Genomic DNA, 144,179 nt, shown 5'->3' with positions numbered 1-144,179 from the left:
GCCTTGCTCACTTCTTCAGCTGCCCTGATTTCCTTTGGCGGTCTGGGCAGTGAGATGCGAGGTGGTTGGACATGTTGGGGGGGAAGGAAAGGGGAAGGGAGGGGCCAGATTGCAGTTGGGTGTCAAGCCATGAAAAAAAGCTGTAAAGGGGCAGGAAAGCAGATCGATGAACAAGCGTGAGGCCCGTGCTTTTATTTTGTTGCAGTTTGGATGGTCTTCTCGTGACGCCGTCCTTTCTGTTCCTCTCCGTCTGGCCTGCGAGACACTTCTCAGGGTAAACGCTGCTTTTTTAAAATATTTCTCTGTTTCTCTACAAGTTCCTCTCAGTCCTGTTGCTCTAAATAGGATGCACTTCTTGAAAATATGAACTCTCTTGATAGGAAAACATAATTTCTTGAAATCTCAGCAGTCTTAGCACAATAGATTATGTGTAAAATAATAATAAAGTGGTTCTTTGATATTGCCGTCACAGGTTTATTGCTGCGGGGATTTACAAGAAAAGGCAGAAAGATATGAATCCAGGTAGGGAAGCGTTAAAACATTTGTGTCTGGCCTCCTCCCTTTCTCTCGCTCTCTCTCTCTGTCTGACTCTAGCTCTCTCACCCACCCTCTTTCCCTGTGAAGACTGATTTGTTGCAGCACCGCAGCCTTTCAAATTCTTATTAAATTGTGATGATGGTCCCTGAAGTTGCAAGATAGACAGAATCGCCTGTGTTGCCTCCCTCCCTCTAAGTGTTTCTCAGCTGTGGAGATTATGGTTGTGCAGCCTCACTCTTCCTCTTGTTCTCTTTCTGCTCTTGCTTGCTGTTTTCCCCTTTATCTATCTCTGTGTTTTAGTCTCTCCCTCTTATTGAAGTTGTCGGGGCATTAGTGGTGGAGAAAGAGAGACACCAGCTTTGTTTCTGAGTGTAGAAGAGACGTCAGGCGCTCCTTTCTCCATGTCCATGTATGGTTGTCCTGTCAGAAAACACACAAACAGAAAAAGAAGCAGAGAGTGAGAGACAAACCAGGAGGAGAAGGAGAAGGAGGGAAGAGACTGAATTTAGAGAGAAAAGAGGAGGTATGGGTGGGAAAAAGCTGAAGAGAGGTAGGAACTGCAAGGGTCCTTACAGGGAAGAAAGACTTTGTTTTTTTTTTTTGGCGTATTGTACTACAGCCAAGAGTCTTTGTTCCTACTTCTGGAGCTGATTTGTGTGGACTTGGGTAACCAAGTGTCCGGGAATGCAACAGACGTACCGGAACACACAACCTGACCCAGACCACATCAAAGCGTCCAAATCTGATTTAATCAACCTGTTTAATGACCACTGTCAGTTGTTATTAGTCCCATTTGGATGAAGGAGGTCCCTCATCTACCTAACAGACAGCTCAGTAGGCTGATGTTAATCACTGCAATCAGCGGTAAACACAGAGCAACCAAACTATCATCTATCATCATTAACTTGTGAATGGAAGAATGAAAACCACCTCAGAAAGTACCTATTAGAGCCGTTTTAAAATGTGTTACAAAAACAAGCTAAACTATGACAGAAAAAACGGAAAAGCAGAAAAGGTTTTTTTTAAAGAATTTCCGAACTAAGTTAAACACATTTTAAATAATAACACATATAATGCTGGTTTAGACAAACACTCGTTTTATCATTAAATCTAAACGAATCATTTTGATTGAATAGTGGACAGTATGTACATCTCATGTCTGTTTATTGATCCTCTTCGTCCTTCTCAAACTTCCCCTGAGGGCTGTACAGCTGAAGCTCCATTCATGTGTTTAAGATGAAGATATAAGGCTTCAGGTTATTAAAGATGTTTTTTATGATGAGACAAGCAGCGTATCCTCAGTCTGCAGAGCAAAAACATCGCTGGCCATCTTCCTCCTTCTCTCTCTTTATTTCTCCCACTGCGTTCTTCACTCAATAAAGACACAATAAAGTTTCCTGTGAAACTCCTCACCATCAGATGAAAAGTTATTGTCATGCATTTATTGCATTAAGTCCACAGTGGGAGCAATAAAACCGCTGCTTCCTCAGGTTTGAGTCGAATCACACTGAATCTGCCGTCTTCAGGAAATTTAACCTCTTAAACCCCCAAAACCTTTGTGATGATCAACAAACATTAACTACTTCTGCTCATTGTCATTGAAATGATATCCCAATGATACTAAAAGCAATAGTGAATATGTTTTTTAGTTTTTATCTGTCTGTGCTCTTCATATGGAATTTTTGCCTGCATGCAAAAACATCTCCTCAAATATGACTTAGAAATCAGACTAAACTAAAACTAAAAATCAAAGTTACAAAGTTACATTATTGTATGCAGTTTTCTTTGTACTACCTTTACTTCTAATTAGTAGAATACTTCCATACTGTAGTATTGTTGCTGTTAGTATTTTAGTAAAACATATTGAGCGCACACACAGTCACCTGCCTGTGGCTGTTATCTGTCCTGCTGCGGTAAAGTCTCCAGTGTGTGTCTGTGATGAATTATGAATACGCTTTCAGCCTGACTAGTTTAGTTTAGCTGCACTGCCTCAGTTACCACTAAGCACATACAATCCACCACAGAGACAGACACACACACACACACACACGCGCGCACACACACAGCTTCCCTGCGCTCAGTGGTGAACGTGCTCCAAGTGGAGCTTTCCATCATCTCAGCAGGAAAGCTTTAACTGAACAGCAACATTCAGTCACTCTGGCATGACGCTTATTTCTTTTCTCTATATTTTCACTGGTAATTTTTATCAAGGCTTAAATGTTACAAATGCGTTTCGCCAAAATGTTGATGAACAAGGAGGTGATATATATACCATATACATTTGCATTAGGGCATTATTGATCTTGAGTCCATGAGTGAATACAGCTTTGATTAGAATGAGGAAAATACTGCTGTGGGTTCAAATGTCTCTTTTTATCAAGTGCTTTTAAATGAGATGCCAAGTGTCCTTCACAAGCATCAACATGTGATGAACTGGAAGTAAAACCTTCCTCCATGTTGCCATCGCCCACTGCATTATGTACTAAAGCCGAAGAGCGCTTTGATGAAATGGCAGCGTCTGACTTCCTGGGAATGATAACAGGTTGGTGTTGTTTTATGTGCAAACTGAATGTCTTCCCTGTGATTCATTTTGTAATTTGAATTAAATGGCCAAGAAAATAGAGGTTAGGTTCTGAAATGGGTATTTCAGGTTAGTTCAGCAGTTTCACTTCCAGAAGAATGTCCTTCAAGTACCACACAAGGTGAGTAATGTCTGTAGTAAACAGCTTAAAAAGCTGAAAGGCTTTCTGTTTCTGGCACGTGTTGGACAGTCTTTTTCCACCTGCAGTTCTTTCCTCAGTCTGCAGGCCTGTAGTAAACCCATCTGCCCATCCTCTCTGTGGGAATCCCTGCTGACATCATGGTTTCTGAGTGAACATTAGATATTTACAGCACCCGCATAATGCCTTTTATCTACAGCCACTGCTCTGGGATTGGCGTTTAGCTCCCATCAAGCAGCTGGTGCTGCACCTCGACCCTTCTGGTAATGTGTTGGCTGCTGGTTTTATGGTTTTATGGTCATTACCACCCAAGAGCTGATTCCCAAAAGTTTGAAAGAGTTTCTACAATTCAAAGAACATAAACAACTGAAGTTTCAGAATAAAAGTCAACATGTTATAGTCCTGCATTTATCTATACAGTGAACTGTGTTCACATGTAATCCATTTCCCCATCAGTCACTGTGTTGTCTGTACAGCTTAAAAGCTTTGAGCAAACCTGAAAGGAGTTCTCCTTTAATGGGATCTGCCTGATTGCTCTTCTACATTCATCTGTTTGTGATTATGAAATGAATCAGCTGAAGTAAACAGATACATTATTCAATAGTGGGACCAGAGGTGTGTTTAGATCAGGTAAAGAGCTTCCATCATTCAGTGGGCTTCCTTTTAAATGTTCAATAACACTTTATAATAAAACCTGCATTCAAATGTCCAATCCCATCCATCCATCATCCATCCCCTTCCTCCCACACAGGTCTGATATGGCAGGCCCAGACATCCATCTGCCCGTCCACATCATCCCAAAGTGATCAAGCAGCGCACCCTCCACTCCATGGTTGTGTTTAGAAACTGTACATAAAACTTGTGACAGAAGTGGTGCCAAAGGGCAGCCCTGCTGGAGTCCAGCACCCGCAGAGTATGAGGCTGACTTGCAATGTAGTTCAGGCTCTCACTACAATCGCACAGATGCAAAGTACTCTGTGCAAACAAGCGCGACAATTCAAAAGCTTCCCCAGAGGACGACCAGAGAAACGCGGTAATATCCGGTCTCCTAGTGTGGAAACACTTGTACACCAGTTGGGTAACGAGCTGCTCCAGTGTAATATTTAACCAAAAAAATAAGCACAATGTTGGAAAATTGTTTGGAAAGAAACTTCTTCATAGACAGATGCATCAGGAAACATGAAACACCACAAGCAGGAGACTTTCATTCAGATCAATATGCAATTTTCTTCTGAACTCCAGCAACTTCTCTCCACGTTCCTGATGCTTCTGATAATACGGTGACTCTGGGTACAATCATCAGGATTTTCATCCCTTTCAGGCAACCTTGTAAAGTAAGCAAAGCAGTTTCTTAACAGAAAAAAATATATCTATTTTTCCAAGTTTCTTTTTTCCAAGGGATATTTTTCCCTTTAGGAAGATCACCTTGTGCTTCACCCTCATACAAACTGCCACAACTAAATAAAGTGTAAACCTTTCAGTAAAACATAAATCTCCTGCATCTGCTCTTCTTCACATAAATTGGTCAATAACAGGAAAACAACAGGTCTCCAATCACTAATCAGCAGAAAACATGCTTCTGATTACTAATCAATAAAGAGAAACCAGGCTGTCTGCTCACAGATCAATAAAATGTCCTCGGGAAGTGCGGTGGGGACTTTTCAGTCTTTCTGATTTTACAATTTTCCTTCTTGTTTTATTGATTGGGGTTTGTTCTTTGTTCAGCTCGTGGTTACATCCTGTTTCTACAGCTGAGTTATTTTATTTTTTATCATTTTAATCTCTTCTTTGATCTATTTTTATGTTACTTTTCTCAAATTAGGATTATTGCTCCTAAAATAAAACTTAGTGTTTCTGCTTAAGGTTACATTTGCGTTGTACAAATGAAGCCTACTTTTATTACACTTTTGGTCATCGGTTCTTCAAAACTGAAGTTTTGCTTTGAAGGATACTATTCCACTTTCATTTGCATTGTACGGTATTTTTACGGGCATGTATTTGGTATATTTTTGGTTCAGAAACTGTTTTTGTTATCATTTTTGTTAAGTGCTAAGTACTCCCTTATTTTTCCACCTTTACCTGTTCATGTATATACTTTATCATGCTATGATGTAGTGTTGTCATGCTGTTCCATCGTTCACTGCAAGTGTTTGTAGAACTTGCCAAAGACCAGACACACGCAAATCTGAGGTCAGTAAACTCAATAAACAGCAGTCCACCCATCCATCCACCCTGACCTCCACCTGTCGTTACTACAGCTCTCAGAGGGTGCTGTTAAAAGCAGTTGTGTTGCCTCACACGACAGCTGGAAAACACTTACCAAAAATGATTAAATATAAATTTTGAGAATTCAGAGATGAAATGAGTTTGTTTTAAATGAAAGGAAAGCTTCTGAAACAGTAGGAGCAGCGTTTCTGCTGGAGTGGAAACTTCTGTTCCCACACAGACACTCACAGAGTGATGGAGGGCAGCACATGGCCGGCCACTCTAAGTGTTTGTGTGAAACCATTAGACGGCCATCACTGAGCAGCGCTTCACTGCGGCCGGCAGACACACACACACACACACACACACACACACACACACACACACACACACACACACACACACACACACACACACAGTTCAGTACAAGCAAAAGAATACAGCATCTGCACATTGGATATAATGATTAACCGAAAATATGTCAGCTGACAAAAGCAAACAAAAGCGAAATGATCCATCATCCATCAACCCATCTGTTCATCCACCCACCCATCCAACCATTAAGTGCTGCTGAATCACAGTCAGGTGGCAGCAGCATTTTCAGCTCCACCTGGAGGATCCTGAGGATTTCCCAGACCGGATGAGACATATAATCTAACAGCGGGTTCTAGGTCTGCCCCTGGGTCTCCTTCAAAAACTGTAATTGCCCAGAAAACCTGGAAAGTAAGGAGGTCAGGATGCATCCTGATCATGTGGCTCCATGCTCCACTCCTTTACGCACCAACATGCAACCACCCAAAGATCATGAGCACATGTCAGCGTCTAATACTTCAGAAGCTTCACATTCACAGCTGACTCTTTTTAAACATGATCATCATCATAATCTCACCATTTTTCTGATGAGAACACATGAACTTTTATATTAGTATAAACTGCCAACAAATCCAGCTGAAAAGGCCTGAACAGGCTGCTCCTCCTGTCATTAAAATCCCATCATCTTCCTTATTTTTTAAAGAGGATCTAAAGGTACCTCAGTGTGAAATTCACATCAACCCCAACATGTAGCCTGTTTGAGAACCTGTATAATGACAGGAAGAAATGAAAGGATCAGGTGAGCTCCTCCACGCCAGCTTATAAATGCACCACCGTGATGTCAGATATTGGTAAGTTCAAATGGAGAGGAGCACAAGTCTTTATTAAAACGCTTGTTTCAATGTACGTATTGATGTACCGACTACTATCACTGGATTGCTGTGACTCTGATCATGATTTATGATTTATTTCCTCTTTGTTTTGTTTTGTCTGCTTGAGTCTCACCATCTGTACAGATGCTGGCGTTTCCCACCAGAACAGTAACTTAAATTAGCACGGAGCTGCTCACGAATGCAGCGACAGTAGTTTAATAAGAGCTGATGATACCTCCTGACCAGTAGAAGGTGCCAATGTCCTGTTAATACCTGTTGCTGTACCTGATGATTAGCAGCTTGTAATTATGGCTCTGTACGCGGAATAGTTTGCCACATTCGAAGGTCTTCGACTCAAGTTTCTACGTGTATTAGAAGTATTACATGGTACGGGAAGTAGAAGTATAAAAAGTAGAAGTAAAATATAAAGCTGGCAGAGGTTTGGCCTTTCATGTTGTGCCTGAGAGCCTGGAGCCGGACGATAAACCGGACACATGGAAGATTGCACTTCTAGCCTTTGCTGGACCTCCAGTCTTAGAAAAGTTCAGCACATTTTTATTCACCGATGTTTGACAAGGTTGTTGCAAAGTTTGATGAACACTGCTCGTTCAGTTGCACACAGAGCTACCGAAGCTTTGATTCTTTTATTATAGACCTGGAGTTAAATGTATTAGACATTTAATATTTTATTTTCGACCTTTGCTGGCTTTTCCTTTTTTATTTTTAAAGTGAACAACATCAGGGATCATCCGGTATTAAAGCTCCTACAGGTTAACCCAGTCTATGAAGACATTTTTACATCATCTCATGAACAATTTAAAATGTAAATTATTTTATCAATGTTTCCATTCACTGTTGTGTGGAATAATGTTGTTGGCTAATAAAGACAATCAGCAGGTACAAAAAGATGACACTTGAAACTTTGTGGAAAACATATAAAAAGATATTTTCTTCCTATTTTTTCCAAATGACTGCAGCAAACTGTTGCATCTATGTGGAAAACCAAAATGACGCCCATACATTCAAAGACATGTAACAAGGCTGGCAGCTGTTGACTCACTGGTCTTAGCACCTTCATGCTGATTAGCACTTACTGTGAGGTTATTTTATGCTCCAGATTGTTCTCCTACTCTGTGCAGGAGAAGATCATTTAAATTAACAAAAGAAACACGGGGAGGACAGGAGAAAAGTGGTGGGAAAAGGCAGCGTAAATTTTGCATAAATGCACCAGGATGCATGTTATCGGAACATGCAGAGCGCGACTGCGCTTTCAGATAACATGCAGCTCCACGCTCACTGCTGAGAGCTGTGTCCATTTTTTGCACAAGGACTGATCTATAGCCGGCTCAGACCATTTAAATCGTACGCATGTGCTATTTTATGTTATTTTCTGTGCCGTTCATTTATATCTAGTGGCTGCTCTAAACTTTTAGCTGACACACAGTTACATCGACTCACTGAGGTGAAGAGCCAGATATGTGTTTGTCCTTAAAATTGACAGATTTGCTTCTTGGTTTGCGCTCTGGCTGCAGCCAGCGTGGCACTGCTTTCACACATCAATGTACCCGCGAGCTTTTTGTTACTAAAGCAGCCACTGTTGGGTTTTTAGTGCGTACTTGACTCACTGAACAATCCAAACCATATGGTATGAACACGTTTCTCTGACAATTCAGATCTTTAACAGCATGTTTACTCCGTGTGCAAATAGCACTGAACACTGACTTTTCATCAGCGAGTTGCACATAAAACATCTGGAAAGGAAACTCTTCTAACAGAAACATGTTGCATGTTAGAGACTGGATTTGAAAACTATTCTGGGTTCTGATATGAAACTTTTTTAGCATGTAGCTAAAGGCTAGATTATACTCTATTGTGGATGCTGGACAGCTGGAGACCCCACGGCCAAGTCACTCCTGTTACATTGTTTGACATCTGCTTGAAGTCTGCTGCCTGATCCGAGTGGACCCTTACTGCCTTGCAGACGTGGAAAGTATGATTCCTTCTTCAAACTAGACCTAACATTACTCCCTGCCTCTAAATATTGACCTTAGGGATGATAGGAGGTTAATGCCAAGCTGTCAAATTTTATTTACGCAATATAAATGTCAAAAGATGCCCTCCACCATCTGAAAAAGATGCGGTGTGACCCGCCACTCTGATATTCACGACTATGGAGGCAAAGCTCCATAGTCGTGAACTTTTCATCTACTAATTGGAAGGTTTGTGGTTCAATTCCTGGCTGCCCCAGTCTGCATACCAAACATCATCTGGCAAGACACTAACCCCATCTCCGATGCACCTGCTGCAGTGTGAATGTTCAATAGAAAGCACTTATGTAGAAAAACTATAGAAAAGCTTTTTGTATGAACGGCTGAATGAGACGAGTGCTCAGGTAAAGTAGAAACGCGCTGTATAAGAACCAGCTTCCTGCATGCTAGAAAATACACAAATCCTTGCTTTATAGAACTGCATTAATTCTTTGCTTTAGTCCATCATGCTAATGTAATGCTCTGTAATTGCATCAAGCTTGCTAATGCATTGCCAGTATTCCTGAAATGAAGACATATGCCATTTTTCTCATTTTCACAGCTCTGATCATCGGCTCGGAAGTCTTCAGCCGTTCCTGCGTGCATTCCAACACAGTCCGCTCACTTCCACTCACGATGGCAGAGCAACACAAACACACCAGAGCAACATCGCCCAGTACAGCAAAGGCTCTTATCCAGTGGATTAAATGTGCTGCCAAGGAGGAGTTGACCAAACTCGCATTGATTAAGTATTGCATATGTGTCATATCAGGATATCCTGCAGAGTTTCACCAAAAAACTGTTAAAGTAAAAGCACATCACAGCCTGTGTTCCTCTTTCACTGTAAAACCTCGAGTGAAATTTGTTTAGCTACCAAAGTGTGCCCGCGCATTAAAAAGCAACCTTAAAACCAGTTAAAGGCCTGTGCAGCATCACATTATCTATGAACTGGCATAGATTGAATTTGAAGACGTTTCACATTCGATTATTTACCGTCTGCTTCTCAGCTGACTGCTGAGAAACAGACCGACTGCGTCACTGACACAAATCAGGACCAGCTACCATGAAACAGTCTGATAACACAGTGACTTCACAACAATCTTCATCTTTGATAAGAACAAAAAAAACATTTATTTAGCCTAAAATGTTTATTTTCTTAAAGAACGTTGTGCTAGAAACGACAGTGTCCACATTTAGGAAACCACAGAGCCTTACAGGGGAAAAGGATATTTTTCACTTTCCCTTATTGGGCGAAACAGAAAATGCCACAAATGCTCTGCAGAGTACAAAATAGTCATTAATCTGCAGATGAAATTAGTCCCCAAGAATGCACTGTTTACTTGAGCGGCTGTTTCAGAATAAAAACATCAACTTTTACATGAGTGAGGTGTTTTTAAAGATGTACACCTCTCGTAATGGATTGAAGCCAGACGTGAGGCCACAAAGTATCAAGACTACAAAAGACGTTCGAGCGTGCAATGGCATCAAAAATTCTTGACTTGCACGATTTGAATCTTTCCTATCGACTCTCAATGAAACTTTAAAAGGTAAAAAAAGACAATAAGTGAGTTAGGAAGCCTCCAACTCCCTTTTGGAGGTTTAAAGAGTTTCAGGACTGCAGAAGCAGGAGGTGTGTGAATATTAATGAGCACAGTGTGTGCACATGTATGTGTGTGCACGCATGCATATGACAAGTGTTCAAGCGGCAGGTGTGTGTCTGTGTGTGTATGCGAGACTGCTAACCACTGTTAATAGCAAACACACAGAACTTCATCACTAATTCATACAGCTGGATTACGTCAACCTCAACACGCAGGCGCACACACACACACACACACACACACACACACACACACACACACACACACACACAAAGGAAAATTATCCACATTTATCTGCTTCTATCTTCTATCTAAATCTTAATCTTGAGGCTTTGTCTTAATTATTTGTCATAAATTGGTGAACTTGCTGTCTCCTGTTTATCCCAAACACCTCAAACCTTTCTTTTCTATTCTTTTCTATTCTGTTTTATTCAGTTCTATTCTTCCTCCCTCGTCCTGTTCTGCTCTTTTCCATCTACAGTTTTTAGTCACAAACGCCACTTTTTTCTTCTTTGCTCCTCTTTATTCCAAGTTTTCTACTCTGATTTTATTCTCTTCACCTCCTCGCTCCAAACTCTTACTCACCCCCTCCCACCCCCCACCCCTCTCCACCCCCACCCCTCTCCACCACGCCATCCCGTCCCGCTCCTCTTCCTCCACTCGACTTTTCCACTCCCTTCTTATTCTATTCTCAGCAGTGGTAGCGGTGTATCTGGAGCAGTTTCCATCCTACTTACCACAGCTGCTGGTGCTGGTGCGGCTGCTGATGATGAAGGTGAAGAGTAAGGCGAGGAGGAAGAGGAGGCAGGTTTTCCAGGTGAAACCACTGTGGACGGATGCAGGAGGACAGAAGAAGAAGAATAAAAAAGAAGAAGAAGTAGGAGGAAGAAGAGGAGGAGTGTTGTTTTACTGTCTCAGATCTGTCCTGCTCTGCTGCCGCGGCAACAACCACATCTCCTGTCATCCCTCTCTGTCTCACTCTCTCTTTCTCTCTCTCTCTCTCTCTCTCTCTCTTTCTCTCTCTCTCTCTCTCTCTCTCTCTCTCTTTCACTCTCTCTCTCTCTCTCTCTGTGGCTCCACCTCCTGTTTCCTGCTCGACCCTCCCCCTGTCTCCTTTTTGTTTTCTCACTCTCCTCTCTCTCTCTCTCTGTTCGTTGTCATTTCTTGCTCTCTTCCTCGTGTCCCTCCCTTTTCTCATCACACACACACACACACACACTGCTCTACATTAAACAGACTGATGGGAGTTTCATGTTGGAAGGAGAGAGAGAGAGAAAAATGGACAGAGAGAGGGGGGGGGGAGGAAAATTACAACTTCTGATGTAAAGTGTTCAGATTACATTACAAAATCTTTCATATCATTATCAAAGAAAAACCCTCATCGAACATACAGTGCAATAAAGTTGCAATTTAAAAACACTATTTATAAGGAAAAAATGTATATTTGTTATTAGAACGACACTTAAAATTACAGCGTTTGTGTAATAGAGACTATATAATACTCCAAATTCTAGCACGTGCTCTGCATGCAAACTTATTTCTTTGTTAAATTACTAACTTTATTTTCACTTTAAAAACATAAACGTAGCTATGACCTTTATTCTTTATGGTGTCAATTTAAATTACTTGTGACAATTTTATTTTAAAAAAACAGAGAGGTGTTACATGTTCGTTGGGGTTGTAATGGGGCAGATTTTAGGGATGTGTCATGAATGGAGTCTTTGTTTGTTTTTATAATGACTATTTTCTGTAACTTTACCTCTTGAGATACTTTCACACCACCTGATTCTGAGAACTTCAATCTAAATATTATAAATTAACATAATTGTATTTAACTGGCAACTGATGCAATATAATCTCTATTGATTTATTCAAAAGTAATTTACTTACAAAAGTTAAAACTTTACATTGTGAAACCTTACACAGCATTATTTTTAGGCAATATTGAAACGGACAATATTCCAATAATGTTCCATTACACAACACACTGTTGTGACTTTTCATGCACAGTGACATGATGACATTGACTTTACATAGATCTGATATTTTACCCTGACTAATGCTTTGGTGAAATTACAGTTTTAACCCAGGTAAGATTTTTTTCACATATTTAAAATTTTATTTCCATATTAATTCTCAAAATATCTTTTTTTTCCTACATATCCTACAATGACCATCTGCAGCCCATTCAAACATCACGACTACATGAGGATCCATATAAGTAGAGCATCTGACAATACTCAATACGACTTTAAGTTGCAGTCATGTGTAATCTATTGACACAAAGTACAGAAGTTTTTAATTCAAGTTTGAATGTAGCAGGTTTCCTTGAATCATCTTAAGGGTCGGGTTTCGTTTGTTCCCTTAGACACTTGAAGGTAACACAATCAGCTTAAACACTTAATCAGACAAAACACTGTCCATACGCGCAAACACCCACACAGCCGGACACTGGAGCTGTGCACTAAAACATTTAAAGAGCCAGTGAGCTGTCCTGATGACAAAGCAAACCATGTGTTTTTCTGTATTTTGCTTTTTAGATTAAATGTGGAGCTGAGAATTAGAAGAGTTGGTCCCCTTCAAAGTATTTCTCCTACTACCTGTTAATCATCTTTGCATCACAGATATTGATCCATCCATTTGCTTCCCCATAAGAATTTTTCTCTAATATCAATGTTCAGTTCTTCCTGGAGGACCTCAGGGCACTCCCAGGCAAAATGAGATACAACCATTCCTGCAAGTCTGCCTCAGGATGCCCTCCTAGTTGGGGTGCCTGGAAAGCCTCACAGGGGAGGAGGCATTTGGATCAGATGCCCCAAACATCTTAAACTCAAAGTGTAGTCTGAACTTGCTCTGGATGTCCAAGATCCCCCTCACTGTTAATCTCTAAGGCTCAGTCCAATCATCCTGAGAAGGAAACTCCTTTCAGCTACTTCACCTCATCCTTGAGATCATTACCAAGAGCTGATGACCAAAGGTAAGAGTTACAGCAACTGATAAATCAACAAGCTTTACCTCTGAAGTCTCTCTGTTTGTGAAGTTCAAAAGACTGCATGCAGTTGTGTGAAAAACTAAATGTGTCACATGAGAGTTTGTAGATCCACTTATATCAGCATTTGAGTTAAAGTAATTGTTTTCTGTATGACTTTATCAGTCTGTCACATTTTTGTTGAGGACTAAGGAGAAATATGCAATGACCAAGATGAGGTTTTTTTACTGGCAACCCTTCAACACGAGCCATATTTGTTCAGTGTTCTTCTAATTATGCGATCATGAACTTTAAAATCTAACAAAACTGAGACCTTTAAAGACTGAGATGGTCTGATCTTGGGATGAATCTGCTGGGACACCGACTCACGGGAAGAGCATTGTGTTAACACAAATAAATGATCCAACTTAGCAAAGCTTCTGCTTTTACCGGGGGTCACACTTGCTGATGATTACTTAATAGAGGCTATTTGATTAGTAGCACATGGCTGCTACTTACCCTCTTAATTTCTACGGAAGCAGGAAGAGTTTACTAAGTTTTCCAGGACTGAACAAAATCCTGTGTTTAAACTTTCTTTTTCGCATCACTGTAGGTATAAATCTTATCTTGAATATACAATGATTTGATGGGTTACAACAGGGGTGGGGGAAGTCCAGGCCTCAAGGGCCAGTGTCCTGCAGGTTTTAGATCTCACCCTGGGTCAACACACCTGAATCAAATGATTAGTTCATTACCAGCCTCTGGAGAACTTCGAGACATGTTGAGGAGGTCATTTAGACATTTACAGTTTTTCTCAGTTGCTTTGGTGCATTTCTCACAACAGAATTGATCTCTGCACCACTACTAAGGCTCTTCTCAAAACAGTTAGTGCAAACTGCAAAACATGGTGGATAACTTGCAAAACTGAGTCACTTCATCAAAAAGAAAAGTCAGTTGTTCAAAAGCAAGTCCCTTAATCAAAACAGATCATATATTCATCAAAAGCAAGTACTTATATCAATCAAAGTGTCAGGGCGTCACAATTACAAGTCATTACACCAGCACCTCTGGTCACAAAATCAAATGGTTTGAACATGTTCTCATTGTGACGGATTTCTTTGTAGGTGCTTCCCAATGACATGTCAAGTCTGGACAGCATGCACGGCATGTTGAAAACCATTAATTGTAAAGGAAAATCAAGACACTTCATATGCACTCTTGATAATATTTAATTGAAACTGTTCACAGCATTGTGCAACTGGGGAAATACGGTAAATCAAACATTTTACAGCAAAGATAAACTCACTTAGACAGTAAACCTTACTGCAGTAGTTATGAAACAAAAAACAAACAAACTGAAAAACAGACACTGCTGCATATCAATCATTGATATCTAGATGCTCCCATCTGTCTGCCCACATATTTGCATCAACATCACAGCGAATGTCAGCTCTATCGATGCATCGGGGAAAGTATCTTCTGGAGTGTCGAATCCACCCTCTGCAGGACTCTGCTGTGATGTCATCACAAGCTGCATCCATAGCTGCTAGCAGGGTCATTTGGGTATGTGGATGCCTGTCGTATACCTTCCACCTCCAGGAAGAGAAAAACTCCTCAATTGGATTTAGGAATGGAGTGTAAGGAGGAAGAAACTCCATAAGCATCCTGTCGTGTGCTGCAAACCACTGCCTGACTACAGCAGAGTGATGGAAGCTAACATTATCCCAAACCACTACATACATTGTCCGACTGTCACCAGGATCATCCCTTTCATTTTGTGGGATTAGGTCCCTATAAAGAGCGTCCAGAAAAGCCAACAGGGGTTGTGTATTGTATGCACCAATACGAGGAATATGGGTGTGAACGCCATTTTCTGAGATTGCTGCACACATCGTAATATTTCCTCCTCGTTGGCCTGGGACATCAATGGTGGCTCTTTCGCCAATGTGATTTCGTCCACGCCGTCTGCCTTTTGCGAGATTGAATCCCGCTTCGTCAAGATATACAAATGTGTGCAGGGGTTCCCTGGCCTCCAATTCCAGGATACGCTATACAAAGGATGAGAATAAAAAAGTCTGTAATGGTCCATTTGGCACAACAGATTGTACAGTTTGAACTGTAAATAAGATTACAGTAACATGCATAAATGTAAGTGCAGTACATGGCCTAAACTTTTACAGTAAACAGAGGTACATATGCAAACATGTTTTACCTGTACATACTGGTGACGGCGCTCCTTCACTCGATCACTGTTCCGTTCAAATGGTACTTTGTACAATTGCTTCATGGACATTTCATTCCGTCTGAGGACTCTGTCTATGGTGGAAATTGATATTGACTGAATATTTCCGAAGATGGTGTCATCTTCTACGACAGTTCTTTGTATTTCTCTCAGTCTCAAAGCGTTGTTTGCAGCCACCATTGCACAAATTCTTTCCTCTTGCTGCGGAGTCAAAAGTGGACCTCGTCCACCTCTTCTAGGTTGTCTGGCAGTCCTTTAAGCGCAAACACGCTTACAGTAATTGTTACAGGACTATCATTCAAAACTCCTTTCTTTACAGCATTACTGTATTGTACCACAGCACACTATGCCACACCTGGGCCAAGTCTGCGCTTCAGTTACAGTACGTCTATGTGTAAGGATCTGTAAGGTCATGTCCTAATGCAAGTCTCCTGTATGACTATGAAAGTGCAGAGCAAATTAGTTTGTGCTGAATAACTACATTACAGTATGCTCGCCTGTTTTCCCGATGAAATGTCTGAATAATGGAACTTACAGTAGTTCTCCCAACATTTGGCTGCACCCTTCGACCAGCCTCGGCCATTGTGAGGCCATGGTTTATCACATGATCCACAAGTGTTGCCCTGATTTCGTCAGGGACGTGTCTATGTGGTTGGCCTCTTCTTACCCGGTTTTGTCCTCGTCCTCCACCGATCCTCACCCCTCTTCCACAAGGCTGACGTTCCATGTTCTGCAGTTTTGTAGATTCAGTATGCACCTCATGCCAATCCTGTCTGTTGGTTTACATTATATATATACTTGTAGAGTAGGGGATACTGTAACGCGATTCACCCGTGACTGGGTAGAAGAGGCTTTTCATTGGTTGCAAGTAAGAGTAACACACACCAATTTTCATTAGTGTGAGATAAGGTTCACCTGAGAAAAGTAATTTATGGAGATTTTCATGGAAACTCCTTAAAAGTAGGGTTTTCAAAATGGGTGTACAAATTGTTTGACAAGATGTTCAACAATTTTGAGTGCACTGACACAAGCAATGAAATGAAGACTATTAGTTGTAAGGACAATGACTATTCAGCCGGTACAAGTATAAATAATTGTGACATTCATGATAAAAGCAAGGAGATAGTGATGAATAGCAAGTCAAAAGTGACCATTCTTTAGATATTTGTACTTATTCAACTGCTTCATGTCCAAAGGCATTTGCCGAAATGAACATGAAACCGCCACAAGGTTGTGCCAAAACGACTACATGTTGTGAAGGTTGAACTGACTATTGTGCAAAGTTTAATTCTGTTGTGAGAAATGCACCAAAGCAACTGAGAAAAACTGTAAATCAGCTGTGTTGGATCAAGGACACATCTGCAGGACACTGGCCCTTGAGGCCTGGAGTTCCCGCACTCCTAGCTTACAACAGTGTACCCAACACCCTGTGAGATCCCTTTGGTTACAATCAGAATGCTCTTCGCCAATAGTTCAGATGTGGGTCCAGCTACACACTTTTGTCAGTCGCCCAGTCTGTTGTTTCTTGGGGAGCGCTATGCACTCAAGGCCTGCTCATGAGGAGCTCCCCTTCCGGCTCCCAGGGTCCCTGTTTCCTATCCAGGGAACGTTTTCAAGGTTCTGGGGATACCTCTAAGTCTGTCCCGTTAGCTGGCATCAGTTTGCTTTGGGAGACCATACAAAGTCTACTGTCCCAGAATACATTTGAGTGAGCAGTACACTACAAATATCATAAAATGACAAATTTAAAGTGAGAAATAAATAAAAAACTAAAGTTAATTCAAACATGAGGCAGCAACATGTTTGAAAGTGTGAGTGCAGCAGGTTTACACCCCCACACTGACAACTCACTCGATCAAGATTAAAGAGACAACATGCACACCCGCACATATACACACTTCAATTACAACTAAATAATGAATGTGAAGCAAAAAAACCTCTTGGTCAGCTGCCACTCACGGTGTCATCACAGACACACAAACCTAAAGACACATCTTCAGACCAGCTGGATGTCTAAAATAAAATAAAATGTTTTGTGACATACACAAAACATTTTTATTGTAAAGCCTGACTGAGTGAAGCTTCACAGGGTCAAATCACACAAATCATTGCATCTTTGACCGAGAGGCTTCTTGGATGTTTTTCACATCTACACGACCCTGAGACACAGCAACTCCTTAGTGTTAACACTGTAACTCGCTCTGCTGCCCTTCAGGGTTTTTCTGCGATACTCATTTTGTGATATCTTTGCTTTTACTTTGCACTGAGAAGACCAACAAAGACCTTTGTGTTTTTTAGGGGTTTTGTACAGAATTCAAGCTCTTGCCACACATGCTTTTGTTTCACTGTGACTGTGCAACAGTGTTGATTACCCATGTGTCTTTGTTTAACCCGACTCCTGCATGTAAAGATCTGATTTTGTTTTCTGGTGACATAATACTGAAACCTGAATAAAGCTGAATGGAAAGAATGAAAAGTGATCTAACAGGTGATGAGATAGCAGGATTGTTACATGTACACCATTTATAGTTAATGGGCTGAAAGAACAGAAGTACATGCATGGCCCTTTAAACGAGTTTTCCATTGATTGAGCCCTCAAGCCCTGGGCAATTTTCTTTAATTTCAGCCTGAAAAATATCCCTGAAATCAATCAGTAACAGCACCATAATGTCAAGACCAAAATGAACAACTCTGAGCTCTATATGAGACCCCCAAGTGCACAAAGCAAACAACCGGCCCCCAGCACAACACTGATAGTCAGAAAAACATCATAAAGAATCAAAAGAACAATTAAACTCATATGGTTTCATATATTACGCTGGTGAAAGAAAAAGCTAAGGTTAGCCATCATGTTGTTACATCGGGTATAAATCAGTATTTAGCAGGTAAGTCAGTGTTAGCGAACATTGCTGGAAGAAAGATTTACCCATAAAATCTGAAATTTGACAGATGCCGGGGGAAATGAGGGTCCGGATAAGCAGGGAATTTCATTCATGGACAGGTCTTGGTTTGGGCTAATATTAGCTGATGAGCTCATTTAGCTAACACACATAAACTGCATGTCATCTTCCCCAGAAGGAAATATGCTGGGCAAGGTCAGAGCATTAATCCAAATTTCTAGGTCTAATCTTGCTGGTAACTTAGTGTCAGGGTCCTGGGTCTCCTGACCCAGCGTTTTAGTTCTTTGTGATTTTTGTATTATTGTACTTGGTGTGAGTTTCTAGTTTCGATCCCTTGCCCTTCATGTTTCTCTGTGTCCCCTCTGTTCTGTGTAAGTCTGTGTCTGCATGTTTGAGTTCCCCTCTGTGCCTCTCGGTTCTTAGAGTCCTCTGCCTTATGGTTTATGTCTCTGTGTTTCCTAGTTGCTGTCTCCACTGTGTCAAGTTTGCGTCTCTGTGTGATCCTTCCTGTTTTACTTTGTAGGTCCGTGTCTTATGTGAATGTGTCCTGCTTTGCTTGTCTCATCAGTTCTAATTTCCCCCAGCTGTGCTCTCCTTCTGTGTCTCATTCTCCTCGTTACTTCCCAGTGTATTTAGTCCCTGTGTTTCTCTGAGTCAGTGTTGCGTCGTACCCTCAACAAGCTGTGTGTGTTTTGCCTCTGTGTTACCAGTGTTTTGTTTCCAGCTCTAGCTCCAGTTCAGTATTTCTGCTTCAGTGTTTTAGTCCACCAGCGTTTTTGTTGTCCTTTGGTGAGTTTAGTTTAGTAAGAGGTTTTCCCAGCAATAAAGCTGCGCTTTAAGTTGAACTTCTGTGTCTGAGTCCTGCATTTTGGATCCACCACTCCTGCTTGCCTGCCTGCCACACAGCCAACCATGACACTTAGCTCCAGATTTTCTGGCTTCTTCATCAACTAAAGCTAAAAATTAAATATCACCAAATGTCAGTTGACCGGTTAGCTACTGTGGATAATTTCACCTTCTAACATAAGCCATGATGCTCTGTATTTGATACTGGCCAGCACTAAATTACAAAAGCAAAAAGGACAATAATTAACATTTGCTTCATAAGGTATCGAGCAGGAGCTGCCACCAAACTGTATCTCAGCTACACACTGTCCATCAGCTGGTGGCTGACGTCTTCATGCTGACACTCAGATGTACATGTGAGTTGGTTTCTCAGTTACGGTACAAGATAATTATATAGAGTGCAGCATATATGACAGTCCTCTGTAAGTCTGCCAGTATTTTGGCCAGTGCTGGTTTGGAATAAGCATGAGCTGCACACAAATGCAAACAGCTAAATGGTAACTGCAGTTCATTTACGACAATGACTGTCATTAACAACAATGGCTTTCTGGAAGGTAGGCTGAGTGCTTCGAAATTTTAGGGCCAGCGTCAGATGTAGAGCAGTGAGTCAGGGCACAACTGCAACATACCAACGAAAATAGATAGATAGATAGATAGATAGATAGATTCATTCAGGCAAATAGACTTGAAAAAAATCCCTTCCAAGTGTGGAAATCAGAGTGATGGATATGGAGTGTAAGTCTTATCTGCTCTCACAGCTGCCATGACTTTTGTGAAATTATGATTCTTTATGACACCATCTGGTCATTTTTCATAGCCAGTTTGGATCTTCTTACATTACTCTGCAGGTGTATTAATATTGCACTCATTTACTTTACTGTGTCTTTGAAGCCTCCTGTGTTTCATTTTTGTCGTTTTTTGACTGTTTTTCCATTTTGCTGATGCACTTATGTGTCTCCTTTTGGATATTTTACATCTCTTATGGGTATTTTGTAATTTCATAGAAGCTACGTTTGGCTGGTCCCCTGTGACGTGATTTGCAAAGTTTCTGTTTGAACCTTTCAAATGAGTGTTTTTTCCAGTAACACTTGGCTTAATGGTTTCATTCTGGAGACTGAAGTTACATCCAGCTTTTATACTCATGCTGGTAAAGATCACAGCCTGCAGACTCCAGCATTTGTTTAGTGTCTGTCCATATATAAAATTAACCAGCTGACTGTCAGTCACTGTTGTCGATATACAGCTACTAATCAAAGTCTTCTATAATCTTATTACCTGCATATTTGTCTCCAAAGATCTATCCGAGGGTGTGCAAACCGCCAGCATCTACTGGGTTTAATAGAAGTGAAATGTTCATCAGATAACAATGTGTCACTCCCCCCGTTACACAATGTAAGGAGTTTAATGAGTTTTGGATTTGGTCTGAATTTATTTTTGCATTTTCCATTTTTATTTGTCTCGTCTGGTTTCATCAAAGCAAAGGTTGGGCTCTAATTGTGTTGACTGACTTGCTGTAGGAGACACAGGAAATACCACGCACACACGCACACACACACCATGCAATTACACTCATTTTTGATGAAATATTATTTCTAAAAATGTATCATTTGAGTGATTTCATGAAGATGTGTGTAATAAATAGTACAGGAAAGGTTTCCATTGCACACCTCCACAATGGCCCAGAGGCCTGATTCATGTTCCCAGTACCTCCAATTTGGTTTTGGGTTTCAACAAAGACAGCAAGTCCTGGAAATAGACACATATTAACCACAGGAAATGAACTCAAGGAGACATAAGAAGGCCAAGAAGAAATCAGCAACTATGAAATAACTAAACTACAACAAAGGATCTACACATTACATACAGTGAAGCTGCTCAGTCCTCGGCATGGATGGTCATATAGACTTATATACATGAATATTAGGCTGGAAACCAGTCTCCAACAAAAAGCCAGTATTTTCTACAATTTCACACTACCTCCACCTAACCAGTGTTACAGTTTTGTTCAAGTTCATGGTCAAAACACAAAAAACTGCTGAAATCATTGAATGCAGTTTTAAGAAGTTGTGGTGCTTCGACTTGATCCTTTTATGAACAAGGTGTCCTGTAATGTTGCTGTGCTGGCTGCAGCTGTATTGACTGTCAAGTGATAACAGTCAAGCTTTAGGGAGCTGAAAGTTCTGCACTAGGAGGTTGGAGGGATGACGGTGTCAGAAGTTGCAAGTTTGTCCACCAAACTTTTACACCTGCAAGCATTTTGTTTCTCTTTGTGTCAGGGCCGAAGCCAGAACGTGAAGTGGACCCAAACGCAGACTCAGAGGCTCACAATGAAGTGAACAAGAACTTTAAGTGATGTTGTGACAGCAATATTTACAAGTGCTAAAGCTAGGAGTGAGGCTAGGGTAAATGAACATGAATGGGGAATACTATGAACAGGAGCTATGAGATACTGTGAACATAAGCTGTGATAGACAAAGACCAGCAAAGGGAACTGTGGTGCGAGAGCCGATGGTGGAGAGGCACTGAAACAGAAGCTGAGTCAGAGTTGGTTTGGGAAATTGGTTCGGCAGATCCGAAGAATGGAACAGCCTTACTCGTTCGCAGGTAGAGTTTAACAAGAGGGGGAGCGTGGAGACGAGGCCTGGGTAAGTCCAGTAGAGTAACGATCCGAGATTCCAAACAGAGACGGCAGGTGAGACTGGAGAAGACAAACTGAGAGGCAGTGGAGACCTGAGTAGAGACCAGCGTCCATGTTAGTGAGATTATTGTGATGATGATGGAGTTTTCCAAAGAACCACTGAGAGAGCAAAGGTAAGTACATGAACTATGAGAAACATGGAAGTCATGAAGCCGCACACTAACGTAGGTTAGCAGACAATCTGACGAAGGCTGGTTGTGAACGCTGGTCTTAAATACAGCTGGCTTGATTAGTCTCAGGTGGTCATCCTGGGAGGAGTGATGAAGACTCCGAGAGAGCAGGGACTGTGGAAAATTACTGTGACTCACCCACACCATGACACTTTGTTTCATCTGTCACTTAATTTTTCCTTTCTAGTCATGTTTGGAGACTAAAGCTACCTGGGCAGGTTTGGGTTCAAACATGCACCTTTCATTGCCCTGCAAGTTGGTAGATGGCAAGTTGGGAGTGACAGACGATCTACAGCCAACACTAAGTACATTTTGTATGTAAATGAGCCGAGCCAGCAGATTTGACAAACGGCATTAAGTGACACCTGGTGAATGAGAATGGGCTGAGGGTCATCTTCCCCCCTTTGAGGGTAAAGGTGAAAGTTGTTAAAAAGGATTTCAAAGTACAAAGTGGAAATTAGTCTTTTTGTTTTCATAATTTATGTTCACATTTCCACATAATCAGTTCATCTGATTTATTCACCTCTTACTTTCTTCATGATGCTGAATGTTTTCATCACATTATCATCACACTTTCATCTAAGTAAACACTGAACAAAGAAAACAAGCAAACAAGGCAACAGCAGAATCTCAAAGCTCATCACTGTCATCGTTTTGGTTTCTAAAAGGGTTCATATGTGGGTGTTTCTATCTACGAGGCTGCTAACATTTCTGGCTTTCACAGTTATAACACAAAAGTCAAATTTCACAGAACAAGTTAAAAGGAAAATTCACTCTAAAATACAACAGCATGGATCTGGAGTAGATTTCAATTCATGGGAGATTTTTTTTTTTAAAAAGTAATTGCAGCTAAAACTACTACTTGGATGTGATTGAAATATGCACAGATTAAACTGACCAGGACTCGTAACATTAAATCCTCCTACAGAACAGTTTGTGATATATTACCATGGGTCCCAGTTATGCACAACATGGAATAGAATAGAATAGAATAGAATAGAATAGAATAGAATAGAATAGAATAGAATGAGCCAGGAGTAAAGCGGAGAAGTAAAAGGAAAGATGAAGTGGAGGGAGGGTCAGAGGAAAAGCTTTTTGTGGCTGTATTGATCACAGAGGAAGACATAGTGTGTGTGTGTGTGTGTGTGTGTGTGTGTGTGTGTGTGTGTGTGTGTGTGTGTGTGTGTGTGTGTGTGTGTGTGTGTGTGTGTGTGTGTGTGTGTGTGGCCTCATTAATAATTCAGAGCGGCCCAGTGCAGTCTTGGCAGAGGGATGGAGGGAGTAATGAGGAAAGAACAGAATAGAAAAAAGGAGGAATCTAAAGAAAGGAGGAGAGAAGAACACATGAACAGTGTGTGTGTGTGTGTGTGTGTGTGTGTGTGTGTGTGTGTGTGTGTGTGTGTGTGTGTGTGTGTGTGTGTGATGCCTATATATAGACATCAGTACTGAGTGGACTGACATTTCCCAGACAAACCGGGAACTCCCAGAAGTCCTCAGGGTTCAATGAGGGGAGATTAGAGTCAGACTTCTTCTCTGGACAAATCTTTCTTTGAGAAATCAGGATCATGTGTTACCGAGGAAGTACTGGTCATATAATAACTGAACAATATCAATGAAGATAAAACGAAAGACAAACTGAAGGTTAATACAAATATCAAAGGCTGAACTTTATAAACCAAAACAAAAAAAACACTTTTATTTTTTTATTTTACTCTTCAGTTTTCCCACCTGGCCGGACAGCGTCCTCTGAGGCTGATAAATGAAGCTAATCTGAATGTGCCAGAAAGTGCAGTTTATCTGATGGCCACAAAGCAAGTCAGCTTTCATAAACAAGTTTTCAGCTGGTTACAAGAAATGATTTTGGTCTCTGGAGCTTGTTTCCTGTTCTTTACAACTCCACACTGGTGAACTTTTGTATAATTCAAGCATTTCAATCTTATCAAAGCTTAGAGGTAACGGTGGCTGCTTGACCGACACGTTTGCCAGCACAGGAAGTTTATCATTGGACCTTGTTAAAAAGCCAAAATCCCGATTCCAAAAAAGTTGGAATATTGTGTAAAACGTAAATAAAAACAGAATAAAGTGCATGTATTGATTTGCAGAGCTCATAAACTCATATTTTATTCACAATAGGACATAGAAAAAAGGAATAGATGCTTAACTGCTTCTATTCCAACAGCATGGCTTCACAGTAGAAGAGTCCAGCTGCTGAACGGGCCTGTCTGCAGCCTACACCAGCTTCACCAGCTGAAAACACATCATGAAATGAATGAAATATGAGAAAAAACCAGGGCTGCTGAGCAGTTAGAAAGTCCAGCAGCTGGTGTCCTCAGTTCCCAGATGTTTACGGGCTGTTGTTAAAAGACGAGAGGATGCTGCACAGCAACTGTGTTGCTGCCATCAAATTCAAAACATACTAATATTGATCATGTTCCTCCCCTCTGATGTTAGACTTCAGAGTCACTTCCTACCTTCAGTGTAAAAAGCCATCAAACTGCTGCTCACACCATCATTCTCAGTCCTGACTGAGTCCATCCAAGCCGAGGTTATTAAACAATCTTGCCCATGATGTCCAGGACTTTTCATCTTTTTCTGTTTATTGACATATTGAAGCAAAAATGCCAGAGGACCAGGGCAAACAGGTGAGAATACTCAGGAGAATGGCCAGGAGGCATACTGTCTGGAGGCTTGGAGGTGGGGAATGCAATCAGCATGACTCTGGAGGGCGACTAAGAGGCAGAGCAAACATGTGATTGGCTGAGCACACTGGAGACACCGAACCTGCAGGCACAGTCCTTCAGAACCCGAGCAGGAAACTGATGCCAAAGGTGGAATCATTTTGGAAACCTGGGGGAACAATGATCCCCTCAGGAGCCCATCAGCAAAGACAGAAACCTTCTGAAGGTTGACTGGTGGCCAGAGATTGAGTCTAAGCAGGAAGCCAGCAACAGAAATTGAAAGCATGAATCGTTATTTATTCACCATTAAGCGGCCATTCATTATTAATTTCATGTGCAATACAGAAAACAGCAGCTGTGTTCATATTGACCTATGAAAAACTCACGTTAAGCTCCAGACTGACTCACAGCCAGTATGTTACACTGGTATCTGCAGAAGCCTTTAAAGACATCTGGAGTCCCTCCTAACAGCAGCTCCGTCATCAAAACACCCACTTTTCATTTCACTCCGAAGCAAAAGAGTCACTCGCCGTCATCGGTCATAAGTTTATAACTCATCTCATCAACAAACACTTCGCCACGCCGCTCTGTCATCCCTGTTGAATCATCTCCAATATCGCGCTCGTCCTCCTTGTTTAATAGTCTGGTCTGAAGCCTCCAGAGAGAAAAACTAATAAACTCACTGACTGTGTTGATATGTATAATGTACTGATGATCTATGAAGTCAAGCTTATTTCACTCTGGACATTAAAAAAGCGGCAGTGACTGTAAAGTATTCCCTACCCTCGGTGCAGGAGTTTACTTTGGAAACACGCCACTCTCCTACAAAAAAGCTTCACTCTAACGTCTTTCAGCCAATCAGATGATGTTTTTTTAGAGTCCAGCAATAAAACCTGAAGTGGCTTTGTGTTTCTTGCAGAGGGCCTGAGGTTGTAAATGCTGAGCTGAGAGATTGTGCTAATCTAGTATGTACCCAGCAGCTAAGAGTTTGTTTCATGTGTAATTTATAAGAGTTCCTTCTCGATGAATCATTCATGCAGAGGTGTAAATAGTTCTGTGGAGGTTAGCCGGGATTAGCTGAGCGGTGCCCTGCTACACCTGCGCGCCAGGTGTCTCAGCGTTTTCCATTCAGGGAAACCAGATTACTTTTTCAGAAAGTAGGACACTTCTGACAACAACAATAATTCAACTGTTGAATTAGGAATACTGTCTATATTGCTGTATTATTAATGCATGAACCTGTATTTTGAAGCCAAAAGTTCTGAATTCTGAAATATAACACAAGTTCTCTGAAACTAATTTTATTCTCAGTTTTAAAAACTTTCCAACATTTCACCATGAGTTCATGATCTCTGTCCAATAAACTACAGCTCACTACACCAGGGCGAATAAAGCTTTTACTTCCTCCATGTGTTTCACAGCTTTTTTACACATCTCCTGTGTGATTTACATTTAACTGAATGATACTTTAATATTGTTAATTTAATTTTAGTTCTATTTTAATCAACAGGAGTTCCCCTGATTACAATTTCTTGTGATCAACTAGTGGATATCGTCATTCTGCAAGTTTACATTGTCTAAAAATTACATTTTCAATCCATGAAAAAATATATCAAAGTTTTTAAAAAAATAGTCAATCTATCTGCACAGTGCTGTATTTCTTGTGCTAAGCCTTGTTTTCCATAAAGACTGGAAATATAGCAAAACAGCTAGCTTGGAACAAACTTCAAAACTAAACATATGCATGCAGTTCAGTGGCTGACCGGTGGATAGCTATAAGACTTCAATATGAGAAGGTAAGCAATACGTTATGTCTTGTTTTAATAATTCTGCTCATGTTGTTAATTATGAGCTAAATCTAGCAAGCAGGATCGACGCACACCCCCACTTTTCAGTTATTTATTTGTAAAAAATGTTTGGAATCATGTATGATTTTTGTTCCACTTCTCACATGTGCACCACTTTGTGTTGGTCTTTTATGTGGAATTCCAATAAAATTGATTCATGTTTGTGGCTGTAATGTGACAAAATGTGGAAAAGTTCAAGGGGGTCGAATACTTTTGCACTGTATGCCTTCTGTGCTTCTGTGGAACCTGTGACAGTCTTGACACTTGGCCAATATCTTGATATCGTTTCACCTGAAACCCAAGAAACTTCAGCAATCACTGGCTGGGGAACACACCGGATCACAGTGACCTGGTGTGTTCAAAGAGGTCAAAGAGTCTTTTAACGCTCTGATAACATCTTAGAGACTTGGTGCAGAAACTATTTTTTATGTGCCAAGGGAGAGCAGCAAGGTCTTTTTTAGGATGATTCAGATCCCCTAAAATGATACAGAATCCCATTCCATTACAGACGAGGAGCAAGAGCCCAGTATAATGTTTGAGTGCAAGGTAGATGGAGAATGGACAACACCAGCAAGTACCCCGATAACATCGAGGCCTGATATCCATCTACTGTTTACTCTCTCTCTCTGCTAGTTTATGTCTCTCTCAGAGTCAAGGGGATGTTAGCAGAGGGCGGAGCAGTGACCCACAGTTTATAATTTAACACTCATGAAAGATAGATGAGCCACTCACACAGAACGAGCCAAATTCAGACACAAAGTCCTGCATTTAAAGGCTGAAAGACGGAAGAGCAGAGGGAGGGGGTAAAAAGATTTGGACAGAGAGAGAGAGAATATCTACAGCAAAGGAGAATAAGAGAAGAAATGCAGGCACAAATATAGTTGCACACTATGTGTGCAACTATATTTGTGGGTTTAAACAATAGAGAGAGAGAAAAGAAGACTGTTAGGAGGATGAACAGAGAAAGATGAGACAAAGTGACCTCAACAAGAAGAGGAAAAGATGGATAAATGATCTGGTTTGATAGAAAGATCAAAAGGGGGGACTAAAGATTAAAGAGATCAATTAAAAAGAGGTGAGAAAAATGAGCAGAAAACAACAGGAAAGCAAAGAGTAAAACAAGGAGAATGACAGAATGATAGAAGATACTCTTCTGAGGGTCACACTGCATGAGGAAGCAAATCTACTAAAATTAAGCTGTGCAAAGTCTCAGCAAACATACCGTGGGAGTGACATATGCATAGGCTGTGTATAAAATAGACAACAAGCAATTAAAGAAAGAGGTGTCAGCATGCAGGTTTCCAGAGGACAGTTTGGTTTATGGGGACCGGTGTCAATGAGAGAGCGGAGAGGTGGGTTGATCCAGGTAAGGAGTCCAGAGGAATGTTTCAGAGTATTGTGTATGAGTCGAGTACGATTTCTCATTTGTGAGAAGCACAGAAGGATTCTTAGATGGGGACCAATGGTTTGATTGAGTCCAGTGAACAGAGTCGTAGTTGGACGGGCAGGTGAGCTGATGTGGTGAGATCGCCGATAAAGAAGGACCAGCTCAGCAGGAACAGGTAGGTTATGCTGGAGGAAAGAGTCAGCGTCTCTGAAATCACCGTGTTAAGTGTTTTTTGTACAGTAGAGACCATCTTTGTATGAGATCAGCTAATGTTAGCAAGCTTGGTTAGCAAGCCATCTCTATAAACTACATTGGAACAGATATAAAGACATGCTAATCAGTACCAGTCATACTAATGCCATTACTGGAGTATATGATTTTGGGTGGGCTGCTTCTGCAGTCATCAGGTCCTGTTCTATGACTGGATAGATGAGCGATAAAGAACAAAATTAACATCCATATAGATATTATGAAGTACCAGAGTAATAAAATGCTAGAACTGAAGCACATGTTGGTCTACCCCACATAATGGAGATAGAATTAAAAAGGTGAGTTATTTAAGTTCACCCACTGCAGAGTAATTACAAGGGAGAAATATTCATGGGGTCAAAACTGTTTTGTTTTAGTTTTTGTATTAAGCTGTGAACATAATTAATTTCTGCTATGAGCTCGGCCGTTTTAAAATAGGAGTCTATGGGACTGACTTTCTTGCTCAAGTCAGCCTCAAGTGGCTACAAGAGGTACTGCAGATTTTAGAGTCAGAGCTTGCCTATGTGATGCTTACATATGCTCGTGTAAGCATCACAGGCTTTTTAGACGTGTTTCTACTGCCACCATCTAACAGTCTCATGGCAGTGGGCAAAATTAATGTTAATTCATGTTTCTTGAAACAAAATTTACCATGATAATAATACAATCAGACAGTATATTTTACTCCAAGGTGTGCTTGTCTACTGTGTGACCCCTTCCACAGCAGGCATTACAGAATAACTCTGTGTTAATAGTCTGACCCTGGGGATGATTACACTCATGCAGCCAAAATTCATGCACTTTCAACACACTGTGAGCATCTGTTGTCATTGTAGAGAATCCCAGTCTTGGTCGTTTGTGGTGGTGTTCCCTCAGGGCAGACATTTGCAGACATCCATCCCTGAAGGAATAATTCACAGTACAAAGCACCAAGTGTCATGGTCCTGCGGCCATGACTCAGTGACTTTGTGTTTGTGTTCTTTATTGTTATTATTCTCTTTATTATTCATGGCTGTTTTGGGATGGTTTGTGTTTTGGGATTTTAGATACTGGGTTCTGGGTTTGTGCTCCCTCTATTGGTCCCTGGTGTCAGTGTTCCCCTGTCTCGTCGGGTTAACCAGGTCCAGCTGTGTCTCCCACCTGCGTGTGATTTCCCAGTGTCTCTGTGTACTTATGGTGTGTGTTTGCCTCTGTTCCTCGTCGCGTCGTCTGTGTTCATACCCTGTGAAATCCCCTGCGTGCTCTCCCTGCTGTTCTCCCTTCATGTTCAGGTTTGCTACTCCTTTGTGTAGTTTCTCCCAGTTTAGTTCGTCCTTAGTTCTGTTTTGCCATCTCCACTTTATGTTTGGTATTGTTAATAAATTACCCTCACGTCTGAATAAGTGCTGCATTTGAGTCCTCCTTCCACTCTTCACACAGCCGCTGCCCCGAGCGGTGACACCAAGAATGTCAAAACATCTGACTTTGCTACTCTTTTTCTAAGACATGCTTCTTTTCTTAGTCTTTGGGGCGATCGTGGCTCAAGAGTTGGGAGTTCGCCTTGTAATCGGAAGGTTGCCGGTTCGAGCCCCGGCTTGGACAGTCTTGGTCGTTGTGTCCTTGGGCAAAACACTTCACCCGTTGCCTACTGGTGGTGGTCAGAGGGCCTGGTGGCGCCAGTGTCCGGCAGCCTCGCCTCTGTCAGTGCGCCCCAGGGTGGCTGTGGCTACAATGTAGCTGCCATCACCAGTGTGTGAATGAGTGGATAACTGGATATGTAAAGCGCTTTGGGGTCCTTATGGACGAGTAAAGCGCTATAGAAATACAGACCATTTCCCTTTAAAGACAAAAAAGTCTTTATGGTGCACACACAACTATAAACACAAACTTTATTATAACCTTGACCTTGCAACCAAGTCAGAATCCTCAACACGCAACAATCTAAAGACTAAATGTCTCAGTGTGGAGGTCGAAAACTGCAGATGTTACACTGCACGACAGTGTTTTTGCACACGAACAGGCAACCAGAGGCCAACAGATGCAGATCCTGACACGCAAACTATATGCTTGAACACACACACACACACACACACACTGGAAGGTCAGTGAGTGGTCGATTTACATTTACAGAGAAAGCAAAGAAGCACTTCCTTCTCACGCAATCCTCTCTACCTCTCTCTGTCTCTGTCTCTCACACACACAGAGTCATTCACACACTGTCTCTAAATCTCATTCATATTCATTCATATTAACTCATTCACGCACTGAAACAAACTGGGAGACTTAATTCCCATCCTGTTTTGCATCATGGACTCTTTTCATTATGGATGGACTGGGAGGCAATCCCAGGGCTCCTGGCACAAACAATGTGTCAACCCCCCCACGTAACAACCAACCCCCCAAGACCTCCACTCTGAACGAGATAAGAAGACGACCTCAAACCAAAGAAGTGTCGTTCATCTTTATATCCCTTTGTACCTCCAGCTGTGTGTCCTACAGATGTGCTGTGTCATTCAGTGTCTATTTGGAGTTCTGATTGTCATTATCTTGCTTCTGTCTTTGGACATTTTTTTTCCCTCTAGTTTATTTATCTGTCTTTCTTTCTTCTTTTGTAAAAATCAGGGTCTCACTGACCATTTTGAGTTAGGGTCAGGGTAACGAGGGTTAAAAGCAAAGCCTATTGTGATGCTTTTAATTGAAAATTAATTAATTAATTTGATTGTTTAAATTCTGATTTAATGAAGGAAATTCAGAAGATCAGTGTCTAAATGTTTTGGTTTATTAGCCAATAGTGATCTGAGGCCACAGAGCTGCATTTTAGGCACTGTGTCAGGACGAAATCAGATTCTCCTAAAAACTCAGATGAGAGTAAATAATTCACGGTGCAGGAAGACCCAGACATTTATTTTTAGCACTCTAGGCTACTGTACTCGTGCCTTGAAGGTCGTTTTGGAAAGCCGAGCAGACAGCTGCGACCCACGTCACTCTGCACTGTCTGGTCCACGGTGACAAAACTGTCATTTCTTTAGAAAGAAATTCAATATCAAATCAAATCTATAGTTAACACCCACACGCGCTCTGAGCCAGCCCTCACTCTGAGGCTGGTATCATCTTCTTGACATGCTTGTTCTATAATTAAACTGTCGTCCTCAACATCAGACTCCAGCTGCACGAGATACACAATACCATCCTTCCTGCCACAGTTTCACAAAAATACACACGTGGATGGATTACTCAACATGTTCACCGGGCCCGAGCCCTCCAAAACGCCAAGGGCTCGTTGGGCCCGAGCATCTGCAGTGAAATGTTCAGACTTCTTGCTGGAAACTCAATAAAAAAGATTTCAGAGCGGTGCAGAACAAACACCACACATGTCAGCGCAACACATGATATAAAACATTTAAAAAGACACAAAGTAACAAAAACATGTGCGACCTGTATTGTGTGTCTGAGAATCTCAGAGCTGTGGTGCAGCTGAGAAATTACAATAAATGTCTTCATGTGTGTTTATGTGTCCTGCAGGGATTCAAGCATACGTCAAAGAAAAAAAGGCAAGTTTCACTGCCTGATGCCTGATGCAAAAATATGCATTTAAAGGTTAAAACCGCCAAAGGCATGCAGAGAATACATCCTCTGCTAAAGACAAGACACCGATACCTTATCGTACTCTAGGAAAGTGATCTGTATTCATTTAATTATTCAGCTGCAGCCTAACAAGCAGAGCTACTGAAAGGAAAGCAGGTGAAGACCTGAGATCATGAAAAACCGTGTGAAGCAGCCTTTATCACAGCCTGGCACCAGGAAGTAACAACGACAAGACACCAAATGATTTCATATTGTATCACAACACAAGATAACGCTTTTTAATGTACCATTAAATGCCATAAACAACATCCTAACCCTACATCAGATTAGCCATTTACTGTAATGAGGCTGTGATTGATCAGTAACAGTTAAAAGCTGATTTCAGTCACATTTGTTTGAAGTGGACTGAAATGAGAGGAGTAAAGAGAGAGCTGCATGGTGGTCTCAGCTGAGCCAAAATTAATGAGAGTTCAGAGAAGCTGGGAGAGAGTGCAGGCGGGTGGATAATGGGGTGTTTCACAGAATTGGACTGTAGAAGAAAAAGAACATGAAGAAGTAATTATTGGTGTGTCAGTTTAATGATCTACCCACTGATACAAGGAGGAGGAGCAGGTCAAGAGTGAGAGGATGGAGTAGATACATGAGAAATAAGGAAGTGACGGTTGGAGGAGGAGCGCAAGAAAGCTTCTAATGGTTTCTCTCTCTGGCTTATGTAGCCGCACAAAGGCAGCTTTACACACAGCAGGCAGGAAACCAAAGACGGAGAAGAAGATGAAAAGAGAAATTTGCATTCAAAACATAAACTAGCTCAAATCAATATATCAAAAAAATACATTAATTTAAAATGCGTTTTGCTGCAGGCTGACAGCTCTGACCAATCACAAGCGCCGTTGCTGCCCCAGGCGATGACATTATCTTCGGGAAATCCAATTAGATAATGGGACATGACAAGATTTTACCAAGTCTGTGCTGCTTTAATGTTAATACAGAGAAACCAATCAAATCAGGTCAGTGAACTTTACCAGGAAAACTGTGGCGTTTTTATTTTTAGAGTCAAAAGAGCTCAAGTGCAGTTTGACAGAAGCGGCTGTCCTTGGTTTAAACTGCGAGTGTGTCCACCGTACTCAATGTGAGAAAAAAGACGGCAGTTTGCTGCCACGACACGATCTACACCATGTTTATGAAATATTGCAAAAAGCTATATTTTAATGTCACATGAATAATATCACTCAGCTGGAAGCTTCAATTTCAGAAACTGTTGATTCCCACTAATGGAAACAAATGGTGCCGTTTTTGTGCCACATAAATCCATCTTCTCCCTCAGCTGTCGCACAAACAGCAGCTGCAATGAGACTGAGACGTATTTTTATCTTGCAGTGACGACTGCAGAGACGATCTGACTCTCAGTGTTAATGAGGTTCCATCTGTACATGAAACTTATTTTTCATAAGTTTGTCTATCGCCTGAATATGTGACAATGTATTTTTCCTTTATTTTGATGTGTATATTTAATAATCTGCCATCGTTAAAAAATAGACACTGTAAAAAGCAAAAGAAACCTTCTGAGAGCAGTCCACCTGACCCACTCACTGGGCTGTATTTCAAGGAGTGATGCAAACTTACTGTCAAATGCATGCACTCGTTTCATTACACCTTGCTTGTGCTGGGATCGGCCAGGTTTGCCTCTGAACTGCACAGATTAAAGATTTGAATGCTGGAAACGTCCCTCGCAGATCTTCGTCCATGTTAACATGACATCATCACACAGTCGCTGCAGATTTGTCAGCTGCACATCCATGATGCGACTGTGGTGTTCCACAATAACCCAAAGGTGCTTTATTGGACTGAGATCTGGTGACTGTGGAGGCTGTTTAAGCACAGGGATTCATTGTGATGTTCAGGAAACCAGTTTGAGATGTTCTTTTGTGACAGGATGTGGTATCCTGCTGGAAGCAGCACTGTGATCATAAAATAATGTCAGCAAGGACATCCTGGCAGGCTGCGATTTTTAAACAATGCTCACTGAGGCTCACTAAAGGGCCCAAAGTGTGCCATGAAACCTAAACCATTAACACAAGCTGGGATGGATGTTGTTTATGGCGATTTCTGGCCCTACCATCCAATGTTACAGCACAAACAGACTCATCAGACCAGGCAACGTTTTTCCAATCTTCTCCAAATCTGGTGAGCCTGTGTTAATTGTAGCCAGTTTCTCTAACAGGAGTGACACCCAGTGTGGTCTTCTGCTTCCAGGTTTGACGTGTTGTGTATCCAGAGATGTTGCCTTCCCATCAGCTCAGAGAAGTCTGGCCATTATCCTCTGACCTCTGACATCAACAAGGCATTGTCACCCACAAAACTTCCACTCACTGGATATTTTCTCTTCTTCAGACCGTTCTCTATAAACCTTAAAGATGATTGTGTGAGAAAATCCAGACAGTTCATCAGTTTTTAAATACTAACACCAGCCTGTCAGGCACAAACTAACATGCTGTGTTAAAAGGATGTTCTGATGCTGAGTCTGAGATTCAATAGATCATGTCTACACACCCAAATGCACTGAGCTGCCTGATTTCATATTTGTTTTACCAAACAAATAACTTGGTCTATCGAATCAAGTGTAGGTGGGGATCAAATTGGGGACCATTTATTTTCGTTTTAAGTTATTTTGCCATATTTTACAGCATTTCTGAGCGCTCATAGCCTCCAGAGTACAAGAGCTCCATAATAAGTCCTAGATTCCAAAATATACACTGTACTCATTGCAACGCTCTACAGTAAAATAACAAATGACAAAGTTTTACAGTCACATGTCAGTGGTCAATATTTCACCTCTGTAATATTCCTGGTATTTATAATTGATCTATTGTAATATATTGTATTATTTAATTAGTTTAGTCTGTTACTGTTACTGTTACTGTTACGGTCTTGGAGCAGCTGTAACCCCCATCATGTCCTTAGGGATTATTAAAGTATTCTTTTTTTCTCTCTAGTCTAACTCTTAGGCATTAAAATATTGCAGATTCTCTTTTGAAACTAACAATACTCAGAAAATATTACTCAGACTCACCTAAACAAACAAGGTTTTGTCTTTAATTTGGAGTGGGTGTGCCAATAAATTTGATTGGGGAACTTAAAGCTCAGCTGTGAAAAATCAATATTTCTATTTCCTGTTGGGTTTAAAACCCCACTGACCAGCACCTATGTATTTCTAGTGTCTTCCACTCTGTGATCTGTGAACCAGATCAGAGTGACAGAAAGGCCCAAAACCTGCAGCTTCATGGAGTATTTTATGAAGTATTTATGATTCAGCCTGTCAAGACTGAACAGCAGCATTTTATTGAAAACATTTTAATTAGTGACCTCACTGATTTTTCACACTTTGCAACAACATCCAGTCAGCTGATTCAGGCACCGCCCACCACATATTTGAAACTCCTGCTGTGGGAGGTGTCTGTCAGTCTGCAGTTGAGTGTTTGTGGAAACTTTGAGGGACGAAGGAAACCCGATGCTCTGTGTGGTTCTGCCTGTCTGGTCCCCAGATCCTGGTCTTTGTGTCCAGCTGTAGTGTCACACACCACAGGAACAGGATCAGTTGTGACTCTTACCTGTCATTTCACCTGTCCATCCATCCTCCCTGCACAGTCTTACCTGTTCAGACCCGTTTGTCTCTCATATGTAACACGATGCTTTCTGTCTGCAGCCGTCCCTCTCAATCTGTCTGCTGCCCAACGGTGCAGCTAACAGAAAACCTCTTTAAAATACATGCAAGTTGTGTAACAATGTAACTACTGTATTTACATGGGGGGAAAGAAAAAATAAAAACAATCTAAAAGTAACCACGTATGTTATGAAACATGAACCCTGGACTGAAATCTGCAGCAGGCATGAGGGTGGACGTGTAACTATGAGGTGGGAAAAAAAGGTTATAAATCCATCAAGTGTTCATCAGGTTTGGTTCGCGCAAAACAGTAAAATCTATTTTTTCCATTTCATGAAACATATTAGTTTGTTTTCAGTGTTTGTAGTTGTGGAAGAATTTGGACTTCAACTTTCCATTAAATAAAATGGTTTCGTTTATCTGTTTGTGCATCCTTCCTGCACTCACAGCAGAACCATGACTGTCACGGGACTCATTGTTCTGCTGTGATCATAAATGCATAGAACAATTACATAATATGTGATGTGTTGGTACAAAAGAAGTGAAGCACAAACTTGTTCCATGTGGAATCTAAATAATTGCATCTGTGCATTCATGCTCATGTTTAGATACATGGAATTTAAAGAAATGCAGTATTGTCCAGTGATTCAGCCGAATGGAACAAAATATCCTACATCCCGTTTATCACATAGCTCAACACTAAGACTTCACAATAGAGTTAAATGACACAGAAAATGTCCCTAAAGCATTTTTAAAGGTTTCATATTGATTCTTAATAAAAAGCTTCACAAAAACTTTAAATCTGACTTCTGTGTTTTGTGCAGTTTTGTGTATGTGGGTTGGAAATCCTGTTAATGTAACATGTACACATCATCCATCGTAGACTTACGTCTCATTGACTTAGACATGAACATTAATTCCTACACATGTTTAATCATCTCTTAAACAGATGCAAAGAGAAACTGTATACTACAAATTACTTAAACTTGTGAAATTAACTATTAACTAATTAACTAACTAATAAACTAATTTTCAAAAACAATCTTTGGCCACATTTTTCCAGGGTTTCCCAGACCAGCCGAGAGATATAATCTCTCCAGCGTGTCCTGAGTCTGCGCAGGGGCCTCCTCTCTGTGGGACATGCCTGGAACACCTCACCCAGGAGGCGTGTCCTCCTTGTCAGATGCCCGAACCACCTCAGCTGGCTCCTTTCGATGTGGAGGAGCAGCGGCTCTACTCTGAGCCCCTCCCACTTCTCACCCTGTCTCTAAGGGAGAGGCCAGCCACCCTTTTCCGCTGCTTCTAGCCGCGATCTCGTTCTTTCTCCCCAACTGGGTCTAGACTGGGTCTAGAGAGTATTTTAAATTCAGGGAATTTAAAATAGAAAGTAGCTCGTCCACAGAAGGACTGGTAGCTCCCCTTACGATAAGGGTTCAGATCGCGCGAACAGGTGTGAAATGTGTGTGTTTAGTTAGTTTGTTTGTTTGCTTGTTTTAATCAATTTTAAATCATGCTTTTTATTTGTTTTTGTTTCTAATGTCTCTGTAAAGCACTTTGAATCACCTTGTTGTTGAATTGTGCTATACAAATAAATTTGCCTTGCCTTGCCTTGCCTTGCCTTGCCTTGCCTTGCCTTGCCTTTCGGTCACTACGCACAGCTCGTGACCATAGGTGGCAGAATAGTTAAGTCTGAATAACATTATTTAGGTTATTCAGTTTTCACAAACAGCTGTTGGACGCGATGTCCCAAAACTGTGCTCACCCTTCATTAATACATGAGTAGAAAGTACGTTCATGATGCGCACTGTTCGGTGCTCATAGTCAGCCTGTGTTCACCATCTGCTTGCTGCCATGCCACCACTTACTGTGAAGTGGATCATGGAGAAAACGATAAAGGAAAAAAGTAAAGAGAAAAAAGTCACCTGGTCTGTCAGCCTAAGATGAGAAGCGTCTAAAATCCTGAAAGTCTGAGAGATGGATCCAGCAAAGCTGCCACAGTGAACGAGCTAAGCGGTTACACCTGAGGTATGATCACATGTGGGTGGGGTTGCTGGTGAAAGGGCTGAGAACAGGTTATAAAAATAGGGCTGGCACTTCAGGCTGCACCTGTTCGGTCAATATTTAATTCTATGAGCGTGAATACATAATGACCAAAACCAACGTTATCATTTTATTACAGTTGTTCACAAAGTACAAACTCACACGAGAAAATGTTGAGTCCCACAGCATCTGAATGAGAGATTACTGAATTAACCCATGAACCCATGAAAAAATGATATTTTTTACTATAATTTTATCATAAAAATGTCCGGCCCTGTGTCCTATGCTCATCTGCTCTGATGTCTTTTTTCACTTTTCTGCAGCAGATCAGTCTGCGAGGCGTTCAGGTGTTCAGGGTCAGGATTTCTCTCAGCCTGACGGCTTCATTATGTTCAGCGTGTGTCCATCAGCCTACCTGTCGTCCTTATCTACCTGTGGATCAGTCAGTGACGCGCTGAGTTGACACTCTGTCTGTGCGCTGCAAAGCTTTGGCTTCGACCCCAGATTCAGTTTGTGTTCGGCTGTCAGAGGTGGCGACGGGTCGTCCTGTCTGCCAGCTGGGACAATCGTAGTGTTTTGTTTTACTAAACACTCACTTGGCATCAGGGCTGGGCTGGTGTAGGGTGGAGGCAGGATAAACTTCTATGTGCAGTGGAGACAAAAAGAGATGCTAATAATATTGCCTGTAGTAGAAATGATCAGTAAGCAGGACAAACTAAAACAAGAACGTACAAATTGAAATAAATGTTCATTAATTCGCTGAGGAAACATTTAAAATAACTTTCCCAATGAACAGGAAGCATCCAGTGGGGGAAAGATCTCCAAAGCATGCTTCCACCTCCGTGCTTGACCGTAAGGATGTGCTCCTTGGGTCAAACTCAGGTGTGGGCATTTATGAGACTGCAGGTGTGGTGCACAGAGTCCACCTCTTCTGTGGAATCAAACCACACAGGTCGGTTTTAGCTTCAGCGAGCCTGTCACAGCCTGTGGTAGATATGATTCACTTCATTTTTTGCAGTTTCTCTGGGCATTGCCGGTCTGACCTTGGGGTGAATTTGCTGGGATGTCGACTCCTGGGAAGATTGGAAACTGCCTTGTGAATAATCTAGAATCATGGTCGTATGTATGACCCTTTTCAAACTAACTTGCAGCAACAGTTTCTTTTCTAAACCTGCTGCTGAAGCCTTTCCTCCTTAGCATTGTGCTAAGGAAACGCCAGGACTTTTGCTTTTACAGGTGCTGATGACGATTTGATCGAGTGCATTTGACTGGCAGCACCTGGCTACTACTTTTTTCCACATGACTGTAAATAGTCTGGTTATATATATATTTTTTTGTTGTTGTTGTTAAGTGCAAAAAAATTTTATGCTGGGGAAAAAAAGCAAACTAAGCAGCTTCACTGTAAAGTTGTCAGGAGTCGTCCTGCAGCAGGTCTGGGGAACCTGATCCTGCTGCACCAATGAAACCTCATTAAGTCCAATCAGGTCACATAGCAAAGACAAGAGGGGGCGGGGGGTGAGGCAGACAGACAGTAGGGTCATGTGACCTGGTAGTTAGGTCAGTCTGGTTTGATGTCTGAACTACACACACACAACACACACCTGCACCAACAACAAATACTGAGTGAGCACGCAGCAGGCTTCACTCGTTAATCTTTCAAATGAACCAGCTGATACATAATAATTATAGAAACAGAATAATTATTTAACCTGCAGCCAAGTCACTGGGAAAATACAGAGTATGACAGTCCCGAAGGCTCGGGGGTTAAAACAGTCAGAGGTTTAAAATACTGTAACTAAGCATGCAGAGAATAAATGAATGAAATCAGATTTCGATCTATAGCAGGACATACATTCTATGTGTGTGACCCAGAGATGAACCTCAGATTTTATTATTCATCACGTCTGATTCATACATGCAGCTGGGTTCATGATCCTGTGCTCAGATCTGATGTATGGAATTATTCACTGATGTTTAAGACTTCATGAATTATGTGCAGCTCGGGTCACTTTCGGGGTCGATGCAGCTCTCTGGGTTATCATTTATTTACATATCTGTCTCTGCACACTTATATTGTTCTTACTTTAAATGAGGATCATAATGAGGTGAAAATAGTAGCTTGATCATCATCCTTTCTGAATTTAAAAAATGAAGTTTTTTCACTACAGCCCTACAACAGATTGCCAACCTGTGCACAGTGTACCCCTCATTTTACATCAGTGTCCGCTGTGCGTGGGAAGAAAACTTCGTTTTACAGCGAAAAAAACCCCTAAACCTCCAAGCAAGCACCGAGTGCGCAACAACGTAATGGGAAATTCACAGAGAAACTCACGGATTCTTCAACTGACCGCTGCAGCTCACCTGCACCAGGGTAAACCTCCGCCTGCCCCACTCCTGCTTTACAGGTGAAAACAGAGCAACAGGACCGCTGAGTCTTTGACTTTATTTATTTTCTGCTGTGTTTTACTTGCATCTATTTGAAAGACTGAGTGTAAACACAAAAAATATTTTATTTTATGTGCTGGAATTTGCAGAAAATAGGTTTAAATGTTAAACAAATTTCTTCCAGTCAGAGAATGTTGCATATAATTACATTTTTGCTTGATGCATAAAGTTAAAAGATTAAAACTGATAAAACAAGTTTTAAAAAGAGACTTTTCCATCTGATTACATTTTGTATGATGGATTATGCAGAAAAAGTAGAATTGGGCTGAAAGATCTATCGCTTTATCACCTCTTTAGGTTGTAAATCGGGTTTTTAAAAAGTAACTAAGTAACTAAGTAATTAATTACTTTTAAAAATAAGTAATCAGTAAAGTAACGGGATTACTTTTGGGGGAAGTAATCAGTAATTAGTTACTGATTACTTTTTTTCAAGTAACTTGACCAACACTGGTGGTCATTGTCACAGCAATGCTTCCAAGCAACTGTGCCGAGTCAGTCTGGGTACTAATGGAAATGGGGCTTTTCTGTTACGTAACGATCTCCAGTGAGGATGAGAAGTGACCAGGGTGCACCATCTGTGTAGTCATTCAAAAATAGCTACTGTATTGACAAATGCAACTTGAGACACAGCAGCTGTGATATTACACAGGAGGCTAATTTTGGCTAGTAAAGATCAAACAGCTAACTCCTTAGAAAGACTTTCAGTAAAACCAAGCACACCTGCCTGTCACTCAATGAGGCCACACCCTTAATGAAGCATAGCTTTGATATTGTTAAGCAATGCATGTGTCGTTAAAACTGTAAAGTGAAACCAAAACTGCAGTTTTGAGCACGTCTGAGGTTGCTTCCTATTCAGCCCTCTGAAGGTGCCGCTTGGCAGAGACCAAAACCTGAGCTAAAAGTTACTACAAAGAATTTTCCAACACATTCAACTTTTCCCTTTGAAGGTAACCAAACACACTCACAAAGGTTCACCTCGGTTAAAAAGTCAAAATAAAGGAAATGTCAGAGAATCCCAAACGTATCTGAACTTCATGCTCAGGGGTAGAATGGATGAAATTTCATGGAAATCCACTTAGAGTTTATCCAGGTATTGGTTTGGAGGCTTAAAGGAGACCGGACAACAAATCAAAGAGAAACAAAGTGAATAGAAGATAAATTACATGAAGAAAGAAAGAAGTGAGGAAAGTGGAGAGCGGTGGTGTAATCAGACCTCAGGCTGTTTCCTCTCAATTACAGCCTCCCACACAGCTCACAGTGAGTCTATATAAAGACATGTACATCTCTGATACTGCATGTGTGTGTGTGTGTGTGTGTGTGTGTGTGTGTGTGTGTGTGTGTGTGTGTGTGTGTGTGTGTGTGTGTGTGTGTGTGTGTCTTGCCGCAGTGCCACATCTCTCTCCTCCCACTCTGAAGCTAAAAACAAACGCAGCGGCTTTCATTACACACGCTAAGAGTCCAATCAATACTCAGAGGCCTCTGAGGCCACAGTGCACTCTGAGTGTGTGTGTGTGTGTGTGTGTGTGTGTGTGTGTGTGTGTGTGTGTGTGTGTGTGTGTGTGTGTGTGTGTGTGTGTGTGTGTGTAGTTAAGTCCGTTTAACGCAGCAAGTCTGAAGCTGATGTGAGTTCAGGTTGTTGTTGTTTGTCCTGCACTGCTTATTAAAGATGGATGTGGCCATGGCAGTGAGGCCTCAGACGTGATGACTGAGGGGTGCACGCCGATGTCTTAGCAACTTGCCAATCACAAGGTAGCCCCGCCTTAAAGCTGTGTTTGTCATCCTTCCGGAGACTAATGTGGACGTTTATTCACAAAACAAACATCGTGTTGCTTTCAGCAGAATGTAAAGCTTGTTACAGAGACCATGAACTCATCAGAAAAGTCTTTAGTGAAATCAAACATCAAGCGAGCAGTAAGGTCGTTTTCCTGTTGAGTTCAATCGGATTTCTATACAACCACAGAAATCGCCCCCTGCTGGCCATAAGAAAGAATGAAGAAGAATCATGTGTTAAACAAGACGTCATAGTTTGGTCCCGCCCACTAACAGGTGCCATGATGAAGAAATAATACGCGTCATTCACTGTCGGTGGTCTTTATTTACGCCTGATCGGTGTATTTGTGTTGCTCCGCGTCTGAGTTTTCCCGTCAGGGTGGTGTAGTGGAAGACCACAGTGCCTTCGGACTTCACAACTATGGACTCTCCCACTGTCCACTTTTTCAGTAACTTTCCGCTCCGATGCTTCTGCACACCTCTGAGGTGAATCACAGAACACACAGGTGTAAAGATGCAGCTGGAAGCTGAACATCTCTGAGAAGATGACTGAATCTGAAATCAGCAGATTAGCAGATTATGGTTCAGTTCATTCATGGTTTATTTGTTTGAATTTGCCAATGATGCCTTCAATGTCCTCCACTGTGATGCAGCTAGCGTCTACTGTGGAGGACTACTGCGTGTGTGTGCAGCTGATGCATTTACTTCTTTCCTCCTTATCTCTGATGATGACCTTAGTTTCATTTTCTTTTCCTTTCTCTCATATTTGACTTTATTGCTCTCCCTCGTGATGCCGATTTTCTGCTGATGCATTCATCAGCACGCAGTTCCTTCTTACGTCATGTTTGCAGTCTGTTGGTTGTGTCTGTGTTTCCTCTCATGATCATATGGTGATGTGTTCACAGACTTGTTGGTCTCTTGGCTGTGTGCTGTGGTGATGCGTTTACTGTTCATCCTCATGATGTCCACTGACTATTTATGGTGCATCATTTACCAACATCCTGTGATGCATTTAAGACCTCTCTGTTGTGGAGACGGATTCTGTATCTCTCTCTCTCTCACACACACACACACACACACACACACACACACACACACACACACAGTCTATATTTAGCAGTCTGCTGCAGGAGAAAACTCGTGAATTTTTTAAACTCTGTAAACCAACTTCCTCCTCCCTCTCCGTGTAACTGTCGCACCCTCATTCAGATATGAGGGGATCTCCACGGCAAGCCCCTGGTTTCCCGGGGCAAAAAGAGAGTCCAGTTACATAATCACCCCGACCTCACACACGTCTCTGCATCTGGATTTGTGAGGACGTTCCCCGACACCCTCAAACCAAAAGGAAACACGACAACTTGTCTTTTCACCTGAGGAGCTTCAGCCTGTCCGCTTCCATCTCATCAAGTCTTCAGTCTGACTACTTATCAAACATCCACTAATAAGTTGATCCTACAGTCTGCAAATCTTTGTTCTGTGGCATTGTTATGAATGAAAGTCTGACTTTGGAAATGCCGGTGTGGACGACGTTTTACTCAGGAAACAGCAGTGATCTGAAAAAATAAAGGCAGTGCTCGAAAAACTGAAGTTCCCCAAATGGCCACTTGAGGCTGGCATCACTAGTTGAAATGTTCAACTTTAGAGCAGAATTAAAAGGTTTGCAGTCTGCTACAAGAATAGCTTTTGGTCTTCATAATTAATATTACTTTTCATAATAAAAGTGCAGTCATAACTCACCCGTGTGTCCGGAAAGAAAAAGGTCTTTGTGTCACAGCTGGGAGTAAAGACAAGCAGCCTGGATAAACGGGAAGCTTGAGTAAGGAGGCCGGTTTGTTGTGAAATCTCCACCAAATCCAGAATTAAAGTAAATCCATCTCCTGGTGACCCGTTGGGGAAAATGGTTTGAATTAAGTAAGCATCTAAGTAAGACGTCTGTGTGAGTAATAATTAAGTGCATTATTAGAGGCGTGGCCACTTTCCATTAGGTCTCATCTCTGCTATTCAGCTTTGTGTGTGGTCAGTTCGACAAATGTCTCTTCCACACTTGGTGAATGAAGTTCTAGTGTTTTAGTACTAAAATATTACCACTAATCAGCAGGTATCTGTATCTGAGTCTGTGAGACTTCCACCTTGCTAACCAAGATGAAACCCTCCATATTACACTCTTAAATATGGTCTCTTCTGTCTCCAACTCCAAACACTCAAATTGAGGCTTCAAACTTTATGATGTCACAGTGGCTACATCCAACTTTTGTGTAACGCATGAGCATGTCGAGGTTAAACGGTAGATTAACTCTGGCAGTGCACCTGGTTCATGTCTGTGAAGCAGTCTGCATGACTCCCACTCGCACTTTTACTCTGCATGGGGTCTTTTATTTTGAAATCTGAGCACATTCTTTATTCTGTTCCTCTGTCGGACTTCATGCCCTTGTCATCCGCTCTGTGCAGCCCTTCAATAAAAAATAAACCCAGCACTATATTATTTTTTCAGTGAGTAGCTGGGCACCGTTGGCGCTTGGTGCTGTGACGCATCTGATGAGATTGAGACCGTAACGTTGATGTGTATTTCTAAAGTGAACCTCAAAGAAAGAAAATAAGAAGAGTGAGTTTGCACTTTTTACCCACATACTCAAGTCCTCAAATCTCTACAATGGAGACGGAGAGTGTAAAGTTCATGTAACCCATAGCAACAAAACAGACAGTTTATAGGACCCTTTTAAGGTTCTTTGAGCATCTTTATGAACAGAAATGAGTGAATTTGAGATTTTAATGCAAACGATCACCAGAAGATAACCTTCCTCTCCTCATCTCTCTGCTACTGTTTCACCTCCTCATCTTATCTCCTCCCCTCATCACTGTCATCTTCATCTCATCTCTTCTTTCACTTCCTGCCCTCTAGGCCTCAGGTCCTTTCATCCTTTTTCTCTCCTCCACTCATCTCCTCCTGTCATTTCTATTTTTTATTCCATCCTCTCTTCTTTCATTTCCCAGTGTCTCCTGCCTTTTTTGCAGTTTGTCCTTCTTTTGAAAAACATTTAGTTACAGTGATAATTACTGCAAGGAAGAGTTTAGGAAACGTTACTAATAATGAGGCAGTGATTCACAAGATTAGGGAGCAAAGCATCAATAACACTGTTGGATCCAAATATAGGCCTAAATTTGACAACTGAACAAAATCAGAATATGATTAATATGTGAGAAAAGAAGGAAGCCAGAGTATCGGAGAGAACCCGTGAAAACTCAGAACCTTCTTGCTGTGAGGCAACAAAACCACAGCGTCACCGTGCTGTCTCTATAAAGTTAGAAATTCATGAAAATTTGAAGATTAAAGTCACAAAGTTAGTAGAAAACAAGTGTTTCTTATTGAAAAACTGCAGGTTCAGATCAGTGTCATCAAAAAACGAATAGTTAAAAAGTTTGAGAGTAAAGCTGGTGACGAATCAGAGAAATACAGCTCTCGGGCTGTCGGCCTCCCTCTGAGGTTTCCTTTTAATTAAAACTCATCACTTTCTCCCCTTCAATTAACCCACAGCCTGGCCAATCAGGCGCTATCTCGTTAAGGTGGACCCCGTCTGCGGTGAGCGGTCACCTCTTTAATCCGCCTCTCTCTGTGGGACAGGAAGCGCCCGAGAGCTAATTAGTGCTGAGCCAGGCGGCATCTCCCTGCAGAGAGCCGCGAAGCTCGACCTCCATCTCCAAACTTTACTGGGAACACAAAGAGTTGGATTCTGAAAAAAAGGAAACAGCGAGGATTGTGGGATGGCAGAGAGGGCGGAGTCTGCCCTCCTGTACGTTTGTCTGAAGAGTGAAACTTCAGAAGAAACCGAACTTCATTCAACTTTTAGAAGATTTTTAGGAGCTGATCCTCAAACACGTGGTGCCAGAACTCAGACTCCTTCCTAATCCAGGACTTAGACAGAGCCCTAAATCATTTCAAAATAATAATTCTTCAGTTATTTTGATCAGGACTGTCCAGCTAAAGAAAAAAACTAACACTTCAACTTCATGCCATGCCACTGATTAAAGTAGCAGAAATGTTTAAGAACTAAAACTCTGAAAAACACCTGTGTGTGATTTCCTACAGCGTCCTTCAAAGCCCGACTGCTCCCTTTCTCCTCTTCACTCCTCTGTTTCTTATTTTTCTGTCCATTTATCTTAATTTCAGGGCCTCCCAAACTGGTCAGACACTGCTGCTAAATTATGGGAGACTCCAAAATTAGGATTTTATTCAACATGATGATTCATATTATTCATAACAAGCGTCGGGCACTTTAAACTTTAAAAATATATGGATTTCATTGAATTTAAAAATTATTTCAAAAGGCAAACAGATAAAATATAAAGTCTGGGGTAACAGGGGAGACAGGGTTGTACTGGGGGTGATGATCATGGTAAACGAACCAGTCTTTCGTCTCACACACACACACACACACACACACACACACACACACACACACACACACACACACACACTCCGATGTATATCAGGGGCAAATTGAGATTCAGCATCTTGCACAAGGATACTTTGACACATGCACAGGAGGACGGGATCCGTCCACTCCCTTCTGATTGAAGTTTGGTAAACGACCTGGTCGACCACCTGAGCCGCCCGATGTCTGTGAGACAGATACCAATCCAGCACAGCGAGCTGCAGCCAACAACCAACCTTTGTCTCGCAGACGGGCAAAAACAACTGAGAAACAGACGGCTGCAGGCAACCAGATCATCCTCCACAGATTAACCTACAATATTTTACAATGTTTACTGTTTGCAACATCTCACTTTTAGGTGGTAACAGCTGGTGACCCCTCGATGACCCCACAGAGAGTTTTTGTGCTGTTGTACAGTCTTTAAACTTCAGTCTGGTAGGACTTCTCAACACTGGATGAATTTAATAATATTAGAAAGGTTTAGTCTGGACTGACACAAAGAGCTGAAACTAAAGAGAAATAAGCCTTTGGTTTCTTTTTGAGCTGCTTTATCAAATGCCACCACTGAGCCCTGTTAGAAATGGGGCGCGCCTGATAAGATCCGCTTTCATATTCATTGGCAGGCAAAGTCGTAACTGAAACTAAAATCTGATAAAATGTCCAGGCCTAATCAGCACCACCATTCGTCCTGCATATTTGACGGCATGAAGGAGAATTCTGCGTTCAGATCCCCAAAATCAGGCTTTGATTTAAAGGCAGTAAAATGTTGGAAAAATTGAGCCGAAAAAACCCGAACACGTGATCATCATGTTCAGACAGTATTTTTTTTTTTTAAATCACATTTCGTCATAGTTACAATAATTAGCGTCATGATCATTATCAGCTTCATAAATAGATCAGTTGATTTTTCATACAGTTAGAAGTCATATCGCAGCGTTTATGTACAGATTTAAACATTGCAAACAAAAAGCTCCAGCCGAGTCCCTGTCCAGCACATAGACCAATCCCAGTGGATCAGGTTAGTGCCATCTTTGAAGCAAAAGTGGAAAAAAAAAAAAAAAGATCTGATTGTGGTGCAGCTCAACTGCTAAGTGATCATTTTGGGGGAATTTTCAGTTGCTTAACGTTTGGTTTAAACACCCTTGAGCTTAAGATTTGAAAATCCTTAAAGCTGCACCAGAAACAGCTCGAGTTTTCCTCCCACATGTTGACATTTTAAACTCCTAACATCAGACGGTGCTGGATATGTGCTGCAGTGTACCCAAAAAAAACAAAAAAAAGCAGTGATATACAGGCAGTTATAACATAAAACACAAAATCTGTTACAAGCATAATGTCCAGGATATAATCACAGCCCAGTTAGATGGAGCTAGCCTGGGGCAGAGTATAATCCAGGGCATAGTCAGGGCCCAGGGCCAGAGTCCAGAAGAAACAAAGGCAAAGCAAAAGGGAAGTGTCTGTCACTTCCTGTCAGATTTCACGAAACAGAAATAAATGCAACGATACAGTCAAAGTCAGTGAACATTATAGAGCAGGAAATAGACCCACCCTGCAGAAAAGCAAAAAAAACCCTGAAAACTGTCTTTGTTGTGTGCCATTTGGTGACTCCGGTAAAGAGGGAAGTATTCACAAACTGATAATAGTGCAAGAAATGTTAGAGCTCTTTTCATCCAGGATATAGACACAGACCACACCAAGGCAGTCATTTAGCTTTTGTTGAACCATTGTGGATCCCAGGCTGCGTCACGCTAATTAAAGCTGTGCAGATTTTTCCTTGTCCAGCTATTACTGATTGCTGTTTGTCATCAATGATGTTTTTAAACCAGGTTTTATCCAGAGTAACCCGACTAAAACAAAGGGAAACATAATCACCAAATCTGCTGTTTTAATATTTTAGCGTTTCAGTTTTTATTTCTCGGAGATGTTATTTTGAATAAAAGCCATCGAAACACAGAAACACGGTCACACTAGGTTCGACAAAAGAAACTGTCTGAAAATCCAGCTAATAGTCTAAGCCTGGATCCCTTTGCCATCCCTGATGAATTTTAATGACTGTTCTGGTGGCAGGCGCTGAAACACACGGGAGACCATTTTGCATCCTAAAGTGTATAAAAAGCAATAAATAAAGGCCGGGACGCAAAATAGCTGCACAGAGAACCTGTGACGCCTAAGACATTTCACACTGTGAACTCCTGGACGTAGCCACAGCCCAACACAGACAGATAAAGCAACTCTTAATTAATCTAAGGACACAATCAGTTAACGTGTGACACCAGCTGACAGATTAACAGGAAGTTTAACGTGAACATTTGTAGGTAGTCTTTAAGGTACAGGCATTTATTTTTTCTGGTGGTTATGTTAAATCTGTTAAAGCAAACAAGCTTTCCTATGGAATGAAGTTCTTTTAGAAAAACACTTAATAAGAAGTGTTTTTTTTTTTTTTTAGTGTCATCACAGTTTCACTATATCGTGTAAAACTTGAGTTTCACCAAAGAAAAGGTGATTAAAGCTGCAACAGCTGGTGGATTATCGCTCATTCTCTGGTTGAAACTGCTTAAAAAGTCCAAAGTAAGTATTTTATTTTGAAAGCTCAGTTGCTGACAAACAGCTAGCCTCGTACTACTTTCCTGGCCTAGTTTCTGTGGTGTCTTTGACGTCATTCACCTCAGAGTCTACGGTCTGCTCTGGGGGTCTGTTGGTGGTTAGATGGTCGTAGCCACTGATATAAAAGTCAGAAGTGAACACATCTGGACGAGAGTTTGAACGACATAGAGGACACCACAACAGAGACCTGACCACCATGCAGGCAGGAAAGACAAGGCAGTGGCGAACTGAACTTTCAGAATAAAATATGCAAATACTGCATCTTTTAATTTGGGGGGGGGGGGTACTCAGGTGTCATGATGACCTCATAAAAATCTTACATTTGGTTCCCTAAGAAGATCAAAAAGGTCAGCTGACAGCATAGACATAGCCCACATACTCAGTAATGTGCGATTCGTTAGCAGACGGGACATAATCAGATCACAACAGAGTTACTGCATACAGGAACCAATGTCAGTCATTTAGGATAAGCGTCCTTCAGGATATAGCCAGGCCCTGACAGACAGACAGAGTGTTAAGACATAAAGTAGAAACCAGTGAAAGCAAAGATTTACAGACAACAGAAAGCACGAGTCTGTTATAATGTGACCACTGCAGGTCGTAGCCAGGACTCAGAGCAAACTGAGCAGTGCGCTCTAATGACAGTACATTCAACATAGACGTACATGAGTTGAGGCCAGCTTTTAATATCCTCAGTGTTTCCATTCAGTGTCTTCTTCTACGCCTTTAAAAAGTACTGCTTCCTCCAGGCTGAAAAGCATGACATGGACATTATTTCAGCATTTAGTCACAACCCAGGCTGAAATGGTGAAAACATAACAGCTTCAGGCAGTAGTCAGAGCCTACAGCAGGTCTTAGCGCAGAGATGGGGTAAGGAAGAAAACTTGGTTCCAGGTGTTAGCCTGAGTCTGGCTGACACCTTCCAGCTGAGGTGAATGGTAGTGGTGAGATGGAAGTGACTGCATGGATTAATCCAGGTGATAGCCTCATCCTGACCCAGCAGCACTGCTACCGGGACTGCTCTCTTTACTGAGACGAACTAATTCCTGGGACAACAGCTCCAGGTCCTGCAGAAAACAGAAAGAAAATGTTTATACCGTATTTCCCGGACTACAAAGCGCACCTAAATATTAGCCGCACAAGCTAAAATCAGGGGAAAATCCTGTTTTGTACATACATTAGCCGCACCTGACCAAAAGCCGCAGGTGTTTCAATGTTGACTTATCATATGTAAGAGAATATGCACAAAGGGAATTGTCAGGAAAGAGATGGCTGTTTGGAGACATCACTTTTATTAATATTTTGAAAAACAAGTTATGGGTACATATTTGCACATGTAGTACATAACAGTAGCCTACAGCACACCAGAAAAATAGATTCGGACTACCTTTTAGGCTCAGGTGCAGTGACACAGCTTTAACAAGAAGAAAAGTCAGTCATTCACCATCTTTCTCTTCTTCCTACGCACTAAAACCACCAAAGTCCTCTCCTCCAGTGTCGGATACAAACAGGCTCATGATGGCTTCGTCATCCACTCTTCTTCTCTCCTTCGTTGTCACTTTCAAAACCAAAGAAATCCTCATTGTCAGTGTCAGAGTCGAACACCCTCAGAAGGGCCGTGGCGGTGTCCTCCTCTCCATCATGCAGCAGTCCAGCCCTTCAAAATCCGTTGGTGATCGTGGATGTTTTCACACTTTTCCACGCTGTCAGAATCCACCGGTGGAGTTGGGCATAACTTGCAAGTTTATCGCCGCTCATCATCCACGCCTCCCGCTGAACGCGTAGCGCTACTTTGAAGTTTGTTTTTCGCGCTACTTCGTACGGCACTACGTTGCCTGGCGGACGGACATGTGACTAACATACCACTCTTGAACCCCGATCCTTCCGCCAGGCAACGTAGTGCCGTACAACAGCGGAACACACAAAACAAATCGTCTTACGATATGACAAAAATCACGGACAATCCATAGAAAAGCCGCACCTGACTAAAAGCCGCAGGGTTCAAAGCTTGTGCAAAAAGTAGCGGCTTATAGCCCGACATTTACGGTATATCAACAGCTTTACAGCCCATCTCTGAAACAGCAGCACCCGTTTTTGGATAAAATCTTACTCTGAACATGAAGACCAGGAGATACGATGTAATCTTTTATCATTTAATTCATCTGCAGCTAAAAGAAAATAACAGCAGAGCCCAGACTATAGTCTGTATCACAAAAGTGAATTATTACAAACCTATAAGCTATAAATTTGTAAACTCAGTAATTGAAATGATTTCAAGCAAGTGCCTCAAGTAAAACATCATTTTGTAATTTACAACATCTGTTACTAACAGCTGCAGTACGCTCAGTGTGAAAAACACAAGTACTTAATAAGACACATTTCATGGAAAAAGGTTGTTCCATGATTAAAGCCACTGATCTGTGCTTGAAGGCTCTGAAAACTGAATTTTCTCTCAGCTGATTGATCAGATATGTAGCCATTTTCTTTTGAATGGGATGTGGCTGCACTGGTCAGCAGAAAACGATTTTTCAAAATAAAATGTTGACAAATGGGACATTTAAAGTCAATTCTTTGAATTTCTCCCCCTAAACCAGTGGTTCCCAAACTTTTCTTTCGCTAGGCCCCTCTTTGTTTTACAAGAAAAATGCCCCCCCCCCAAGAAAAAAACAAAACACGTCCTCCAACCACACACGCCCATATTTTGCTCCATTGCGGTTTATTTCACACCTCAAACATTTACTAAACAATTAAGCAAATACAAGTAATCTGCAGGTAGTACGAAAATAATCTACTGACTCTTTTACGCTGCGTCCGCACCTACACGGGTATTTTTGAAAACGCAGCCGTTTCGTCCACGTAAACGGCGTTTCGAATCACCGAAAACGGAGATTTTTTTAAAACTCCTTTTTTCCGTTTATGTGTGGACGAGGAATACAGAGTTCGTCACGCAGCGTCAAAGGTATGACCCTTTTTTCACGTCATGCTGTGGCCACGTTATTGTTTACATGAGATGAATAGCAGATAGAGACAAAATACTGTTAATCTGACTGTCTGCAGGTTTTACAGGCTTACATACACACACAGTTACTGTCCCTCCATTTACAAAGGCAGAGGCGTCACGGTGTGATTATTTTGCGTGTAGTTGTTTTTTTCCTGTGTAATATTATTCAGCATTACTATCAAATCAAAAAATGCCTCTCTGTGCAAAATGGGTTCAAAAACAAACAGCTGTGGGATCCTGTTTGTCTGTGATTTGAACCGGGGGAACAAATTACGGCAGGATCAGCCTGATGTTATTTGTATCCCGCTGTAACTTTACTGTATAAAGAGCAAACATCTCTAAACTGTCAGGAGTGGGGATGGGTACCGGTGCCCGAAGAGGAGAGTCCTGGCCCCTAGCCCTGCCAGTATAGCAGAAATGATGAGGATGATGATGCAGCAGCAGCCGTTCTTCTCTGCGTGAGTAGCTTAATGTTGTTCGTGTGTAATTTACGTTGAGTAGGCTAACCACGTTATTACATTAATGCATGTAAGGTGAACTAGCAAACATCATCATAGCTACATGCAGCTGTCCTCTTGTTTGATGGCAGATGCTCCCTTCACCCTGGCCAAAAAGGCTAAAATGACCAAAGAAAAAGTGGAAAACAGCTAAACATGAGAGGTTTAGGACAAAGTTTGTGGTTTTTTCCATTGTTTAAGCACTGCTTCCAGCCAAGAGTGATACCATATATGCCCCATAGCTGCAGAAAAGGCTAACATTGTTATCTTTTTACAAAAAACAGCTGAACATGAGAGGTTTTTGGACCAATTTTGTGTTCTCCATTCTTTAAGCACCGGCACCGTTTCAAAAGTACCGGTTTGGCACCGGTATCGGATAAAACCTAAACGATACCCATCCCTAGTCCGGAGCAGTTAGTCATTACAACAAGTGTTTGTGAACTAAAAGCCAAGAATGTGGGATCCTGTTTGTCCGTGATTTGAAGAGCCCAGCGCTGCTCCCGATGAAGGGAAAACCAATTCTGCAGGGAGACCTACTTTGGCACTTGTGCAGGTGAAACCAAAGGGAAGATGCTTCACCATATTTTCTAGTCTTTGTCTTGGAAGGAAGCTGGTTTGGAAACATATTCAGCGATGCTTCATCTCCTGCTTTGCGTTCGTGTGGAGCCCCGTCAAAAACCTGTCCATTACGCTAGCAGTGTCCAAGCGTTTTTGTTTTTTTTCCCCTTTTCATGCCACGCCCCCCTTGCAATGGCTCTGCGCCCCCCCTAGGGGGCGGGCCCCACACTTTGGGAAGCTCTGCCCTAAACCAACTCGCTCTCTAAAAACTGATCTTAGATGCAGCAGACTTGTAAGTAATTTTTCGATTACTTTTTGAAGTCGTCCTTGGCTGTGCATCTTTCTCCTGTTTGTGCTCTCGTTTCTAATCCAACACACAACATCTGCTTCCTCCGTTTTTGTCGGAACTGTAAGCTGGCAAACAGCTGGCAGATAGATTACAGCCACCTTGTGGTGGTAGTGGTACACTACATGCACAAGACAGATCGGACAGATGTCCGTAAAAACGTAAATTTTTTTTATATTTTATGACAAACTTGTTTTTGCGTAAGGTTAAGCTTTGTAAGCTATTTTATTTTTATTCAAAAACCATGAACATCCCCATTTATGGCTGATTTAGACTTCTGAGCGAATCTTTGTACAACTTCACCTTCGCCGTGTGTGTGTGTGTGTGTGTGTGTGTGTGTGTGTGTGTGTGTGTGTGTGTGTGTGTGTGTGTGTGTGTGTGTGTGTGTGTGTGTGTGTGTGTGTGTGTGTGTGTGTGTGTGCGTGTGTGCGTGTGTGTGTGTGTGTGTGTGTTCCAGCCACGATAGAAAAAAATAATATGTCAGGACTTTTCCCCCCATTTTTTCTTGTAGCGTGTTTTTTGTTTCTTTTTCAAAGTCAAACGTGTTTGTCCCTGAAGTGTTTCCACATCTTTGGACTTTACCTCACGCCTGATGCTTTCAACGATCTCCCTCTAGGAAGATCTGACACTTGAAAGAGCGATGATTATTCCTTATGCTGAGACAATGATTGATATTCTCTCAGTGATTCATTCAAACCTGCGGTGAAATGCTATATGAGGAAAAAGCATAGGAGGAATCAATGTTACGGAACAGGCCAATCACAGCAGTTGCGTTGACGTGGCGTGCTGTTAGATTTTCATCAAAGCGCCCGTATGCACAGCACAGATTGCTACACTTGCTGTTACTGCGTGTGTGTAATTGTTTGTGTGAGATAAAAGCGAGTGGTAGACCATGGACATTCGCTGTTTTGGCGATGACCTCGCACTGGGGCAAAGTGGTTTGGATGAGAACCATCAACTCCAAGTCTGAGCTGATGGTTCTTAGCTGGAAAAGGGTGGAGTGACCACATAAAGAAACCCACAAGGCTGATGGTCTCCGTGTGTGTACATTACCTTAATGAAACTGTACATACATTGTTTGCGTGTTTCATCTTCAGTCTTTTATTAAGTGTTTATTGATGTTTCTATCAGATTTCTTTCAGCTGTATTAATTAATCATTCTCAGTAATGAGATCAATGAAGATTTCCTGGACAAAGATGAATGCAGCAAACTGATGGATTAGCAGATTAAAAATTAATAATAAGACCTGTGGAAACACTTCAATCAGTCTCAGCCAATCTGAAAAAACATTGTTTAGCCACCTGTGAAACTTCCAGGCTGTTCTTTCTGCTGTTATTGGTCTAAACAGTCAAGTCGGTGAAGATGAAAATCATCCACCCTGTGTGTGTTTGAATCGGTAATTTAAAGGATATTTTATAGAACTAAACCCTCACCCCGTGGAAACTGTCCATGTAGCACGTTGGTGTGGACCGTTACCTTCTGCAGGTGCATGTTCTTGGTGAGCTGCTCCTCCAACATGTGCTGCAGCTTCTTGTTCATCTCCCTCAGATTCTCGTCTCCTGGTTTCACCAGCTCTCTTAGGACCGAACCCAGACCTCCCCGGTCTCCCTGAGAGCCTCCGTGACCTCCGACCGTGCTCCCCGACACATCTGAGCAGAAAAGCAAAGACGCGAGATTCAACAGAGATTCGTTTTAAAAGAAACATGCTGGTCAAACGGCCCGAAGAAAACACCAGAAGCAGTCACAACAGGGAAATAAGGAGATAAGAACAAGGAGATGAAGAGGAGGGTGAGGAGTGGAAACAGGAGGTTTGTTTGTTTTGGTGTTTTCCTTTATTTCTAACCAAACGTTGCACACAAAAACACAGAGGTGAAGCTCGCCACCAATCATGGAAACAGACATTAAAAACTGACTCTAACGGTAAGAAAACACAGCGTGGCTAACATTAGCAGTGCTAATAGTACCAGCAGGCTCACCTGCTTGGTTACACACCGCTTGAATAGTTACGTCTGTATTTACTCGAGCACAGCAGACACACAGCCATTTATGTTCTACATCAAAAATCTTCCCACGCTGCTAGTTTGCAACACAGATCATGGACATTATCTACGAGGTCTGTGGTGCAGGACACTCTGGGTAGTTACAGGTGGCTTTGAACATTTCGTTTTTGGTAGCCGAGTCAGCTAACCCCGTCATCAATCATCGGCAGCTCATCTATTCGATGTGTTTCCTATCATCACAATAAATCGTTTATACGGTTTACTGGGGTGACTCTGTCATCCCTCCAAAGCTGTTTCACCCAGATTCTGGCGATCACAATATCAGTGAGTCATCATCTCGCCAGGAGCTGCCGAGAAGCCCTCAAGCAAGGCACCGCCCACTCAACTGCTCCTCGTATCATGCTGGAAACTCTGCAGCTGGTTAAACGGACTGCAGCGCGCTCAGTCAGCTTTTCAAGACAAGTTTTAAACAAATGTAAATGAACACTGAATGTAAAGCATATAACTGTGTGTGCGAGTGCTTTTCTAACGAGTGCAGTTTGAAATATTCACACACACACAGACAGTCCAGCCTTTAGAGAAGCAGCTCCGCTCTCAGTTTTACTGCCCATTAGATTTACCATCATTACTGCGTTAATGGGAGTGGAATGGAGAGACAGAGGAGGGCTGAAGCAGTCAAACATGAAATTGAAAACAGCAGGAGAGAAAGGACAGCGTGAGGCAGCGGGACGAGGGGGGGAGGGATGGAGGAAAGGTAACTATTTATACAGCACATTTCCCACAGAGTCGTTCAAAGAGTTTTACACTGAGGGGAGCGAGAGGATTAACATGAGAAGCTGCTTTTTGTTTACTTCTGTTTAAAATCCAAACCTGCCACATTTCAGTCCATCTGCAGTTCACACTCAGACTGCACGATTGTTCAGATTGTTCTATTTTACGGCTTTAATTTGATTTTTTTACCACAGAAATCAAAGCCACAAAAATAAGGCACACAATATCTATCATATCCTTCTGCAGCAGCGACCAACTTTCTAATTCATTCTAAAGAGCCACATTTATTACAACACAAGCTGAAATCAGTCGCTTGAAGTGGACCTCTGCACCTCTTACACCTGTGCGGTGAACACTGGTGCTCCTCAGGTGAGTCAAAATCTGGCAAATGGTCCAGGTGTGACCAAACAAAGTGTATGTGAGGCCAGGAATGATGACCTTGAACATAACTTCAGCCAGACGAGGAGGACGATACTTAATTGAAAAATAAGTCTGCTGATAGCTGAACAAGTTATTAAAAACACTTCACACACGGCAGCGTCACCTTTTGAAGACGGACGAGCGGATAACTATAGCAGCGGTGAAACATCAGAGACGTACAAATGTATTTACAGAGACGTGGGAAAGTGAAAATCACTCAGACCAACGAGTTTCTCCGTCCTGACATCCGTCCAGCACGAACTTCTCTCCGTCGTGTTGCAGTGGAAACGGCTCGGCACGAGCGGCACATGAAAGTGTTAAGCACGCCTGTTTTTTCCACCGCTTGTTCCTGTTTTCTCCAAACACAAAGAGTCCATGTAAACCTGAGCGCAGGTAAGTGAAGCGGCAGATTAAAGTGGTTCTAATTAAGTGTCACTGTCAGATAAACGACGTGCTGAGCTGGCTAACTTTCTGCTGACTGACGCACTTTAAGTACCTCAGAGTTTGGATTAGCACTTTGCACCAGCGACTCTTCTCTCAGTTTTACCACTGAGACGAGGATTATTTCAAAGACATATTAAATAACCGTTTTGTACCTCGGTCTGTTAAATGTTCCAAAACACTAAAAATGAAGATAATCAGCATTTTAAAGAAAATCTTTTTCTTTTTTTCTTTGAACTACATCACACTCCTACCTGGTGCTTACTTTACAGATCATAAAGCAGAAAAAGAGCCCGGAGTCGTTTAGCAATGGTGATGTCATAAAGTTTGTGAGGACAGCATTTCCAGCTCCGGTGTTTACAAAACTGTAGCAGCAAACAGAGTATCGATAGATATCATATCCATTTCCAGCTCCATGTTTTTAGTCTTAGGCTCAACTAAAGTAGCTTTTCGTGACTCACAGTTAAAGATGAGATGACCATGTTAACGCTCAGCTCTCAGTGACAATATACAGACCCAAAATCACCACACCTCACACCTGTGAGCATCGAGCACGGCTCCACAGAAGAAAAAAGCTGAAATGTAGCTAGCTAGGTCAGGAGCTAACTATTATTAATAATGCTGAGTCACAGAGTGGATGTCCACAGCAGTCCTGACATGACATTCATGGCTGTTTCCCATGAATTGGGACTCGACACCACATCTCCACTTTCTGACCACTCCTGCCTGCACACACGTTCATGACGCCAACAGCCGTCTTTGACATGTCTTTGCCTTTTTTGCTAAAAGAAATGTTCCTGGTCTGTGGTTGAAACAAAAACTGAATCACAGATGCTCCATAACTAACTACAGTTAAGTTCCAGATGTTTCTGTGAGGAGATGAAACGATTTCTCACCTCTGCGGCTGTCCATCACGTACGTCTCTATGATGGCGCTCTTTCTGCAGATGTCTTCAGCCATCGATGAACAGCTCACCTCCAGATGTTTCACCTGAAACAGACAAAAAACACAATTAGTATTCACTGATGTCACAATGTGTTTATGTAACAACAAACTAAGTCCTTTCTTTAGCATCATTAAACCTGAAACAACTTATTAATATTTAAGTGATTAATAAAGTTCTGCTGAATTATCCACTGGCCTCACAGTGCTACTATACAAACTACCTAAATATTAAACAGACATTAATAATGCATCTAAAAATACAAACCTGCATCTAAAAACAGGACAGACGTTTTACTGTTGACTCGAATAACAAAGAGAAGCATTAAAGCCTCTAAAAGGCACAAGTGAGGCGTTAAATCAGGACGTGGAGAATGTTCTGCTTTCTCTGTTAGTTTTCCACTCCTGTGTCATGTGCTTAGGACTTCAGGAACAGGACATATAGTTTGCTTTCTGGTTTAGCCAAAGACTCCTCACCTTCTCCTCCAGCATCCATTTCTCCTGCTGAACCTCAGCGAGCCGCTGGAACAGCTCTCCGACCTCATCATCGGATAATTCGGCGGGGCGCTGAGACTGAGGGCTGCCTCCTCCGGACTGACAGACACACACAGAGGCTTCAGTTAATGTGAAAGCTCTGCTGCCTTGCTTTATAGCACTTCAGAGCTCATTCAAACCCAGAAGCTCATTACGCAACCAAGAGGGAATTCGTCACATTATTGGACACGTCACAGGGAAGAGTCCTAAAGAATCGGATGAGGTTGAGGCTGCCTTATCGTTAACAGTTTATTTGTAAAGAAAAAGTACTGAAGCTGTGTCTGATGTACTGCACATGTGTGGAACGCCAGGACTGAAATAACAACACTTTTATAACCACTCTTTTAAGTTGGGTTAAACACACTGGCCAGAATCATCAGGAAAACAGACACAATAATGTTTGGTAATAGACTCGTCGCTGTAACTGCTTTTTCTGTGTTTAATCAAACTCAAAAGCTGATCATTCGCTGTATCTCAGAGGTTACAGTGTCTGATGTGCAGCTTCCTGCTGGTACAGTCAGGTGCTAATGGCAGGACAGTGAAGCCAAACTACAGACCTCTTAAAAAAAAACAAAACTTATGGTGCCACATGAGGAGACTCTCAAATGCAACTGTGAGAGTGTCGTATTTCCACCTGAGAAAAGGTTTCTAAGACAGAACTTCTCCTCTTCCATTATGGAGGCATGTGAGCTATTTGATAAGAGAGCTTATTAGCAGATTTACACGTTGGTCAATCAATAAAGTTGTTCCTCTTCTCTTAAGTGTTCCTGGAGTTCCTGCATTGTGAATCGTTTCATCCTCTCTATGCATCTTGGAAGCAGGTGAAGTTGTGCCAGAAGCTTTTGCTGCCTTTCACAGGCTTGCTAACATGAACATTACCTCAGTTGTGTGCGAGAGGATCAAACTGCTGCCACAGTCTGTTCTGCTTTTACACTTCGGTACAGCAGCTGCTATCACAGTTTGGGTTCAAGATAATAAGGAGACTTTGTAGTCTCGCGTGTTAAACTCTGCTGAGCCGAACTTTAAAGTCGGATGGAAACAAGCGAAAAAAGTCATCATCATCAGCCCACTGAGATCTATATGTCTGAATGCACACAAAAGCATTCAGTTTGTAGTTTCTCATTAAAATTTAAAGTGTGGACCAAAACGGGACCTTTGAAGCACGCTGAGGCTTTAATCATCACAGAGGTGTCTGATGGGAAACGTTGCAGCAGCAGGACATCATCAAACCCTCTTTTCTCTCATGTGATGCTGTTGCTAATAACAACCGCATCACCACAGTAAACTGAAGTGATGGAGGACTCTGCAGTGTCATGTTTTGACAGAAACACTCATCGACATACAGAGAGTCTGTCAGCTCTATTTACAGTGTTTCTATCAATAGAAACACACACACACACACACCACTGACAGAGATAAATATGGCACCAGGAACTTTAAAGATAAATCAGTTGTAAAACGTAATAAAAGAACAAAAGAGAGGATGACAGGATGTTACAGTTAAATCTGTCTTTCAATACAACCTGGAGGTCAGAGGTCGTGATTTGACCTGACACAGAGCTAAGAGGTCAGGAGCAGAAGCTTGTTTAGCTTTCACTGAATACACTAAAAACACTAATTAATCCACTTTTAACATGACAGTTTTTATCTGTCGAGGTTTCAAACTGTGACTTTTTCTTACATTTAGTTTTAACACAGCTTTAATAAATACCACTGTTTACATTTTAATGTGATGAAAGCGCACAGCCGGTCAGAGCTATTCTCCATTATTCTGCCAAATTAATTTTCTGCTTCACTTTCCTAAAGCCTGAAGTATTCAAACAAAAAGGCAAAAGTTATCAGAAGGTTCTGAGAGCAGCTCCATAAAAACCTGTTTAAAATCCTACTCTTGGGCATATTCACACAGCTTCCAGCATGGCTGAAATTTTACATCACATTAACTGAACTTTGAGTTGAACCTGGGTCTTTGCAGGAAATGGTCCAGAGGTGAACAAGAAGATGGCCTTGAATGTGAACATATTTTAATCACACATTTTACTCAGTTTATTATTGTAGAAGGTTAAAAAAAAAAACCTCAGATGTTAACCTTTTATAGCTGTTGCTATGAAAACAATGTGTCCTTCCAACAGCATTAGTTTGTAGCTGCAGACACAAAGTAGCACTTCAATTAAACCTTCATCTGAAATTGAGATTTCTTCAACTTGCCTGAGGTTTTGTGTAAGCACTCAATGTGTGCTCCAGTAGCTGAACAGCAGAGAAGTCGTATCCAGTAAAGCCTTTAATGATGCGTAAATCTGTCACAAAGTAACATCAGCAAACTGCAGCTGGAGCATTAAAAGGCCCATCAGAAAATTTTCCTTTCACTGTTTCCTCAATCAGTCGATCTGTGATCTCGCTCACGGCTGAATCCAGAGCCGGCCGGAATCTCCACATCCTGAAGACGATCCAGCTGCTGTTGCTGGTCATGTATGAAGTACTGATGGAACGTTTTCAGCATTTTCAGGCGTTCAGCCAGAACGCCATTCTGGCTTAAGCAGCTGCTGACTCCAGGCTGACAGGACATATTCTCAGATGTTCATGTTTGTGTTTGGATTTTGAGATTCATGATGTTGATCACATTTCAGCCATAAACCACCATCAGTACAATGAAAAATAAATAAATGATAACGTGAGATATTGAACCAGACGAGGTCCAAACACCAGTCAACAGAGAGAACAGATGAGTGCATGGCAGCCATTCAAACGCACCATGATCAGGCAAACTGAAAAACACTGCCTGCTCTGTAAGTTGGAGCTGAGTGTGCTGGCTGGGATAATGTCCACACCAAAGCCTGAAGTGTCACAGACATCAAGCTCTGTGTTTAAGGTGGCGAGGAGCTCCACCCACCTTATTCTGATTGGTCGACTGAGACTCCTTCATCATGTCTTTGTAGGAGAAGGAGGACACGGAGGACGAGTCTCCGGTCTGCTGAGTTCGACTGGGACTGTTGATCTCTGACAGAACTAGCTCCTCCAAACCTGAAAGAACAACAATTTCACTCTAAGCATCAGGACATATTCACCTCTTTAAAGCTGCAGTCCACCCCAGACAAACTCTAAATCCCCCAGCTGTTTGACAAAGACTTTTACTTCAACTGCCTTTAATACGTAGCCTTTTACTTTGAGTCTGTTCAGTCCTGTGAGAAATTAAGAACACTCCATGTTTCAGTAGCTCGTAGAAACACTTTTAGCAGCATCTATATGACTTCATCAGTCTCTCACATCACTGGGGAAGAATTTTGGCCCACTCAACCTTGCTTCAGTTCATTGAGGTTTGTGGGCGTTCATGTTCGCACAACTGTCTTAAGGTCCTGACAGAGCATTATAATCCGGCTGAGGTCTGGACATGGACTGGAGCATTGCAACATCTTGATTCTTTTCTTCTTCAGTGTGCTTAAAGCAGGACACTGTTCAAAGCACAGCAGTAACATAAGGTCTATTTATGGCAATAAATGATCCCTTTAAGCAGTGGATTGGTGAATATACCTTTTAAGAGAGCATACGTTCTTTGAAAGCAGAAAGCCGTCTCTTTAGAATTGCAAACATCCCTTAAAGGCAGTAAGTTGTCTATTAAAACGTACACTGCCCCTTTAAGACTGTTGTTTGAAAGTGGCAAGTTGCCGTTTATGGCAGAAAACTGTCTTTAAAAACACCACAGTGTTTCTGTAAGATACTGGACCACCATGTTAAGCATGTGGACAGTCCATTTAAAGACCAAGACTATTCCTTTTAGTATATGAACATCATTTTAAAGCCTCCTGTTCATATAAGACCTATTTATGGCAATAAAGGCTGTTATTGCTTTCAGAAAGCAAACTGCTCTGTTAAGCTGCTGGACTGTCAAACAATCTTTTTAAAAAAATGTGGACATCCTTTTAAAGCAGCAAGCCGTTTCTGTAGGAATGCAAACAGCCCTTTAAGGCAGTAAGCTGCCCATTTAAATGTGGGCTGTTCCTGTAAGAGTGTGATTGTTGCTTTGAGGTAGTAAGCTGTCTGTTTACGGCAGTGAAACTGTGTTTTTAAAGCAGCAAGTTGTCCAAGTAAGACAGCAGTGAGAGAACTGTCCCTTTAAAGGACAAAGTCACTCCTTTAAGGATGTCCTTTTAAGGCAACTGGCCGACCCTTCAGGCTGTCCCTTTATTGTCCAAGGCAATGAACTGTCTCTATAAGACACCCCACTTTACCATTAAGACCGTGGACTGTCACTTTTAAAGCAGCACGCTGTCCTGTTAAAACGACAAACTGCCCCTTTAAGGCACTGGGACGTCCCTATAAGGCAGGTACTGGGAGAGATGGATAAGTAGCTACTTTAAAATGTCTGATTCTCAGGTTTGTGCAGAAGAGGCTTTTAAACATTCAGCACTGCTCATAGATTATACATGAAGCTCAGAACTACCCTGCACCGCTCCAACTGAGAGTGTGTGTGTGTTTGTGTGTGACAACAGAGAGTCTGCTAAATAAGCACCAGAGAATAAGAAAATATGCAATAAAAGAATAACATTTAAATAATATTAAGTGGAAAAAGTTAAAACTTTCAAAATTCCATTTGATGCAGGTGTGGGCAAGAAGTGTTTTGGTTGTGTGTGTATTTGCTTGTGTTTTGCCAGCAGACGCCAGTGTGTCCAGCTCAGCTCTGGGAACCAGAGCGCTCCATTAAATATTAAGCAGGAGGTTCCGGACTGAGCCAGAACCTCCTGACGCAGGGCTAGCATGCCGCTTATTATCGGACTGGTCACGTTACAATCACATCTTGGCCTCACACACACACACACACACGCGCACACACGCACACGCACACACACAAAACTGCTGTCTCTCCTTCCTGGAGTATTTAAATGGGAGCACCATCCTGTTCGGGGATTTACGTCCTCTACCTCTAAGTTTCAGAGTCCCGTCAGGTTCAGCTTTATGGAGCTCTAAGTGTGCAGCAATCGATAACCTGCAGAAACATGCAGTGCTAATGTCTACAGATTACTCGAGAGAGGAACAGAGTTTCCCATCCAGAGCACATCACACCAGGTGTTTTACAGGACATGAAACTGGTTTTAAAATGCCCAGCTCTTCCAGGATAAGTGGGTCGCCTGCTTTAGACACCGACTGATTGCCATCCAGGGCTCCAGCCTCCAGCACAGATGCTGATGATCATGGATGAACTTGTGCTGCATGAGCACAAAGCTCTTGGCTCATTGGTTGGAGGCATGATTGTGACAAGTGTATCATCGAGCAAAAGCTTGGACCACTGTTACTGAAACGACACCTAATAACTGTGACATGACTTCAGGTATGGTGTCAACATGTTTCATGCTTCTCAGATACCCTGTGTTTGTGAATGTTTCGTCAGCAGCAGACGTCAGCATAATCTTGTACATTGTGTCCTGAGGCATCTCTGTGATGACTTTTAGTTTTTTTACTGGAACGTTTTTAACAATTACAGGCATAAATCAGGACAAACCTACGTAGACTCATTTTTAAAAAGCTATTATTAGAATTTATCAAATCGTCATCAAAAACCTTATTTACACCAAGGGGGCAGTTTTTTCCTTTCAAAACATCCTGAGCCTGGAGGCATACAATAATGTTGAAGTCTCCATGTAATGTACATGTGTTACTCCACAGAAGACTCACCTTTTAAAACTACGGGCTGCTTACTTAACATCTGTTCTGTGAAAAAGGGCGATTCTGAGCATAATGTGCACATGAAAGAGAATCGGTAACGATAGACAGCAGTGCTATGAACAAAAAAAAATGTACGCACATATCAAGCTCCATAGTTTCCTTTTAAAGTGTACTACAAGGCAGCACAGGAGCACAGTGGTTAGCACGGTCACCTCCCTGTCAGCGAGATGCTCCTGGACTCAAATCCACAGCCACCTTCGGTCTTTCTGTGTGGAGCTTGCACTCTCTCCCTTGCGTGGTTGCAAGTGGACTGGCTCTTGTACAGCACATTTATACTAGGCACAAAGCTTTATACAACATGTCTCATTCACCCATTCACACACACATTCACATATCATTTTTCTATATCCAAGGCCTTTCTATTTAACTTCCACACTCCAACAAATGCATCAGGAGCAACTCAGCAACTACAGTATCTTTGGCACGCAGATCAGAGCAGCCATGGAGAGAACCACCAACCTTACGATTAACAGATGACCTGTTCTACTTCCTGAGCCACAGCCTCCCCGTCACACTGTTTAAGCCTCTAATTGGTTGCCCTGCTAACAGCAACTACCAGAGCAAATAGGTGGGGCTTCTTTCTGGTTTTGTAAATCCTGATGGGAAAATTGACCATTTCACCGAATGAGAGGAAACAGATTAAAGGTTTTCAGACTCTGAAGCTGATGTTGCGTCAGTGGGACTGAAGAATGAACAGACAATACCAGCATTTAACTAAACGTAGGGGCATGCAGACGTGAGGACAGCATCACAGTTCGGGGTGCGTACAGTACCTGTCCTGGTTTTGCTGTTGGTCAGAATCTCCTGGAGCCTCTCCTGCAGTTTGTCTGCTCGCTTCCTCTCCAGCTGCAGCTGCCGCTTCAAATCCTTCAGCTACACACACACACACACACACACACAGGTTTATTTTCTAATTATTATTTTCCATGCACCACTGCTCTCAAATTACTCTGCTAAATATTTTTCCTTTCTCATTGCTATTCAGATTCTCGTCTTGCAGTATCGGTTCATCAGTCTGCGTCTGTCACTCACACAGTCCATCCGTCTCTTTGTCTCTGGCAGCATCAGTCAGATAAACAGTAAACTTACCGCTGCGCTTCCCTTCTTCTCAAGAATCCTCTGACCGTCCACAGTGTCCTTTATCTCCTAAAAAAAGAAAGCAGGTCAGAGACATCACTGTCAGTTACTCTGATCGTTCTAGTTCATTTCCAAAGTAAAAACGCCAGAAACATTTCCTGAACTGAGAATTTACTGCTTCTGTTTGTCAGACATTATATTTTCTGACTTTTTCAGGGCATTTTATACTATTAAAAAAAATGCACAATACCAAACATGAACACCTGGGTCCATACTGTAAACGTGCCAGATCTAGCTTAAAATGGACATTTTCATCTGCAGTCACGAGCAGATTGATGAAATTATTAAACACGAAAAAAAAAAACCCAAACCAGCAAAAACACAGACACCAGCCAGAACCATGTCAAAGTGAAAGCAAGCCTGTAGCTGATTTTAAATCTGCTCAGCAAATTATTTTGGTTCCTTAACATTTTGGCCCACAAATTCTGTGCTGTGATCTGCAGAGCATCGTGCAAACACCAAGCTAAACAGACGCTCGCACCTCCACACAGCATAAAGGGAGGGTGACGCTAAAGGCAGACACTAAAACACATAAGCTGGGTGAATAAACAAAGAGAAGAGTAAACAGATTTTGGTGCTTTTTAAACAGGTCCACAGTTCCTGGGTTCAAAGTGACACATTTGTAAAGGTTAAAAACCTCGGCCTCAAAGGGACCGTCTCCTTTTATCTCTAGCGTGGGCCGCTGCATCAACCATGTAAAGACCTTTCAGAGGACCTGCTCAAAGCTTTGCTGCAGTGCTGCAGACCACTTCAGCTCTGCTGGGAGAAATCCTAGTAAAGGTGATCGGCTTTTTCCATTAGGACTCCTAAACTGTGGAACCGTCTGCCCCTTCACACCAAAATACTCTTTTAAATCTCGTCTTTAAATTTTCTCTTTTAAAAGGCTTTTGTGAATCTTTGGTGTGGCCATGTTTTCGATCCCGTTGTGTCTCCTCATTATTGTTTCTTTTTATCATGTTCTTTGCTTTGTTCTTGTAGAAGTGTTTCACCCTTTATCATCCAAGTATCATACAGTGATAGACTTGTTTTAGAATTCTGAATTTTCTCTCTAGCTCAAAAAAGATGAGCAGCAGCGCTAACGTTAAGCGTACCTACTCAAGTCTCGGCAGAACGGATTTTCCTGCCCGTGTTCAGACAGCAGTGCGTTGTGAATGCTTTGTGATCCCTGAAAAGCTCACCTTGGAATTTTGTCTGTAGCACAAAGGTTACCGGAGTTACAATGATTTAAAGAGCATTCGAAAGGCTAGAAATAAATAAGTAAATGTATTTGTGTATTATTAATTTCTTATTGTAAAATTCTTTGTCATTTATTAAGAAGTGTATGTAAGAAGGGGGAGGGGCGGGGCAGAGACTCATGATTGACAGCTTCTGTGTAGGGGTGGGTGTTGATTATCGATTTATCGATTAAAATCGATTCTAGCTTGGATAACGTGATATCGATTCATTAAAATCCTGAATCGATTTTTAAATATACATTTATTTTGCCCTCAGGTTAAACCTCACAAAATTTAAACAACCATCAAACAGCTAAAACAGTAACTGAGAGCAGGAACACAGATTCTGCACAAAGACGTAAACACAAAGCTCGACCCGCTGACCGATCAGAATCAGCGAGATGTCGCCTTTCTCACCGACACGTCGGGGCTGAAAGCCGACAGCGCGCTGATTCTGATGTTTCGGTGGGTCGAGCTTTGTGTTCACGCCCTTTTTGCTCTAGATTCAAAAGCTGCAGGTTTTATCTCTCTCCAAACAATATTGACTGAACCGGCAGCAAAAGAAGATCCAAACTGCGCTTCACATAAACATCGTCATGAATTCACTCTGACTTTTGCTGTTTTGCTTCCACCAGGATAAAATCACACTTCATGCACAGCTCTCTCTCTCTCTGTACTTCAAGAAGTTTCCCGTCTAAAAGTCTGTTTTCTGCATTATTCACTTGCTTGTTACGCACAAGTTGTTTACAGCCTGTCGGCCCCTGGTTTGTTTTTTTTTCTTTTACTTACTTCCAAAAAGAAAACCTAATTTCTGCCGTTCAACAGGCTGCTGAACAAATGTAAACTTTTTACATTTATGCAAAATTGCAAAACTCTCAGCTGTGTCTGTAATCAAACCTCTGTAACTTTTCTCTGCTTCACGTCAGCAGCATCAGGTCACGTTCATATGTTGATTAATGGTTTTGCTCCGTTTTTGATCGACTGCAGAATATTTGTATAAAATCTCAGGCCAGGAAAATCTCCTTCATGTTTTTCTGTTTCATCCTCAGCTACTTTGACACAAAGGCCTCTGCTGTGATGCTCACACCTTTGATAAAGTCTCACAAGTCTCAGCTTTCTTTTTATAAATATACAAATATGGAAATGTACTGATGCATGATCAGAATTATAATATTTCTGACTGTCTGAGGCAAAAATTTCCCCGATTCAAATCTAATTGAATGGGCCGTTTAGAACCACCACTTCATCTAACCCCACTAACTGCATGTCTTTGGACTGCGAGAGGAAGCTGGAGAACCCAAAGGGACCAGTGCTAATCACCATCCCACCGTGCTACCTGCTTCTGACAAATTAAAAAACAAATTAATCAATTTAAATTTACGAGTATTAATTTCTGTTATGTTTGTTTCTCATAGCATTTTACTTGCATATGAAACAGCAGGTATTTGTGTCTGTTTATGTCCATCTTGTACATACAGTGTATGGTCTCAGCCCGCTGGTTCATACTGTAAACATCAACCTTTATTTACAAAAAAAACGAAAAATCACAAATGTAGTTCCATTTTTATAAAGCTCCTAAAAGCTGCTCTCTGTTCTATCATTATAAACAGTAGGAAAAGGACTATAAGGGACTATTTACAGCGGCGTATTAAACCACATTTGGTCTCGTAGACAGAACCGTGTGAGTGGGTCTGAATTAAAGTTTGCAGTCTTTGGACACTGGAGGAACGAGATATATCAGCTCTGATACAAAGCTATTACCTGTTTGAGTTTCCCGATGGTGTCCCCGTGCTCCTCCCTCTGCTTCTCCACCTCCACCAGCTGCTGCTTCAGTTTCTCCATCTCTGACTGCTTCTCCTGCAGGACACAAAGCGACACATCAGGATTTCGTTCAGCAGCTCAAACATCTGGAGGAGAAATGCGGCGAAAAACATTTAAACAAGCTACATTTGCACCTCCAGCGATGCCCCCTTGCTCTTAATCCATCTGACACAGAGATTAATTTGAAAAAGGAAACTGCTTTTAATTCCCTTCTAATCTTCTGCCGCTAATTAATTTGACTAAAATCTACATTAAAAACATCTGCAGGCTGTAGCTGCTCACCTGACAGAGGGAGGGGGAAATGTCATTCTGGAGGAAAACAAGAGTCTGTTAATTCCCTGTAACGTCTTACACCTCTATCAACAGCTCACCACGTGGTGGGAGAGAAGCTCTGAGACTTTACTGAGATGTATGACATTATTTATTTAAAAAAAAAAAATCACAAATAATAATAAAAACTCTAAACTGCAGGTTTTAAACTCATTTTGTAAGAAAACTTGTTTATTCTTTGCTTTCTTACAGGATGCTACTGTAAATAAAAATATGCCATTGATGACCTGCCAGCTGTTCCCTCTTCATTGCAGCACACAGATGTTTTAGACATAAGGGCACTGACACAGTTTTTCATACTCGATTTAATTGCATTAGTTATTTTGGAAGATTGGAAACAGTTTCTCAAATACAGAAATTTACAAGAAGTACAGCATGTGGACAAAAACCCTGAGCCACCTACACATTACACCTGCAGGAGCTGCTCGACCACAGAGACCCTTGGCATGAAGCTCCCGGTGCAAAGCTTTTGTGCTGATGTTAAAGCCAGAGGAGGCTTGGAGCTCTGCAGCTACTGAGTCAGCAGAGCGCTGGAGACTCTTCATCATTTTGGTTGATGGCTCCCCTTGGTAGCTTTCTGTGGTCGGCCACTTTTGAAATAACACCACTGACAGCTGATCGTGGAACATCTGGGACTGAAGAAACTTCACAAACTGTTTTGCAACAGTGGCATCCTGTTACGGTACCACTCCTAACTTCAGCAGGATCTTAAGAGTGACCCATTCTTTTACAAAAGAAAGCAGACTTCATGGCTAAGTGTTTGATTTTACACATCTGTAGCAATGGGAATTAAAACACCTGAATTCCAGGATTAAGCCTTGTGGAATAAGAGATAAGACTTGCATTTAAATACCTGCTTCTCCAGCCTCTATAATTTTGACTTAATTTCTTCCAAACTATCATTTTTTTTATTATAACTGTGTGCATCAGGTGAACATATTACAAGATATAATTTATAACATCGGAAAAAATGTATTTTCATGCAGATGATTAGATATGGTGAACAGCGTTTACAAACAGAATGCTTCGAGCAGTTTGAGTGATTTAAATTTGTAAAATCAGGCTGCAGGACTCGTGTGCTTTAAGGTTTATGAACAATCAGCTATTTTTTTCAGCATGTTCTGATGTAACTGGAGAGAACAGGGTGAACTGATTATTTTTAATTTGCCATTTAACGTTCGGTTTAACAAACCTTAGCATTGATGTTCAGGAACGAAGACAGGAAACGACATGTGACGGCTGAAACTCAAACCCCCGACACGTGGAGCACCTGCCCGGGACCTGACCTGCCCTCTAATTAGACTTCTTCCATCATTAATTAACTTTTCCTATTAAGTTTCCTCACTCTGGTTTCAGTACCAGGCTGTTATCCAGCAGATAAAACACACACGCACACGCAGACAAACTAATCAGTGCAGCAGGTCTCTGAGGAGAGACTTTCTCACAGACGTATACACGATCACCGTGGTCATCTAATCTGCTGAAAGGGCTCGTTACTGATAACCAATAATTACGCTCATCAGTAATGAGAATTATTATTGGTTATGAGACTCGAATGGTAACCACATATGGAGCTTGTCGCGAAATCAATCAATGTAGAGCAGTGAGACAAACCACGGAAGCCCCAGAGAAGTGCAATCAAACGATGAGTTTATTAACAGCCCGGAGAAAACATCAGCCTATGTCTTCTGACCAAAATACATGTTGTGGACACTTATAAAGCAGTGGGGTACACGCCCCCCCATGGCGTCAATGACAGATTAAAATAGGTTCCAGACATTAGTCACAGTTAATCATACATCTTTAATGCCTATAAACAGACATAGAACTTCTCTTTTCTATAACACCTTCCATACAAGGTAATAAACTTCAAGCCCTCAGGGTCTCTGGGGCTAATTATTGACTCTGATCGTCTGTTACCAAGTAGAATAAAATATATTAAGACACCAAATGAGTTAAGGCCTCAGGCTGGACACATTCCTAGATTATATGTGTTATATGTACTGTGAGCATGCATTGCAGTTATCCTTCTATGTTCTGGTTTCCCTCAGCATGTATCACCTGGAGAGTCACGCCAGTGAAGCTTAAGACCCTTAATGAACCGAACATCAACTCGAAATAAGCACAAATATGCAATGTGTATAAAATACTTCTAACCGTACTTGTAATAAAAGTTAACATAATGGAAGGATCCTCAAATGAACATCTTCAATAAACAACTGTAATGCAGTATCAATACTGTGAGAAATATTATTAGATGAAATAATGCTGTAAAGAATGTTATTAATGCAGTTATAATGATGCAGGTTATATGGCAGCATTTCTGTATCTCCACAAGCTGTAGCCACAATCAGACTGTGTTAATATTTGGGTCAACATCTGCCAGAAAATGCTGAGGATTTTCTATGAGTCTGTGGTGGCCAGTGCGATCCTCTATGCTGTTGCATGCTGGGGGAGCAGGCTGAGGGTCGCAGATGCCAACAGACTTAATAAACTGATCCGTAAGGCCAGCAATGTTGTGGGGATGGAGCTGGACTCCCTCAAGGTGGTGTCGGAGAGGCGGATGCTGTCCAAGATAAAGACAATGTTGGATAACACCTCCCACCCACTCCATGACATGTTGGTCAGTCACAGGAGCTCGTTCAGTGAGAGACTGAGATTACCGAAAAGCACCACTGAACGACACAGGAAATCATTCCTGCCTGTGGCCATCTCCCTGTACAACGCATCCACTTAACACACTGTTTGCTGCTACAGCTACACATGTTTCTTTTCCAAATATTTATTTATAAGTGACTTATGTATGTATGTATGTATGTATGTATGTATGTATGTATATATATGTATATATTGTACTATTCTTAGTTAGCGTATTGTCTGTCTTGTCTTAATGTTGGTTTAAAATGGAGCACTGTAACAAAAAATAATTTCCCCCAGGGATCAATAAAGTATTCTGATTCTGATTTACTCCTTTCAGTTAGTCTTTGTGGAGTTCTGTACACTAAGTGTGTTTATATCCACTGCAGGAATCAGAGCAGGTGGCAAGCGCTCTCCTTTCAGTCTTTGCTTTAGCTGCAAATTACATTTAGTGTTTATGTTTGGATTATTTGAACTTGTACGCAGCCTGGCGGCCCATCACATCACCTTACATCAATAACAACAAACATCTGCAACGTTTAAAAATCTCAGCATCTTTTGTCTGTTTAGTGGAGCCATTTCATTTACAAAACTCTTCTAGAAACAGTGTTGACAGAGCTAATCCAGTGCTTCTTAATACTGACAGTGTGTCACAGTGACCAATTACAGCAGCGCGGTCCAAAAAGCGCCCTCCATCCATCCTCGTTTCACAACAGAGATGTCTGTAAACACTGCAAACAAAATCAATCAGCTTCAAGACTGGAAACAAACACCACCGCGTCGAGCGGTATCCACTCGTCGCACGCTGTAAACAAAGCCTCGTCTTTGTGCTGTGAGTGCACGACGACGACGGGTCAGTGTGGAAACGAGAATCACGGCGCTGAACAACAAGCTGAACTCCGTCCTGCTGACAGATGGCGTGAAGCGTTCAGGGTGTCTGCAGCAGACTGTCAGCGTTCACATGAGCCGCCTCCACTCTGATCGGCTGTTAACACAGCTTAACCTCTCCAAGTTACCATGGAGACAACTACGCTTTAATTAGAAACGTTTTCAATTAGAGCGCACACACAAACGTACATGCCTACACGCACTGTGTGCCTGTCTACACACACGCACACAAGTGTTGATATTTATAGAGGCGCCTTCTGAAACGTCTTGTTCTGGACGCGGATGCTCCGTCTTCACCTGAGCTGCAGTTTAACATTCAGAAATGATTTCAAGCCTCCGTAGAAGCTTCAAAAGTGCAACTGTTAAGAGGTCACAATTACTGAAAAAATTGTCTATGCATTTGATTTTTCTAGGCTGAAATACTACAATTCTTATCAGCAGGCCGTTCTAAAGCTCCCTGAAAGATTTCAGTTGATCAGAAAGGCCACAGTCTGAGTACTGACAGGAACCAGAAAGAGAGATCATATTTCTCCTGCATTAGCTCATCTTTATTGGCTTCCTGTTAGATCCAGAATTTAATTTACAATACTTCTTCTCACATACAAAGGCATGAATGATCAAGCGCCACCATCTCACATCACATCGCTCTCAGACTGCAGCCTTGCCTGTGCTCTGTGGATGGAGGCAGAGCCTTCAGTTGTTCCTGTACATTTGGGAGACGAGATTCTCTCAACTTTTCAGAAACAGGCGTCAAACTTTCCTTTTTGATAAAACTTTTAGGTAGGGCTGGATCAGCTGACCCTCAACCATCCCTTAGTCCTACTCATGGCCCAAGAAACACTTAGCACTTTTCTCCACATCCACTCTCCATGGATATTATATCCCACTACTGCAAGCCCTCATCTTGTGCCTTTTCTCTCCTGTAGTTTATATTTTGTTCTCAGCTTTCTATCCCTTTTGTTCCTGTTTTCCCCCTCACCGCTTGACTGATCATAGTACATGGCTGCCCAGCCCTGAGCCTGGTTCTGCTGGGGGTTGCTCATAGAGGTTGGTCTGACTGATGGGGTCTTCTCTCCTATATTGGAGTTCAGGCTTCTTAATCTAACTAAAGCACCTTGACATGACTGCTGTTGTGAATTGGAGCTTTACTATATAAATAAGACTGAACTAAAGTGAATTACTATTAAACCAGCTACAGATTCTGTATCATTTCATCTCATTCTGCACAGAAATGTAACCGATTCTCTGACAAATTAAATGTGTGCTGATTAGCACGAGTCATTAATTAAACTGCATATGTCTCACCAGATTATCAATGTTTCATGCAGTCATGGGGACCAAAAAAAAAAAATCACAGAGGAAAGCATCACTTGTGGAAACACTACAGAGCACACTAACACATGAAAAATTATGATAAATCCTCTGTCCCAGTGCATGCTGGGAAGCAATCACACAAATCATTGCACGGTTCTCTGACGCACCACTGCTGTGTGTCTCAGAGAGCAGGTTTAGCTGAGCCCGGCTCTGCAGTTGTATCTGCATTTCAAACCTCTGAAGCCCGTCAGATCTCCGTAACTGAACAGCAGGTTTGCGACATCGCTGTGAAGTGATTGAAGCGACTGTCTTACTACAGGCTGTGCACTAATGCAGGAGGCCAATCACTGCACGTATGCACACAGGAATCCAGTTTAAAACCGTTGCATACATGGTGTGTGTATTCTGGGTCCATGAGACCAACACGCTGGGATAAATAGCACAATATCTCCTAGAAGAAAATATCCATAATAACTACTAAGATGGGAAACTGTATTTTTATAGTTCACAGGTGTGCAGCAGGCAGTTTGGGTTTGATATCATCTCATCCACATTACTGCTCAGCAGTTTAGTCGAGGAGTTCAACTGATTCGATAAAATAAATGCAAATGGAGCAAAATGTTAAACACAGCTCACTGTATTCATTACTTTTCTTGTTACAAATCCTCCATTTGGAGTTTAGAGAGACATGATTATTCTACCAGACAGGCTACAGGAGGAAACGTAATGTTATGCAAAGGAACGGTTATGCAGTGGGTTATGATAAACACAGTTTACTGATGATAAACAGAAAAACTGACACAGTGCCTGAAAATTGACCTAACGCCTGTCAAAGGTGTGACGGTTGGATATAAGGAGCTTTTCTTGTCCGTCATTTCAATCGAGTGACTTTTATACATGTTTGTAACTCCACCCCAAGATGATCTTCCTCAACTGTGCTGAACATAAAGAAGCGACATCTATAAAATGTTGAGTGAAGACAGTCTCGGCATCTTTTCAGCATCTTTTTCCTGAGGCGAAGTAGAGACGGAGGTGAAACTGTCAGAGCTGATTACTGCTGCTGAGTTTAAGTCACTTCTACAGGATCTGTTAATCAATGTTTCTGTGCTCGCTTTAATGTGTGTAATCTCATCAAGTGTGACAGTCATCGTCTGTTGTCTGCTTTTGTTCTTATAACACCGGCTTTCATTCTGTGCTCACAGAAAACACATTACTCTTCTCAGTGACACCTTTACCTGATTAAATAAAACAAAATGAAAGTGTGTGTGTGTGTGTGTACCTCCAGCTGAAGTTTGTGTTCTTTCCACAGCTGCTTGATTTCCTCCTGATGTTGCAGATTGTTCTTCTCTATATTCTCCTGCTCGCATCAGCAGACAGATAAAGTACAGTCAGTCACAGAGGAACACTTGGAATCAAAGGAACTCAGAATCTGCTCAGCCGAGAAGCTAAAAACTGTAAATGTTGGCATTTTCACTTTAAAATAATGATGCAAATGTGCAAACTCGACCTTTAAACTACGGAGGATTTGGAGGACGAATTGGCGGAAAAGTACCGCTGGTTTATAGGGTGACCAGCCAGCACTCAGCAGATACTGACCTCAGCCTCTTTGAGCCGTCTCTCGAACCATCCTTTGGCTCCCTCCATGGACTGGACCTGACTCAGCAGCTCCTCCACTCGGGGCTGTAAACCCTCCAGCTCCTTCGTCCGAGCCTGAAAACTCACAAAGCGTATCGTGAACTTGTGCGATAACGACTCTGCTGCTCGTGTTATACGAGACATCTGGAAGACACACATCAGGAGTTTTCTTTTGTCTCCTTACCCACTTTCACCTCCTGCGTGCCTCTTTACCTTTTCATCTCTAAGCTGCTGTCGGATTTCTTCCTCAGAGCGATTCTTGTCTTCATGAAGTCCTCTGAGCTCCTTCTCGTATCGAGCCCTCACTGCAAGAACCTGAAAGAGAGGAGGAGACAGAAGAAGAAAATGAGTCAGGGAATACAGAGAAGAGACAAAAGCAAAAAGAATTCACTAAATCTGATGAAAATTTGTGGCTTTTCTTTATTTTTGCACATTTTAAAAACTAAAAACCACACAAACAAAAACAGATCAGCGATAATTCAAAGCAAAGAAACTATATAGAGAAACCAAACAAAGAAGACATGAAAACTGTGATGGATAAAAGCCATTAAAAGCAGCAGATCCATGGCCACTCGCCTCTTTCTCGTGCTGCAGTTTGAGGTCTGACAGCGCCTCCTTGTGGTCAGACTTTTCCTGGTTCAGCTGCATGGCCATCTCATCCAGCATGGCCTTCCTCTTCTCTGCTGTCTGCTCACACACAAACAGGTGTAAGTGTGTTTACTGGTTCAGCTGGTTTGTGTACAGACACCATGTGGCACTCTGTGTGTTGTTGTTGTTTATGTGTGTACCTTCTTAGCCTCGTCCAGCTCTCTCAGCAGTCTATCCTTCTCTTGTCCTTCTTCGGTTAACTGCTCCAACAACTTCCTGTTGGCAAAACTCGACTCCTGAAGGACGTAAAGTGAGAGAAGCAGAAAGCCACGTGTAAACAAACAGCTGGAGAGTCGTTTATATCGGCAGAACGAGCTGAGATAAAACCCAAAGGTTAAACAAACCACTGTTTAATCTACCTGCAGCTGGGAGTTGAGGTCATCCCTCTGAGCCAGCAGATTCTCCTGTTCAGTTCGTCTCTGCTGCAGTTCGCCCGTCAGCGCCTCCTGCTGCTCTCGCAACAGGTTCATTTCCTGCGTCTTCACCGTTTGGATCTACAAACACATTTCAAACACTTTATTTCTCTTTACAGTGTTCACTTTAATTCCTGAACGACTCTTTGCAGTACCTGTCCAACTTAAACACGTACATGTACAAGAATGTCCTGGACAGATAACAACTGCCAGAAAATATTAGATAGAAAAGAATGATGACGACAGATGATTAAGATGAAGCAGAGAACAGTAAATGACCACAGGTTAAATAAGATGTAAGTTGTAGCATTAAATCATTTGGCCTTTTAGGTATAACAATTTCAAAACATTCATTTCAGTTTTTTAAACATAACATTGTCCAGTTCAGAGAGCGAACTAGCCGGCATTAGTAAGACCCAAAGCAGTGAATCTGATAAATACATTTTAATTTCCAGTTTCTTTGACAGCAGTCATGCTCTCATGTTCTAAAGCAGCACAGCTCCACACGGCCAGGTTTGGTGTGAACATCAGTGTGTGTGTGTGTGTGTGTGTGTGTGTGTGTGTGTGTGTGTGTGTGTGTGTGTGTGTGTGTGTGTGTGTGTGTGTGTGTGTAGGTCTCAGAGGAAACACAAAAAACATTTTACTACCATCACAAAGTTCCTGGGAGAAAAATGTTTTTGTGTTATTTTGATTTCTAGTCAGAATATTCACGTGTACAGCACAGTGACTTTAAGTGAGAAGAGTGTAAATGTATACTTTGGTTTTACAAACCACACAAAGATTTGTGTAAGTCAGCACATGGATTGTTTCGTCTGAGAACAGAGGATGAAGCATTTGGAGCGAGACGCTCCAAATGCTTCATCCTCTGTTCTTCTCCAAAATAAAGTGTTTCAGAATGACGACAAAGAACAACACGAACAGATCTAATCAGGCCAAAGGTCGTACATTTCATCAAATATATATCTTGCTAGACACAAACAAAGAAAGCAACATGGACCATGGATGTGAACCCTAATGAGCTACAGCTGAGGTTACTGACCTCCTCCAGCATCAACATTTTCATTACATAAATCAGAATTAAAGCAGGAACCTGCTGGAAAGCAGGAAAAACTGATCATCGTGATTACTTTGAGGAGCTCCAACCAACTAATCTCAGTCACTGTAACCAGTCACTCTACTTAGGCTTCTGGTTCAGGACATCAACACATTCTACTCAGGATACACAGTCATGTTATTTTATTTTTAAGGGGATCAATCTTTAAAAAAAGCCTCTAGAAAAGATTCTAGGAATCAAAGTTCATTTCAGGACCTCAATCTAATGCTAAACTCTACATGAGGAGTCAGGAAATAATTACCTGTTCAAGAGCGCACAGATTAGTCCTCAGAGCACTGTTCTCCTGCAACACGTGTTCCACACTGACATTAAAGACAGCTGCTACAATAAACAAACAGGTTCTAGATACTCTCTCTAAAAAAGCTATTCTAGATTAACTCCACCTACCATCATTAGTTGGGCAGCCCTCACAGATCTATCATCTAGTTTCCTGCAAGCGCTTTGAATTTTACACTTGCACAAAAGATTTAATGTAAGCCTCTCTAAAGTGTTCTGTTGTTAGCACTCGGTGCAGCAGTATGTAGTTTAGTTTTCAAGAGTCACATTAGTCCAGAAAAACAAGCTACGGTTAGGGTCCTAGATGAGGGCTCTACTCTAGGGTCAAGCGTGCACAGATCAGTCCCCAGAGCACTGTTCTCCTACAAGGTGAGTTACAGTTTGATAGTGTGTGAGTAAAGTGTTCTGGATGATCCTGTTCAGGGTCAGATTTACAAAACCTCACGTGAAATGACATCAATTACAAAAAACAGTAAGTGGTTCAAACCAGCGTTTTGAGGTCAGAATTATATAAAACATTAAACTTCTTTCTGATTGGGCTGTCTGTCTTTAACCTGTAACCAGTAAATGAAGCTATTAAACAGCTGAAGCTGAATGCGCGGAGCATGACACGCTTTTCTTTGCATTAACACAGCCTGATCCAGTGTTCCATATTATACATATACACATATACACTGAACAAAAATATAAACGCAACACTTTTGTTTTTGCTCCCATTCCCCATGGGATGGACGTAGAGACCTAAAATTCATTCCAGATACACAATATAACCATCCCTCCCAAACAGTGGTCACAAATCAGTCCAAATGTGTGGTAGTGGGCACATCTGCTATATTGAGATAATCCATCCCACCTCACAGGTGTGCCACATCAGGATGCTGATCTGACATCATGAGTAGTGCACAGGTGTACCTCAGACTGCCCACAACAAAAGGCCACCCTGGAATGTGCAGTTTTGTCTCACAGCAAAATGCCACAGATGCCACAAGCAATGAGGGAGCGTGCAACTGGCATGCTGACAGCAGGAATGTCAACCAGATCTGTCGCCCGTGCATTGAATGTTCATTTCTCAACCATAAGCCGTCTCCACAGGCGTTTCAGAGAATATGGCAGCACATCCAACCGGCCTCACAACCGCAGACCTCGTGTAACCACACCAGCCCAGGACCTCCACATCCAGCAGGTTCACCTCCAAGATCGTCTGAGACCAGCCACCCAGACAGCTGCTGGAACAATTGGTTTGCACAACCAAACAATTTCTGCACAAACTGTCAGAAACCGTCTCAGGGACGCTCAACTGCATGCCCGTCGTCCTCATCGGGGTCTTGACCTGACTCCAGCTCGTCGCCGTAACAGACTTGTGTGGGCAAATGCTCACATTCGATGGCGTCTGGCACGTTGGAGAGGTGTGCGCTTCACGGATGAATCATGGTTCACATTGTTCAGGGCAGATGGCAGCTGAGAATGTCCCAGTTCTTGCATGGCCAGCATACTCACCGGACATGTCACCCATTGAGCATGTTCGGGATGTGCTTGACCGGCGTATACGACAGCGTGTACCAGTTCCCACGAATATCCAACAACCTCGCACAGCCATTGAAGTGGAGTGGACCAACATTCCACAGGCCACAATTGACAATCTGATAGACTCCATGCGACGATGTGTTGCACTGCATGAGGCAAATGGTGGTCACACCAGATACTGACCGGTTCTGGGTCCCCAGACCCCCAATAGCGCAAAAAACTGCACATTCCAGGGTGGCCTTTTGTTGTGGGCAGTCTGAGGTACACCTGTGCACTACTCATGATGTCAGATCAGCATCCTGATGTGGCACACCTGTGAGGTGGGATGGATGTGCCCACTACCACACATTTGGACTGATTTGTGACCACTGTTTGGGAGGGATGGTTATATTGTGTATCTGGAATGAATTTTAGGTCTCTACGTCCATCCCATGGGGAATGGGAGCAAAAACAAAAGTGTTGCGTTTATATTTTTGTTCAGTGTATATATGGAACAAGTCGATTACAAGTAATTCTTGTAACAGCAGTTCATTCTAATAAGCAAAATTTCCTCTTTTTTGTAAGATGCTAATATTTTGTAGATTTTTCTTAACCTTTAAAAAGCTTCAGCTGCTTGGTTCGCACGGCTCTGATCTTTAACTACTTGCTTTGTGTTAGCATGGTCCAAGTCCAGGTGCTGCAGACAATCACAGTAATGTGAATTTATTTTTCCACTTGACACATTTTTGTCATTTCTTTCTAAAGCAACAACTGGGATCAGGTAACTGTTGTGTGATTAGCAGCAGCGTGATGGTCTTTGAGGTATTAATGACTTTTTCCTCATTGGTCAGTGTAACGTTCTTGTCAGTTTCTCTAGTACACAGAGATGATGTACTGTCAGGGTTATGGTACTGTTCATCAGTTTTATTACATGTTAAAAGTAGCTGGGTTAGTGCTCAGAGATGACGTCATGCTTATGAGGGGTTCTCCGGGTTTCATGGCCACTAAGTTAGTGCCGTTAACTCTCTCCATGCTGTGTAACGTTTATTACCTGTTCTAGAGCAGCTAGGTTTGTCCTCAGAGCATCGTTCTCCTGCAGGATGTTGTCCACCTGTTCCTGACTGACTGCACTCTGACTGGCTACCTGCAGTTGCACCAAACCACCAGCAGGGGGCGTCAGAGGGGAAAAGATAAGATGGGAAAGAAACCAGTAAAGAGCAAATAAAGAAAGCGAGAAAAACAAAGGCAATATAGGAGGTAAACAAAACAAAAAGAACACACACAAACGTAAGAGTGTACAGGTAAAGAAATTTTAAATGACAAAGATGACAGAAAGAACAGAGTCGAGGATTAGAGAAGGATAAAGCAGTTCAGAAACACACAGAAGTACCAGTTCCACTACCAGAGTGATATTCCAAAACATATTTGTACTTTATTAAGAAAAAATCATCTGTATTAAGGAGCTTTCTCCATCCCACCATCTCTCATTTCATTTCCTTCATTTTAAAAACCTGTTTTTGGTGAAAACGGATTCTTTTTAAACATTTATATCACTTTGGCAGAGAAGCAGCTTCACAGAGAAGTGAAAGAACCGAAAACAGTCAGCTTTAATCAAACTCCTACAACCTTCACACTGTTTCCTCCCTTGTCCCCTTTTCCCTCAACCTTATCCTCTTCAATATAAAAAAAAGAAAAAGAAAACTATTCTAATATGTGTGTGCAGAATTTGGATGTGGACAAATATCTAAATAAGAGTGCCGTCACGTCTTTATATGTGTGTGTTTTACTGCACTCCTGCTGCGCCTGAGACATGGAAATATGTTCAGAAGTCTGCCTGTCTGTGGCAGGATTCACGATCTCTGACTCAGAGTGTGTGTGTGCGTGCACGCATGCATTACCTCGTCCTTCAGTGTGTGCAGAGCCACCTCATGTTCCTTCTCTTTGCTCTGTAGCTGCTCTCTCAGCTCTGACACCGTCTGAACAAGAAAACGCACAAACACAAATGATTAGTTTATAAAGTAAAAAGTCAAAGTTCATAACGAGGGTGAAATGATCGTTACAGAGGAGAAAACCGAACAGAAAGTGACTCTTTCACTATGTTCACAATGACATGTGAAGTGTGCAAACTTTGGAATTCAAAGTTTTTTTGTTTTTGGACTCGTACAGAAAATGTGACGTCACGTTTAAATGAAAAACAGCATGAATGTTTTATTAATGCATGTTTTAATTATTCAGTGTGTCCAATGGATTCAGTCTGATTCAGATTCTCCAATAACACCCAAAGGTGTTCAACAGACGTCAGCCACAGACATGAACTACTTTTCATGATACAAAGTCTGATTTTTAAGAGTTTCTGTCAATTAAAAAAAACATAAAGTCCAAACAATGAAGACATGGTGTGTTCTTAAACAAGTCCAAACTTTCATCACTGTGTAATTATCTCAGCAGCTCACTGATTCTTTTCTTTGTTAGATAAGACCCAAAAGTATTGTTCTGCTTTCACTTCAGACATAACTGAAGAAAACTAAACAGCAGCAATATCTGTGGTGTCATTAACGCTGGGCTAGTTGGTATCTAGCTACAGAGCTATAGCTAGGACAATATAAACACATTAACACAGCCAAGATGGAGGATGAACATTAAAGTTTCCCCCTCAATAAAAGCTATTGTGGTGGTCCCAGATGGACAGAGACAAATGAAATCATAAGACAGGAAAAAAGCACTAAAAGAGGACCCAACTTCAGTCAAGAGAACATCTGTGATGATCCATCCACAACACCAGGTTAGTCAATAATATGCTGCTGCGTGGTTTGGATTACTCGTTATGAACAATCTGCACATAAAAAATTCATTTCAGATAGAAAGTGCTTTGTTTGTTTTCAGTGGTTAAACTTACACCACACAACATCGAGCAAGACTTCCTGTGTTTAGTTTTTTGTAAACTTTTATCGTACATAAATAATTCCAACATGGTTACTTTTCCTTGTAGGACATTACCCTGACTGGGGAAAGAATCATAGAGGAGCTGGGGGAATGTACATAGTAATGGACTGGTGCGATTTCTTAGCGAGATCGAACCTGATTGGCTGCCATGAGGTCCGTCTGTAGTTTCTGGACACGGATATTCATGGCCTTCAGCTCTTCTTCTTTTCTTTGGTTGATCTCATCGATCTTTGTCCTGCAGAGAATCAAAACCACAAAAGGTCAACATTTCCACAACAAGCAGCACATTTAAAGGGGAAAAAAAAGCAGACACCCTGAACCGTGGACATTAGAGCCGTCAATACACTAGTGGGAGTAAGAGCAGCGGGGTGCCGGCAGTCCTGACCTGCTGTCGTTGTACAGAGCCTCCTTTTCTGTCTGCAGACGCTGGAAACTGCAGGAGAACAAAAACATAAGCTTTCGTTTAGTTGCCCAGAACAGATTAACATGATGGTGAATCTGTTTCCAGACCGGGATATATATTCTTTAAATCTTCACCTCTACTCAAGTAGCTTTGATTCACAGTTTAAGACGATCCTTATTCATTTCTTACTTGGCTGGGGTTCTCTCTCTCTAGTACTGCAGGGTGTTCTACCTACAATATCCAGCTGCTGTGAAGGTTAAGTGAACTGAGCCACGCCTGAAGCAGTTTATACAGCACTGCTGCTACATTACTGGCCGATAACTGTGTCAAAAAGCTGTGAATGTGACTGCGGTTAGGTCATCTCACCTCTCCTGCTTCTTCTTTAGCTTGTCAGACAGCTGCAGGACAAAGAGACGGAAACAGCATTAAAAAGCTGCACCTTTAATAGCCAATATCAGTTCACTGGCATAGTTACTGCAAAATAAATCTCTATTACACAGTGGTTGTGTGTTGTCAGCCCTGAGAAGATTTACCTTTGTTATTTCTTCCTGCAGTTTGGTGATTTCAGCCTGTTTGGACGCCTGGAGGCAGACAGAAAGCAAACGTTCAGTCAACTGAGGAGAGAGACACTTACACTTACAGCATGCTCAGTGCTCACTTTATAGATCCTCCCCACTTTATTAAGTACACCGATGCAGGCTAATGTCCAAAGAGTCTAAAAAGTATTGCTCTGAATTACATTTCCTTAACTTTTATTAATCAAAGTGAACTTATTGCTCCTCTGAATGGATGTCTCGTCTGTTCCTAGACCAACGACGGTAACTGCAGTCAGAGTTTTGGTTCTTGGAAGTCCGAACACAAAGAAACTCAGTTTGCAGCATCACGATAAGTTTTTCCAAAAATCTTTGAGCCTTTTAGGATTACGTGCAGCTCTTTCAGATTCATTTGCTCCCATTAACAATTTTACCATCAAGGTGATATGAAAATAAGGCCCAGGTTTAAAACTTTAATAACTCTGGTTAAACAGATAATCCTGCAGCAAATATTCACAAATGACTTTCCAAAAGAAATACAGTTCACATATTAAAGTAATCTTAAATCGCATTTGGGTGATGAAAGTGGATTTTGACAGGTGTCATGTGACCAACAGATCCTTCTGTTATCAAAACCTTTAAGCTGAATATAAACCGTGAGAATCTGGAATCATGAAAGATCTGTGGTGATATAATGTGTGAAAAATCAGGAGTGTGTCAGAGATTAAATCAGAGCATCTCATAACGCACTTCTACCACGATGCGCTACGACTGAACAACCAATAGGAAAGCAGCATGACGATGACATGCTGATGAACTCGACACCAACACTTTTGGAAAAAGGAAAAAAAAAAAAAAAAAGAGCAAAACAAGTCAAACAGTCCAAACAAAGCTACATGTTTGGAAATCCAACAAAAAAGAAAATCTAGCTGAGCTGTGGCAGCAGAAACGTGTTTATATGATGTGGAAACAAAGGCTATGAGAAGTGCAGCCTTCTGTCCAAGCTCAGGGTTCACGTATCAATCACACAGTCATCATCCACCAAACAAAAATCATTTCTAGTGTGGGTGACCCTGACAGAGCTAGCAGCAGTTTTCAAAATCAAAAAGTAAAAACAGAAACCTAATTTAATGACACGTTAACAGCAGACTTGTGACTTTGGCTCAAATTGTCAGCTGTGCCTGCTGGCTCATTTGAAATGCACACTGTAGCTCTTCTGTTTAAATACTTTCAAGCATTCAAATTCAAAGCTGGACTCAAACAGGGGCAGCACACAGCGTTTTAGCTGTTTTGGTTTACAGCACGAACACTCTTGATCGTGGCTCAAGAGTTGGGCGTTCGTCTTGTAATCGGAAGGTTGCCGGTTCGAGCCCCGGCTCCAACAGTCTCGGTCGTTGTGTCCTTGGGCAAGACACTTCACCTGTTGCCTACTGGTGGTGGTCAGAGGGCCCGGTGGCGCCAGTGTCCGGCAGCCTCGCCTCTGTCAGTGCGCCCCAGGGTGGCTGTGGCTACACATCACCAGTGTGTGAATGTGTGGATGATTGTGTAAAGCGCTTTGGGTCCTTAGGACCAAGTAAAAGCGCTTTACAAATACAGACCATTTACCACTTGAGATGTTTTGTCCCCTCCTCCTTAGTACTCATTTGTCAAACCTGTAATGTTCAACCAATTTAAAGGTCAAGAAATCACAATCATCTTCAGGCATGTTTCCCATAAAAAGCCTCAGTGTTTCCATCAGCGGGTGAACGCTGAGGAAAGGACACAGTCGTCCGTTAGTCACGCTGACATTTCACCGCTGCTCTCCATCTGCCGTTTATGTTCCTGTCATGAATTAATTAGTTTCCTCTCTCACTCACGACATACAACTGTTTCATCTGCCAACATTTAGACTTTTTTTATTCTTTGGGCTTTTTGGATAAGTGGAAGTTAATTACACAACAGATCGAGCAACATTACACCACAAAGAAGCAGTATGAAAAAGAAGAAGTAGATGTTACTGTAATATTCTATAATGTTGTCTAATATTTAAACGTTATTCCTGTTCATATGCCGTTTACTGCAGAATGGAATCAATTTTAAAATTTGATCCGATGATCTGCTGTGATCGGCCTGGAAATACGATATGTTCCATACAATACGTCAATACGTTCATCTGTGAATATTCTCATTTGAGATTGCAGAACCAGAGAAAATACTGAACCAGTCCACACGTGGAGCTTATGGAGTCCAGCAGCAGACGTCCACAGACTGAGACGTCATATTTTTGTGTTGTTTCAAAGCCAAAAACTCAGGAGGAGAAATTTTAGGAGTTCACTCTCAGCTAAATCCATCAAAAACATGTTTGTTTGGCTCAGTGTGGGATGCTACCTAAAATTAGCTTGCTAAGGTATTATCGAACAATAATTATTGATTGTTACTTCAAAGTTATTTCTGGTAAACATGATCCAGTGTACTAATCGAGCCCGCAGTGTTGGAGCAGCCTCCTTGTGTAAGCATCCATGTACTTCTCAGAAGAAACACAAGTGAAGGTGAACTAACGCTGAGTTACACTTCTGCACATGTCCTACACAAACATTGGACAATAAAACAGGAAATTATGACCTGACTTTGGTTTGCTCATTTAGATTTTACAGAGTAAAACAGTTCATTTTAAGTAGTTTTAGTTGGAATTTTTTTTCTTGGGAATTTGAAAGCATTACTCTGGGGAAAGTTTTTTATCGCTTTAGACTTTTAGTGAAGTAAATATATAAAGGAAGTACTCGAGTAGAACTTACTCTGATATATGTGAGTGCAAATGTGTTTTTTGTGTTTGTTGTGTGCATGTGTACCTCCAGGGTGTGGATCTGCTCCTTCAGCAGCCTCTTCTCCTCCTGCTCGGTGTTCAGGGCCATCTCCAGCTCTGGTCCAAAGCAGTGAGTTATTGGACAGAGAGCAGCCGACCAGCCTAGCGCTGCCTGCTTAGCTACAATCTTCTCTACGCTCTTCTCTGACAGGCCTAAAGGGGGCGCCGCACACAGCAGGGGCAGTCCGTTAGGCCAGACACACACTACACCAGCTCCTCACTTTACACGCCGTCTGAGAGGTTGGGCTTTTCTTTTGTTTTGTTTTTAATCTCTGGAGGAGGCAGACAGAGTCGGAGCCCAGGATTTTCCGGGTGAGCTGCAAAGTCAAACATCAACTGCTGCATCTTGTGAGTTTGCGTTCACTGACAGCATGCTTATATGAACTCTGCAGGTTTTCACTTTCAGGTCCATTTGTTTGTAGAGAGGCGGTGTCATCCAACATTGATCAAAACAGAGAACAGCAGCGCAACATTTCTTCACTTCACTTATATGTTACCAGAAAAATAACCAGTGGTAACTTTGACTCACAGGCTGCTGCAAAATACAGCTATTTTTTACCATTTTCAGTATGATTGTCTCACACTAATTATGTATTGAAATTAATAATCACTTGTTCATATTACAAGAAATTCTCTGAGCGTCTCCATAAAGTGCAGAGACTGCAGGAGTGACTGCCAAAAACAAAGATTTTATTTATAACAGGTGGAAATGAGTTTGGCTCTGCAGCTCTAACAGGGAATACCTGCTCAAGCAGCCTCAGCTGTTATATCCACATTAAAGCCTAATTAATCTGCGGCTTCCTAACAGATTTCGTTGTTTTTCCCTGCTTCAGCTTGTAGTGTGTGTCTGCCCTGAGCCAGCTAGCTGCTCTGCACCTATAAAGCCAGCTGTGGGTTCACCTTACAGAAGCCAAAAATTCAAACTAAAAGACGGCTGTTAAAACACAGCGTGCGTTTGTAAGCTTGACAGATTAAAGCTTTTCTTCAGACCAGCGTGGCGATCAGGTTTTAGACTGTTTTCCTTTCAGCTGCTGGCTTCAGGTGTAAATCGGTTTATAAAGCTCGCTGCACGAAGATGACCTTATTGAAGTCTGAGCTGTCAGATCCATTCACACACAAAATAAAACCATTTTGATCATCTTCGTGCAGCATGTTGATACAGTTAGTTTGCATGTAATGTGGTAATGAGCACATAAATAAAAATAGCTCAAATGCTAAAGCCCACATGTTACACCTAAAATCTTGTGATATTCAGCATTATTCTTCTTGTCAACAAACCCCCTGTGCAGATAGAAAATAAATCTATCAACTCAGAGCTCACTGCTGCTTCAAAGACACATCAGTGAATCACACTGCTGTTCAGGCACCTTCATTACTACCAAGACAGGGAAAAAACACTCAAGTGTTTTTAGAGCCAGTGTGCTCAAAGCTGAGAGGCTCCAACAATTAGAACGTTCAGTAAAACAGATTAAGGTCCTGTTGCACAGGGGCTGCCAACTGCAAGAAAAACCCTGAATACCATCAGAAAATTCTCTCTGTAACTCAAAACTCCATTTGACATCAAAATCCAGTGTTTATGTTTCGAGGTTTATGTTAAGTGGAGGCAGAAAGCAAAGCTCAGTGTAACCCACTGTGGAGGATAAATCCTGTCTCTGCATGTGAAGCTCATACGGTTCATTGAGCTTCCTGTCTTCTATAAGTACGTCATGGTCATTTTTTCAGGGCAATAAAAGTACTTACAGTGAGACAGACACCATTTCAATACTTTAGTCTTTAATTATGTAATAAACAGCATATATTTTAAATGCTATTCTTCAGGAAGTTACTAATTACCACATGAAAGAACAGGAGTTATTCCTCTGAGTGGAAACACCGTGTGAGCAAAAGAGCGAACTGTAAACTCACCGTGTAGCTGTTTCTCCGTCTGCCGCAGCTCAGGCTCCGCCTGAAAAACAGACAAGGGAAAAAAAAAAACATACTTATTACAGTATAGTGTGCTATAACATGAGCACACGTGACGGGACAAAATATTAGAAGCACTCAGTAAACTCTAGTCCAGCAGCACTACATCAGGTGACTCGCACTAAAGTTGAAACAAGATTTCAACTTAAAAAGATTAAAGCACCTTCTTCATCATATCTAAACTGTAAACTTAATATTTGAGGATTTTGGATTTTTGGTCAAAGAATATATTTAATCTGAACGCATCATCTTCGATGGCTGAAAATATCACAAACATGCTGCATCGGCTGTGTCTTTGACTTCCAATCACCTGTTCCAGTCTCTCATTGGATCCTCCTGGCAATGACTCCTCCCCTGTCCCTGTGACATCAGAGACTCCATTGGTACCTGCTGATCCGTCAGTCTCTGTGGTCGCACTCTGGGTGCCCTGAACGGACGCCTGTCTCTGCAGCTCCTTGTCGAAGCGCTCCTGCAGGGCTGGAGGAGAATTGCAGCTCACATCATTCATTCATTCAGTCATTCATTTCATGAAGGACTAACAGGAATCACAAGGTTTCCACAGCTGTACTACAAGCCCAGCGGTCACTGCACCCAGGTTAGCTTCATAACTTTTTACATGAAAATGTATTAAAACCTTCAAAAAGGGAAATAAATAACCAGGCACAAGTTATAACTCTAAACCAACTTTACTTGTTCATCTGTCCACTTGTCACAAATTATTTGTCACTGTATGTGAACGAGGTCAACCGTGAATGCCTGATGTTGCAAACATGCTGTGATCAACCAGATCAGTAAATGATGTCTGTCTGGCCAATAGGAGCTTCTACCTAAACTTCAATCTAAAGAGCATCTAAAAATCACACCCACGTACCGACAACGTTCCCCAACACACACAAGTTAACTCTCACAGTGAGAACATTAAGAATTCATGAGTATGATGACAATGTTTTTGTCCATACCTTCAGTCATCAGTACACAATACACCCAGCTAATTACACACTGCTAACACATGTGCCGTTTCTCCATCCGTACAGATTTATACAAGCTCGTCTCATCAGTCTAGTTTCTAGCATCCTTCTCTGAGTCCTGTTTGGGGTTTTGTTTCATACAACACTTCTCCTTTCAAAATTACCTAATTTCCTCAAAAATTACTGGTCAGTTAAAACTGAGGGCAGCAGACGAAAATGACTAATGTTTGCATATGTCAGCAAATGTTTAATGATAAAGGCCTTCTGTGGACGAAGAGTTGAGTTTATATTGTAATGTGTCAGGAAGGTTTATGATTACATTTTTTTAAATGATGAATTCTAAACCTGTGAAAATTAATACTTATATGCCGAAAAACAACAGTAGCCTCTGTCTGTCTCCTGAACTGCACAGAATACGACGCTGTGGGGAGTTAAAGGAGCTCTATCCACCCCCAACACTGCTTACTGCGTGTCAAAGTCTTTAAATACACTGCTGCTGATGCAGGAAGAGAGAGAGAGAACACAGGTGGGCGAATATCAGCTCGACACCTGAAGATAAACTATCAGATCGTGATATTTTTCCTTTACTTGTCTTTGGCTCTACACACCTTCAGGACGATTTTTATGTGAAAAAAATATTAAAATATGAGCCTCTAAAACTGCAGAGATGATAGATCTACACCTTTTAAATGTCACCTCACCCTTCATTTTCTTCTGGAGGGTGGAGTTTTCTGCTTGGAGGCGGAGCAGTTCTCCATCCACGGGGCTGGATGCAGGGTTAGGTGGGAGGCTGGATGCAGAGGCTGCTCCTCCTTCCTTCTTCAGGCACTGATTCTCCTGCTCCAGCTGCTCGATCTGTGTACACAGCTGGAAAAATAAATGTTATAATGTTAAGATCACAATAATGATATGAAGCTTCTACAGTGCCTGAACTACACACAAACACTCAGACTCACCTTGGAGAGTTCAGCCATCAGTGTGCTGTTCTGTAGTCTGAAATCTTCCTCCTGACTGTGGAGTTTCCCCTGAAGCATCTCATTCTCACTCAGCAAAGCATCCACCTCCTACACACAGAGAAATAACACACAAAATAATACATTCAGAATAAAAAGCTGACTGCAGGTTACAGAAACTCCAACTGAGATCACTCACACAGACAGACTGACCAAACTTTCATGATGTAGTATTTTGACATATTGTTATATCTCTGTCATTTCTTTGCAACTAAACCATCCAAACAGTGGCGGGTGATTGGGTGTCTGTGCCAAACAATGCGACAGAAAGCTAGTGGAACATGTTGCAGTCAGAGTGAATTAACATTTTCGGTGAAAACACTACAGTGCCAAAAATAGAGAAGACGTCAGCACCAGGTGAGAATAAACACAAACTTTAAAACCACAGTTCAGTCGTACTTCAGGTTTTCTTCAGAACAGAGAAATGACACACGGCCAAAAACTAAACTCTTATTTTTCTGATGCACTTCCAGTTCACCTATTGCCTGAATGACCTTTAAACATTACAGCTTTCACCAGAGAAGCAGAACTTAAACAGCTCCTGGGATGTGACGGTACAAGAAGACGCGATGTTTGCACTGCGGTTTGTCTCAGTTACAGAAATAACCTCCAATAAGCAGATTATTGGTGATTGTGTTAGCATAATAAGGAAGCCATAAAGCATTAACAATGACAAAATAAGGAACAATTAAAAGGACATAATTGAAAAATGTTTACTCTAGAAATTCACTGAGGTAACAATTATCATCAAACAACAGCTTACCTGAGCTTTCTTACTCTTAGTCAAGGCCTGAAAAGAAGAAAAGCGGAAAAACATTTAATGTAAATCAACAACATGAAGAGATGAGGAAAACTCTTCGCTCAGCTTTGTTAGAAAATAAACCCCCAAATTCAGGTCAGCAGGTTATTTTTTTCCAATTACTCATCTACAAAAACAACTACATAGTAATAAAGTGTTCGTTACCTTCTGTGTTTTGACAAAATCTCTTTCCAAAACCACATTCTTCTGACGGACGGCATTCAGCTCTGAAATGCACCAGGACGACATTTAATTATAGAAAACACACGTTTCCTCTTCATTAAAGTTTTACTGCTAACATGGGCCAATCAAATATTTATCCGATGAATGATTTCATGTTCGTTAGCTGAAGTGGAGTCTGTACATCGACTGCATTTAAAGCCTGCTTGTATCGGTGAATGTCAGGGGGCTGGGGGCAGATTCCCTCCTGTAGGCTTGCGTTTTCGTAGACCGTCTCATGTTGTGTTATTTTATTCTAGTGAAGGACCCTGCTTGCTTTCATGCAGGCTATGCTGTGATATGTACACACTTATCTGTGTGCAATTTATTTTGTGTGAATATGTACATTTTAAAAAGTGGGACAGAAATAAAAATACCATCACTATGACTATTGGACCATTCCACTTAAAATGCTTCCCACCTGAGCCCCTCCGTGTATTTAACAAAGCCATGGAAATTTTACCTTCATACCATGACTATATTACAGAATGATTACGACCTAGAAGGAATTGTGGCTAGAGATGAGCCTGATATCAAAATGTAGGTAGAAAGAAGACCTTTCTGTTTATCTATTTATGCTGTCTTCTTTTTTTGTCCAGCCATGTAAATGTGTCTTTTAACTCTGAAATTTGTGGATATCCTTGTACTCATGGACCTATGAGGGCTTAAAAATGCTGGCAAAATAAGGCCAGAAGTTTTTGACCCAGATCTGTGCACTCTTGAGGGCCTGTTACTCAAGGCACGGATTCATTTTACACAGGACGGCTCCAAGTTAACTACACCAAAATCCTCCTCTGGCCTTACAGTGTTTCCAACTACACATGTTTATTTTATGACTTTTTAAAATCCAGCTAATCCCAGCCCTTTCTACACAAACAAAGATTCATCTATCCGGTCCTGTTTTCCTGGAATAATATGCAGACGGATCTGAAACGGTCGTAAACAACCCCACAGTTAACGGTTTGCATCAGTCACTTGTAAACCCTGAGACAAAAGCTTCTCGGTCAGTGTGGTTTCTCTGAAACTTGCAACAAAATGAGTTTGAAGTCATTTTGACCTTGACCTTTTATTTTGTATTTCATATAATCTCAATGTTGTGTTCTCTCTCATGCACTGTGTGACATTTGCACTTGTCCTCTAATGTCTCTTATAATGTCTGCTGCCCCGTTGGCAAGGTCGCTCTCGAAAAAGAAATTTAATAAAACTTTCACCTGGACAAAAACTGCTCAGGTGGAGCAGGAAAATTGGTTTTATGCTGTGGGTCTTCTAATCAGTGTTTTTAAAAAATCTGTTGCTTTAAAGAGCCTCTCGTGTGCTTGTGGTCATTTCAAGTGTTGATGAGATGAAACAGCAGGAACAAGAAGGACAAAGAGTGAAAGGTTTTACCTGCCGTGTTCTTCCTGAGATCATCAGACAGCTGGTAGTTCTGCGTCCGCAGCTCCAACAGCTGGGCCTGCACAAGGATACACACACACACACACACACACACACACACCAGTATTAATTTATGACCGGCTTTACTTAGAAACTGCATGAATCATGTTGTGTTTTTGATTGGCCAGTAGGTCAACTGAAGATGAGCTTATTCATCTTTTTAAAAACAAATCTAACATGTAAATAAACTGATTACTGTAACAAGCAGCAGCATGGTGACCAGAGATCAATGAATGTCAGCAAGAGGCAAAATAACCGCTGGTGATGCACAGGTGGTCCCACCCCTCCCCAAAGAGTTAAATACCTGGGACCCCCTATCAGGTTTCAGAGCTGAAGATGCCCCTGAGATGAGAGATGAAATGTCTTCATGAACCAAGAAGTCCAGCTGCCTTCAACTGAAGCACTTAACACAAGTGGATTCATAGTCGGATCCATCCCAGATATCCAGTTTCAAGAGGGCGACATTAAACACCCTGATCTTGAAGCTTTGTAGCAGGACTTCGCAAACCAACGGGTGACATCATGGCAGCTACACCCACCCAAAATGCTGTTTATGCTCATTATAGAGCACTCTATTCACTTGCCTAAATACACTCACTGCTGACACCAAAAAACACAACAATGACAGTTATAAAAGTCCAAAACCAGCTGCTGACACCAGTGGCTACCTCCATCTTTTAGAAAGATCTTTCTTCCTAAATATTTCATAAACAGCATGACGTTCTGAGGGGACCCACCTTACTGCCCCAGAGGGGCCTTACAGCTGCATTTAAAGAAATTAAAAAATGCGTTTACTACAGTATAACAGCTGTATTAACGGCTTTTTTGTGGTAAATATATTTGAACTCTTCCCTACTGCTGTTTACCATGTGTGAAGACAGTCAAGATTCCTGTTCTTACACTTCGTGCAACAACAGAGAACAACAGTCCTATTAAAGTAGTCGGGGAGGTCAGTGGTTAGTATGTTAACAGGTGTTTGCGCTTCCCGGCCCTGTCTCCGATACAGATGAGCCCACGGCAGCTTGCCTAGGACCCCGTGACTCTCAGCAGGGCGAGAGTCCCGTGAATGCTAACATGTTAGCCCGCTGTCAGATAGAAATAACGGTTAGCTACGCTGTGCTTTTCTTTACAGGGGGGGTGTAAGCTAGGCTAAGTGTTGAACTGAGCTCTCTCTCATTGTGTCTGCTTCCTCCCCTTCTTAAGTATATCGCCCGGAGGCATGTCAAAGCTCTGGCTGCCCGTTACCTTCCTGCCAACGTTAAATGAATAATGTCAGCCGAGCTAGCCGTTCTAACCGCTCCCACCTAGCAACGGCTCACGATTAGCAGACTGGGCAAACGCCCCTGGCAGTGATGCTGCACCGCACAGGTGTTTTTCACCACACTGACACCTACACACCAAAAGAACAATCGCCGTAGTTTTTCTCACCTGCATCCGATGGAACTCCTCCTCGGACAGAGCCTGCGACATAGCCATGTTTACCTTCCCTGCTGCTGCGAGCTAGCAGGCTAAGCTAGCGGAGGAGGAGACGCAGCAGCTGACACAGAGGAAGAGACAGGATGGAGGTTTCACTCTGACGCAGTTTCTGAGAACCGAGCAGCTGACAGAGTAGCCGCCATGACAGAGCGCTCACTCTGATGCTGTTTCCGAGAACCTAAGAGAAACCTCGATCACTCAAATCACATTTACTCAAGACCTGCGAATATTAAGAGGTCAGATTTAAATATATGGCAATATGTCCATATAAATGTCATGAAAGATAACGAAATACGAACTTTTGTTTAACATTCAAAGGCCAAATGAGTGATGCTTTTACAAAATAATTCCAGTAAATAAATTTAAAAACCTTTCGCTCCCAGCTTCTCACATGTGAGGACGTGCTGTCCTTTTCTTTCTGAGGTTCTTCATTATAGATTAACTCTGGGTTTCCTTAAGGCTGTTGTTTGAATACTGAGCAAAACAAGCACTGTTGAGGTGTCATTTTAGGTTCTGGACAGCTGTAATAGATGTGCAATGGTGAGCCAGGGTCATTTCATTACTGAATTAATAAATGAATAAAGAAAATATCACATCCAGAGTAATGGGAATTAGTTGTGTATGTGGCTTTTAATGTATCCATATTTAATTATGTTAATATGGACAAAAATTGTTGAGGAGTGTTTCCAGCACTCACTGAAGAAGGTAAAAGGGAGTCAAACCTGTTTCTTGCAAGGTGTCTGAGTGTATTTGATGGTTTTTGCCTCTAGTGTTTTTAGGGGCTGTAGCTCAGGAGGTAGCGCAGGCCATAAGGTTGGTGGTTTGAGCCCTGGCATGCCAAATATCCTTGTTAGATAGAAAGCACTTAAGGACAGGAAAAGAAAAATGCTTATATGAGTGTGTGTGAATGAGGTGTGTTCAGGTAGAACAGAAAAGAGCTAGATAAGATTGCCTCCAATTTATGTGAGAGTGGTTATTCAACTTTTGAACTACATAAGATCTCTATCTAGTAACCTTTCCACGCCTGGTCGGCAAAAAGCAGAATTAATCACGTGTCCATCACAGTTCAGTGTTTTTAAACACGTGCCTATATCTTTCAGCTTCAGACAAGGCAGTTGTTTTAAATTCCACGTCTGTCAACACTTCTCTATCAAGATTATCTATCTCTGCACGCTGTCTGGTGAACACACAGGTGAAACAGGTTGCCTGATTGCATACATGGGTATGCAGCCTGTACCAGATTACTCACTAGCTGTGTGCTTCAGGAAGGAAATATATTTCTGTAACACACGCTTTAAAATTCAGTGAAGTAACCAGTCATAAAGTTTTTGTATTTCCTTCAAACTGTCCACATACTTCCTTGTTCTTCAGACAGGGAGAGGGAGAGAGAGAGAGCAAGAGAGAGAGAGGCTCAATTAGCTGGTGTTAAATTATTAACTGACAGACAGAGGCAGAACTGAGACACAGAGAGGGAAAGAGACAACTAAGAGGTAGAGAGAGAGAGAGAGAGAGAGAGGCTTATTTCAATTTCAGTTTTGGCTGATCAGCCTGCAGCCAGGAGAGGAGAGTCAGTGAGGCGCACGAGCTCGGCTCAGGTGTTGGATGTTACTTGACTCGACATGGAGCTGCTGCCCTCGCTGCTGTCCAGACTGAAGACAGTCGATTCCAGGACTGTGGATCAGGAGTACAGTGTGAGTGTTTGTTTTCATTCCTCAGTTTATGGGAAAGCCGGCTTGAGAGCTTTCACATCCTCGACAATCTAGTCCAACGTCTTATTTGTCAGAAAAGTATTTATAGAAATAAAAGTGCAGTAATAACGCACTGTGAAGTTCAGATAACGATTGAGAACAGCTTGAGTAACTCTGAGGTCGTGCTTGAGGTTAGGTTTTCTCCTATACGCCACATTTATACGCAATGCACAAACTTCTGTATGTTGGCACAAACTTCTGTATGTTGTGGACCTTTCGCTGCTTTTCATCTCTGTCAATGACTTCTTTTATGTGCTTTCCTGGAAAAACCTGCCCCTAGTTTCAACTCTGACCCATCTAATTAAATGAGCTGCAGCCAATAATCAGATAAACTCAGTCACGTGAGGCTGGTGTGTGTAAAACATGCACAGCTAAATAGGTCGAGTCTAACATGCACACCATGTTAGGTTGTTTTCAGACTGGAGATATTCTTATTTTCATGAACCCCCATCAGCACTATACCCTGTTTTTAGTATTAAGCATTAACATTAAGACATTAAGAGGGTCCTGAATTCTCTAAGAGCTCCAGCTTTTCCTCCACCTATTCAAAAACCTGCTCTGTTAATCCTACCTGTCTTCATTCAACACAAAGATTCCTGCTTTCACTTCAGTTAAGTCTCAATGACCTCAAACCAGATTTTGACAGGTTGCACGGGTGTTCCTCAGGGGTCCAATCTCGGTCCATTTCTCTTCAAAGTTTATTTTTAGAATAAACACCTGCGGTCCAGACCAATTCTTTACAAACCTCACACAGGTCCAATAGTCCTCTTCATTGTCAGAAAGGTTATGACTCGGTCCATCATACGTCAAACTCCTCTGTGTCACTTTCAATTACACGATACTCTTCGGCATGCCATTTAAAATGCAAAGGGTTAAGACTGTGAACATGCTTATCTGAACCCAAAATAAGGCCTTTTTCTAATCTGAACCGAGTCACACTGGTACCTTACCCGAACAGTGAGTGAAAACAAAAATAATGTCTCTTTTTAATTTTAGTATGTTATTAAGTGTATGTTCAGCCTCAGAGGTCAAACTCAGGCCAAGAAAATACTAAAAATAATTTCCACTGGATCACAAAAGCCACAGCAACTGTGAGCTATCGGAACATGACAAAGAGACGAGACTCACTTCTGTAGGCGTTTCCAGGTTGATGTTTTACCATGATCATACAAACAGACACACTTATGGTAATTTACCAGCAAAGCTGTAGATGGTCCAAATCATCATGTGCCAGATAGACACTGACAGAATATCCACTCGTGCTCCTGAAAAAGCTGCAGGAACTAGATTTATATGCAGGTGGCCAGTTTGCATAAAAATTCAATCATCAGCGTCTCCTGTGGAAGTCACTCCTGTTTCTGTGTCGTTACCCTTTCTCTCTCCCCGGTCACGTCCCCATGTCTGTCTGGTCTCCCAGAGTTGTGTCTCCATCATTGTCTGTTTTCCCTGTTTGTTCCATCAACTTTGTATAGCCTCTTTTCCATCACTACCTACTTGGATCAACTCGCCAGGGCGAGCTGGACTGACCAGTTTTCCATTGCAATCAAGTGCCACCTAATGCTCGTGGTCATTGTCACAGTAATGTGATGGTATGCAACACGAACGCTACAACAAAGGTGGATGTCAAGGTGTCGATATACGTGCTGGTGAGTCTTTGGCTTTTTGTCAGACTCGGGGATCAAGGCGTTGTTTTTGGGGGGGGGGGGGGGGGGGGGTTGTAGTAAATTCCCTCGTTTGTGGCTTTCAGAAATTTTAACTTGTCCTCCATCTGCATCTTCTGGGTCCACTTTGTGCTCTGTTCATGAATGAACCCGACCCCACTGCACAGTGTCCTTTATCCTGTTGTCTTTCCAAAATGGCTGCTTGGATAAGAGACTCTTTAAAAACGTTGTGTAATGAAGCTTCAAAGTCACATACAATTTATGTCCAGAAACAAATCCAGTGTAATTATAAATTTAAATATCAGGTAACTAATTTTCCATTTTACTGTTGAATCAAACAAGGAAGCCTGTTTTTGCTAAAACAAACTGTTGACATTGTCCAACTATCATCTTATTTCTCTGTGAAACTAAAATTACATCCTTATTTTATAACATAAAACAAGAAGGAAATGCATTTTATTTGAGAGGACTGGCTAATTTATTTTACAGCAGCAGGACGTACAATAACTCGGACTATAAATGCTTTAATGCTGTGGTCAGTCTAAAAGTCATGTATGTCGCGTGAGCGCTGACCTTAAACTGCTCAAACTGTTTTCCATTATTTAACATGTCAAACCCAACGTCCCTCTGTGGAGGAACAGCAGACGAGTGTCTGAAATATCAATGCTGAGAGATTTCCACCTTTGCTTTGTCTGCAGTGCAGCGCGGTACTCGCTAATTAAGATGAAATGTTCCTGACATCAAACTGATGCTGTCCTCTGCTCTCAGGCTCACTGGTCAGAGGAACATCCAAACAATCCTTTCAGGACGGTGTTGTCCTCTAAATGTGTTATTTATCTTCATACATTTAAGTACACATTACAACTCTTAGTCGAAACGATGAAGCATGGTGACATTGTGCAGCTGTTGCTGCTGAGCTGCAAGGAAACTGCAGCTTTCTGCAAATTTTCTTTAATTTTATTGATGTTAGGTTAATCTGTGTGCAGCATATTTCATAATCCAATATTTAAAATGGTCACCCTGCTATTGTTTTCCTGTCTCTTTATATCAGAGTACAGTTCACACCTTTTAGGGCCTTTTTTCTGCTACTTTTTAATCGGTGTGTGGCTGAGTCACATGGCCTGATCGGGCATTACATCCTATGTAATTGGATCGAGTGAATAGTGATGTGAACTCGCATGGCGCTGCTAAATTAATTATTTTGGGGCACAAAACGTATTTGTGTTCAGGCCTGTCACTTTGCCGCTGCTGCTCTGCTCACATATTTCTGAGAGAAGATGAATTTAAACTCACGGTGAGGTTAGAAATGAGCAGAAACAACCTGCGGAGTTACTAAAAGCAGAGTTTAGTGTCAACATTACACTGAAACCATTCACCACAAAACATACGCACGCAAGCTGCTGTTTTTTCTTCAGGGGCCATGACGCTAACTCATGTACTCATGGACTACAATAAAAATCAATCACATTTTATTCAAACCAAACATGTGAAAATGAAAACTTAAATTAAGTTTAGGTGTTTTCTGTTGTTTCTGCCTTTGTAGCTCTATATTAGCGATGAAGTGCCAGTAATTAAATCTAAACACTGGTTCAAATTTATTTTGTCTTCCTTCTATTTTAGAACTTGGTTTCATTTTAGGTCAATATTCTTAAAATATCCAACATGAGCTGAGACTTACTTTGTGACATAAATTTAGCTTAACCCACAGGCCTAGGTTTCTGTTTTTGTAGCTTTTGTAGGTAAAGCTGTTATTTGTCTCAAATTTGTGTGGTTTTATTTTGGATAATGACATTTAATGATGCTATTTTTGTCTTTCGTGTAATTAAATGACAGCAGCAGAAAACATGAAGCTACAATTTACACACGTCTATACAGACTACAATCTTTTTATGAAAAAAAAGTGTTCTTCATGTAATATAGCATTAAATGAGGTGAGCATGCTCTCAATGACAATTAAAATCATTTAAGATTAAATCTGCTTCCCTCTAGTAACCAAGACTGCTGTGTTTGAGTGACACGTTAAATGATCAAGGCTGAGTGATTCTTACAAAGCCATTTTCCAAGTATGTGAGCAAGGCTCAAAGGGTGAATATAAGAGCAGTACCGCAGCTGAGTCTCCAAAGCAGCATCCTCCGTGCCTCGTTATAATCTTAACATGTTGGAAAAACTATTTTGATTCTAAGAAATGTTGATTCATTTCTTCTGATTTTTCTTTCACCTAAAAAAAAAAAAACTTTTCATAGAACAGTGTGTAATACTCACCCACAGAACACCAGAAATAATCTTTACCCCAAAGAGAAGGAAGTGGGATGCACCGAGTGCTCCAGCGAGCATGACGACACATTCAACTAGACAAATGTGTTGGTTCTTTAATCAGAACAGAGCAGTGCAAACATCATCATCAACACGTCTACTCCAGTCTGGGATCAGGCCTGTCTGTCTGCAGAAGGCTCCGCTGCCAGATGGAGGCGCTGTACAAAGTCTGTACAACCGCTCACTCTTGCTTGTGCTGCAAACAAAGAAGCTGAAGTGAAAATTGGTGTTTTAAAAACAATGAAAAGTGTCCACTGAAGCTACTGTCTGTGCTTTTTGCACGTTCTCGGTGAACTTCTGTTGCTCTACGCCCTATTCTGGACTACGTGTTAACCAATCAGCATTCGGCAGACGCATACATCATCTGTTTCTAGCAACACGCAGTCAAGATCTTGAAGGACTGCACAGGAGTGCAACTCTGGTGTGTGAAACCCCCTCTCGGAACCGAAACATGTATGCAGATGGATATATGCTGGCCTATAAATTCCACTTCAGACACAGAAGCTCCACCCACCTGTAGTTCACAACTTCTGTTGAGAGGGGCAACCAACCAGAAGAAGGCTGACTCACAGGAGTTCAAACTGCTCATTTGAGACATGTTTCCAGACTTGTGACATCTGGTTTCAAAACACTAAGAAAGGTACAGTCTCATCGTGGTTGCCATGGTGATACTGTCCATCTTTTATATACAGTCTATGTGCATAACCATGTGGCTTTAAAACATCATCACTTCAATATCTTTTTATTATTATGTCTCCTTGAGCTGTTCAGGAAACATCACGTTAATAAGACCTGGTTTTCCCAAACTTCCTGTGATTTGGAGCGACTCCCAAACACTATGATTGAAAACATCGCCAAGATTTCTCTGGAAAAAGGAGAGAACTTGTTGTTTATTTGAAGGGAGCTAATGAGATCGAAACGGAGAGGAAATGTCCTGAGTTTCAGTTTGGCTACGGCAGCAGCCTTTTTTGGTTTCAGCATCTAACTGAAAACAACCTGCTTCTAAAATAAAACCACCTTCACGTGACAAAAAGCCTCGAGCTCATTTGAAATGCTGAGTAGCCTACTATTTTTCACGCATTACAAGATTTTAATTTCCTGCTCTAAAAACCTGTCGGAGCATATGAAACCCTGAGGGACTTTCTAATTCGACAGAGACACACCCTTGTTTTAGCCGTGCACACAGAGGCTGCTTTGCATTTCTTGAGCTTTTTTCTGGCTGTCTGTTTTAAGGTGAGCTGCTAGGTTGGTTTTTTGTTCCTGTGTGGCAGCAGAAGTTGGTTAGTCAATAATCCTGCTTCCTCATTCTGTCCCTCAGGTTGGTTTATGATTAACCCACCACAGCAGCTTCCTTGTTGTTGTTCCTGAAATGACTCATCCAGTGAAAGTGCTGAGGGACACACCACTGTTCCTCACACTGGTCTCAGCTTTAGATTGCAGTAAGTGTGTGGTGTTTGCTTACTGGTGCAGGACATGTCGATGCAAGGTTTAATAAGGCAACAAGTGAGATTTGGAACGAGGGGAACAGGGACCTGTTTGTGGTGCCTTTGCACTTCTGTTTCACTGCAGTTCAACATAACTACATGATTATTATGGTTTATTTATATAGCACATTTAATTACAACAGGAGCGTTGACCAAAGTGCTGTACAAGAATATAACATACCTAATAAAATAACAAATAACTCTGTATTAAAAGCCAGTAAATAAAAATGTTTTCCAGTCTGGTTTTAGAGCTCGGCATAGCACAGAAACCGCCCTTCTGAGAGTTTTTAATGATTTGCTTTTAACTGTTGACTCTGGTTGTGCTGCTGTCTTAGTAACCCTGGACCTGACAGCAGCCTTCGACACTGTTGATCACAACATACTGCTATCCCGCCTTCAACATTGTGCCGGTTTAAAGGGCACTGTCTTAAAGTTTTTCCAGTCCTATTTGAATAATAGGAGTTTTTCTGTTCACCTTGGTGAACTGTCATCTCCCAGAGCTCCTTTAACCTGTGGCGTACCTCAGGGGTCCATACTAGGCCCCCTGTTGTTTATTCTGTACTTGCTCCCTCTGGGCGATGTGCTCCGTAAACATAATGTGTCCTTCCACATCTTTGCCGATGATATTCAGATCTACCTCCCTCTGAGGTTGAACTGCAATGTTTCTTTGCAGCCGCTACTCTCCTGCTTGTCTGACATTAAGACTTGGATGACTCTTAACTTCTTACACCTTAATGAAAGCAAAACTGAAGTCATTGTGTTTGGGCTTCCTAAAGATCCCAACTTCTCTCTTGACTTTTTGGGACCCCTAACCTCCGATTGTACTTCTTCCATTAAGAGTCTTGGTGTTATTTTTGACAATGCTTTTAAACTTGATAAACAAATTAGCTCTGTAGTTAAGGGATCTTTTTATCATTTGCGGATTTTAGCCAAAGTCAAGTCTTACCTTTGCAGGAACGATCTAGAAAGAGTGGTCCATGCTTTTATTACTTCACGGCTAGACTACTGCAATTCCCTCTATGCTGGCCTAGATCGTTCCTGTCTACATCGCCTTCAACTGGTGCAGAACGCTGCCGCTCGCCTGTTGACCGGTTCAAAAAAAAGAGAACACATCACTCCGGTTCTCTGCTCTCTCCACTGGCTCCCAGTTGCCTTTAGGATTGATTTTAAAATCTTATTGCTGGCTTTTAAGGTTTTAAATGGCACTGCACCTTCTTACCTGTCAGAACTCCTTAGTACTTATCGCCCCAGGAGATCTTTGAGGTCAGCCAACCTGATGCTTTTAGATGTTCCCAGGTATAAATTAAAGACAAAGGGAGAGAGGGCGTTTGCTGTGGCTGCACCCAGACTGTGGAACAGTTTACCTCCTCACGTCAGACTCTCCAAAAGCCTAGAAACTTTTAAAACCGCTCTTAAAACTCACCTCTTTTCATTGGCTTTTAGAAAGGTTTAATTTATTTGTTTTATATATTTTTATTTTATTTTTATCAGCGAGGTGTTATTACGAAATTGTGTTCTATTGTATTTTTATCTGTATTTACTGTACAGCACTTTGGTCAGCCTTGGTTGTTTTTAAATGTGCTCTATAAATAAACTTGACTTGACTTGACTTTAAGATAAGATTTGAAGAGACCGACAGTAGGAGCCTGTCTGACATATAGGGGCAAATTATTCCACAGCTTAGGCGCTACGACTGCAAATGCTCGATCGCCTCTATGAACCAGCCTCGACCTTGGTACGGCTGAAATGACTGAAAGATTAATTGGCTCTGTTTTGAGTTTTGTTCAAAAAAGAATGACTTCATATAGGGAAAAATATATATCACATATGCAAAGTCGGGGCTGTATCAAGACACGAGGACTAAACCCCAATTCAACCAGACCCAGAACTGATCCGGAATTAAAACAGGACTACAAGAGTTCAAAATCAGGACTACTGAGGACTTAACCAAGACAGAACCAGAATCAGAACTAGATGATAGCAGCACTAAAAATCATCATAGACCTGCACTACACTTATTTTTTAATTCTACCAAAGTACAATATTTAAATTGAGAAAAGTTTATATAATTATTTAGCCTTGTTGTGCAAACAAGCTGCATAACTTAATAAATGTAGAATTTGAAAAATAACAAACCTAAAAAGAAACACTAGGTACGAGATACATGAGTACCTATGATACTTTTGGTAAACCACCATTTGACTAACATGTGTGTCTCACCTGCTCTTGTTCATCTCTGTTCTGTCCTCATTCTCCATCTCCCTCTCTGTCCCTCTTTGTGCTGACAATCATCAAATATACAGATATTTACAAACGCTTCAGATCAAAACACTTTTTTAATTGTAACATCAAATCAGACTAAATGTTTTTTTTTTAGATTGATAAATATATTATTTATCAATAACATATTTGTTAACTTTAAGAGTAAAGAGAGAAACTATCTGTATTTCTTAATTTTAAATGGCACCAAATTGTATTCAAACTGAGCCACACTTATGGAGCTCCACAGTTCTGTTCCTGGTGTTTTGGTTGACATCTCCTGATGTTCCCATGTCACAGAAACAGGCTTTGTGTTTTGCCTTATATGCATCCACAGCTGTGCCACCAATTTACTCACATGGACTCTACTAACCTATCAGAAGCTTCTTCAGCTCAGAATGGAATCGTCTGGAGTTTTCTTATTAATTAACAATAAACTTAGTGTATATGTACTCTTAAATTTGATGAAAGTGATAAAAAAATAGACAGCTGTCTCTCTTTATTCTGACATTTAACTAATTCAAAATATATTTCAATATTTATTTAACCAAAACAAACAAGTTTACTCTAAATTGATGTTGTACAGTAAAAAAATGTTCTTGTGTTTTCCATAAAGTGTATGTAAATATCTGGTTTCAACTGTGAATATCCTGCTGTGTATTGAAGTTCCTCTTGTTTTGCATAGAAATATATATACAAAATATATACAAAGCATAATATATCAAATACTACCAGAGTTTTTTCTTTGAAAGAAGCCCCTTATGTCCATTCTTGTATATCAGTACATAACTGAAACCGATTTATTTAGCCATGGAGGGAAACAACTGAAAATATGAAATAAACACATGTAAGCTAAGACTCTAAAAAAACAGCATTGTTGTTGTTCGGCTTTTCATTTCGCCATTTGTTGATTCACTTGAAGAGCGAGTAACGTAATATGGGTCAAGTGATCAGTTTGATATCAATCTTTCGTGATTCACCGTCATATTTACATTATTTGTACGGTACGAATGGTTTGCTTTGGTACCTGGTCAAACTTAAGCTCTCCTTAGTATGGCTGGCTCCGTTTCTCCAACAGCGCACTCACAGGTAGCAGCTGCCCCGCCCTCTGCTCAGTCTTCAGTGCCTGAGCTCGGATCATACCAATATCAGGGGGGATTCACGCACAGTCGTAAATTCCCACAGTGTGCACTATGTGCTTCGAATATTGTGTGTACTTTTGTTGTCAGCCAGACATCTAACTATGAAAAAATTACACTCCAAAAGACCCCGGGCTTCTGACAAAACAACCCGGGCTTAAGCCCAGTAAGCCACCCCCACGCTCCGCCCCTGCATGCATGCATACATGCATACATACAATAAGTGCAACACAGACATGACAGCATCGTGCAGAAGACGCACACATCACAATAATAATAATAATAATAATGTAACTACAGGGGTCCAACAAACAATGGCCACGCATCAAATTTATTTTTCTCTCTCTCACTCTTGTCTTCAGACACCGTGAAAACTGAAGAAACACAAAGTTTACATTTATGTTTACAACATAAATGTCCTCTTATTACCAGTGTAGAACACGTATGCAACATTATGCAAACAATATACATGAAAGCATACCGTGTGCGCCTCTTGGACCACATGCAGAATGACATTAACGTTGAGGCTGTAGATGCATCTGTAGCCATGTATCCATGCTAGCTCCACCGTGCCATGGTTGTGCTCTCAACCAAACCTGGTCATGTGACCATTACAAACATTACAGCACTTTACATATTTAACAAACCCATATTTTGTAATCACATATTTTAGACATGTTTTTTAATCAGTGTTACACTTTTATCATCGTATCTTATAAATAAATGAACTAAATTAAGCATGAATCTATTACAGCAACATGAAATAAACAACTTTATTTTAACTGTCTCAGGGACAGTTACTACTACTACTACTACTACTACTAATAATAATAATAATAATAATAATAATCCACACTGCTCACAGACACCGGGTCCGTGACCTGTATATAAAAGGCTGAAGCAACTGTGACATCACTGTTTGATGTCCTTATTATTTAAAGATAGGAAGCCATAAACGATAAACATGCAGAAACACCTACAATAAAGCAATACATTATATAAACTGTGCAAAATGACATGTGAAAAATAATTTTCACAATACATAAGTTATCATTAGTCTTTCATATCGCTGTGGGGAACCTGAGACCTGTTTATGCACAGGTGTCTGAAGGTCCCACCACAGCCTTTCACTCATGTCGGGGTCTGGACGTAGAGATTTGCAGCTGACCTCAGGATCATTGTCCGAGCACAGCTAAGTAACCCAAAGTTTTAGCAATTAGACAAACGTCCTCACTTTTATCAATGAAATTATCCGAAACAGAGTTCAAGGTCGATGACTGCAGGGTGCCGAGAATCCTGTGGCTGCCAAACTAAACCAAATCACCCATCTACTGCTGTGGTTAACAGCTGGTCCGAGGTGTTTGTGCCGATACGCTGTGTTTGGTTTTCTCCACTTGTGGCATTTTGCATGACAGCCAGAAAACTCCACTTTGGTCTCGTCTGTCCACAGGACATTCTACCAGAAGACTTGTGGTTTGTTGAGATGTTACTTTGCAAACCTAATCCATCACGTAGATTTCTGTAGCAAATGAGTAACTTACAACATAATCAGAAACCCCTTTTTCATCTTACGCCACAACCTTTCACATAATCTGATGTCATTGTGCGTCAGGTGGACGCAGCCCGCAAAGACGGAGGGGAAAGTTGCGGTCTAGGGTTGAGAGGTTTCTAGGTGAACTGTAAGTTTGGAACTAGATTTCCTGCAGAAGTCTAAATCAAGCTTAAACTTTACTGCCATGTTCTTTTTAGAGATAAGAGGCATCGTGCTAGCAACCCTCCTTTGTTCAGTCTTTTTCTGATTAGCGTCATCGTGTCATTAACACAGCTGAACGCTCCGGACCAGCAAACTGCCAAAGCGTCTGCTTTTGCAGAGGTGCTGACATGCTGAACCTTGCTGCTACTGAGCCTCTTATTTTCCATTGAGGCAGTGAGGCTTGATTTCTCACAGGACAGTTAAAGATGTGGTCACTTGAGGTAAAACGCCTGCAGTCAGATTGGTCCATGTCTGCTTCAGAATTTAAATGGATTTAAATGAATGCTTGTTTGTCCCACCGGTGTAGGTTATACTAATGAAACTAATTAAAACATGTTTACAATTTAGTTTGACTGTGAAACTGACATGTATCCCCAAGAAGGACTTTATTTAAATGGTAAATAAAATTCCAATGATTCAATCTGAGGCTGCTTTTCCAAACATTTAAGATTCAAAGTGTTTATTGTCATGTGTGCAAAGAAAAAGTATTTCTCTGTATAATGAAATTCTTTCTCTGCTGTCCACACACAGATGCCAGTTAATATGTACAATAAAAAATACAATACAAATAGCATGAATAAATAAATGGAGACAAAAAAATTGAAGTATTAAATAGATTTATGTGCAAAAGATCAATGAGCTTAATATGCTGGTTTGATATGTGAGATTACCTGATGTGCAAAAATTATTATTACTGTTAAAATAGGTCAGCTGTTCAAGAGTCTGATAGCAGTGGGGAAGAAGGAGTTGTTGAGTCGAGATGTTCTGGGTTTCACACTCCTGAACCTTCGTCCGCGAACTTCAGTATGCTGTTATCACTGTTGGAGGCGACACAGTCGTGGGTGTACAGGGTGTAGATGGGACTGAGGACGCAACCCTGTGGAATGCCAGTGTTAGTGATAATGCTGGCTGAGGTCCTGTTGCTGATCCTGACGGACTGAGGCCTGCCAGTCAAAAAGTCCTGCAGTCACAGAGGGTGGGGGTGCAGGCCGAGTGTTGCCAGCTTGTGTGGGATGACGGTACTGAAGGCGGAGCTGTAATCAACAAAAAAGTACCCTGATGTATGAGTCTTTGGTCTCATCAAACATGCAACAGAAAACTGATACTGAGCAATTTAACACTTTAAGTCTGCTTCACTCCTTTCGTTCACCTCGTGATATTTTCCAGGTCAAAGAAAAATTATGGGAATAAGAGGAGGGAACTTTGTGGACTATTAGACTGGACTCAATTTACAAACCTTTTTTGTAACCATTTCAAACACTGAGAATAGTTTTCAACATTTTTTTTCAAATGCTATAATGTGTGTGTGTGTGTGTGTGTGTGTGCGTGCGTGCGCGCGCATGTAATTTATTTTATGTTATTTTTTTAACAGCACCGTGTAATAAGTTTACAAAATGTTCAGTTCATGATGTGAACACAGTCCTGACTCACTGCTGCCACCTGTCTCTTATACATGAATGTGCTGCACTGCATTCATACATAAGGAGTAAATTCTCACATCACATTTACACAATTACAACATGCACGTGCGAATAGACCTCTAACTACATACTCTGGAGCAAAAAGGATCAACTTTGTCCCTGAAATAAACATGAATGAATTGAAAAAGTTCATTTCTTTGTGACTTGGACTTGGTGTGCATTAGACCTGCACACACACTAACCTGTGTGTTGTTGTTGTTGTGTCTTGTGACAGATGGTGCGTTCACGGTCTTTGGGGTATAAGAAAGAGCTGGGCTTGACCTCTGAGGCTGGAGCTCTGAAGGAAAACATCAAGAAGAACAGATATAAAGACATCCTGCCATGTATGTCCTCACCCTTCTCAGCCTTTCTCTCATTCATACCTCCATCCTCTTTCCTTTGTTTCCCTCTCCTGTAAGGATTAGCTTATTTTCAAGTTGCAAACAAGCTGAACAGCGAAGGAGGAAAACATTTTATCAAGAGACACAAAGCTTTGTTTTGCATCTCTGGAAACTTTCATGAAATCTTTCAATTGCCGTGCATTTTTTTCTGGTTGTTGTGGGTCCCTGTGGCTGTTCTGTAGCTCGACTGCTTGTAGTGAACACGGATCCTAACAAAGCTTTACGAAATCAGTTTGGGCTCAGCAGAGACTGATCGAATATTTATGAAGAACAGTTATAGTGAAACCTGCTTTAATGGTCTCAAATACGTGTCCTTTAAGTGTGTGTGTGTGTGTGTGTGTGTGTGTCTGTCTGTCTGTCTGTCTGTCTGTCTGTCTGTCTGTCTGTCTGTCTGTCTGTAGATGACCAGTCTCGGGTGGAGCTCTCTCTGCCGACCACAGACTCCAACTCTGATTACATCAACGCCAGCTTCATCAAGGTAAACGCTGTCTGCCTTCACACAAATCATTCAAAGCTGTTCCTCTAAATGTGAAAACATCACCTGGTTCACACGTGCAGCACGGTTTGAGGCCCCTTACATGTTTCTGTATTCTATTAGGCATGCTCTTTAGATCATTTTAACTCCACACCTGTCAAACAATCAGATTTATGTCACACTGCGTTCAGTTTGCTGTGTTTAACGATTCGTGCTTGGCTGTTTCTGATGGGGTTGTAATGCTGCCGTCTGTCCTGCAGGGGGCGACAGGAGACTGCAAATACATTGGCTGTCAGGGGCCCCTCAGCTCCACTGTGACTGATTTCTGGAGGATGATCTGGCAGTACAACGTCAAGGTCAAACGCACAACGCAAACCATTAGCATTCAGTTAATATCCACGAATTAGTCTGAGCTACAAATGGTGTTTATAAATTTTAGTTTAATCATTAAAGCGGACTCTTCTTTTTCTTGTTATTCTTCCTGAAACTTAGGCTTCAGGTTTTGGTATGACGTCACAAAGAGCAGGTCTTATACTGTTCAGCCCTGCTGCTTACGGGGGGCAGCCAATCAGAGCAAAAGCTGGCTTAAAAGGAAGCTGCTCCAAGATGCATGATGAGACAAACAAGGCTTGTACTGAAATGTAAATCAACCAAAGCCACTCTGGCAGAAACACTAGATTTTTATTTTATCTTATTTTTTTAGGGCTTCCACTCTGTTGCATTTAAAGGGAAAATTTTTAAGTGTTTTCTGTGCTCAGATTTTTGGATTCCAAACAGATGAAGCATGATGTTTTGGCTCACGCTAAACTTCACATTAGTAAGCAGCGCTGTAACAGTCTGCCAGTTCTTTCAGATCCAGCATCCCAAATGTGTCGCGATGTGATTGGCTGCTTCTAATCCAACCAGACGGTGCAATAAAATGCTGCCTACACACGAATGGACGACTAGTAACCAGTTAAACTCTCTCCGTCTTATTTAATGTTCTTCTGATGGTGGCTGAATATGTGACTGCAAGCATCCAAAATATGGATCCAGAAAGGCCCAAAGAAATGTATTTCTGATGATAACAAATACAGTGACTGAAAGTAGGGTCTGCTAGTTTAAACTAAGGATTGTCTGGACCATGTGAGCTGTGTGTAGAAGTCTAGACTTGAAAATGGGAAATCAGAAGCTGTCTTTGTTGTTCATACCCTGAAGGTAGCCTGGATTTCCAGGTTTAGCACACAAAGCATAAATTTACACCTTTTTGTTTGCATGCCTCTACATTTCTAAGTAAATAATTATTGTAGCTGCATTTCTTTTTCTTTGTTGTCCTGTTCATCATATTTGCTGAAATCTGGAGAACTTGAGATTTGCAGTGTCCTGAAATTTGCCACCTGAACTCAGCCCACGATTACAGCCTTCCCTGTTTTTCACAGGCGCTGAATAAAAGCCAGATTTTAGAAATGTGTCCCAAAATGTGTAGCAGGGGAACAAAGCGTGTACACACACACACACACACACACACACACACACACACACACACACACACACACACACACACAGCTGTGCTCTTTTCAGCTTCTGAGGTTGTTCATGTCAGACGCACTGTTAAGCTGAAGTCGGTGATCGCTGAGGCACAGGGACGTTTTCTTCATCAGATCAGCAGCTTCTCCTCAGGAGGCTCTGACTAACATCTGACTCTGTGTTTCAGGTGATAGTCATGGCCTGCAGAGAGATAGAGATGGGAAAGGTAAACTCCTTTTTGCCCTTTGATCTCTTTCTTGGCTCAGACCTTTGACTTCAGATTTTAAAAACTCTTCTCTTTTACTTTATTTTCTTTAACCTCTCGAACCTCAAAGCTTTTTCAAGTTTACTCAAATAGAGCAAATATGCAAATCTATAACTACCAAAATATCATTGCATTAGTGAGTGAAGTATGGCATAGTCTTACCTGAATAATGAAAGGGAATCTCACACTTCATATGCATGTATTTCATCACTGATTGTACATGTGGAACAGCTGCGTGCAACCAGAAATAATAAAAACAGAATTAAAGGTTCGTGTTCTTAACTAACAAGTCTGTATTTTCCTTTGCAGAGAAAGTGTGAGTGTTACTGGGCTGCAGCTCAGCAGTCGGCTTCATTTGGACCGTTTACTGTCAGCAACGTAAGAACAAACAGGCTGCTAATAAATCTGATTAACACAGAACATACAGCACAGTTCACCTCCTCATTAACGATGTTAACTGTTCAGACTGTATTGAGTCCTTTTATTTAATACAAATCCAGAATAATCTGGAGTGATTCTGACGTGTTGTTCCTGTGTGTCTCCAGCAGGAGGAGACACATCCCAATGAAGATATAGTGGTGAGAAATCTGACCGTCACATTCCAGCAGGTAGGAAGTTTTCACATGAGTGAGTGGTTTCAAAAAGCTTAACAAGAAGTTTGGACCTTACAAAGCAGAATGCTTTCATTGGCTATAGTTCAAAGACAACGTTTTTCATCACGCCTTCTTTTGTGTGTTTGGAAACTGTTCTTTAAAATCCAAACTTCTCCTTTCTGTTTCATAATCTGTGCTTTCAATGGGCGGGATATCTGGAAAGGCCACTTAAGCTCCCAAATTTTTCAATACAGAGCCATCCTGTTGGAATAAACCAGTTTAGACGCACAGCCTCCAGAGGACACAGTGGCAGCGATTTCTAGGAGACGTTTTCCTTCTGACGAGATGTTTCTGCTTTAGTCTTAATTAGGAGGCAGCAGTGTTTCGAGTTTATGGGTTAATGCACTCAAAACTTTCTTCTCCTTTTAGTTTTACAAACATTTTCCAGGATTTTCTGGGCCATCAAAACCTTTTTTGAAAGAACTGCTGGCATCACATCCAACAATGATCTCAATTTCAGTTTTTTTTTTTCAGTTTGTACCATTTTCAGTTAAACGGAGAATGATTTCATTTTCGTTGCATTTTGTTTTTAATTCCGAAGTTTCTTTGGAAACGGACCTTTTGAATAACTTAAAGCATCATTATGAATGCTAATATCAATGACTTGACCTTTTCAGTTTTAAAATAATTTGTTTTCTCCTCCTCCTCCAGGCCAGCCGGTCAGTGATTCAGTATCAGTTCCTTTCATGGCCGGATCATGACGTTCCCTACGAGACTGCTGGAGTCCTGGACATGCTGGAGAGAGCCAGGAGCAGCCGTGGAGCCAACGTCTCACCTCTGCTGATACATTGCAGGTACACACACACACACACACACACACACACAAACGGCTGGTAATGCCTCATCATTACTGCAGCTTGTTTGTGAAATTGGTGCAGATCGCAGGTCAGATGGTCATTAACATTCAGCAGGATAGATCACACATATGGCAGCTTATATCACACACACACACACGTGCACAAACAGACACGCACTCACACACACACGTGCAAACACATGCCCACACATCGAAAGCAGGAGGCTGTGAATATGCAGCAGGTAACACCTGCTAATGATGGCACAGTTAACATGCATGCTGCATCTGTTGCTGAGTGTGTGTGTGTGTGTGTGTGTGTGTGTGTATGTTTGTGTGTGTGTGTGTTACAGCGCAGGCTGTGGGAGGACAGGAGTCATCTGTGCACTAGACTACATCCATGACCTGCTGGTTACCAAGGTAACACATGATAACACATCACATGGCCTCAGTGCTGGTCCGCCGTGTGGCTGCTGAATGTCTGAATCTGACGTGTCCTGAATCTTTGTTCTCTTTTCATGTTTTCACTTTTTTAAATACACATTTCACCCTTTTTAAAGATTTTAAATGGTTTTCTTTTAGTGACCTAAGAGTAATAAATGGAGTTTGATCAGAAGATACAAACGTCTCAGATTGAGAAGCCTGAGTTGAGCTAATATCAGTGTGTTTAAAAGCTTCCTAATGTGACGAGTAAACCTATTAATGAAACCAGAAGATGAGGCCGGATAAAAGCACGTAGTCTGTTTTCCAGGAGATCAGGCATGTCAGATGTAACGTGTGAATGTTGCAGCCTCTCTGTGTTTTGGGGCGGCTCTTCAGTGTTTGTTTGCTCGCTCTGCAGAAGATCACACCAGAGTTCAGCATCCTGAACATCGTCCTGGAGCTCAGGAGGCAGAGACCCTCAACAGTGCAAACTAAAGTAAGTGCTTCATCGAGCAAGTGTGAGAGTTTAGGAGTTATTTAATCCCCAGGAACAGCACTTAAAGAACATCAGCTGCTTTTTAACAGCAAGGGAGTCAATTTCACATTATAATGGTATTCGGTTAAAATGTTGTGAAATCACTTTATCTCATAACGCAACAGCAGCCATGACACACAACATCTTTCTCTTTGTAACTCTTTAGCTTAAAAAGTTAAAGTTTAAAATTTTTATTCTTTTTCAGTTCATGAATTCGTTCTCTCCGGGTGCTCCAGCTTCCCCCCACAGTCCAAAGACAGGTGCTTAGTGGGGTTGGGTTAATTGGGGATTCTAAATTGTGGATAGGTGTGAATGTTTCTGGTGTCCTTGTGTTAGCCCTGTGTGGCGACCTGTCCAGGCTTTACCTCGCCTTCCGCCCAATGGTAGCTGGGATAGGAATGCATGGATGGATGTACATTGATCAGGCATAGCATCATGCCATAATGCCCCCCTGAAGCATAGACTCCTGAAGGTTTGCTGTGGTGTCCACACAAAAATGTTAGCAACACAGCCTTTAAGTCCTGTACGCTGGGATGTGGATCTTTGTCCAGCACATCATACAGATGCTTGATTGGATTTGGTCTGTGGAATTTGGAGACAAGTCACCATCACAATCTTGTAGCTGTGCTCCTCAAACCATTCCTCAACCATTTTTACCCTTCACCCGTAAAAGGCTGATGGGGTATTGTCAGCGGCATGCAGCATGGTCATCTTAGTTTGTGAACCTCAAGGTCGGCTTCAGGTTCTCTGAAAACCTCGTGAATGCAACAACTTGAAAACAAAGCAATGGTTTTTGAAATTGATACCATAATTGTATCTGCTGACAGGCTGAGGGGCAGCACTGCGACAGGGCACACTGTCCTGCTGAAAGAGGCCACAGCCATCAGCGAGCACGGTTTCTGCAACAATGCTTGGGTAGTTGGTACATGTCAAAGTAACATCCACGTGGATGGCAGGACCCAAGGTTTCCCAGCAGAACACCGTCCAAACCAACACACTGCTTCCACCAGCTGGCTGCCTCCCAGATAAGCGATGTAGGCAGCCAGCCATCCACCAGGATGTGAAAGCATGTTCATCAGACCGGGCTGCCTTCTTCCATTGCTCCATGGTCTACTTCTGATGTTCATGTTCCCATTCTTGAACACGGGTCAGCGCGGGCACCCTGACGGGTCTCTTGCTATACAGAACCAGCATTAGCTTCTTTAGCAGTCTGAGCTACAGTAGCTCATCTGTCAGATCAAACCACACGGGCCAGCCTTCGTTACCCATATGCATCAGTGAGCCTTGGCCGTCCACGACCCTGTCACCGGTTCAACACTGTTCCTTCCTTGGACCACTTTGGATTGACCACTGCAGCCCGGGAACACCCCACGAGAGCTGCATTTTTGGAGATGTTCTGACCCAGTCGTCTAACCATCACACCGTCTTACACTGGCCCATCTTTCCTCCTCCTAACATGTCAACTTTGAGGATAAAATGTTAGGTTGAGTCCGCCCAGTAACAGGTGCCATGATGAAGAGATAATCAGTGTTATTCCCTTCACCTGTCAGTGGTCAGAATGTTACGTCTGGTTGGTGTATATTTATGGAGAAAGTTTGTCTCTTTTCCTCGTACTTTAGATTTCTGTAATGGAAACATTTCATTCCCTACTTTGTGACTTTTAGATTAAAATGTATTGTGTTGCACAGCGTCAGAATAACAGTGGCTTTCTTTCTTTCTTTTTCTTTTGTTAGTGGCTTTATTTCTGCATTTATGACTCGTCTTGTTTTCCGACCCCAGCGCGGTCAGCTTCCATCAGTCTTCCACGCTGAGAGGAAACTTTTCTTCCTTTGTTCTTCGCAGGATCAGTTCCAGTTCATCTACACAGCTGCCATCTCTATGTTTGAACAATTCCTGCAGACATCTAAGGAGCAGGTCTACAGCACCCTACAGGTAAAACACGAATATCTATTTGTGTTACAGTAACAACAAAATGAGTATGCTGGAGTCAGAGGAAGTAGACTGAGAGCAGCTGCAGAAAGAGGAAATGTTCTTTAACTCCGAGTTCCTCTTTGCAAATCCTCTGCTGCACGCAGTTTGACAGCAGAGTGCTCGGAGCACAGAGGCGGAAGGTAGGTCCACTCCAACAAACATGGCTTATTTTTGTTGTGCTTTTCTTCTGTGCTACATCAGTTTTGTAGAGTTTTCTGAGGTGATCTGAGTCTAACCTTGTTGTTTATGTCACTGCTTCAGTGGTATCTCTGCTTTCACCTCGCGAGCTGAGAGCCATGGCTCGCTTTTCTATTGCTGAACAAAAAAGGGAATTGGTGATATTTAGAAACACTGGCACGTTCCTTCTTTTATTTTTATCTTGGACTTGAATTTAAACTGAGAGCCGCCTTTTAAGTTAGAATTGTACTTTATTTGTGCAAGAATGGTTTTTTTTTTTTGTTTTTTTTTTTAATGTATTTGTGTTTAAGCTGACATAATAAAAATGAGTACAAATGGAACAAAAATCCAGCAGTGGGTCACACAATAGAGAGAAACTGATAGGAAGTAGCACACAGATGGTTCTGTTTATAGTAGCATAAATACAATTATTAATAATTGACATTTAATTTTATTAAATGTAAATGTAGTTCCAAATTTTCTCAAATGCCTTTATTTATTTATTTATTTATTTATTTATTTATTTCTACGTTTAAGGCTGATGGGGTGATTTCCAGTGGATCATATTGGCATTAATAAAGTAAATATTTTTCTTTACCTGGTACTACAGCTTCATTCTCGAAGCTCTTCTGGGCATCAAACTTTTGTCGACATTGCCACAAAATAGCATTCATGATCTTTATCCTTTTATTTCACCACCTTCAGCTACAAATGTGCGCCGTTTTGTGACGTTACAGATTCATTAACCTTCGATCCAGAGCGCCGACACGAACAGCAGCTCTCATAAATACTGTGAGAGTTCACTTTAAGGACACAGGACCCCGAGGAAAAATGACAGCTGTACACTTATCTGTGTCTTTACTGTGATAAGTAAAGTAATATATGTACACAGTATTTGCATTAAAGAAATTTAACTGGCTTCTCTTCCAAAAGCTCGCTTTCTGGAAGCCTGTCCGGGGACAGGACCCAGTATTAGTGCTGCGTGAGCGTGTAAAGAAATTCAGTGCAGTTCTAACTTGTAACGTATGCAAACCAAACGTACAACCAGCTTTTGCCTCATGTTACTTTTTCTTACAGAAAATTTGCCACATTAAAACTGTGTATTGTGTTAGTGTAAGTAAATAAATTTAAGAGTTTATGTAGTATATTTAAATGACTAACACGTTTGTTGTTTTTAGTTCATTTTATATAACCTCTTAAAAACTCTGATGTAAATTTTTGAATACAGCAGTAAGTTTTTAAACAGACCAGAATGAGCGTTTCTGAACCATTTTCTGAATTTTAGGTTAAAATATTTTTTTATTTCTGCGCAAAGACTGTAGATAAATGATGGACAGATGCAGGGGTTAGAGCACTCAGTTGTGAAGGTTGTGTTTTCACTGTTGCAACAGCACAAACAGGTCACACAGGTCACAGAGCCACGCCGGGCTGTTTCCCATCGACTTCTAAACAATCGGGTCTTTTTCAGGACAAAGAAGCTTCGCCCATCAGTGGGTTTGTGGACGTTTACAATCGAAAAACCTATATTGAGTTTTAAATTTAAAACCACACGAATAGAGTAACAAAACATATTTTAGACTGTTACATATAAATTAGCTTCTCAACATCACTATTAGATGCAAATAAATCCTATTTTATCACATACGAGTGCTCTGCAGTGTGCTGTTTAGGTGTGTAGTTACCCTCCAAGTCCAACTGATTGAAGGCTAACGTGTTGTTAGCTTTAGTAATATAGCTCAGTCATGTTGTGTTATTTCTATTTATGTTTTATCAAACCTCTTGAGACGGGGGAAGCTGCAGGTTTGTGATCCGTGTATTAAAATAGCCGAACAGCACGATAAACACAGTCAGAGGTTTGTTGGGCCGTCCTTATTATGTTGTACCTGTGACTGGATTAAGGATCTGATGAAGGACTTGCTGAATTATACTGGACAACATAACATCATGATCATCAGATAAATGACAACTTCATGCACCTTTTAACCATTGCATCAAAGCACATGAAGCGGCACGTCCTGTTTCCTTACAAAGACGGCAAATGGGGGGGAAAAAACGCACAAAAAAGCCCATAAACAACCTCTTAAATCAGTGTTCCTTCCCCAGTTTGAGCTGCTGTCTGCAGACACACAATGGCTATTCTAGATCTAAACACACACAACAGACATCAGAGTTTTAAAAGCAGCCTCTCCAGTGTTGTGGTTTGAATTATTCTGATCTACACATGAACCACTTACAGTGCTCGACGCAAACAAAGCTGACGAGCATCTTCTCTCACTTGCAGCAGTCTCTGCTAAAGCTGCAACATGCAAATCCCAGCCTGCGAAGCCGACACGTTTTCAAGTCAGACTCGGAGGTGATCTTCATCTCCCGTGACCTCATTTCTGTGGATTTAGGTCCGAAATAAATAAAAGGAAAGCGCTTAAGTTCAGAAATGAGACGTATCGATGTGCATATTGTCAACACGGGTGATCTGAAAAAACTGAATTGAATTTCTGCTGCTGCATTTACTCTGTGAGGGGTAACGTTGGGACACACCACATAAATATGAAAGTGATGATTGGCTCCACAGTTGGAGGCCTGTGTGCTACATACGTTTACTCAGTCATCTTTGTCTCACTCTGCCCAGAAGCCCTTTTCCATCTGCTGTACAGAAATCCTTCATTTCTTCTTCAAGATGAACTGAACTGTTCTTTTCTATTTTCAGACAAAGAAAACCACAACAGCTGCATCTTCCAGCAACAGGTGCGTGCATGTTATCTACAGAGAGGCACCATACATATATTAAAAAAAACACACAATCTGCTTTTACACATGAATCTGTCTCATTCCCGGCAATTTTGGTAATGCGGTTTTGCCAAAGCTGCTGGTGTGTTTGATTTCTACAAAATGTGTCTTTCGGTATCCGTGCCTAATGCTGTCATTGGTGAGAGGTGTCTGTCAGTAATGTGAACCCAAAGCACTTTAACCACGTAGTTCATGGTGTCAAAACCTTTCCAGTGAGTAAAGCTGAAAGTAAAGTGTAATTGGAAAAGTCCCAAAACAGAAAAGGTTTCCTGCACGTGCCCCTGCCAACCCTCCGACCTCCTCACGTGGACCTCTTTGGTCTCTACAATGTTTAGGAAATGCTCCGTTGGGTTTAGTGAGGGTGCTGCTCGGATAGAACATGGAGCCAGTGAGCGTGACAAACACTCACTAGCTGTGAATGCTCCAGACTATTAAGCTAGAGCCCCTCCTCATCCTTTTCTTCTTCTTTGGTGCAGCCCTATAGGTTTGGGGTATCCCTTTGGCCTCTCCCCTTTGCTACAATTCCCCTGTGGGAGAGGTCGGTGTCATTTATTTTCCAAAAACTAATTATATCTTTATCCACCCTGATGTTTCTGATTGTGTGTTTTAGTTTGTTATTGTCGTCATTACACCTGTCTTTACTAGATGCTGTGAGTGTGTGTGTGTGTGTGTGTGTGTGTGTGTGTATAGGCACTGTTAGTACGTCTTGCTAGCTTGGAAGTTGTAGTGAGGTGAGCTAACTCTCGACCCAACTGTTTATTTTTGGTTATAGGAGTTGGAGCAGGCAAGTTGTTTACTCAGAGGTCTTTCTTTTAACCTTTCATTGTCAGACACAACGCAGGCACACACCAGTTTCACTCACACACACATCGTAATGGGGAGCCAGTAGATTAAAGGCCATTTAATGCTGAATTTGAGTCATTTGCTTTGTTGCGTGCCCTGCAGGTAACGTGTGGAAAAGTTGTAGAGGAAGCTGTAGAGCCATCAGGTGCTACCAGAAAAGAGTCAGTTATATTTACCATGATGGTCTCAGAACAGCAGACTGTGGCCTGTACCATCTTAGGCACATGTGTCAGGTTCAGTAGGTGAATGGATGGTTCTTATAGCGCTTTTCTACTCTGAGCACTCAAAGCTATTTATACAACATGCCCCGTTCATCAATTCTTACAACCACTTTTTTCTATGCTTAAGTGCTTCTAACATTCACACATTAATACTCCAGTGAAGGCATCAGAGAGAAACTTGGGATTCGTTTCTAGAACATATTTTGCAGAATAGTAGCTGACCTGCTCTCTTTGTTCTGGCCCAACCAGCATAGCTGTGGTCTGAAAGGTTTTCACTGAGGTGGGAGACTGAAAACTTTACTGGGTGTAAACGGAGGCCCGTGTAGCCGCCTTGTCTTCAAAGAGCATAATTTGCGTTCTTGTTTTGATTTTCGAATCCACACACCAGCAGAGAGACGGAGTCACAGGGAGAGAACAGGCGCTCCGGAGAGTCACTGAGCTGAAAAGAGGCATGCAGCTACAGCAGAATGTTACTTCAAGGCAAATCTCAAAGGGACGAAGCGCCAAAGGCTGGTTTAAGTTTTATGTGCAGCCAGCTTCATGGTATAATGCTGGACTGTTTGTTACAAGTGATCTATGCCATCAGGGAGCTTTCATGTTCAGGCCTGCGAATCAGGCTGGGAGACACTTGCATGCACATTTGCAAGAACAAATGTAAGGGTTCATTATTTTGATTTAGCGTCAGGATATATTTGGTGTTAGCGAGTGCTCCATAGAACCAGCAGCTGTCAGATTCAGCTCTATGAGCTGAATAGAAATGTAATCAGTTGTTCTGGAAGCAGAACTGAGGGTTTTATATGCACCAAAATGTACAAGGAAATGATTTATGGCACGTGCGCTATTGACTAAATTAAAGCTTGTCGATAAACTGCGTGACGGGCCCTCATGTGATTTGTATTTCCCAGAGGAGTAGAATTGGTCTGAGATCGAGTTATGGCATTAGATTGACATCGTTTTCAGTGAGCACTCATGTCCTATGAATGGAGACGTTGTCATTGCAGAGAAGGGCACATCCATCAGATTGGAAATGTTTCACTAAAACAGCTTTTCATTGATTTGTATTGACCTTTTGCCCTGAGGAGACAAGAGCACCCAAACCATGTCAGCAAAACGACCCCCGCGGCAGCAGAGTCACCTCATCCCCTCACTCAGGGGCAAAGATTTTAGTCCCGCATACACGTTTATAATGCATGCATTCATCCTGCTGCAGTAAAAGCATTAAGGAGGCAGAATAGTTACAAGATTATTCACAATGTTCTTTCGGCTGGTATCAGTCGGTATTTTTGAGTCTCATGGAAACTCCCAGTGTGTTTGTGATAAGTGGTCATCCCAGCTGCATTGCACACATTCAGAGCTGCGATCACAAACGTGGAGAAGCCAGAAGGAAAATCAGGAGGCCTAATATCAGTCAGGCTTTAAACCAAGTCTTTAGATAATCCTGTCATCTTTGTTTTCAGTCAGCTTCGGTGACAAAGCTGCGATCTAAAGCGCAGCGATAAGAGATCTGTGACTGTGCAGCACGTTTTAATTAAAACCTACCTGAGCTATTAGAATCCAGGGATCAAAAATCAATTACACAGATTTAAGATATCACAGAGGGAGACAGGTGCCACACGCGCATTAAAGCAGGTTTCTTTCCCAAACAAAAGACGCACACGCAGCTTCATATGAGACAACGGGCAAAAAACCAGAAGAGTAAATCACGCCTGCATGTGTGTGAGGGGCAATAATAAATGAGAACGTCGAGAAGAATTAGGCTTTCTAAGAGTCTTTTTGTGTGTTTTCTTTTTGCAAAGACATTTTCACCATAAATTCATGCACAAGATTGTAAATTGGTGCATAAAAATTCACCACACAGGAAAATGTCCTCGTTTTAGGGGGTCGAGAGTTCAGCCCCTTTCTTTAATTTGACACCCATCTGTGTAGGCAGAGAGACCGATATAGACAGCATGCTTCACCCCGAGGTGTTAAATTAGCACCTTCCCACCCTCCATTCCCATATGCTATCATGTTTCCGTGGAGACAGAGTGAGCGGGTAAAGAAGGGGAGGAAACGGGGTGAGGAAGTAGATGTAGGAGGTGAGAATTGGAGGACAGGGATGCTGAAGGAATGACATAAAAAGAAGAGGGGAAGGAAAAAAAGGAGAACTGAAGGGAAATGTGAGAGGGAGAAAATGATGAAAGCGCAGAGGAAACATGAGGAAGTAAGGAAGCAGCTGAGCAAGGAGGTTAGAGTAGGAGCAAATGATGAAACTCAGATCAAAGCTCAATCAATTAAGCAGTCTTTACTTCCTTCCGGGACCACAGTTGGTGCACAGTGTTTGCAATCATTGTAACCACGACGACCGTGATCACGAGGCTGCAGCAGGAAGTAGAGTTGTGATTTCCTGCAGAGATGCAAATTTTAACCGACGGCAGCAGTGCTACAGTGACAGCATGAGCCACAATATAAAGATATCAGATCGACGGTGTTAATGTGAACGCTCGGTTCTGCAATGCATCATGGGGCTTGTAGTTTACAACGATACATTTTTATAGTTCCACAGTGCTGTGCTGTAAAAACTCACTTCATGTTTTGTCCACTGTGTGAAGTTCAGCGAGTGGCTGAAGTCTAGAACCTGTGGACATCACCAGTGAGATAAGATAAGATAAGATAACCTTTATTAGTCCCACACGTGGGAAATTTGTTTTGTCACAGCAGGAAGTGGACAGTGCAAAAGTTATGAGGCAAAAATTAGAATACAATAAGAATAAATACAATACACAACTGTACAGAATAGAATAAAATACTATATACAGTAGAATAAAATAAAATAAATATACAATAAGATAAAAATAGAATACAAATACTATATACAACTGAGTAAAAATACAACGATGCCAGAAAGGATTATTGCACTTAGTATTATTGCATATGTATGGATGTGTGTGCTTGATCAGTTAAAGTCTTTATTATGGAGTCTGACAGCAGTGGGGAGGAAAGACCTGCGAAATCTCTCCGTCCCACACCGTGGGTGCCGCAGTCTCCCACTGAAGGAGCTGCTCAGTGCTGTCACAGTCTGCTGCATGGGGTGGGAGATGTTGTCCATCAGGGATGACAGCTTAGCCGCCGTTCTCCTGTCACTCACCACCTCCACTGGGTCCAGAGGGCATCCTAGAACAGAGCTGGCCCTTCGGATCACCCTGTTCAGTCTCTTCCTGTCCCCAGCAGAGATGCTGCCGCCCCAGCAGACCACACCATAAAAGATAGCAGAAGCCACAACAGAGTCATAGGTCTTCAGGAGTGGGCCCTCCACTCCAAACGACCTGAGTCTCCGCAGCAGGTACAGCCTGCTCTGCCCTTTCCTGTAGAGGGCGTCTGAGTTATGAGTCCAGTCCAGTCTATTGTTCAGATGAACACCAAGGTACCTGTAGCTGTCCACAGCCTCAATGTCCATACCTTGGATGTTCAGTGGTTGCAGTGGAGAATGCTTGTGCCTGCGGAAGTCTACCACCAGTTCCTTGGTTTTACTGGTGTTGATCTGGAGGTAGTTCAGCTGGCACCAGTCCACAAAGTCTTGGGTCAGACCTCTGTACTCCTTGTCGTCCCCATCAGTGATGAGGCCGACTATTGCAGAGTCATCAGAGAACTTCTGCAGGAAGCACTGGGTGGAATTGTGGGAGAAGTCTGCAGTGTAGATGGTGAAGAGATGCTCTGCTAGTTACATAAAATGACAACTCGGATATCAGCACTTTCCAAAAGCTCGACCAAGAAGGAAGTGTTTAATTATCTTTGATTTAAAGTGGGTCACAGCTGATGCTTGTCTGAGGTCACATGGATCATTCCCACAGTCCAAAAGGCCCTTTTGAGGTGAACTTTGAGCACAGGATGACGGACGTCTGGAGGGAGTGTTAAGGCTTTAATTAAAGCAGCACCACAGGGATCCCATGCAAAGGTGCTAACATTGAGTAATCTGAGTCCAAGTGATTAATCTGGGCTGACTGCAAATGAGGAAGTGAAACTGACTAACCTGAGTAAATGTAACCATGCGTAACCTTTTCCACAATCTGATGGGTTTTCAAAAAAGCTTCTAGTCTGTAGGTTTTAGAGCCGGAAGAAACTGTTCATGTACATGACTCGTTTGTCACATTTGAGTCGAAGCTTATTTTAAAGTTTTAATAATAGGAGTTAAAAGGTCACGCCATCCTTAAACCTTTCAGTTAACAGTAGAGGATCAAATGATACACCCACTGCTTTGAACTCATTTAAGTATTAGAAACTGTGTTCATATCCAAGACGCACTCATCAGCTTTCATAAATGCAAACATACGTGTTAGCATTTAGCTGCTGTACTGAGTTTGACCACATTGTTTCTTCATCCCAGCTCTTAGACGGCTTTCTTGTCATTTTGTAGTTAGATGTTATGGTGGAGCAAAATCTGACTGACGCTACTTTGAGTTCATTTTTAGCAAATGGTTCATCGGTCAGTGTTAAATGGCGTTTAAAAAAAACAAACCCCAAAAATGAACCACTCATGTGAAAATGCTCAGTAATAAGTTTGCATTGACGTTGGGTGAGACAGCAGCCACAAAACCTTCGGAAAGCCCGGACAAAGACTGACACAAGACTTTTGCACAGTACTGTATATTACTTACATTTCTCAAAATAAAAATGAAAAGCTGTTGACGAGTGGGATGGTATGCTGTTGCATGTGGTGTTGAGTAGCACATTGGCAGCACTCCCCATCTGCTCAGTTTTGCAGCTCATCACATATGAAACCACACTGCTGCTGTTGAGTTCTTACTTTTAATTGCGATATTTAATTCTTTTTTTTTTTTTTTTTTTTTGAGTTGGGGGCAGGGGAGTTCTCTTTTTTTTTTAGTTTTGCCTGTGAAACTCAAGCTTCCTCTCCTCTGATCGCACCAGTCTAACAGTTTCTTCGCACTTCTGGTGTGCCTCTGGCACTTTTCAAATTGTGTCTACTTCAACATTTTTATTTCTTCTGTTAATCAACAGTCATATTGTTGGTGGGAGAAGAGTGAAAGCATGTCACGCCTTAAACAGTCATTTTCAGGTTAGTTTAGGAAGCTAACGTCATGCTTTTGTGTTTGCTACTGTCAGGAAGTGGTCACCTATCTCTGTCCAAAACTAGAAACATACCTACTATTAATAAACAACGTGGTGCATCTTTGTTCTGAAGTCAGAATATAAAGATGTTTCTGTGAAAACCAAACTGGATACAAAGAATCCAAACTGGAAACAAGCTGACGTAAATAGGAAGATGTGATGCAGGGGTTTTGTGGATTCTATATCTGGTCTTCTGAAACTAAATGTGGCCACATTTGACAGGTGCTCTCAGGAGCTAATTCTGGTGCGCCGTACAGGTGCAATGTACACAAATAAACACGCACTTACTAATTAACATATTGAAATGCTGGGATTTAATACCCCAAAACTGGAAAATAAACTTTGTGGACAAGCTGTGGAATTATCTGACATGTTATTTGGTGCGTTGTTAAAATCAGTCCAAAAGGCAACAACAGCACAAACATGGTCCAGTTTAGAGACTTGGCTGGGGTGAGCAGCAGCTACAGCTTCCTGTGTTAGCGTTCGTCGGTTACGTGTCATTCCCCTAAAAAGAAGTGTTGCAAAGGGGGAAACTAGCTGCAGAAACCAAAGCTGTTTTTAGTCACAGGCTGTGGAGTTGTTGCTGCTGTACTTGGACGTTTTACTGTAATTTTTACCACCGCTTGGTCCTGATCATCACTGAGCTGCACACGATTGAAAATGTGGCCTCATACAGCAGCTCAGATGTACTTGTCCTTCTCTCTGTCTGCATGCAGATTATCACAGCAGGTTGTCATGAATGATACGTACGCTGTGGTCAACAAGCCCAAACACGCCCATCCACCCCCATCGGCTCCCACCTACTCAGCTGTACCCCTGTCCAGATCCAATCCTGGAAGCAGGTAAAGAAACTAAAGTGTGCTTTATGCAGACATTTTAGGATTTTGTGATGCACAAACATGTAAAAAGAATAAATGGTTATTGTTTATGAAAAGTCTCATTCCACACCCTAAATCCTCGCCGTCTTCTACTTCACCACAGCAGTTCGTCTGCTGTCGTCTCAGCATATCGCTTGCATCCTGTGTGGACAGATCTTCTGTCACACTAACCCTGTGCTGGTCCTCCTTCACTACATGATCCTTCTCCGTGGTCGTGGCTGCTCAATCTTCAGCTCCTTTGTCCAGTGTATCCGCTCTCCTTCCTCTGGACATGTCCAACCAATCGCAGCCTTGCCTCTCTAACTTTGTCTTATCCTCGCCATTCTGCCTGCAGTCTATTCCCGACCTTTCTTTGTTGCTTTGGCTGATTGACCCCTTCACTCCCTCTTGCCTCTTTACACCTCCACCCTAAAGGCGTGGCATGCTTGCTGGACGCCCTTCCTGACACAACCGCAAAGGGATTTGTCCCAGGATCTTTCACTTGTTACACTATAGAGCCACAAGACCTCCACTCACTGATCATGGCTGTTTTGTCCTTTCAGGACAATGCCCACCTCCCATCACTATGACAACGACCCCAAGAGTGTGTCAGCTGCTCCCATCTACAGCACTGTCAAACCCCGAGCTAAACAGCAGAGCCTGCCACCCTCAGTGACACCCATCTATGACATAGCATCACCGACCGGTCAAAAGCCTGGGGAGGGCTCAGACTATCAGCTGGTTGCAGGTAAGAAGAGGGTGGTGAAGGAGGGGCGGGCGAGTGCTGTTTGGGATTTAAGGGGACGTGAAGACTCAATGTAAGGCAAGGCAAGTTTATTTGTATAGCACAATTCAACAACAAGGTGATTCAAAGTGCTTTACAGAGACATTAAAAACAACAATAAAAAGCATGATTTAAAATTGATTAAAAAAATCAGTAGATAAAATCAGTAGTTAAAATATAAGTTTTGAAATTTAAGCTTAAAAGTGTGGATTTGGTGCAGCTGAGAACAGGTGAGTCTTCAACCTGGATTTAAATAAACTGAGTGTTTCAGCTGATCTGAGGCTTTCTGGGAGTTTGTTCCAGATATAAGGAGCATAAAAGCTGAATGCAGCTTCTCCGTGTCTGGTTCTGACTCTGGGAACTGATAAAAGACCGGATCCAGATGACCTGAGGGATCTGGATGGTTCATACTGGGTCAGGAGGTCACTGATGTATTTTGGTCCTAAACCATTCAGAGCTTTATAGACCAGCATCAGGACTTTAAAGTCTATCCTCTGACGGACAGGCAGCCAGTGTAAAGACCTCAGAGCTGGACTGATGTGGTCCACTTTTTTGGTCTTAGTGAGGACTCGAGCAGCAGAGCTCTGAATGAGCTGTAGTTGTCTGACTGATTTTTTTTTTTAGGTAGACCTGTAAAGATGCTGTTACAGTAATCAAGCCTACTAAAGAAGTAAATTCACTCTTTTCTTCCTGCAGCTGAGAAATCTTCAATGGACTGTAACGATTATGAAGATTTTTCCTCTTCAGTCTCAGATGTGACCAGCTTCTGTTCGCCTGGTAGCATCGGTCAGTACACCTGTTCTCACAGTTAATGTAATAGTACCTCATTTTGTTGTTCATGTTGTCACACCTCAGACTCATAATTTCAGGTCTTTCCCTCTCAACTTTTTGTATATAGACACTTGTAAAGTTATGCTTGGCCAGTGTTGGGACTAGAGATGGCACGATACCACTTTTTTATGTCCGATACCGATATCATAAATTTGGATATCTGCCGATACCGATATGAATCCGATATAGTGTTTTTTAATCAACAAAACTGCTTTTTAAATATCTTGCTGCATTTTGTATAAGTTCATACTCAAGTTTAAAACAACAACTACACTAAAGCTATTCTGTTATACCTGTATGCAAAAAAAAATATTTCATAGTTCAGCAATACTGATCAATCTAATAAACTTAGACCTACACCATCCTCCCTATTCTGGTATTTTAAAGAGTACTTAGCATAAATATTAAGCAACCTAACTAATAGGGTTCCAACTCCCAGCAACAACAAAAATAAATAAATAAAAAATAGGGAACCACCCCTCACGCTCCACCTCATGATGCTTAACCGACGTAATCAACCTTAATTTGATGCAGTGTGGAAAAAAAATGCACAGAAATCAATTATTTTTCAAGAAATATTAAATAGATTCAACATCTTTCTTCAACAAAATTGCAGACTGCACAGATGGTACCTTCCCAAAGGAAAAAGTACTATAGCTTACTAGGGTATATTAGACTTAACAGTTACTATATACAATAATGGACTTCTATACATTTTACATCAGATTAAAACTTTGGGTGTAAGATTCAGATAAATATTAAATAATTAAAAGCTAGACATTTTAAATGAGAATAAGAAAGAAAAGTATGTCTTTGTGCCCCCTTTTCCCTGTTAATGCCCTATCGGCCCCCCTGGCTAAACTTTGCTAGATCCGCCCCTGCACAGTTACCAGCGTCAGCTACGTAGAAAAAGATCCTCGAGTAGAAAGAAATATTAAATAAATTCTAACAACAGCTTATCAAGGTTAAACGTTCTGCTGTTGTTCAGCCGCTGGTTTCCTCTGTCTGGTGCAAAGTGGGCCAAAAACAAACAAGAGACACGGACTCGCGACAGAAAAGCCGATCAGCTGATCATTAAGCAGTTTCATGATTGAAGTAGCAGCCGGAGAGCGAGAGGCAGTCGCTCGTTAAGCTTAACGCAGGAATGCTTTACAAACATTCAGAGATGGACTTACACACTTGCTTTACTTCTCTCGGGGATAACTTTGTCGGAGATGAAATGCGGGGTTGCTAAGCGAAGCTCCACATGCTATCCAGACCACCGACAGGTCCCGCATGCCACAGCTGCTCTATCACGTGACGCATACTGCTCCGACGTGCTAATGTTCTGAGGTGAGTTACGGCGTGTTGCAAGTTTTGTGAGGTGCTTTCGTGATATTTAATGGATCGGATTACATTTTTTATTTTTCTCCGATATCCGATCCAGTAATTTAGGTCAGTATCAGACCGATACCGATACGTAATATCGGATCGGTCCATCTCTAGTTGGGACTAACGCGTTATTAAGTAACGCATTACAGTAACTACGTTATTATTGTGGTAACGAGCACAGTAACTAGTTATTATGCCAAAACCAGGAACGCGTTAGTCGTTACTGGGATTTGGATAGGCTCGTTATTCGTTACTTCGTGTGGTGGCTATCGCGGAGCTTCCACAGATTCAGTAACATTAGCAAGTGGTGGAGGCCAGCAGGTGGATGAGGGAAAGGGGAGGCAGGAGGAGGAGAGACCCGAAGCGGCCGCCGGTCCGAGTGTCAGGTGAACTGAACTTCAGGTAAGAAGTTATGACCTGCAGTCTATCTGGGTCAGATATAAACCAAGTTTAGGTGGAGTTTATTTTCGTTATGCTGACTTTTCTTTACTAGCTAGCATGACAGAGTTTCTATACAGCTGGGTGGGTGCTATGTTACTGATGTTAAACTTTATTTTGTTCATAAGGTTAATTATTAGAGTTGCCAACCGTCCCATAAAAAAACGGAATCGTTCCGTATTCAGAGAAAATATTACGCGTTTCGTATTGAGGTGAAAAGGAACACAGTTTGTCCCGGACTTCAGCTACAATGAAAAAGACACAAAGCTGGAGTTATTCTGTGTTTACGCTGCACAGCTGCCTCTTCTTCTCTCATCCTCTCCCCTCCCTCTCCCGTTTCTACTTCAATCATGAAACTGATCAATGATCAACTGATTGGCTTTTCTCTCTTGTTTGTTTATCGCCCACTTTGGGCCAGAAAGAGGAAACCAGCGGATGTCGCGTTAAACAACAGCAGCACGTTTAAGCTTGATCAGCTGTTGTTAGAATTTATTTAATATTAATTTCTAGGATCAGCTGATGTTTGCTGGAGCCACAGCTGTAAAGCTGCTGGTCATGATATGGTTTGGATATGTGGTGAGAGGGAAACATGAAGATGAAACCAGGAGATGTCCTTACTGAATCATCAGAGCTGAACAGGTGATGGAGAAACAGGTTTACCTTTTAGGTGACATGAATGAGTTGAAGGGAAGTTATGAACTGTTTCTGAGAGACAAATAACACCAGGATCCTTTTCTGTGTAGCTGACAGCTGGTAACTGTGCAGGGGCGGGTCTAGCAAAGTGTTGCCAGGGGGCAGGTAGGACATTAACAGGGAAAGGGGGGCACAAAGAAATACTTTTCTTACTTATTCTCATTTAAAATGTTTCGCTTTTAATAAATAATTATCTGAATCTTACAACAAATGATTGATAGATTGATACATATATACCATCAGAACAGTGTACATCACTGTCACAACAGCGTTTGTTTTCATTCAAAGGCTTTATGATTTTTCCTATAATGGCGGGACGGTCTCTAGTCAAAATGCCCGGGCCGATTTATTTATTTTTTTGTCCCAGTCCAGCCCTGTATGCAGCTCATCTGCAGTCTGGTGTTACCTACATCTTCCTATTCAGACGGCAGAATTTCTGAGTTCTGAGTACAATCAAAGCACCACGACTGCAGTTTTTGTGTTGGATGTAAAAGGGAACATGACGCTGTGACGTAGGCTAGAATCATGGCGGCGGTCAAAGTTACTTTGCCTAGTAACTAGTTACTTTGAAAGTAACGAGTAACTTGAAGTAACTGAGTTACTTTTGATAGAAGTAACTAGTAATGTAACTAAATTACTATTTTAAAGTAACTTACCCAACACTGCGCTTGACACATTTGAACACACTCAGTAAGCATCATCTTTCTACACGGAGAAGGGGCATCGTTTAACCCAGTCCAACTCATTCCTAACCTAATCAAATACTCTGTGGATTCTGTAACTAACCAGCTAACACACAAGAAAAAATAGAGCAAAAAAAGAAAACAAACACAAGATCCTGAATGGGAGATTCCACACTCTCGGTGCCGGGCTCGGACTACACAATATGTGTGTTGTAGTGCTCACTGTGTCACATTAGGCCAATTAGAGAGTCGGTGTGTCTAAAAAGCATGTGTGTAAATATAGGTTGAGTAATAGCAACTAAGAAATGTCATTTTAATGTGTATGTAATGATATAGTGGTTGCATGTTAGTGTTTTAAGGGCATGTATTGTGCTCATTCTAGCTTCATATATTATTTTTTTTTATCCAAGGACTCAATGGGTAGTTGGCAGGACTTGCAGTTCAAAATAATTATGTCTTTTACTGGTGCTGTTCATCCTCAATCAAACTCAAGCCACTTTTAAGCTAACATACTTCTGACTGGCTGCTGCTCATAGGCAGAAAGTCTTTAAGCTAAGCATAAGAGTGACAAGAACGACAAGAAATACTCAGACTGAGATTTCGGTGTGGACATTAAGCTTTGGGTCAGGACTTTTTTATAGAGAGTAATGTGAACCATGTCTGACCTCTGTGTAGATGGATCGTCTCAGACGTTGTCTGGGCTCAAGTTTGGTCGGTTTTCAGTTTCTTCTTCCCGCCTGATTAATGTGTTACACTCTGCCCATCAGGGACCTTAAAAATGAACTTTCTTTAAGAACAATTTAACCCTCGTTCAGCATAGACACAGCTGTGCTAATGTGTTTTTAACCAGTCTAACCATAGCTAGTCACCAGGTATCACATCTTTGTTTGTCAGCCATTCAAACTATACTAACTCTCCAAACTGTTATTTAGTTTCCATCTTAGTTTGTGTCCAAAGTTTAAAACATGTTCTTACTGATGTATTTAATCTTTAGATGGAAACAAACTAGCTAAACTGCTAGCTTCTAGCTAAACTGCTAAACGTCTAGCTAAACATCTAGCTAAACTTTGTAAATCCTCTCTTTCATGGATGAAAGAGGATTAAGCAATATTATAAAACCTGTGACTAGTTACACTGATCATTTAAACTCTGTTGCCCAACCCTGGAGACCTGTCAGTCTAGTTAAAAATGTTTATTTGTTTGTTTGTTTGTTTGTTTGTTTTTTTTGTCACACTGTCACTTTGCTGCTCTTGTTTGCACATTTGCACGTGCATTTTGTTGTCTGCTGTCTGTTAACAAAAAAAAAAGAAAAAAAAAAGTCATCCTTAGATAGTTAGTTAGTTTTTGTTAATTTATGTTGTAATTCATGTTAGGTCAGTCTGTCTTGTCTCTGCTAGCCAGCTAACTACGCCTCTTAGTTAGCTAGTTTAGTGTTTTCTGTTTATTTATGTTGTAAATTTATGTTGCATGTAGCACCTTGGTCCTGGAGGAACGTTGTTTCGCTTCACTGTGTATTAACTGTGGTTGAAGTGACAATAAAGTTGACTTGACTTGACTTATTTGCTGACTGGGAACCACTTGCTGACCAGCTGGGGAAAACGCATTTTCCCAAGTGACTGAGGATTATCAGGGGGTCGCGATCTGGTCAGTAGTCCTGCGAAGAGAGAAAGAGTTTGGACTGTTTAACTCTCTGGTCTCTGTTTTTCAGAACTGAAGGAAGATTTTGCTCCAAAAATGAGTAAAGATGTCAAATAGGTGCTCTTGGAAACCTTTTGGGTGTTCCATTGGAGCTTTTCTAGCTGCTCAGAAATAAGGATTGTTTTATGTTTATTACTATTATCTGACAGCTACACTGTGGTGTGCTACTAACTATTTTAAATTTTGCTTATGAATACTGAACATGGTGTAGGTGGTATGGGGGAGGTGATGGTGATAAAAAATGTGCTAGTTGGCAGTGGTGATGACAGAAGAGAAGACGGTTTACTCACAGTTGGACTGCTCTCTTATTGCTGCATTTGTGTGTCACATAGTGAAGTTATACTTTCTCTGATTTTCTTTATTTTGTTATTTTTCAGGGTTTAACTGTCGGATTCAGAAGCCCAGAGGACCCAGAGATCCTCCAGCTGAGTGGACTCGGGTGGAGAGATGAACTGGTTTAACTGGTTTATCAGAGACTGTTGGACTGGACTGGACTGAATTAGACTTGAATCTGACTGTTTGTGTGATTTGATTTGCTAAACTGGTGTCACTGTGATCATCTGACCGGGTTCAGAAAGCTGCCTGTAAATATTTATCGAAATCATGCTTGACGTGTCTGTATTTTATGTATTTAAAGGTTCAATTTACCTTTTTGGTGGGAATAATTTAATATGTTAAATATTTCGAATAGACGTTTACAGACTTTGACCACAATCTTAAATCATATTTGACCTCCTGACCAGGGACTTTATCTTATTTTAGATGTTGAATCTTCACTGTCACTATCATTTGAAGACACAAAAGCTCAGTATCACTAACATTTGATTTTGTAACGTGAGTGTTAATGACAAATTGTAAAAATAAAAATGGAACATCACATCTGCTGAGCGTAATTAATTTTTTTACTAATAAAGGATTTCTGTTAACTATAAGGTTTCATGGGGGAAAAGGATTAATTTGGCTCAACACACCTTAAGTTTTTATATTTGAAGGTTTTGTGCTTTGTACATTTTAAACAAATGCTACAAGAAGCTGATCCACGCAGGATTGCTTTTCACAAAATGGTGAAAAGTAAAAGATAAAACCTGGTTCTTTGGTCTGAAGTACCTAAAAAAAGGAAATTATATCAACAAGTGAAGTACTCTCAAACACACCAAAGCAGAAGTCCTCGAAGTCCTTAGAGCTAATCTCAGTACAGTCAGTCACTATGGAATAATATTCCTGGTTGGTTGCCTACATTTCCCATCATACACCTGATGGGATTTTTCATTAGCTCCTGCCTGCAGCCAGGTTGTCCAAACGCCACACCTCATATTGGCCTTCCTCATGTGCTAGATTGCACATCCCTGACTCCTCTTGTCACTCTAAGGATGAGCCAAGGAAACTGGGATTTAACAAAATAAAACCACCTTGCTTTGCAGCCTCATTTTAAAGCAATTAAATGAAATCAATTAAATATATTTGAGCCAACTGCATCATAAATAGTTTTGTTCGAGCCCTGCAGCTGTATTTTATCATCTCATTTTAGTGCTCCTGACTTTTTAAAATATATTTAGGGTTAAATTCACAACAACATGAACACATTTGTTTTTAAAACACAAACACATGGTGAAGAACAAAGTCTGAGCATGAAGCTGAAACAGCTGCTGAATACAAAGGCCTGGCTGTTTGTAGAGGAGTCCTTCCTCCTGAGGAGTACCGCCCCTCTTTAATACACGGGGGCAAAGAACACATGGGATGCAGAGGCAGCCTCTTCACTTTGTAATGCAGACTTTCAAGTAACCCGTTCCAAAGCAACCTTGATGACATTACACATGTTCCCTATGAAACTCACTTGTTGTGTATGTTTGTTGAACCTGGTGTCTAAAACACAGTGTCCCAGATGACCACCAGGAGGCAGCAGAGCAACACCAACCAACAGCAGGAAGGCCTGGAGCCTGTTGGTGTGTGAAAGCAATAAAGGGAAGAAGAAGAACAGAGGCTCCCGAAGCAGTGTGAATGAACAGAAAGAACACACTGAGGGAGGGAAAAAGGTGGTTTCAATTAAACTTTTGGCTTCAATGGACTGTGGTCACTCTGTGTGTGTGTGTGTGTGTGTGTGTGTGTGTGTGCGCGTGCACGTGTGTGGGGCTGTCTTTGTGAGAACCACTGTCAGTTTAAGACCTTGTGAGGACATTTGCTGACTTTGGCACAGAGCTTCAAAGAGCCATGTGAGGGTTCAGACCTGGTTTCAGGGTTCAGGTTTGGGTTATTTGCCACAGCGACATGTGGACACACTTGTATTACTCGTGTTGTGGGAACATAAATGTGTTCACACAACCACATTGTGGGAACGCAACTCTTTTAATTGGATAAAAAGAAGTCCCCATAAAGCAAATCATCAACTTTTAGTGTGATGCTGGAAATGAGTCAAAGTGATGTCCTCTGAAGTGATGGAAACACAAAAGTGTGTGTGTGAGAGAGAGACTGACATCATCAGATCTGAATCAGGTTCAAAAAAAGAGGAGATGATTCAGCACACACACACACACACACACACACACACACACACACACACACACTGTACAACAAAGTGTGTGTCAGTGTGCATTTTTGTGTCTTTTGTCTTTTGCAACCACAGGGCTGAGCTCTCTATCATGCCTTGCTGTAATCAAAGAAGTCTACCAACACACGCACGCATCCATGCACATGCATATGCACACACACACATGCACACACACACACTTGTCTGTCCCTCGGTTTGAGTCTAAAAAACCACTAAATGCAACTCTCGTGCTGCCAGCTGCGCTGCCAGTTTGCCGCAAAGCACACTCCATTTATTACAGGCATTTTACACGTGCGCACACACACACACACACACACACACAGGTCATGGGTGTTGGCTTCTTCAGTGGAGGAGAGACCACAGGCATCCATAGATGGAGAAAGAGGGAGGGAGAAAGGGAAAAGGAGAGCGATGAAATCGAGTGATAGACTGCGATATTGGAAATTAAAGGAGGATTTTTTTTTAAACCCATCACTCACATGTCCACATATCTACGCCTGTGTGTATGTGTGAGCTGTACACTTCCCGGGCACTTTATTAGGAACACCTGTGCAGTATAATGCAATCCAATCCAACAGCACTGGGGCGATCGTGGCTCAAGAGTTGGGAGTTCGCCTTGTAATCGGAAGGTTGCCGGTTCGAGCCCCGGCTTGGATAGTCTCGGTCGTTGTGTCCTTGGGCAAGACACTTCACCCGTTGCCTACTGATGGTGGTCAGAGGGCCCGGTGGCGCCAGTGTCCGGCAGCCTCGCCTCTGTCAGTGCGCCCCAGGGTGGCTGTGGCTACAATGTAGCTGCCATCACCAGTGTGTGAATGTGTGTGTGAATGGGTGGATGACTGGATATGTAAAGCGCTTTGGGGTCCTTAGGGACTAGTAAAGCGCTATATAAATTAGAGATGGACCGATCCGATATTACGTATCGGTATCGGTCTGATACTGACCTAAATTACTGGATCGGATATCGGAGAAAAATAAAAAATGTAATCCGATCCATTAAATATCACGAAAGCACCTCACAAAACTTGCAACACGCCGTAACTCACCTCAGAACGTTAGCACGTTGGAGCAGTATGCATCACGTGATAGAGAGGCTGTGGCATGCGGGACCTGTCGGTGGTCTGGATAGCATTTGGAGCTTCGCTAGCAACCCGGCATTTCATCTCCGACAAAGTTATCCCGAGAGAAGTAAAGCAAGTGTGTAAGTCCATCTCTGAATGTTTGTAAAGCATTCCTGCGTTAAGCTTAACAAGCGACTGCCTCTCCGGCTGCTACTTCAATCATGAAACTGCTTATAATGATCAGCTGATCGGCTTTTCTGTCGCGAGTCCGTGTCTCTTGTTTGCTTTTGGCCCACTTTGCACCAGAAAGAGGAAACCAGGGGCTGAACAACAGCAGCACGTTTAAGCTTGATAAGCTGTTGTTAGAATTTATTTAATATTACTTTCTACTCGAGGATCTTTTTCTACGTAGCTGACGCTGGTAACTGTGCAGGGGCGGATCTAGCAAAGTTTAGCCAGGGGGGCCGATAGGGCATTAACAGGGAAAAGGGGGCACAAAGACATACTTTTCTTTCTTATTCTCATTTAAAATGTCTAGCTTTTAATAAATAATTATCTGACACCCAAAGTTTCAATTTGATGTAAAATGAATAGAAGTCAATTACTGTATATAGTAACTATTAAGTCTAATATATATACCCTAGTAAGCTATAGTACTTTTTCCTTTGGGAAGGTACCATCTGTGCAGTCTGCAATTTTGTTGAAGAAAGATGTTGAATCTATTTAATATTTCTTGAAAAATAATTGATTTCTGTGCATTTTTTTTCACACTGCATCAAATTAAGGTTGATTACGTCGATTAAGCATCATGAGGTGGAGCGTGAGGGGTGGTTCCTTATTTTTTATTTATTTATTTTTGTTGTTGCTGGGAGTTGGAACCCTATTAGTTAGGTTGCTTAATATTTATGCTAAGTACTCTTTAAAATACCAGAATAGGGAGGATGGTGTAGGTTTAAGTTTATTAGATTGATCAGTATTGCTGAACTATGAAATATTTTTTTTTGCATACAGGTATAACAGAATAGCTTTAGTGTAGTTGTTGTTTTAAACTTGAGTATGAACTTATACAAAATGCAGCAAGATATTTAAAAAACAGTTTTGTTGATTAAAAAACACTATATCGGATTCATATCGGTATCGGCAGATATCCAAATTTATGATATCGGTATCGGACATAAAAAAGTGGTATCGTGCCATCTCTAATATAAATACAGGCCATTTACCATTTACCATAAATTCTTCCTCCACAAAGTTTTATACATTTCCAGTTCTTCCTGGTAATTTCAGGAAAGAGGTAGGGGGTTTTGGTGGACTGTGGGGGGCTCACTCTACAGTTGGAAGCACAGTTTGTCTTTGCATAGTGAGTTATTGTTACCTTAATTAACAGAAGTCAATGCATTTTTTAAACAAAAATGTGTTTTACATAAAACTTTTAACATTTGTAGTTATTTTGGGGGAAGGTCAAATAATATTAGTCTGTGTTTGTGTGTGTGTAGTTTTTTATTAGTGTAGTGTGATGAAAAGAAAATGGTGGAATAGTTCCAACTCTAATCGTTTGGTTAATCAGCTTCTGACTGAACTTGTGTCACAGTACTGATCGTGTGCTGTGCAGTTGGTGTAACGAATTTGTCAGTCACATGATCAAGCATAACCTTGGGAGCAGTAATTTTTTTAAAATCATGTTTTATTCATTAGGACTTGAAACTAGACACCACACACTGATAATGAAAGTGCGTGCTGAGCTCACAGATCAAGGGAAAAGTTGAGCCGTTTACCCAGGGACTTCTTTTTACAGCCACAGGAGGCGCCCCCTGCTGGACATGCAGTCTCTTCTGCATTAGCTTCCCTTTCCAGATCCCACATTCGTGCCTTAAATCTATCCCTGTTTTTATTTTTTTCATCCATAATTAAATTATAAAAAAATAAATGTTCATCACATATTTTCCATTACATGATGCTGACAGAGAGTGAGAGAGGGAAAAATGGGGGGGCCGAGGGAAAGAGCAACTTTAGATGAATGAGGAGACGAGGGGCTGAAACTCAAAGAGAGAGACTGAGAGAGAGAGGGAAACAGAAGCCTAGCAATGGAGTGATAAAATAGTGAGAGAAGAGATAAAGCCTGTGAGGGCTGAAGGAGAGACGGAGACAGATGGAAGCAGACCTACAGAGTGATGAAAAAGACAGATAGTGGTTTAGCAGAAAGAGAGAGTGATGAAACAGAGGGATAGATAGGGAGAGAGAGAGAGAGCGCAGTCCTGCCACTGAGCCTTGTTGCTAGGCAACTGAGCAGCTCCTCTTTGAAGTTTTCCCTCATTGTTTTTTTTTTTTGTTTTTTTTTTTTTTCTTTTTCTTTTTGAACAATCAGGTCAGAGCGAGGCTTAGTGGCAACCATAGCAACCACCTCAGCACCACGCCTGGTGGCCATCCCATCCCTGAAGAGAAAGAGAAACTCTGGGCCGGGGGAAACTCTGAGGTTGAAGTTAAACCACAATCAGATGGCACGGTGTCAGCAGAGACGACTTTACCAGTGTCTGTAGACACAAACAAGACATTCACCAAATGTTTGGAGTTGAAAACGATCTTAAAAACCTTGAAAACAACATATTGTGTCTCCTTCAGTTAGAGGTGGTGCTCCTGTGTAGGAGAGCTGGGGGCAGACACATTACAACGGAGACATCGGGTACTCAGAGGACACTAAATATAAATCTGTGTGATGGCAAAGATGGCAGTTGGCCTCCGCCTCCTGTCAAAGAGAGCCAATCCACAGCTGACCCAGGAAGCAAATGTACCAATCGTATTGTTGTGCTGGCACATGCGCAGTAGAGTTTTACTAGTTTTAACTGTGTGGTGGAAATCTTATCCATAAGTTATCATAGTCACAGGGCAAACTTTTGAACACACACTCATCATGGGCATAGTGTCAGGGCAATTTTCTTCTTTTAATTATTTCTTTGAGCTTTTCTTTTTCCTACATTTTCAATGACTTTTAAAAACTCAAGAATTAGGTGAACAAGTTTGAATTTATTTTTGGATTTTCTGTAATCCATTCAGGGTCAAACGCTTACAGAACCCCCCACTAATATTTGGTCATAGCGAGCTGTACCTTGACCATATCCTTTTGGTAGCCATCACCAAACTCCTGATCCAAGTTTCAACCATCTAACTGTTGATCTGAGGTGAAGATGAAGAAGTTGGAAGTAGACCCTATTATTGTAGGATCTTTACCTTTAATAATAAAGGTCCTCGAGGCTACTGTTGTTGTGATTTGGTGCTATATAAATAAAACTGAATTGAACTGAATAGTTCCTCTCCTTCCTTCTTCCAGAGGATGATGCTACCCCCACCATGCCTGACAGTTGGTATCGTGGTCTTGGGTTTAAAAACCTCACCTTTACTCCTCCTAACATACCTTTTATTGTTTTGGTCAATTAGGTCTGACCATAAAACTTTTCTGGAAAAGATATTTGCCTTCTCCATGTGAGTGCTTTTAAATTTCAGCTGGTTTTGAATGTTTTGAATTTGGAGAAAGACCTTCCTTCGTTGGTCCTCTTAGTTCCTGGCAGTGAAACTAGAGGCTGACAAAGTGGTTACACATTCAAATAACGTGCGTACAACTGTTTCAGTTTTCCTTCTATTATCTTTACTGAGTCTCTTGGAGTTTCTCATTGTTTGGAACATTGGCCACTCCGATGAAGAGTGTTAAACAAAACCTTTGTATGCTGGCAGAGTGAAACTACCAGTTGTAGTCAATCATGGTCACTAATGGGAAGCTAATAGGTTTTGGCCTTGTCAAATTAAAAGACTCTGCAGAACCTTCAGCACCACTCATTAAAATAAGTGAGTGCATGTATGTATTTCTGTGTATGTCTTCAAATTTGGGCAACCAGTTTATGTTTTTTTTAAACTCGTGCTGTACAATCATTCCAGCCCGGGGAAAAGAACAGTCCAAAAATATTATTAAAAGTCCAAAATTACTGTGACCACCATGCCCATGATGTGTGTAAACTTCTGACAAGCAACTTCTGCGGAGACCTCCTCAAACAACTTAATTCATAATCCATCCTATGCATCGGTAAATAACAATGACTCTGTCTCTGTTGTTAACAACAGAGTGTCTGTCTTCACCCTGGCAGCTTAGACTTCCTTCAGGCTGACTCTGTCACTAAGAAGCTTGATGATCAGCTCGGTGACGCGTTAACCTCAAATAATGCAAGCACCCACTTTTTTACAAAAAAACCAAACCAAAAGTAGACAAAGAACATGAATCTGATCCTTCAGCACCTCTTTTAATAACCTCGGGCTGTTCACTTACGATTTTGTCTTAGAATTAGAAGTTTATCTCGAAGCTTTATTCTTTTTCTGGAAGACACATCTATTCAGTATAACATCCTCTTTAGTCAGAGCTAATCATAGCTCAGCTCTGACACCTGTTCAGCACAGTATTTCATCTTATTCCTCGTATGTGCTGCATACTTCTAAGGTTTAAAGAAAACCTCACGGCATGAGTTCATGGCGTTCGTTGTCACGATTTCTTCACCTTTGCGAGCCGCAGTCTACGAGTTCTTCTTTGTTGTCATTAGCTTTGGCTAATGACAACGCTGCTAGCTAAGTTAGCACTTACCTTAAATCGCTGCTTGGTTTTCCCTGAACAACTTGTCAGAAATCACTGTCACAAAGCCAAGAAGAATAGATTGCATCCAAATATTTGAAGAACCAAGTGTTTCAGCTGTAGTTGCCTAATGTTGCAGCAGCCATGCAAAGGTGGTTTCACTTGGCTGTTGCAACATGAGGAAATCATGACCTCTACTCTTATCCGGGTCAGTTTGTGGTTCCTTCCTTCCTTCCCTTAAGTGGATAACTATTTTTAATCTTCGTAGGTGCTTTCTGTTACGGTGCGTTCACACCAAATATGAAATGTAGGCTTTCGTCCTGTTACTGTTATGGTGTCTTTGGTTTGGGGCCATTGATTTTGCGGTTAGTTCATTATTCCTTTTGGGTTTTGAGAAGTGATTTATGTTCACATTCTACAGTTTTCTGCTTAGTGTGGTTTTGTGTTTCCTTGCACTATAGTGAGCTTTATTATCTTCTGATGACTATTTATTCTTTATTGTTTTGTTATAAAAGACAGATGGTGGTTTAGCAGAAACCACTTGAGGGTTCCCTTTCTGTTCTGAGCTCATCTTTGTGTTAACCTTTTTGTCCTTCTTCTTCCCCTTTTTAGTTGACCATGTTTTCCCTTTCCTCTTCCCGTTTATAGTTTAGTTGCTCTCTGTCTTGTGTTGAATTTTGCTTCTCGTCTGATTTGGTTAGTTGTCCTGCTTCCATTTCAGTCTTTGTCTTTTGTATATATTGCCTAGTCTCCCTTTGTCCTTTGTCAAGTCCTCCTCTGCGTGTGTCTCTTAGTTCAGTATTTGTATGTTTAACTTTTGGAAACCTTGGATTCCCAGACTTGCTTTAGTTTATTCTCCTGTTTTCTGGACTTTGTAACGATTGTTTGACATTAAAAGCTCTGCTCTGTGTTTAAGCTCCTGATTCTCACCTCCTGCATTTGAGTCAGCAACATTAATAACACACCGCAGTATGACAGCTACATACATAAACTAAAGTTGTATCTGATATCCCAGTTTTGCTGTTGTCCTTGCATCATCATTATAATGTCGGCCCAGGATCAGCATTGCTACTGACTGATCATGTGGTGATGTCAAAGCTTTGGAATATGGAGGGAAAAGAAAGAAACATGTCTTTGTTTATATAAAACTCTCTAAGCATTTAAAGTGTTTCCTTTATTAATTTATGCAATATAAAAATATATATTATTAAAGTAGTTTTGCTGCTAGCCAAATTTAACTTGTTCATGGTTGTTTTTAATTGCATTAACTAACTTTTTCACTAACGCTAACTGAACTGCCAGACAACAGGATTGGTTAGTTGCAATGTTGATCCTGGACCACGCTAAAGGCAGGAAGCCGCAAATGTTCACCTGTAACGACCCACAGGACGAGGAGGAATGTTGGATGGACCAAAGTTACAGTAACACATTTCCAGAACTTAAGGGGGTCCAGACAAGAAACGATTTACTCATCGCACATCAGTTTGTTGATGATGGTCGACCGCTAGCAGGCATTCCAGGCTCTGGTTGCCTTGGTAACCCTCCCCACCCTCTGACATGTCAATAAAAGATATGCTGCACTTTCATTGACTGATGTCTCAATTATTTGCTTTGAAGTTGAGACATTTAAATCACTTCCTGTGATATCAAAGCAAAGCTGGACCATTCAGTTCCAGGTGCTGTAAAACAGGGTCAATGAGTCTGTCCTTTGTTTCTATTCAGGAAATCCCTCTGTGGGAGAATCTCAGCTGACAGGCAAATCTGTGTGATGCTAACATGTTATTATGGACCACAATCTCTGTTTCCTTGTAGAACTGTGCCACAAACAATAAGTGCAGGGCCAAAGACAAAAAGGTGTCTTTAGTAATGTGTCTTATTTAGTCCAATAAGCAGCTAATTTCACAACTCGTGTACAGGGATGAGTATCAAAACCCGGTTCTTGTTGAGAACCGGTTCCCACTGTTTCAATTCCTTGGAATTGTTTGACATTTTTGCAAACGATTCCCTTATTCCCAACGAGTAGTTGGCTCTCAGCCGTCGCACTTTTTCTCCTGTCCTCCTCTCCCTTAGCTTCCCTGCTTAGCCTCTTATGTCCTTGTCTAGTCTCGTGGGTTTTTTTGTATTACGTTTCCCTGGAACACTCTCTCACAGTCTGTTCTCTAAAACCTAAAGGAGGAATTATGGATTTGGATTTGATCAACTGGTCTCTGAATGCAATTGACACCCCTTCTCAACGAGAAGTCTGGGCTCGGGTGAGCCTGACTGCTGAAGATATCTACCTATTCGGAACCATGATAACAGGGATCTTGCTGATCGGAGCTGGCTCGGCCCTGACTTATCGAAGAATTAAGGAAGCGGAACTGGCTGTTCAAACCCCACAAGGCTGCCCGCTGGGATTGAAATCATGGGATGAGGCGTGAGTTTCTAAACATGGGCTCATTGAGTCAGCACGGAGAAGATCTTGGAGAGGCTGATGGCTGCCGTGAATACTCAGAATAAGACCTCTGAGTGAAAAACTGGATTACATCTGGAGGGGCTAGCTCGAACAACACCTTTGAGCGCAAATTCAATCACATCTTGGGGAAGTGCACTGCGGTCGTGAGTTCTCAGAACCTGCTCTTTGAGCAAAAAGAACGACAACATCACGGAACGTAAGTTTGGATAACATCATAGAAAGCTCACGGCTCTCCAACGGGAGATTGAGAGACCAGTGTTGGACTGTTAGAACAGCTTTGAAATTCATATGAGTTGTTCGCACTAAAGTAAAAACTATCATCACTTCATGCGGAGACCCCTTCGGCGCCAGCTGCGGCCTCAAGGCTGGAGCTGAACAAAACGCCCTGATAACGACTGTGTTTAGTCTGTTTCTTCCCATTCCATGCAAGGCCACCTGGGTTGGCTGGAAGACTGTTTACTTAGCCTGGCGGGGCGAAGGACACTGTCTCAGCTGAACTCTGGACACACACACACACACATACACTGATATGCACACACTGATCCCCCCTCCCTTTCCAAACGCCTTCGATGCTTGTGCCCTACCGGGGAAGATGGCAGTCGACTGGACCAGCGCAGACATGCTGCAGGACCGGATGCGCTGTCTACACCGGCTCTCTCTTACCCTTTACCCGCCCCTGTTGCTTGTCTTGTGTTTCTATGCTGTATTGATAGTCATGTGCTTTTGTGCTGAGGTGTTTTTTCTGTTATCAAACTGTTCTCCCATTAGGAGCTCAGTCTGAGTGGAGTTTTTTTTCTCCTTCTCTTACCTAATGTTATGTATTTTCGTTGTTTTTTTCCTATCAGCCTACCTTTCTGACATGTCTCCCCAATGTGATGTTTGTGTAAAGTTGGTCAGAAGGTTCCTTTGTAAGTGTGCATTCGCCATTAGCGTGCTGCCTGCTGTAACCCTAATTTCTTTTGGGATTAATAAAGTATTCTGATTCTGATTCTGATTTATCGATTCCAGTCGCCCCGAATGACGTCACCACGTTGCGGCGCGTCATTTACCTGGCAGGAAACATGGCGGCTCAGACGCTCTACCAGTATCTACCAGTAGTGTCTCCTTTCAGGCCAGGATAGACGAATGTCACCGAGCAGTGACTCAGTTTGTGGTCAAAGGCTTGCACCCATTTGCCGCAGCAGATGCCCCGATTTTCAGTAAGTGAATGTGTTTAATTGTAGGCAGGGACATTACTGGATATTCTTGTGTAATTGCTACAGAATAATTTATGTTATACTTTGTTATTGCTACAGAAGAATATTTATTTTATTATTTTACATTTACAATTTTTTTCCTGGGGACCCTGTGACCCATTGAAGAGCCGTAGGCTGTGGCTCTGTTAAGATCTCACTGTTGGGTTTGTAAGGCCATGTTACTCCTAAATTTCTATCTTGTTCAAAGAGAAGATATAAAACAAAGTTCTGAGCTAATCGACCTTAGTGTTCTCCTTTTTTAAAAATAAGAATCGAAAACAGAATCGAAAATGGAATCAGAATCGTAAAAATCGTATCAATATCCATCCCTACTCGTGTATTGATTGATTGATTTAACAAACATGTAATGCTACTGCAGTGCTTATGGGCAATGGATGATCTGGTTAGGCTGATGAGTCCTAGTAAAGGAGTCCTGATGTTTTAGCTCAGTTTTTGGCCTCCACCAGTGCCTGAGGGAAAGTAGCTGGTGAATGATTCACTGGTTGCTCACGAGCTCATCTCTAACTGTGTCATTCTGCTGTTTGCTCATGGGCAGGTCAGAGTCAGAGGTTTTTACAGCTCCTAAACTGAAAACAGACGCCGCCAGAAACAAATCTACGAGGGCAGGGCGCACGTCAAGCTTAGAGCTGCAAACTGTGCTCCCTGTTCTAAGTGTGTTTGGGTTCTGGATTACACAAACACACACACGCACACACACACACACACACACACAAACAAACAAGCAGATGTGTTGGATATCAGGCAAACCTCAAGAGAAGTAAAAATAAATAAAGACAGAGACACAGAGAATTTGTTCTGCTCTGCGGCTTCAACCTCGTAAACTCCACTCAGGATTAAACTAACAGCTACACACACACACACACACACACACACACACACACACACACACACACACACACACACAAACACGTGTTTTCCATCACTTCAGAGGACTTTACGCCGTTTTCCATTCATTTCCTGACGACTTACTCCTTCAGTCTTCACACCAAAAATGAATAAATAACTTTTTTTATTTTCTTAAAGGAAATCAAGTCCCCACAATGCGATGTGTAATCTGGATTTTGCCCTCACAACATGGCTGATAGACTTGAGAGGACATTATGTTAACTTTGATTCTTTTTCCAAAGATTTATTCTAACCAAAAACTGTGTTTACATGCATAAATCTAATTTACACAGCGGGGCTGAGTCCCTGTAATGGAGGAGAGTTCCCACAACACAAGTAATTTGAGTACACGCACACATGCAGGGTCCAGATGTGCAGTAATAGTAGCAGCGATGTAAAAAAGGAAGCATACAGTAGGCCCTGAAACCACAATGTGCGCGCGCACACACACACACACAGAGCCATTGTCATTTACGCACATAGACTCACAGAGAGGACCATTGTCATGCATGCTGCTGGCTGTTT

At 41.7% G+C, this 144,179-nt stretch overlaps 3 protein-coding genes across 7 annotated transcripts in view; 1 reads left to right on the top strand and 2 right to left on the bottom strand.

Annotated features, from left to right (window-relative positions):
* The window catches only part of kcnd1 (potassium voltage-gated channel, Shal-related subfamily, member 1), an 81,503-nt gene extending 70,275 nt beyond the window's left edge, over nt 1-11,228 (bottom strand). The window contains exons 1-2 of the mRNA XM_080897969.1: nt 11,012-11,228; nt 1-957 (exon numbers count right to left, since the gene is read on the bottom strand). The exon at nt 1-957 is cut by the window's left edge and continues 257 nt beyond it. The gene's annotated coding sequence lies outside the window, so the exon portion shown is untranslated. The remainder of the gene's footprint in view (nt 958-11,011) is intronic.
* Nucleotides 11,229-46,971: 35,743 nt separating this feature from the next.
* gripap1 (GRIP1 associated protein 1) lies at nt 46,972-93,602 on the bottom strand. 3 transcript variants are annotated; one of them, XM_080898127.1, is made up of 29 exons: nt 93,474-93,602; nt 91,998-92,064; nt 90,558-90,619; nt 90,357-90,383; nt 89,537-89,644; nt 89,282-89,447; nt 87,923-88,089; nt 87,556-87,595; nt 85,637-85,803; nt 82,809-82,856; nt 82,642-82,673; nt 82,258-82,305; nt 82,008-82,107; nt 80,828-80,905; nt 79,981-80,073; nt 75,983-76,117; nt 75,764-75,859; nt 75,552-75,662; nt 75,189-75,290; nt 74,937-75,050; nt 74,620-74,697; nt 68,112-68,207; nt 65,089-65,145; nt 64,773-64,872; nt 61,172-61,302; nt 58,228-58,344; nt 57,705-57,798; nt 54,653-54,825; nt 46,972-49,840 (listed from the first exon to the last, which is right to left on the bottom strand). In XM_080898127.1, exons 1-29 carry the CDS (start codon nt 93,519-93,521, stop codon nt 49,760-49,762), a joined length of 2,736 nt encoding a protein of 911 aa, XP_080754253.1. In that variant the 5' UTR covers nt 93,522-93,602; the 3' UTR covers nt 46,972-49,759. The 3 variants fall into 3 exon arrangements, with proteins under 3 accessions (XP_080754253.1, XP_080754255.1, XP_080754254.1); XM_080898129.1 differs by having other exon boundaries at nt 85,637-85,707; XM_080898128.1 differs by lacking the exon at nt 79,981-80,073.
* A 1,169-nt stretch (nt 93,603-94,771) lies between these two features.
* ptpn18 (protein tyrosine phosphatase non-receptor type 18) lies at nt 94,772-140,715 on the top strand. Of its 3 annotated transcripts, none has more exons than XM_080898477.1 (16): nt 94,772-95,212; nt 107,574-107,682; nt 108,141-108,217; nt 108,475-108,570; nt 109,908-109,946; nt 110,295-110,363; nt 110,534-110,593; nt 111,290-111,432; nt 111,785-111,851; nt 112,273-112,350; nt 114,232-114,321; nt 117,242-117,279; nt 124,208-124,333; nt 124,912-125,096; nt 125,829-125,918; nt 131,224-131,723. In XM_080898477.1, exons 1-16 carry the CDS (start codon nt 95,141-95,143, stop codon nt 131,295-131,297), a joined length of 1,413 nt encoding a protein of 470 aa, XP_080754603.1. In that variant the 5' UTR covers nt 94,772-95,140; the 3' UTR covers nt 131,298-131,723. The 3 variants fall into 3 exon arrangements, with proteins under 3 accessions (XP_080754603.1, XP_080754604.1, XP_080754602.1); XM_080898478.1 differs by lacking the exon at nt 131,224-131,723 and adding an exon at nt 136,815-140,715 and having other exon boundaries at nt 94,773-95,212; nt 110,531-110,593; XM_080898476.1 differs by having other exon boundaries at nt 94,775-95,212; nt 110,531-110,593.
* The last annotated feature ends 3,464 nt before the right edge of the window (nt 140,716-144,179 follow it).

The sequence above is a fragment of the Rhamphochromis sp. 'chilingali' genome (genome assembly GCF_963969265.1).
Source record: "Rhamphochromis sp. 'chilingali' genome assembly, chromosome: 12".
Lineage (NCBI taxonomy): Eukaryota > Metazoa > Chordata > Actinopteri > Cichliformes > Cichlidae > Rhamphochromis > Rhamphochromis sp. 'chilingali'.
The sequence above is the reverse complement of the archived record's forward strand: the minus strand, read 5'-3'. Positions and strand labels throughout refer to the sequence as shown.

Coding starts and splice junctions, on each gene's coding strand:
- gripap1 (XM_080898127.1), bottom strand. CDS start 93,521: ATGGCTATGTCGCAGGCTCTGTCCGAGGAGGAGTTCCATCGGATGCAG. Junction 74,698..74,936: donor GACGGCTCAAAGAGGCTGAG/GTCAGTATCTGC, acceptor TGATGCGAGCAG/GAGAATATAGAGAAGAACAA. Junction 58,345..61,171: donor AGTCGACCAATCAGAATAAG/GTGGGTGGAGCT, acceptor TGTGTCTGTCAG/TCCGGAGGAGGCAGCCCTCA.
- ptpn18 (XM_080898476.1), top strand. CDS start 95,141: ATGGAGCTGCTGCCCTCGCTGCTGTCCAGACTGAAGACAGTCGATTCC. Junction 112,351..114,231: donor CCTCAACAGTGCAAACTAAA/GTAAGTGCTTCA, acceptor TGTTCTTCGCAG/GATCAGTTCCAGTTCATCTA. Junction 114,322..117,241: donor AGGTCTACAGCACCCTACAG/GTAAAACACGAA, acceptor TTCTATTTTCAG/ACAAAGAAAACCACAACAGC.